This window comes from Bos grunniens, chromosome 23 (genome assembly GCF_055505025.1).
Source record: "Bos grunniens cultivar Pamir isolate PY7600 chromosome 23, Bosgru_T2T1.0, whole genome shotgun sequence".
Taxonomy (NCBI): Eukaryota; Metazoa; Chordata; class Mammalia; order Artiodactyla; family Bovidae; genus Bos; species Bos grunniens.
In genome coordinates this window covers 16,283,225-16,424,754 of record NC_141187.1, presented here as the reverse complement: position 1 = coordinate 16,424,754, position 141,530 = coordinate 16,283,225, and the positions used below count along the sequence as shown (strand labels likewise).

The 141,530-nt window shown below is 43.4% G+C and overlaps 7 protein-coding genes across 52 annotated transcripts in view; 4 read left to right on the top strand and 3 right to left on the bottom strand.

Annotated features, from left to right (window-relative positions):
• LOC147346771 (trem-like transcript 2 protein) overlaps positions 1–1,286 on the top strand; it is an 11,295-nt gene extending 10,009 nt beyond the window's left edge. For both annotated transcript variants that reach the window (XM_086370710.1, XM_086370709.1), the window contains one exon: positions 1,124–1,286. In XM_086370710.1, coding sequence (XP_086226836.1) covers positions 1,124–1,130 — 7 coding nt within the window. In that variant the 3' untranslated portion in view covers positions 1,131–1,286. The remainder of the gene's footprint in view (positions 1–1,123) is intronic.
• A 27,441-nt stretch (positions 1,287–28,727) lies between these two features.
• Positions 28,728–33,513, top strand: TREM2 (triggering receptor expressed on myeloid cells 2). Of its 2 annotated transcripts, none has more exons than XM_086370706.1 (5): positions 28,728–28,937; positions 30,398–30,748; positions 32,121–32,211; positions 32,965–33,158; positions 33,240–33,513. In XM_086370706.1, the coding sequence occupies exons 1-5, from the start codon at positions 28,898–28,900 to the stop codon at positions 33,254–33,256; spliced, it is 693 nt and encodes a 230-aa protein (XP_086226832.1). In that variant the 5' UTR covers positions 28,728–28,897; the 3' UTR covers positions 33,257–33,513. The 2 variants fall into 2 exon arrangements, with proteins under 2 accessions (XP_086226832.1, XP_086226833.1); XM_086370707.1 differs by having other exon boundaries at positions 28,822–28,937; positions 30,340–30,748.
• Positions 33,514–37,328: 3,815 nt separating this feature from the next.
• Positions 37,329–41,998, top strand: TREML1 (triggering receptor expressed on myeloid cells like 1). Of its 2 annotated transcripts, none has more exons than XM_086370507.1 (6): positions 37,329–37,423; positions 37,611–37,943; positions 39,934–40,045; positions 40,449–40,534; positions 41,027–41,079; positions 41,439–41,998. In XM_086370507.1, the coding sequence occupies exons 1-6, from the start codon at positions 37,381–37,383 to the stop codon at positions 41,751–41,753; spliced, it is 942 nt and encodes a 313-aa protein (XP_086226633.1). In that variant the 5' UTR covers positions 37,329–37,380; the 3' UTR covers positions 41,754–41,998. The 2 variants fall into 2 exon arrangements, with proteins under 2 accessions (XP_086226633.1, XP_086226632.1); XM_086370506.1 differs by having other exon boundaries at positions 40,446–40,534.
• Positions 41,999–51,213: 9,215 nt separating this feature from the next.
• On the bottom strand, positions 51,214–90,289 carry LOC147346768 (adenylate cyclase type 10-like). Of its 20 annotated transcripts, none has more exons than XM_086370660.1 (32): positions 89,854–90,289; positions 88,487–88,591; positions 85,889–85,927; positions 85,001–85,144; positions 81,833–82,038; positions 81,464–81,554; positions 81,279–81,367; positions 80,340–80,531; positions 79,834–79,955; positions 76,807–76,883; positions 76,514–76,703; positions 75,969–76,024; positions 75,099–75,252; positions 74,749–74,938; positions 73,480–73,566; positions 71,486–71,757; positions 70,796–70,932; positions 69,783–69,908; positions 67,324–67,590; positions 65,906–66,235; positions 62,067–62,130; positions 60,317–60,536; positions 59,852–59,977; positions 57,603–57,775; positions 56,868–57,024; positions 54,461–54,665; positions 54,277–54,373; positions 53,692–53,810; positions 53,310–53,427; positions 52,671–52,869; positions 51,968–52,172; positions 51,214–51,457 (listed from the first exon to the last, which is right to left on the bottom strand). In XM_086370660.1, the coding sequence occupies exons 1-32, from the start codon at positions 90,134–90,136 to the stop codon at positions 51,393–51,395; spliced, it is 4,905 nt and encodes a 1,634-aa protein (XP_086226786.1). In that variant the 5' UTR covers positions 90,137–90,289; the 3' UTR covers positions 51,214–51,392. The 20 variants fall into 20 exon arrangements, 18 of the variants coding, with proteins under 18 accessions (XP_086226786.1, XP_086226787.1, XP_086226796.1 ...); XM_086370661.1 differs by having other exon boundaries at positions 70,796–70,917; XM_086370670.1 differs by having other exon boundaries at positions 79,822–79,955; positions 89,854–90,046.
• Positions 90,290–93,001: 2,712 nt separating this feature from the next.
• On the bottom strand, positions 93,002–117,113 carry NFYA (nuclear transcription factor Y subunit alpha). 19 transcript variants are annotated; one of them, XM_086370679.1, is made up of 11 exons: positions 116,608–116,987; positions 110,954–111,041; positions 109,737–109,884; positions 108,057–108,143; positions 105,170–105,316; positions 100,080–100,211; positions 99,768–99,873; positions 98,478–98,644; positions 96,981–97,154; positions 95,869–95,970; positions 93,002–93,599 (listed from the first exon to the last, which is right to left on the bottom strand). In XM_086370679.1, exons 3-11 carry the CDS (start codon positions 109,809–109,811, stop codon positions 93,546–93,548), a joined length of 1,044 nt encoding a protein of 347 aa, XP_086226805.1. In that variant the 5' UTR covers positions 109,812–109,884; positions 110,954–111,041; positions 116,608–116,987; the 3' UTR covers positions 93,002–93,545. The 19 variants fall into 19 exon arrangements, with proteins under 19 accessions (XP_086226805.1, XP_086226809.1, XP_086226804.1 ...); XM_086370683.1 differs by having other exon boundaries at positions 108,057–108,140; XM_086370678.1 differs by lacking the exon at positions 110,954–111,041 and having other exon boundaries at positions 116,985–117,113.
• On the top strand, positions 116,978–123,241 carry OARD1 (O-acyl-ADP-ribose deacylase 1). Of its 6 annotated transcripts, none has more exons than XM_086370703.1 (6): positions 116,978–117,539; positions 118,355–118,434; positions 118,775–118,919; positions 119,962–120,020; positions 121,000–121,112; positions 122,624–123,241. In XM_086370703.1, exons 2-6 carry the CDS (start codon positions 118,396–118,398, stop codon positions 122,724–122,726), a joined length of 459 nt encoding a protein of 152 aa, XP_086226829.1. In that variant the 5' UTR covers positions 116,978–117,539; positions 118,355–118,395; the 3' UTR covers positions 122,727–123,241. The 6 variants fall into 6 exon arrangements, with proteins under 6 accessions (XP_086226829.1, XP_086226828.1, XP_086226825.1 ...); XM_086370702.1 differs by lacking the exon at positions 116,978–117,539 and adding an exon at positions 117,576–117,604; XM_086370699.1 differs by lacking the exon at positions 116,978–117,539 and adding an exon at positions 117,576–117,724.
• A 2,070-nt stretch (positions 123,242–125,311) lies between these two features.
• On the bottom strand, positions 125,312–138,111 carry APOBEC2 (apolipoprotein B mRNA editing enzyme catalytic subunit 2). The gene is made up of 3 exons (XM_086370698.1): positions 137,835–138,111; positions 128,530–129,093; positions 125,312–125,713 (listed from the first exon to the last, which is right to left on the bottom strand). The coding sequence occupies exons 1-2, from the start codon at positions 137,963–137,965 to the stop codon at positions 128,550–128,552; spliced, it is 675 nt and encodes a 224-aa protein (XP_086226824.1). The 5' UTR covers positions 137,966–138,111; the 3' UTR covers positions 125,312–125,713; positions 128,530–128,549.
• Between the last annotated feature and the right edge of the window lie 3,419 nt (positions 138,112–141,530).

Genomic DNA, 141,530 nt, shown 5'->3' with positions numbered 1-141,530 from the left:
CCCCTCCATCCACTGACACAGGGAGTCTGAAGCCCTGGCAACCCCTGCCTTCTTGGCGATCCTGAAGGGTGGCCTGTCTCCAGAACTGCTCCTCAAGTGGCCTAGGGAGGTCTGACATCTGCCCATTCTGTTTCCCATCTTTTGCTTTCCCAGCCTCGTCCCTGAGCGTATAAACCTCCCTGCCAGTTGCTGCTCCCTATAAGCCCGATCTGCTCTGCGGCTTGTTTACGGACTTCTCTCTTCTTTGTTGTTTATTAACCATGAACAGCCTGTGACAATTGTTTTTCTGTAGCTCATCTACTGACCATTATTTTTTTAATGTGTTTGATTAGTGTGGCCTTTCAACAACCACTATGGACTGACAATGGCCAGCTGGGGGCTGGGGTACAGGCAGGACCTGTGGGGCGGAGATCCTTTCCCCTTCTCTCTCCCTCCCCATTCTTTTGCACCCATCTCCCTCTCCCCACCCGTCCCCTCTGGTGTTCACACCCTCAACTTTGCTCTCTCCTACCCTTGCCAGGGACCCTCCCTGCACCTCCATTCCTGGAAATGACTCTCCATCTCCCCCTACCCCCTTCTTCAGTCCCCATGGAATGTGCCAATCCCCAAGCAAGCCTGGATGGGAAGTCTCTGACCTCTGGGGACCTCAGAAGTGTTGCCGAACTCTCTCACTCACCTTCGGCCCCTTGCTTTTTTTCAGTGGAGAGGAGAAAGTTGAGGCTTGGGAGGAAGAGGTCGGATCGAGAAGGGAGAAAGGAGGAGGAAAAATAGGTTCTTAATTTGTTAACAAGTCCAAGTTTGTACTGCTTGCCGCATGACAGGAAAATAAATGGGACATGGAAGAGCAACTTCATTTGGAAAGCCAGCAGAACGGGCTCAAAGAAATGTCTTACCCGAGTCAGAATTCAGGCTTGTTTTATACTAAAAGTCTGGGTACTGCAGACTTCTTGGTGTCAGCCAGATGCTGGAGGGGAGGTGAAAATGCTTTGTTTTGGTAGTTCCTGTAAACTTCCAATAAGACAAATGTTATTCTCCATTCTGCAACTTTTTATCTCTGCATGAATGGAAAAGCATTGTACCTTTAAAGTTCAGAGCCCAAAATGGGCTATTATGTGTCTTCCAGGCTATAAACAACATTCTCAACCAGAAGCAAAAGCAATCCCTGGTGGTCCAGTGGTTAAGAATCTACACTTCCATCATAGGGGGAAGGAACTCAGATCCTGCATGATACGTGGTTCAGCCAAAAAAAAAAAAAGAAGGTTAAAATAAAAGAAACCTGGAAACAGTGTCAGACTTTATTTTTTTGGGCTCCAAAATCACTGCAGATGGTGACTGCAGCCATGAAATTAAAAGACGCTTACTCCTTGGAAGGAAAGTTATGGCCAACCTAGATAGCATATTCAAAAGCAGAGACATTGCCAACAAGGGTCCGTCTAGTCAAGACTATGGTTTTTCCTGTGGTCATGTATGGATGTGAGAGTTGGACTGTGAAGAAAGCTGAGCACCGAAGAATTGATGCTTTTGAACTGAGGTGTTGGAGAAGACTCTTGAGAGTCCCTTAGACTGCAAGGAGATCCAACCAGTCCATTCTGAAGGAGATCAGCCCTGGGATTTCTTTGGAAGGAATGATGCTAAAGCTGAAACTCCAGTACTTTGTCCACCTCATGCGAAGAGTTGACTCATTGGAAAAGACTCTGATGCTGGGAGGGATTTGGAGCAGGAGGAGAAGGGGACGACAGAGGATGAGATGGCTGGATGGCATCACTGACTCGATGGACGTGAGTCTGGGTGAAGTCTGAGAGTTGGTGACGGAGAGGGAGACCTGGTGTGCTGCAATTCATGGGGTTGCAAAGAGTTGGCCATGACTGAGCGACTGAATTGAACTGAACTGAACTGATCCCATATGGAAAGGCAGGGAGACAGGCTGATGGGGAAAAGACTGGGCAGAGAGAGTCAGAGTTCCCCGGAGCCTCAAGCAAGGCTCAGATGTAGCACCTGCAGCTGAGGGTCCTGCCTATAGGCTGAGGCCTCCCCTTCCTCTCCAGGCTGCCACTTCCCAGGCCGGCTTTGGTGGCTGAGCTGAATCCCTCGGACTCTGGCTCTCTCCTCTCAGGGGCTTGGTGCTGTCTCACTTCCTTCCCCTCGCCTGAAGTCAGGAAGAGGGCCCCTGGCCTGGGAAGACAGATACCGGCTGCGCCTGTCCTGCTGGTGCTCTGGGCTCAGGTGAGGGGCAAGGAGTGAGGGCAGAGGGAACAGGACAGGAGGAGAGGGAGACGGACGTGGAGGAGGCTGTGAGGAGGAGGGGCAGGGGACACTGGTGCTGCGGCGGGGGGCAGCTCTGGGGCTCATTCTGTGTAAGCACGAAGAGAGTGGCTCCTGTAGGGGGAGGCCCTCATCTCACAGCCCTGCATTGGTGGCTGGGGGGCTTCCTGACTGGAGGGTTTATTCTCAGGCTGCCGGGAACAGAAGCCAGAGTTGCCGCATAAACCGCAGGATGAGACAGTCTCTGTGAGATGCTGATACCCACCCCAGCAAGGCTTAAAGTTGAAAACCCATGCAGGGAAGCATCCGCATATTATTGTGGTGGTTGTTCAGCTGCTCAATCGTGTCCCACTCTGTGGTCCCATGGACTTCAGCACGTCAGACTTCCCTGTCCTTCACTATCTCCCAGAGTTTGCTCAGACTCACGTCCATGGAGCTGATGATGCCATCCAACCATCTCATTCTCTATCGCCCCCTTCTCCTTTTGCCCTCAGTCTTTCCCAGCTTCAGGGTCTTTGCCAAAGAGTCAACTCTTCGCATCAGATGGCCAAAGTATTGGAGCTTCAGCTACAACATCAGTCCTTCTGCCTCAACATCAGTTGTTACAATGAATATTCAGGGTTGATTTCCTTTAGGATTGACTGGTTTGATCTCCTTGTAGTCCAACGGACTCTGAAGAGTCTTCTCCAGCATCACATTTCAAAAGCATCAGTTCTGAGCACTGAGCATCAGTGTTCAGCCTTGTTTATGGTCCAACTCTCACATCCATAAGTGACTACTGGAAAAACCATAGCTTTGACTAGATGGACCTTTGTTGGCAAAGTGATGTCTTTGCTTTTTAATATACTGTCTAGGTTGGTCATAGCTTTTCTTCTAAGGAGCAAGCATCTTTTAATTTCACGACTGCAGTCACTGTTTGCAGTGATTTTGGAGCCCAAGAAAATAAACTCTCTCACATTTCCATTGTATCCCCACCTATTTGCCTTGAAGTGATGGGACCAGATGCCATGAGGTGCATTTTTTGAATGTTGAGTTTTGAGTCAGCTTTTCACTCCTCTTTGACCTTCATCAAGAGACTCTTTAGTTCCTCTTCAGTTTCCGGCATGAGGGTGGTGTCATCTGCATATCTGGTGTTATTGATATTTCTCCTGGCAATCTTGACTCCAGCTTATGCTTCATCCAGTCTGGCATTTCACATGATGTACTCTGCATAAAAGTTAAATAAACCAGGGTGACAATACAGAGCTTTGACATACTCCTTTCCCAATTTTGAACCAGTCCATTGTTCCATGTCTGGTTCTAACTGTTGCTTCTTGATCTGCATATAGATTTCTTAGGAGGCAGATAAGGTGGTCTGGTATTTCCAACTCTTAAATAATTTTCCACAATTTACTGTGATCCACACAGTCAAAGGCTTGAGTGTGGTCAGTGAAGCAGAAGTAGATGTTTTTCTGGAATTCCCTTGCTTTTTCCATGATCCAACGGATGAGGACAATTTGATCTCTGCACACGGTTGTACTGTGTTAGTCACTGGCCCAGGCTCTAGATAATCCCCGGGAGCCTCGATCTTCCAGTCAGGCTGACCTCAGTTTGGGCTCCTTCATCGTGACTTTGCTGATCTCAGGACAAAGGACTCGGGATTCTATTGGTGTGGAAGCCATGAGTCTTCCAGGAGCTCTGGTCGCAGAACCATGTGTCTGGTGTGTCCCAGGCATGTTCCTTTCCTCCTTTTGTGTGCCTCTCAGACTTCCTGAATCACAAGATGTTAGAGCCAGAAAGGAGTCTAAAAATCACTTCTGGCCACCCTTTCACAGATGAAAACTGGGGCCCCTTCCTCAAGGTCTCTGGCTCGTCAGGGCTAGAACCAGCCCCAGACCGCAGACCTGCTGGCTTTTGGTGGGCTCTGCTTTCCCCATCACATACATTTTTTCGAACATTTATGTTGCTACCCACAGGACTCCTCCATCGACATGTGATGTTCGCAGAGCTTCCTCAGGCTTGAACAAGACTGACTTCTTGGTCCATTACCAGGCATCCCTGATCCCCAACTTCTCCTAAAGGGCTCTGCTCAAGATAGGTCACAGGTAACCGGGTGGGGGTCACGAAATGTGGATAGAAAGGAGACAGTCAGGCATGAGGCAGGCATGAGGCCCTAGGGGGTGGGGATGAGCAGCCAAGAGCTCAGAGAGCCTGAAATTGCCCCTAATAGTAAGAAACCTTATGTGTCAGAGTGGGAAGTCTAGGGTCATCCCTAGCCAGAGGCCCTCAAACACTTCTCCTAAAAATTTCAGAGTTGCAAAGCATCCCCTGTGTTCTTTAGGTTGGTCAGGGCTTGAAAGGTAACTTCCAAGACTCCCACCCTGTGTGAGCCTGTCCAGTCATTTGGAAGCCTGAGGACCCAGATCAGCTGCTGGCTCATTTACTGTCTAAGCCTTGACTCACTTTTATCCATGGAGGGCATGGGGCTAAGCTCTGGGAGGGAAATCAAAAACTTTGAGACCCCATCCTTAGCTGGAGAAGCCCATAGCCCAACCAGGAAGTCAAACATGTAAATAAAGGATTATTTACATGTCTGTATGATGTTACGTGTCATACATGTAGACATCATAGAAGCATGTTGGGTGGAGGTCCAGTGTAGACATCATAGAAGCATGTTGGGTGGAGGTCCAGTGAAGGGAGGATCAGGTTGTTGGAGAAAGCCAGAGGTATAGACTCTCTGGAGGACTCCCCAGAGGAGGTGACATGACCTGGGTCTGTTGGATGAGCAGGAATTTATCCAGGGGTGACAACACAGGTTGGGGGGAAGGAGGGAAGCATAACACCTCCATGTGTCTGCAGGACCATATGTGTGTGCTCCTCTTGCCCAGGACTGGGGGCTAGAAGTGGGGAGTCCTAGAGTGTGGGGCAGCTAGATAGGGATGTTCCCCTCTCAGTCACCCTTCCAGTTTCAGCACCATCCACCATCAGGAGCACCAGGAGGACCACTGGCGCCTCCCACCCTGTCACTGACAGCTACTGTTGCCTCACCCCGGTCCTCGAAGCCCTTCATTTGCTCCCACCCACTGTTGACGCCAACTACCATGTTCCCCTGGATACCTGGCTCTCAGGGGATGAAATGGAGTCAGATGGTTTGCTTCTGTCATTTCACCTCTTTGTACCTCAGTTTTTTCATCTGCAAAATGGGACCAATAACATTCCCACCTAATATCCAGGTTTCTTACCCTTTGCACTATTGAGATTTGGATATTATTCTGAACATTTCCTTGTTTTGAGGGGCTGGACTGTAGGTTGTAGGATATTTAGCAGCATCCTTGGTCTCTACCTGTTAGATAACAATAGCACAAATACCCTCCAGACTGCACAGTCGTGACAACCAAAAATGTCTCCAGGAATCACCAAATTTGCCTTGGTGGACACAACCACCCCAGTTGGGAACCACCGTTTTACAGGGTTGTTGTGGGGATAAAATGAGATCAGGGACTTAAAGGGCTCAGTGCCAGGGACATGACCAGAGCTCCTTCTTTTTCCTTCTCCCCACTCCAGCTTTTCTCTATAAGTACAGGCAGGGGGCCATTCCAAGCTGCAAGGGTCTAGGGGACTAACACTCTGTGGCAACTACCACGTGTGGCCTGATTTCTCCTCTACCCCGCCTGATGGTTCTCAGGTGGCTGATGACGGTGGAGGAGGCACAAGTGACAGGCAATCACCCCACCTTCCTCCTGGAGGAAGGCCTTATCCTCACATACCTGCCCACCAGACCTCAGACCACCCTCCCTTCTCCTCTCCAACTCTCCATTCCATTTCCGGCCGTGTCACAGCCTAACTCTCAGGTCCTGTGGGCAAGGCGGACATCTCCTTGTGACTGAGGGCAAGCAAGGTCATAACAAAAACATTCTCAAATGAGCTACTGAGTAGGAGGAGGTGAGATGACAGAAGAGGCTGCATGATTCAATGGGATTTTGCCCAGGGGCCTCTGCTCTGGTTGGCAGTGGGATTCGATGACCTTGAGAAGTGATGAATCTGCAGTTCTGAGTAATCTTCCCCAAAATGTGGCAGGATATCCCCCTTCTGCCCACACGGCCTGGATTTTCCAGAGTTATGAGTCATTCCCTGGGAGGGGGGCACTTCTGTCTCTGTGAATGACCATAGAAAAAAGATGAGGTGAGCATACACCAAAATAGTATTATAGTTCTTCCTGGAGAATGGGGTTAGAGGAGGGGAGGAAAACTCCACTCAATATAATGAAGAGGATTGACTCTGAACACAGATTGTATTGTGTCTGTTGCTCAGTTGGGTCCAACTCTTTGCTGCCCTATGGACTGTAGCACACCAGGCTCTTCTGTCCATGGTATTCTCTAGGCAAGAATACTGGAAGGGGTAACCATTTGCTTCTCCAGCTGATCTTTCAGACCCAGGAATTGAACCCAGGTCTCCTGCATTGCAGGCGGATTCTTTACCATCTGAGCTACCGGGGAGGTCAGATTATGTTGATCTAAATCTAACTTCTATCTTATATGAGCTGTGTGAGCCTATGCAGGTTGTTTAATTTCTCTGGATCTCAGTTATCTGGAACAATAATATTATCAACTTGATGGGTAATGATGCAACATATAAATTGTTCAGACCAATGCCTAACACATGGTAAGCACTCAATAAATATTAGTGTGATTTAAGTGGTGGGATTATGGACCCCTTTTACCTTTTTAGAGAAAACTTTTATATATTTTTCCCCATAAAAATTATTTGAACGTAGCTTTTAAAAGATTTTACAAATGCTAACTACATTTTATATAGCTATTCATGTTAATAGGCACAACTTCCCTTTAAAGCTGGGCCCCACCTAAATGTGGCAGCTGATACTGGGGAAAATTGCATGCAGTTTGAAGTTATGATGTTTCAACTGCACAAGAAGTATTCCAAATAAATGCTGATATCATTTGTTGTATGTCATCTACTTAGTAAACATGTTTAAATCTCGATTCTTACAATTTCAATACTAGGTCTTTACAAATTATCTATTTTTTCTAAATTGAGATTTTTTTAAATTCTAAAAAAAATTTTTTGGAAACAAGCAAATTTTGTAGCAACTAATCTGTCTTTAGGACTAGTTTTGGTTTCTATGCTAATCCAGCCCCTTTCTAATCTAATCTAATCTAGCTCTACTCTTTCTACTTTAACTCTGGGGTTCTGGCAGATGTCTCAAAATTGAGAGTAGATTTAAAAGCATCTCATGGCTGGATAATGTTAGAAAGGGCTGTTCCACATGCACACTGGTGTCAATACTTATTTCCTTGTTGATCCCTGATTGCCCAGTGTGCTCTGGGGGTGGAGGGAAGGCCTTGTGACCTAGCTCAGGCCAAAACATTACAGGGAAACAGTGCCACCATGTGGAGTCCAGTTGGTGCTAGAGGTGGGAATCAGCCCCTCTGTGGGGGAACTTTCCTTTCTTTTCAGGAAGGCTGCAATTCTCTAATAATTCTCTTTTATTTTTAAGGCTTTGTGCATCTAAGACAAGGCCACTCTTCAGTTGGCAGAGATCTGTGGTCAAAGCCTGGTCTTATTTCTACCTTGACAGGCATCCTGACTTCTCAGGATCTCGATCTTAGACCAGAAGTCCAAAGTTGCCTTTCTGAATGAGATGGCCAGATATGCCTCAGACTTTCTCAGATGACTCATTTGAAGGCCTCCTTTCACTCCCCAAACCCAGGTGTTCACAGTCTAGAATTTGGCATCTACAGATTTACAGCATCAACACCACTTCCACACCGAGCAATGAAGAGGCACTGCCTCTTGTTTACTGCACCTCGCTAGCACCTGGCCTGGTGCTTGGCACATGGTGGTAATGTTTAGTCACTAAATTGTGTCTGATTCTTGCGACCCCATGAACTGTAGCTCGCCAGGCACGTCTGTCCACAGGATTCTCCAGGCAAGAATACTGGAGTGGGTTACCATTTCCTTCTTCAGGGGATCTTCCCAACCCAGGGGTCAATCCCAGGTCTTCTGCACTGCAGGCAGATTCTTTACTGACTGAACTACCAGGGAAGCCCTGGCACATGGTAGGTGCTTGGAAAATATTTGTGGAATAAATGAGTGTGCCCCTGAGAAGAATGCTCCAGGCTCTCCTGTTCCCTTCTATAAGAAGGACAGGAACATCAAGAAGGAGAGGGCATTTGTAGGCGAAGTTCCCTGCCAGGAACAGATGGCTTTTACACAAAATGGTTGAATTATCAATCATTCTGGGGCTTCTCCAGTGGCTCAGCAGTAAAGAATCCACCTACAATGCAGGAGATGTGGGTTCGATTCCTGGATTAGGAAGATCCCCTGGAGAAGGAAATGGCAACCCACTCCAGTATCCTTGCCTGGAAAATCCCATTGACAGAGGAGCCTGGTGGGCCACAGTCCAAGGGGTCACAAAAGAGTCAGACACAGCTTAGTGACTAAACCACAAAAACAACATCAACCATTTTAACAATGTTCTTTACAGAGGAGTGGTCAAGGATAAGGGAAGGGGTCATGATGCACTGAAAGACAGGGAGCTGTTAACACCCCCAGACTTGAAAGAGCAGGGAGAGAAAATTGTGTTATTGGAACTGAGTGAGCACCAGAGCCACAGAAGAGGGACCACCAATGGGAGCTGTCGCTACAGAGGAAAGCAGACCATTTCAAACCATAGAACACATGGAGGGAATAGGGGAAAGTAAAGACCCTAACCTATTTCTTCTCTTGACCTCCAAACTCCTGCCAATATCTTCCTTTGACTTAACCCAGGAGTAGGCTGGTGGGCTGGGATCCTGGGTGATGCAGTCCAGAGGGGTCAGTCTCCTAGGAACAGAGCAGGTCTGAACAGAAAGAACATGGGTTGGTGGAGGGGGCAGGAGGGAAGAATGACAGGCCCAGTGGTCAAGGATGTCAAAGGCAGCAGAAAAGCCAAGAAGGGGAAGACTGGGACAAGGCCGCTGTGACTTGTAGGGGTCAGACTCAAAGAAGCAGTTGAAAAGCATGAACAGCAAAGCCGTCTCTAAATTTTTCAAAAAATAAAATATATATACAAGATAATAAAAGGGCAGCGATTGAAGAGGAAGCAGAGACAAATGAGGGCCTTTCAGGACAGTTGAGACTGTGCCCATGTGATCATGGAGGAAAAGGCCCGGGGGGTTGGAGGCCGGTAGAGCTTGAAGATACTGGAAGAAAGAGGACATAGGTGAGAAAGCAGGTTCCTGGGGATTGGCAAGGGCAAAGAGAGAGAGGGGGAGGAAAGGTAATCTTGGAAAAGTAAAATGGAAATGGAAATCTGGGATGGACATAGACAGGAAGAAGAAAGGAAGAATTTAGAGAAAAATATATTGAAGAGGGAGGAAAATAATGTCAGCTACTTTTTTGAGCACTTCACAATTGATCATATACATTTACATACCCAGATACTGAAGTTGCTGGTGAGTTAGAAAACCTGCCCAATAACTAGTAAATAATAGAGCAGGACCTGCTCACTGTAAGAAGCAGACCCTGTATGCTTAACCCCTAGTCTGTAGTTTCAGTTTCTGTCCCACCCAGGCTTCCAGTTCCCACACTCTGCCCACATTCAGGCTAGACATCCTCCTCCAGCCCTGCCAGATCTGGCCCAGTTCTGATCCAATCAAGCAGCAATTAAGACTCCCATCACCTAAGATGCCCTTCACCAGGCTCAGTGCATGGGTCTTTGCCTCTAAGCTCCTGTGTTCTCGACCAGATCTTCCGTTTGACCTGATGTCCTGCATCACTATGGCCCCTGGACAGAGGTTGAGATCCTTAGCTCAGAAATATGAGATCTTAATAATGGGAGAATTGCCTCAGTCAGAAGTGGCAGGGAGTGACAATGTAAATATTAATACAAAGAGACAGGTGGGAGCAGGCCACATCTGAGGGATCAGATGTGAGTTTGAGGCTGGAAGGAAGGGGTGTGGACCCAGAAAGGCAAGATCAAGTAAAAGCAGAACAAGACCACAAAAGGAAGTGTTAAGTGGCTGCTTATCAGTCAGTGATGTTTATAGGCTCTAATGTCTGTGGTTGGTGGACCCAGTCAAGAGCTTTCTCAAGCTCACTTCCCAGGCAGGGCTGGGCAGGGGATTTCCCAGGCTGGGTTACTGGTATGCCTGGATAGAATTTGAGTTGTTCCAGGTTTGAGAAGCCTGTTTCCCTGACAGCTGTTGGCAACCACACCCTTCCCCAGCCCAGGACGGGTGCTGGCCATGGTCCTGACCGGACTCTGGTGCTTCTCTGGCTGCCCAAGTTGGTGAGAGTGGTGACAGGAGGGTAACAGAGAATCTGAAAGAGGGTGAGGATGTTCACACATGATGGTCCTGATTTATTCCTAGGGACAGAGATGGAGTTGAAGTGTGTGTCTGAAGACACTGATGATTTGGGAGACCTGCTATAAGCAGTTTGCTAGGAAATCTTCATGTATTTTGTTTGTTTAAAAATTTTTTTTAAATTTATTTATTTTAATTGGAGGCTAATTACAATATTGTAGTGTTTTTGCGATACATTGACATGAATCAGCCATGGGTGTACATGTGTTCCCCATCCTGAACCCCTCCCTCACCTCCCTCCCCATTCCATCCCTCTGGGTCATCCCAATTTACCAGCCCTAAGCACCCTGTCTCATGCATTGAACCTGGACTGCAGATTTGTTTCACATATGATAATATACATGTTTCAGTGCTATTCTCTCAAATCATCCCACCCTCGCCTTCTCCCACAGAGTACAAAAGACTGTTCTATACATCTGTGTCTCTTTTACTGTCTCGCATATAGGGTTATTGTTACCATCTTTCTAAATGCCTTATATATGCGTTAGTATACTGTATTGGTGTTTTTCTTTCTGGCTTATTTCACTCTGTATAATAGGCTCCAGTTTCATCCACCTCATTAGAACTGATTCAAATATATTCTTTTTAATGGCTGAGTAATATTCCATTATGTATATGTACCACAGCTTTCTTATCCATTGGTCTGATGATGGACATCTAAGTTGCTTCCATGTCCTGGCTATTATAAACAGTGCTGCGATGAACACTGAGGTACACGTGTCTCTCAGTTCTGGTTTCTTTGGTGTGTATGCCCAGCAGTGGGATTTCTGGGTCATATGGCACTTCTATTGCTAGTTTTTAAAGGAATCTCCACACTGTTCTCCATAGTGGCTGTACTAGTTTGCATTCCCACCAACAGTGTAAGAGGGTTCCCTTTTCTCCACACTCTCTCCAGCATTTATTGTTTGTAGACTTTTGGATAGCAGCCATTCTGACTGGTGTGAGATGGTACCTCATTGTGGTTTTGATTTGCAGTTCTCTGATAATAAGTGATGTTGAGCATCTTTTTATGTGTTTGTTAGACATCTGTATGTCTTCTTTAAAGAAATGTCTGTTTAGTTATTTGGCCTATTTTTTGATTGGGTCATTTATTTTTCTGGAATTGAGCTGCAGGAGTTGATTGTATATTTTAGAGATTAATTCTTTGTCAGTTGCTTCATTTGCTATTATTTTCTCCTATTCTGAAGGCTGTCTTTTCACCTTGCTTATATTTTCCTTCATTGTGCAAAAGCTTTTAAGTTTAATTAGGTCCCATTTGTTTATTTTTGCTTTTATTTTTATTACTCTGGGAGGTGGGTCATAGAGGATCCTGCTGTGATTTATGTCAGAGAGTGTTTTGCCTATGTTTTACTCTAGGAGTTTTAGTTTCTGGTCTTATGTTTAGATCTTTAATACACTTTGAATTTATTTTTGTGTATGGTGTTAGAAAGTATTCTAGTTTCATTCGTTTACAAGTGGTTGACCAGTTTTCCTGAACCACTTGTTAAAGAGATTGTCTTTTCTCCATTGTATATTCTTGCCTCCTTTGTCAAAGATAAGGTGTCCATAGATGTGTGGATTTATCTCTGGGATTTCTATTTTGTTCCATTGATCTATATTTCTGTCTTTGTGCCAGTACCATACTGTCTTGATGACTGTAGCTTTGTAGTATAGCCTGAAGTCAGGCAGGTTGACTCCTCCAGTTCCATTTTTCTTTCTCAAGATTGCTTTGGCTATTCAAGGTTTTTTGTTTTTCCATACAAATTTGAAATTATTTATTCTAGTTCTGTGAAAAATACCATTGGTAGCTTGATGGGGCAGAGAAGGCAATGGCACCCCACTCCAGTACTCTTGCCTGGAAAATCCCATGGACGGAGGAGCCTGGTGGGCTGCAGTCCATGGGGTTGCTGACAGTCGGACACGACTGAGCGACTTCACTTTCACTTTTCACTTTCATGCATTGGAGAAGGAAATGGCAACCCACTCCAGTAGTCTTGCCTGGAGAATCCCAGGGACGGGGGAGCCTGGTGGGCTGCCCTCTATGGGGTCGCACAGAGTTGGACATGACTGAAGTGACTTAGCAGCAGCAGCAGCTTGATGGGGATTGCATTGAATCTATAGATTGCTTTGGGTAGTATACTCATTTTCACTATATTGATTCTTCCAATTCATGAACATGGTATGTTTCTCCATCTATTTGTGTCCTCTTTGATTTCTTTCACCAGTGTTTTATAGTTTTCTGTATATAGGTCTTTTGTTTCTTTAGGTAGATATATTCCTAAGTATTTTATTCTTTTTGTTGCAATGATGAATGGAATTGTTTCCTTAATTTCTCTTTCTGTTTTCTCATTGTTAGTGTATAGGAATGCAAGGGATTTCTGTGTACTAATTTTATATCCTGCAACTTTACTATATTCATTGATTAGCTCTAGTAATTTTCTGGTGGAATCTTTAGGGTTTTCTATGTAGAGGATCATGTCATCTGCAAACAGTGAGAGTTTTACTTCTTCTTTTCCAATCTGGATTCCTTTTCTTTCTTTTTCTGCTCCGATTGCTGTGGCCAAAACTTCCAAAACTATGTTGAATAGTAATGGTGAGAGTGGGCACCCTTGTCTTGTTCCTGACTTTAAGGGAAATGCTTTCAATTTTTCACCATTGAGGATAATGTTTGCTGTGGGTTTGTCATATATAGCTTTTATTGTGTTGAGGTATGTTCCTCCTATTCTTGCTTTCTGGAGGGTTTTTGTTTTTTTTTTTATCATAAATGGATGTTGAATTTTGTCAAAGGCTTTCTCTGCATCTATTGAGATAATCATATGGTTTTTATCTTTCAATTTGTTAATGTGGTGTATTACATTGATTGATTTGCAGATATTGAAGAATCCTTGCATCCCTGGGATAAAGCCCACTTGGTCATAATGTATGATCTTTTTAATATGTTGTTGGATTCTGTTTGCTAGAATTTTATTAAGGATTTTTGCATCTATGTTCATCAGTGATATTGGCCTGTAGTTTTCTTTTTTTGTGGCATCTTTGTCTGGTTTTGGTATTAGGGTGATGGTAGCCTCATAGAATGAGTTTGGAAGTTTACCTTCCTCTGCAATTTTCTGGAAGAGTTTGAGTAGGATAGGTGTTAGCTCTTCTCTAAATTTTTGGTAGAATTCAGCTGTGAAGCTGTCTGATCTTGTGTTTTTGTTTGCTGGAAGATTTCTGATTATAGTTTCAATTTCCATGCTTGTGATGGGTCTGTTAAGATTTTCTGTTTATTCCTGGTTCAGTTTTGGAAAGTTATACTTTTCTAAGAATTTGTCCATTTCTTCCAAGTTGTCCATTTTATTGGCATACAGTTGCTGATAATAGTCTCTTATGATCCTTTGTATTTCTGTGTTGTCTGTTGTGATTTCTCCATTTTCATTTCTAATTTTGTTGATTTGATTCTTCTCCATTTGTTTCTTGATGAGTCTGGCTAGTGGTTTGTCAATTTTATTTATCTTCTCAAAGAGCCAGCTTTTAGCTTTGTTGATTTTTGCTATGGTCTCTTCTGTTTATTTTGCATTTATTTCTGCCCTAATTTTAAAGATTTCTTTCCTTCTACTAACCCTGGGGTTCTTCATTTCTTCCTTTTCTAGTTGCTTGAAGTGTAGAGTTAGGTTATTTATTTGACTTTTTTATTGTTTCTTGAGGTAAGCCTGTGCTGTTATGAACCTTCCCCTTAGCACTGCTTTTACAGTGTCCCATAAGTTTGGGGTTGCTGTGTTTTCATTTTCATTCATTTCTATGCATATTTTGATTTCTTTTTTGATTTCTTCTGTAATTTGTTGGTTATTCAGAAGTGTGTTGTTCAGCCTCCATATGTTGGAATTTTTAATAGTTTTTCTCCTGTAATTGATATCTAATCTTACTGCATTGTGGTCAGAAAAAATGCTTGGAATGATTTCAATTTTTTTGAATTTACCAAGGCTAGATTTATGGCCCAGGATGTGATCTATCCTCGAGAAGGTTCCATTTCCACCTGAGAAAAAGGTGAAATTCATTGTTTTGGGGTGAATGTCCTATAGATATTAATTAGGTCTAACTGCTCCATTGTATCATTTAAAGTTTGTGTTTCCTTGTTAATTTTCTGTTTAGTTGATCTATGCATAGGTGTGAGTGGGGTATTAAAGTCTCCCACTATTATTGTGTTATTGTTAATTTCCCCTTTCATACTTGTTAGCATTTGCCTTATATACTGCAGTGCTCCTATGTTGGGTGTATATATATTTATAATTGTTATATCTTCTTCTTGGATTGATCCTTTGATCATTATGTAGTGTCCTTCTTTGTCTCTTTTCACAGCCTTTATTTTAAAGTCTATTTTATCTGATATGAGTATTGCTATTCCTGCTTTCTTTTGGTCTCTATTTGCATGGAATATCTTTTTCCAGCCCTTCACTTTCAGTCTGTATGTGTCCCTTGTTTTGAGGTGGGTCTTTTGTAGACAATGTATATAGGGGTCTTGTTTTTGTATCCATTCAGCCAGTCTTTGTCTTTTGGTTGGGGCATTCAACCCGTTTACATTTAAGGTAATTATTGATAAGTATGATCCTGTTGCCATCTACTTTGTTGTTTTGGGTTTGAGTTTATACACTCTTTCTGTGTTTCCTGTCTAGAGAAGATCCTTTAGCATTTGTTGAAGAGCTGGTTTGGTGGTGCTGAATTCTCTGAGCTTTTGCTTGTCTGTAAAGCTTTTGATTTCTCCTTCATATTTGAATGAGATCCTTGCTGGGTACAGTAATCTGGGTTGTAGGTTTTTCTCTTCCATCACTAAGTATGTCCTGCCATTACCTTCTGGCCTGAAGAGTTTCTATTGAAAGATCAGCTGCTATCCTTATGGGAATCCTCTTGTGTGTTATTTGTTGTTTTTACCTTGCTACTTTTAATATTTGTTCTTTGTGTTTGATCTTTGTTAATTTGATTACTATGTATCTTGGGGTATTTCACCTTGGGTTTATCCTGTTTGGAACTCTCTGGGTTTCTTGGACTTGGGTGACTATTTCCTTCCCCATTTTAGGGAAGTTTTCATCTATTATCTCAAGTATTTTCTCATGGCCTTTCTTTTTGTCTTCTTCTTCTTCTGGGACTCCTATGATTCGAATGTTGGGGCATTTAACATTGTCCCAGAGGTCTCTGAGGTTGTCTTCGTTTCTTTTATTTATTCTTTTTTCTTTGCTGCTTCGTTTATTTCTATCATTCTATCTTCTAACTCACTTATCCTATCTTCTGCCTCCATTATTATACTGTTGGTTCCCTCTAGACTGTTTTTGATCTCATTTATTGCATTATTCATTATTGATTGACTTTTAAAAATTTCTTCTAGGTCCTTGTTAAACATTTCTTGCATTTTCTCAATCCTTTTCTCCAGGCTATTTATCTGTAACTCCATTTTGTTTTCAAGATTTTTGGATCATTTTTATTATCATTATTCTGACTTCTTTTTCAGTTAGACTCCCTATCTTCTCTTTTGTTTGGTTTGGTGGGCATTTATCATGTTCCTTTACTTGCTGAGTATTTCTCTGCCTTTTCATCTTGTTTAAATTGCTGTGTTTGGGGTGGCCTTTCTGTATTCTGGCAGTTTGTGGTTCCTTTTTATTGTGGAGGTTCCTCACTGTGGGTGGGGTTGGACGGGTGGGTTGTCAAGGTTTCCTGGTTAGGGAAGCTTGCATTGGTGTTCTGGTGGGTGGAGCTGGATTTCTTCTCTCTGGAGTGCAATGAAGTGTCCAGTAGTGAGTTTTGAGATGTCTATGGGTTTGGTGTGACTTTGGGCAGCCTGTATATTGAAGCTCTGGGCTATGTTCCTGCACTGCTGGAGAATTTGCATGGTATGTCTTGCTCTGGAACTTGTTGGCTCTTGGGTTGCTTGGTTTCAGTGTAGGTATGGAGGCTTTTGGATGAGTTTTTATTGATTAGTGTTCCCTGGAGTCAGGAGTTCTTTGGTGTTCTCAGGTTTTGGACTTAAGACTCTGGTTTTCAGTCTTATTCTGACAGTAGCCTCAAGACTTCTCCATCTATACAGCATCGATGATAAAACATCTAGGTTAATGATGAAAAGCTTCTCCACAGTGAGGGACATCTGAGGGTTACATGGAGAAGAGAAGAGGGAGGAGGGAGATAGAGGTGACCAGGAGGAGAAGAGAGGGAATCAAAAGGGGAGAGAGCAAGCTAGCCAGTAATCAATTCCCTATGTGGTCTCCACAGTCTGGACCCCTCAGAGAGGTTCACGGAGTTGCCCAGAGAAAAGAAGAGGGAGGAATGAGACAGAGGTGACCAGCAAGAGAAAAGGAGGAATCAAAAGGAGAGAGACAGATCCAGCCAGTAATCAGTTCCCTATGTGTTCTCCACAGCCCAGAACACACAGAGATTCACAGAGTTGGGTAGAGAAGAGGAGGGAGGAGATAGAGGTGACCTGGTGGAGAAAAATGAGAGTCAAAAGGGGGAGAAAGCAATCAAGCCAGTAATCACATTCCCAAGTAAAAATGGGTACTGAAGATTGGTTTCTTCAGTTCAGTTCACTCAGTCGTGTCTGACTCTTTCAACCCCATGAATTGCAGCATGCCAGGCCTCCCTGCCCATCACCAACTCCTGGAGTTCACTCAAACTCACGTCCATCAAGTCGGTGATGCTATCCAGCCATCTCATCCTCTGTCATCCCCTTCTCCTCCTGCCCCCAATCCCTCCCAGCATCAGAGTCTTTTCCAATGAGTCAACTCTTCGCATGAGGTGGACAAAGTACTGGAGTTTCAGCTTAAGCATCATTCCTTCCAATGAACACCCAGGACTGATCTCCTTTAGAATGGGCTGGTTGGATCTCCTTGCAGTCCAAGGGACTCTCAAGAGTCTTCTCCAACACCACAGTTCAAAAGCATCAAGTCTTCAGTGCTCAGCTTTCTTCACCGTCGAACTCTCACATGCATACATGACTACTGGAAAAACTATAGCCTTGACTAGATGGATCTTTGTTGGCAAAGTAATGTCTCTGCTTTTGAATATGCTATCTAGGTTGGTCATAACTTTCCTTCCAAGGAGTAAGCGTCTTTTAATTTCATGGCTGCAGTCACCATCTGCAGTGATTTTGGAGCCCCCCAAAATAAAGTCTGACACTGTTTCCACTGTTTCGCCATCTATTTGCCATGAAATGATGGGACCAGATGCCATGATCTTAGTTTTCTGAATGTTGAGCTTTAAGCCAAGTTTTTCACTCTCCACTTCCACTTTCATCAAGAGGCTTTTGAGTTCCTCTTCACTTTCTGCCATAAGGGTGGTGTCATCTGCATATCTGAGGTTATTGATATTTCTCCCAGCAATCTTGATTCCAGCTTGTGCTTCTTCCAGCCCGGCGTTTCTCATGATGTACTGTGCATAGAAGTTAAATAAGCAGGGTGACAATACACAGCCTTGACGTACTCCTTTTCCTATTTGGAACCAGTCTGTTGTTCCATGTCCTGTTCTAACTGTTGCTTCCTGACTTAACAGAAGCAGAAGATATTAAGAGGTGGCAAGAATACACCGAAAAACTGTACAAAAAGATCTTCATGACCAAATTAATCACGATGGTGTGATCACTCACCTAGAGCCAGACATCCTGGAATGTGAAGTCAAGTTGGCCTTAGAAAGCATCACTACGAACAAAGCTAGTGGAGGTGATGGCATTCCAGTTGAGCTATTTCAAATCCTGAAAGTTGATGCTGTGAAAGTGCTGCACTCAATATGCCAGCAAATTTGGAAAACTCAGCAGTGGCCACAGGACTGGAAAAGGTCAGTTTTCATTCCAATCCCAAAGAAAGGCAATGCCAAAGAATGCTCAAACTACTGCACAATTGCACTCATCTCACATGCTAATAAAGTAATGCTAAAAATTCTCCAAGCCAGGCTTCAGCAATACATGAACCGTGAACTTCCAGATGTTTGAGCTGATTTTAGAAAAGGCTGAGGAACCAGAGATCAAATTGCCAACATCTGCTGGATCATGGAAAAAGCAAGAGAGTTCCAGAAAAACATCTATTTCTGCTTTATTGACTATGCCAAAGCCTTTGACTGTGTGGATCACGATAAACTTTGGAAAATTGGTTTCTTAAAGGTACAAAATTGATAACAAATATCAAAAAGCAAAGATTAAATATCTAGAGTAGAGGTTAGACTCTCAAAAATACAATATTAAAAAAATAAAACAAAGTCACAAAAATTATAAAATATATATATGAAGTTTGCTTTAAAAATAGGGTCTTTTTTTTTTGCAAGGTAATAGTAGGTTATAAAAATGAAAATTAAAGGAGTAATAGACTTAAAAATTAAAAAAAATTAATTATAATAGTAAAAATATATCCAGGACTTTCTCTGGTGTTGTTGTGGGAAGTGTGGGGTCAGTTCAGTTTCAGATAGTTCCTTGATCCAGCTTATACTTCTCAAGCTCTATAGGCCCCTTCCAATGTAGTCGGTGCTAACTACAAGATTTTAATCTATTGCACCTGTCACTTCCAAAGCGGTTCCCTCTGTTTATTTTAGCTTCTTTTGTTTGCTGGTCTCTTCAGTGTCTAATTTCCACCCTGATACAAGAAGGAGAAGGTGGTCACTTATTTAGGCTCACTTGTTCAGTCATGCTGTGAGGAGGGAGGAACACTGCAAACAAATATCACTGGTGTGTGTGGGGAGTGCTCCCAGTGTCTCGGCTGCACTGGTTTTGCCCCCGCTCATGGCGTGTGTGCTTTCTTGGTCTACACTTCTCAGGCTCCAGGTTGCTCTGCCAGGCAACTCTCTGAAGCAGGCCCTGGGTTGCGTGCATTTCCCAGGTCTAAGCTGCTCAGGTTCAGGTTCTCTGGTACTCCACAAAAGCGCAGTCTTGGTTGGGCCTGCATTTTGTGCCCTTCCCAGGTCCAAGCAGCTCAGGTGACCAGGTGCTTGGTGAGCGCAGTCTCCCCAGGTAGGGAGTGCGTCTTATCACCTCCCCGGTCCCAGCCGCTCAGTTTCCTGGGTGGCAGCGGGCACACCCGTCTCAGGTGTGCCGTGTGTCTCTTCTGGGGAGCTGATCTCTGGCTGCGACCCTCCCAGCGGATGTCAACTGTCCAGAATCCCCAGAAGTCTTGGTTAGCGACTGGGAGCCTGCTTGCAGTTTGGTAGAGGATGACTCTCTGGGGCCGAGGTTGCCCCTTTCCAGCTCTGGCTGCCCCCCACCTGCTTCCCTGTCTCCAGCAGGGGATGGGCTGGTCTGTAGCCGGCTAGCTCTCTTCTGGTATTCACTCAGTCCTTTGTTCTGTGAGCAGGCCTGGTAGTGCCTTAGGTTAGGGCTTTTCCTGGGATAGTTCTCTCTCTCTCTCTCTGGCTATTCCACAGTTTGGGTTGCTATCTCAGGTTAGTTCCCTCAGATTGCTCTCAGAGCATTCAGGCCTGGTCCTTACCCTAAGCAATGCAGCCCGTGCCTCCCTGTTCAGCCCCGGCTTGCTGGTGGAGGATGCGAGCCCTGGGAGTTGCCGTTAGGCACATAATCTGTGGGTTTTATTTATTTATTTTCCTTCCTGGTTATGTTGCCTCTACATATAGACATCACCAGATGTCCATTTTGGTCAACACTGAAATCAGATTGATTATATTCTTTGCAGCCAAAGATGGAGAAGCTCTATATAGTCAGCAAAAACAAGACCAGGAGCTGACTGTGGTTCAGATCAGCTCCTTATTGTGAACTCCTTATTGCCAAATTCAGACTTAAATTGAAGAAAGTAGGGAAAACCACTAGACCATTCAGGTATGACCTAAATCAAATCCCTTATGATTATACAGTGGAAGTGAGAAATAGATTTAAGGGACTAGATCTGATAGACAGAGTGCCTGATGAACTATGGATGGAGGTTCATGATACTGTACAGGAGACAGGGATCAAGACCATCCCCATGGAAAAGAAATGCAAAAAAGCAAAATGGCTGTCTGGGGAGGCCTAACAAATATCTGTGAAAAGAAGAGAAGTGAAAAGCAAAGGAGAAAAGGAAAGATATAAGCATCTGAATGCAGAGTTTCAAAGAATAGCAAAGAGAGATAAGAAAGCTTTCCTCAGCAATCAGTGCAAAGAAATAGAGGAAAACAACAGAATGGGAAAAACTAGAGATCTCTTCAAAAAAATTAGAGATACCAAGGGAACATTTCATGCAAAGATGGGCAAAATAAAGGACAGAAATGGTATGGATCTAACAGAAGCAGAAGATATTAAGAAGAGGTGGCAGGAATACACAGAAGAACTATACAAAAAAGATCTTCATGACCCAGATAATCACGACGGTGTGATCACTCACCTAGAGCCAGACATCCTGGAATGTGAAGTCAAGTGGGCCTTAGAAAGCATCACTACAAACAAAGCTAGTGGAGGTGATGGCATTCCAGTTGAGCTATTTCAAATCCTGAAAGATGATGCTGTGAAAGTGCTGCACTCAATATACCAGCAAATATGGAAAACTCAGCAGTGGCCACAGGACTGGAAAAGGTCAGTTTTCATTCCCATCCCAAAGAAAGGCAATGCCAAAGAATGCTCAAACTACTGCACAATTGCACTCATCTCACATGCTAGTAAAGTAATGCTAAAAATTCTCCAAGCCAGGCTTCAGCAATACATGAACCATGGACTTCCAGATGTTTGAGCTGGTTTTAGAAAAGGCAGAGGAACCAGAGATCAAATTAGCAACATCTGCTGGATCATGGAAAAAGCAAGAGAGTTCCAGAAAAACATCTATTTCTGCTTTATTGACTATGCCAAAGCCTTTGACTGTGTGGATCATAATAAACTGTGGACAATTCTGAAAGAGATGGGACTACCAGACCACCTGACCTGCCTCCTGAGAAACCTATATGCAGGTCAGGAAGCAACAGTTAGAATTGGACATGGAACAACAGACAGGTTCCAAATAGGAAAAGGAGTACGTCAAGGCTGTGTATTGTCACCCTGCTTATTTAACGTCTATGCACAGTACATCATGAGAAACGCCGGGCTGGAAGAAGCACAAGCTGGAATCAAGATTGCTGGGAGAAATATCAATAACCTCAGATATGCAGATGACACCACCCTTATGGCAGAAAGTGAAGAGGAACTAAAAAGCCTCTGGATGAAAGTGAAAGAGGAGAGTGAAAAAGTTGTCTTAAAGCTCAACATTCAGAAAACGAAGATCATGGCATCTGGTCCCATCACTTCATGGGAAATAGATGGAGAAACAGTGGAAACAGTGTCAGACTTAATTTTTTTGGGCTCCAAAATCACTGCAGATGGTGACTGCAGCCATGAAATTAAAAGACGCTTACTCCTTGGAAGGAAAGTTATGACCAACCTAGATAGCATATTCAAAAGCAGAGACATTGCCAACAAAGAAAGGTCCATCTAGTCAAGGCTATGGTTTTTCCAGTGGTCATGTATGGATGCGAGAATTGGATTATGAAGAAAGCTGAGTGCCGAAGAATTGATGCTTTTGAACTGGAGAGTTCAAAAGAGTTGGAGAAGACTCTTGAGAGTCCCTTGGACTGCAAGGAGATCTAACCAGTCCATCCTAAAGGAAATCAGTCCTGGGTGTTCATTGGAAGGAATGATGCTAAAGCTGAAACTTCAGTACTTTGGCCACCTTATGCGAAGAGTTGACTCATTGGAAAAGACTCTGATGCTGGGAGGGATTGGGGGCAGGAGGAGAAGGGGATGACAGAGGATGAGATGGCTGGATGGCACCACCGACATATGGACATGAGTTTGGGTGAACTCCGGGAGTTGGTGATGGACATGGAGGCCTGGCATGCTGCGATTCATGAGGTCACAAAGAGTTGGACACGACTGAGTGACTGAACTGAATTGATGTTGCCCTCTGGAATTCCAAAACTCCCCACAGATCCTCCGGTGAGAATGTTTCCTGGTGTTTGGAAACTTCTCCTCTTTTAAAACTCCCTTCCCAGGATGGATCTCTGCCCCTACCTCTTTTGTCTCTCTTTTTATCTTTTATACTTTGTCCTGCCTCCTTTTGAAGACAATGGGCTCCCTTTCTGGGTGCCTGATGTCCTCTGCCAGCTTTCAGAAGTTGTTTTGTGGAATTTGCTCAGTGTTCAAATATTCTTTCAATGAATTTGTGTGGAGAAACTGGTCTTCCCATCCTATTCCTCCACTATCTTAGGACTGCCCCCCATCTCCATGCATTTTAAAACGTGGCTCAGCAGCTGTGAAGTCTCAGTCAAAGTTAGACATCAGTTCCTCCAAGTCATGCTTCTGGTTCTAGGGCTTCCCTCAGCTATGTTGTCATTGTATCTAAGAACCCCGAGGCTTCAAGAGACCTGAGTTCTCCAGCACATACATGGCAAGTGAATAAATGCATGCATGCAATCACTGTTGCAAAAGTCCTAGAGCCACAACAGATTTCCCAACCTGGGGATCCAGCAAAAGGACTGAGAACCCCCAGTGAAATGGACTCTTGGAAGCACAAACAAAACCTTGTGTGCACTAGGACCCAGGAGAAAGGAGCAGCGATCCACAACAGGCTGAGCTAGACTTGCCTGTGAGGGCTCCGGAGTCTCCAGCAGAGGCACAGGTCAAACAGTGGCTTGCACGGAATCAGGGGCACTGACTACAACCATCCTGGGAGCCGAAGCATGCTCGAATAAGGCCTTTTGAAGGAGGTCACCGTTACCTCCATTACCCCTACCATAGTTTGACCTCAGGCCAAACTACAGGGAGGCAACACAGCTCCACCCATCAGCAGAAAATTGGATTAAAAATATATTGAGTATGGCCTTGACCACCAGAGCAAGACCCAGTTTTACCCACAGCCAGTCCCTCCCACCAGGAAGCTTCCACAAACCTCTTATTCTCATCCTTCAGAGGGCAGACAAAAGGAAAACCACAGTCACAGAAAACTAAGCAAACTGATAACATGGATCACAAAATTGTCTGACTCAGTGACACTATGAGCTGTGCTGTGCAGGGCCACCCAAGACAGACGGGTCATGGTGGAGAGTTCGTACAAAACGTGGTCCACTGGAGAAGGGAATGGCAAACCATTTCATCATTCTTGCCTTGAGAGCCCCATGAACAGTATGAGAAGGCAAAAATATAGGACACTGAAAGACTAACTCCCCAGGTCGGTAGGTGCCCAATATGGCTACTGGAAAAGAGTGGAGAAATAGCTCCAGAAAGAATGAAGAGGCTGAGCCAAAGCAGAAACGACACCCATTGTGGATGTGTCCAGTGGTGAAGGTAAAGTCTGAGGCTGTAAAGAACTGGAACCTAGGCCTAGGATCCTGGAATGTTAGGCCCATGAATCTAGGTAAATTGGAAGTGGTCAAACAGGAGATGGCAAGAGTAAACATTGACATTTTAGGAATCAGTGAACTAAAATGGATGGGAATGGGTGAATTTAATTCACATGACCATTATATCTACTACCATGGGCAAGAATCTCTTAGAAGAAATGGAGTAGCCCTCATAGTCAACACAACAGTCTGAAATGCAGTACTTGGGTGAGATCTCAAAAATGACAGAATGATCTCTGTTTATTTCCCAGGCAAACCATTCAATGTCATAGTAATTCAAGTCTATCCCCCAACCACTAATGCCAAAGAAGCTGAGGTTGACTGGTTCTATGAAGACCTATAAGACCTTCTAGAACTAACACCCAAAAAAGATGTCTTTTTCATCATAGGGGACTGGAATGCAAAAGTAGGAAGTCAAGAGATACCTGAAGTAACAGGCAAGTTTGGCATTGGAGTACAAAATGAAGCAGGGCAAAGGCTAACAGAGTTTTGCCAAGAGAATGAACTGGCCATAGCAAATACCCTTTTCCAACAACCTAAGAGATGACTCTACACATGGACATCACCAGATGGTCAATACTGAAATCATGTTGATTATATTCTTTGCAGCAGAAGATGGAGAAGCTCTATACAGTCAGCAAAAACAAGACCGGGAGCTGACTATGGCTCAGATCATGAACTTCTTATTGCAAAATTCAGACTTAAATTGAAGAAAGTAGGGAAAACCCCTAGGCCATTCAGGTATTGACCTAAATCAAATCTCTTATGATTACATAGTGGAAGTAACAAATAAAGTCAAGGGATTAGATCTGATAGAGTGCCTGAAGAACTATGGATAGACGTTCATGACATTGTACAGGAGGTGGTGATCAAAACCATCCTCAAGAAAAAGGCAAAATGGTTGTCTGAGGAGGGCTTACAAATAGCTGACAGAAGAAGAGAAGCCAGAGGCAAGGGAGAAAAGGAAAGATATACCCATCTGAATGCAGAGTTCCAAAGAACAGCATGGAGAGTTAAGAAAGCCTTCCTAAGTAAACAATGCAAAGAAATAGAGGGAAACAATAGAATGGGAAAGACCAGAGATCTCTTCAAGAAAATTAGATACCAAGGGAACATTTCATGCAAAGATGGGCTCAATAAAGGACAGAAATGGTATGGATCTAACAGAAGCACAAGATATTAAGAAGAGGTGGCAAGAATACACAGAAGAACTATACAAAAAAGATCTTCATGACCCAGATAACCACGATGGTGTGATCACTCACCTAGAGCCAGACATCTTGGAGTGGGAAGTCAAGTGGGCCTTAGGAAGCAACACTATGAACAAAGCTAGCGGAACTGATGGAATTCTAGCTGAGCTATGTCAAATCCTAAAAGATGATGCTGTTAAAGTGCTGCACTCAATATGCCAGCAAATATGGAAAACTCAGCAGTGGCCACAGGACTGGAAAAGGTCAGTTTTCATTCCAATCCCAAAGAAGGGCAATGCCAAAGAATGTTGAAACTACTGCACACTTGCACTCATTTCACATGCTAGTAAAGTAATGCTCAAAATTCTCGATGCCAGGCTTCAATAGTATGTGAACCGAGAACTTGAAGATGTACAAGCTGGATTTAGAAAAGGCAGAAGAATCAGAGATCAAATTGCCAACATCCATTGGATCATAGAAAAAAAAAGGAATTCCAGAAAAACATCTACTTCTGCTTTATTGACTATGCTAAAGCCTTTGACTGTGTGGATCACAACAAACTGTGGAAAATTCTTAGAGTTGGGAATAACAGACCACCTTACCTGCCTCCTGTGAAACCTGTATGCAGGTCAAGAAGCAACAGTTAGAACTGGACATGGAACAATGGACTGGTTCCAAATTGGGAAAGGAGTATGTCAAGGCTGTCTATTGTCATCCTGCTTTTTTTTTTTTTTTTTTTTTTTTTTTAAATCTTCTGGGATGCAAAAGCTCGGCGTTCTACACCGGACTAGGCCCCTAGCAAAACCGACCTCGCTCGCGCGGGTCGTCATCCTGCTTATTTAACTTCTATGCAGAGTACATCATGTGAAATGTCGGGCTGGATGAAGTACAAGCTGGAATTAAGATTGCCAGGAGAAATATTAATAACCTCAGATATGCAGATGATAACACCCTTATGGCAGAAAACAAAGAAGAACTGAAGAGCCTCTTGATGAAAGTTAAAGTGGAGAGTAAAAAGGCTGGCTTAAAATTCAACAATCAAAAAACCAAGATCATGGCATCCAGTCCCATCACTTCATGGCAAATAGATGGGGAAAGAGTGGAAACAGTAAGAAACTTTATTTTCTTGGGCTCCAAAATCACTGCAGATGATGACTGCAGCCATGAAATTAAAAGGCGCTTGCTCCTTGGAAGAAAAGCTATGACAAACCTAGACTGTATATTAAAAAGCAGAGACATCACTTTGCCAACAAAAGTCCATCTAGTCAAAGCTATGGTTTTTCCAGTAGTCGTATGGATGTGAGAGTTGGACCATCAAGAAGGCTGAGCATTGAAGAATTGATGCTTTTGCACTGTGATGTTGGAGAACACTCTTGAGAGTCCCTTGGACTGCAAGGAGATCAAACCAGTCAATTCTAAAGGAAATCAACCCTGAATGTTCATTGGAAGGACTGATGCTGAAGCTGAAACTCCCATACTTTGGCCACATGATGCGAAGAGTTGAATCATTAGAAAAGATTCTGATGCTGGGAAAGACTGAAGGCAGGAGGAGAAGGGGATGACAGGATGAGATGGTGGATGGCATCAGTGACTCAATGAACACGAGTTTGAGCAAGCTTCGGGAGATTGTGAAGGACAGAGAAGCCTGGAGTGCTGCAGTCCATGGGGTCAGAGTCAGACATGACTGAGCAATTGAATAACCACAATAATCAGAGAATGATGGCATTCAGAGTGAATGATGTATTAGAGAGGGAGAGATCTGTGACCAGGTATGAGGTCCTGGGTATCTTTGAATGCAGATTTAGCAAATGGAAAGGAAGGATTCTGTGCTTGGAAGTGGGGTCATGTAGAATGTTCCTGTGCTCAGATATGAGAATCAGGGGATTGAATCAGCACAAGCTTAGAGAAGAAAGAGTTAGATATGCACATGCTGTGAATTCAAATACATGAATTGGCAGAGATTTCTTGGTGCCTGTCCTTTGCTATGAGGCTTAGAGGAACACAAATCATACCCTTTTCTCAGGTAGGAAGGATGTGGGCAGAAGAGGTCAGAACACAGCATAAATGGAACTGGAAGTAAGGTAAAGATTCATGGGATTTCAGAGTTTGGTTTCGGCCTAAGATACAGGAAGCTAGAAACACTTTTAGAATAGCACCAAAATCATGGACCAAGAGAAATTTAACAAAATATGTGAAAGATTTGTATGCTGAAAACCATAAAACATTGGTGACAGAAGCCATAGAAGTAAATAAATGGTGAGCTAAAATGTGTCCATGGATCGAAAGACTCAGCAGTGTTACGATGTCTGTCATTTAGTTGCTAAGTCATGTCTGACTCTCTTGCAACCCCATGCATTGTAGCCTGTCAGGCTCCTCTGTCCATGGGATTTTGGGGGCAATAATACTGGAGTGGGTAGCCATTTCCTTCTCCAGGGTATCTTCCTGACCCAGGGATCGAACCTGCATCTCCTGCATTGCAGTTGGATGGATTCTTTACTGCTGAGCCACCAGGGAGGTCCATTAAGATGTCTAGGTCCTCCCAAATTAATCTATAGAGTCAATGAAATCCCATCAAAAGCCTGATCGGCTTTGGAGAGAGTAGAAATTGACAGGCAGATTCTAAAATATACATTCCAAAGCAAAGTTACTAAAGCCATTAAAACCATTTTGAGAAGGAACAGTGTAGTTGGATTACATCATCTGATTTTAAGACTTGTTATAAAGTTACAATGAATATGACCCAGCCATCCCACTAGGGCATATACCCTGAGAAAACCATAATTCAAAAAGACACATAATTTAAAAAGTACTCCAATGTTCACAGCAGCACTATTTACAGTAGCCAGGACATGGAAGCAACCTAAATGTCCACTGACAGATGAATGGATAAAGAAGAAGTGGTATATGTGCACAATGGAATATTACTCAGCCATAAAAAGGAATGAAACTGAGTCATTTGTAGTGATGTGGATGGGCCTAGAGTCTGTCATACGGAGTGAAGTGTCAGAAAGAGAGAAACAAATATTGCATATTAACGCATATGTATGGAATCTAGAAAAATGGTATTGATGAAGCTATTTGCAGGGCAGGAATAGAGATATAAATGTAGAGATGTGGACTAAGAGAAAGAAGGAGAGGGTGGAATGAGTTGGGAAAGTAGCACTGACATATGCACACTACCATGTGTAAAATAGCTAGCTAGTGGGAAGCTGCCGCATAGCACAGGGAGCTCAGCTTAGCGCTCTGTGATGACCTAGAGGGTTGGCACTGGGGGCAGGGGTGCGAGGGAGGCTCAAGAGGGAGGGGATATATGTATACAAACAGCTGATTCACTTTGTTAGTACAGCTGAAACACAACATCGTAAAGCAATTGTACTCCCATAAAAAAAAGTAAAGCCCCAGGGAGTAGTCAGGATGGGGTGTAATTGGTAAAAGATCAACACATAGATCAATGGAACAGAATGGACAGTCAAGATGGAGACTACATGTCAAATGACTTTCAATGAAGATACTAAGGCAACTGAGTGGAGAAAGGATCATCTTCTCAACCAATGAGAAGGCTGGTACAGGCTGGACAGTGGGCTGCCCTCTCAGAGGTCTGGGATCCACAGCGCCCCCTGCTGGGCGGCAGTGGTGGCTCCTCCTCTCCCGTCTTCTCCCCCGCTCTGCTCCCCCTCCCTGAATCATGAAGCCAGATCCCAGTCCTGACGATTGCTCAACCTCCAGGAGCCAGTTCCTGTGGGCAGTGTCTGGGGAGCCTGACCCTCGTGAAAAGACGAGTTCTTGCACAAGGCACCCTGCGTCTGTCCTCCACAAGGGAAGGGTGACATGGAGCCTGTCGTGCTGCTCATCCTGCTCGCTGTCACAGGTAGGAGTCCCTCCCTCCGCTGTCGACACTCCCTCCCCTTCCTTGAGTATGTGGCAAGTGGGTGGGTGGGGAGCACTGAGCCACACTCTAAAGATGACTGAAATCCTCCGCATGTCCTGCACCCCCGCTTCCCACTGTGCCCCGTATTCTCCACGCTTTCCCTCCCTCCCCAGTATCAGCTTTTCATGCTGGTGGAGGCATCAGAGGCTGGTGGAGGCATCAGAGGCTGGTGGATTTGGACACCTAAAAAGGGAAGGACTTCTGATGGTGGCATCTCAGCACTAGCTAGTAGGTGGGGGAAGTCTGGGGAGCATTGGTAAGAGCCCCTAAAATTTTGAACCACTTAGGCATAAAAGTAGTCCCAGAGGAGTAGCAGGGTGGGAGGGAGAAAAGAACCCAGCACTGGGAATCTGCATCTTTGGGGTACCCCTCCTGGGCTCTGAAGGTCCTCCTGTCCTCAGCCCTGGGGGTGAAGATTCTGTGATTGAGCTGCAGGGATGAGCACCCCAGAATTTTGCACATGACAGCCTTTTCTCATTGGGGGATGCCTCTTGCTCCCCCCAGAGGAAAAGTCACATGTGGATGAGAGGAGAGAATGTTCCAGTGAAGCTGGAGTTTCTTAGCTGGAGGTGGAGCAGGGAAAGTGGGGGCATGTTGGTCTGCCTGGAGGCAGATGGACAGGGTGGTATGGGGGATATTGCTTCTCAGGTCTCTCTGGTTCCAAAAGGCAGGCCACCAGCTCCCTATTCCTGGCAAGTTTCTGTCACCCATGTGGTTGACAAAGTGATTGAAGAGAAGGGAGGCTGAGGCAGAGGGTGCTGGGTGATTCTCTTTCAGCCCCTGCCCTGGCACCAGACTGGCGCTCCCCCACCCCAAGGAGGGTCCCTAAAATAGCAGCCTCATGTCTCCCCCAAAATAGCTCTGAGATGCATCCCTCCTGAAAAGGGAACAAAGCCACAGAAATAGGGAAGCTGGAAGCTAAAGGTCACAAAGAGGAGAATGTGGGGCTGGGACTGGCGTGGGCAGCTGCAGAGTTAGCAAGCATGCCGGGCTTGGGGAGGGAGCGTTCAGCTCCCCGTGGGACCAGCCCCAGGCCTGAGAGGCCACTGGCCTTGCTCTCTTGAGATGGAAGGGGAGAGAGGAGGGCATGATTCCATGTAACAGGAAGAACACGTGTGGACTAGGACCAGAGGGAACTTCAAGACCAAATGTCTCTGGAAATAGGCTCAGAGGGGGTCAGTTACTTCTCTAAAGAAGTCCAACAAGTCCAGTGGTGATAAAGCCAGACCCAGGACCCAGGTTTCCTCATTTCCTATAAACACGTACTTGGGCTGTGCCACCTTCTCCCAACTTATGTAGACCTGAGTTCCTTAAGGGCAGGATTTCTGTCTCTTCTGTTCAGTGAACATAGTAGGCGTTCAATAAACACGTGGTGCAGTGAAGGAACGTCTCGTCCCCAGAGCTGTCCCGGGCGCACAACACCACGGTGTTCCAGGGCATGATGGGCCGCTCCCTGCGGGTCTCCTGCCCCTACAACTCCTTGAAGCACTGGGGGAGACGCAAAGCCTGGTGCCGCCAGCTGGGTGAAGAAGGCCTGTGCCAGCAAGTGGTCAGCACCCACCCCTCGTGGCTGCTGTCCTTCCTGAAGAGGCGCAACGGGAGCACGGCCATCACGGACGACGCCCTGGGGGGCACACTCACCATCACGCTGCGGAATCTTCAAACCCACGACGCTGGGCTCTACCAGTGCCAGAGCCTCCATGGCAGCGAGGCTGACACCCTCAGGAAGGTCCTGGTGGAGGTGCTGGCTGGTGAGTGGGCGGCTGACTGCACCCCGCATCTGAGGCTGGGGCTCTGAGTATAGGACCGACCACCCTCGGGGCTTTTGGGGGTCCTGGAAGATCCCACGGTGTGGATTTTGTCCCCCTGCTCAACTGAGGGCCACTGTGGCTGGTTGTGCAGATTGCTGACTGCAGGAGGAGGGTCACCATCCAGCCCTGTGCCCCCCTGCAGGCTGCGCCCCCTGGTGGAGGACTGCATCGCTTGCAGGAAGGGTACAGTCCTTCCTTTACACACTTAGGAGCTAGCTGTGGTCCTGCTCCCCTCCAAACAGCTTTATCCATCTGGCATCCCGTTGGGATGTGAGCACTGAGGTGGTCCTTAAGGAGTAGGAGGACATTCACTCATTCCCTCACCCAACCACCCAATGCACCTACCGATGTAGATTAAGCACCAACTTGGTACAGATAAACAGGCCCAGAAAGGAACACTGCTGTGACCCGGGGCAACTGCTTCTCTCTGGGCCTCCATTTCCCCATCTTTAAATGGTGGTGATGGAGTCTGTGCCACTGACCCCGTATGGCTCCTGTGAGAAACAAGCGACAGAGTTTTACAGTGCTTGGGGTCAGTGACAGCCCTCGCCCCAGTCTCCTGCTACTAACTGTTTGGGATCGTCATTCCTGGTTTAACTAGGTGAGATAGGGAGTGGTGGGGTCCTTCTCACCCCTGAGCTTGCACAGGGGGTGCCCTCCAGGAAAGCCTTCTGTCTGTCTCCTGTGTCCCAAAGAAGAACAAATCTGAGGTTAGAGATCCCTTTTCTGACTCTTTGTCCAACTCTTCCCCCTAACATGGCCCGTTATCATGGAAATGAAGGTCAAAAACTTGTCTAAGATGGGGAGGGTAGGTGAGACCATCTGCCTTAGACTCCAAACCCTGCCTCCATGGGAGTAGGTGGCGAGGAAACACTGCTATCCTATCAGAGTCTAAGGCTCAGCTGACTCCCACAGATACAGCAGGAAACAAATAATAAGAATAACAACAACAATAATAATCTGTAGCTGGTATAGACAGCTTCACAGTCCACACCAGACTTTCAGAAACACCCACCATCTCATTTGCTCTTCCCAAAGACCCCGTGTGACAGGAGGGTGGGGGGTGCAGTCACTGAGCTCCTATGAAGTGATGGGCACTACACAGGATGTTCTCGCTGAATCCTGCAACACTATTATTAAGAAGGGATTCCTAATTGCTCCACTCTACAGGTGAGGAAACTGAGGCTCAGAGTCGTTAACAACTTGATCCACACAGGGTGAGGTCTCAGAGAGCTTCACCCCACCCAGAGGGGTTCTCTCCACTGTGGCTTCAAGAAGGGGACTAGCAGCTCACAGGCTCTGTCTCCCACAGACCCCCGTGATTACCAGGACCCTGGAGATCTCTGGATCCCTGAGGGGTCCGAGAGCTTCGAGAATGCCCAGGTGGAGCACAGCATCTCCAGGTATAGTGACAAGTCTTTGCTAAGATCCCTGGGTAGACCTCCACCCTGCAGAGCCCAGGCATGGGGTGGCAGCTGGGGGGTGGCGGGTGCCAGAAGTACAGATTCCAAGGCAACTGGAACAAGAAGGTATCTGTATATGATCTTGTCTAAACACCCCTCCAACCAGCCAGTGTGTGTTGGTGTGACTGTACCAGTTGTTAAAATATTGCAAAACTTCCCTAACAGTTTATAAATAGCTGATGCTCCAAGACTCTTGAATGACTGGCCTCTCACCCCTTCCCCTGGCAGCCCTCAGACAGAATCCTCACAGTTCAGCAACAATGAAAGTTTTAGGATTAATATTTCAGCACAAAATTGGTACCCCCCGATTCCTGCTTCCCTGATGGGACCAGAATCAGTTCTGACTGGTTCTTGACTAGGTACTGGTGTTTAAACACTGTTAGTATAACCATGAAGTGCACATGTGTGTGCACACACACACAAAAACACACCACACATCATACCATCACGAAAGCAGAAGACCGCTCAATGAGGGAGGTGGTTATTTAAAAGCACTCAGCAGGCAGATCCGTGCCTGGAACTCCTGACTACAGGCTCCCTCAAGCCCCATAAAGCCTCATCCAGGGCTGTGGTGGGTGGGGGAGGTGTCCCCAGCCCCTCGACCTCCCAGGGTCTCCCCATTCCTTCTCTGAGGACAGATTCCAGGGTGTGTGTCCCCTCATGGCCTCCCACATGCCCTCTTTGTTTCTCCAGGAGCCTTTCAGAAGAGGAGAGCCCCTTCCCACCCACTTCCATCCTCTTCCTCCTGGCCTGCATCTTTCTCAGCAAGCTTCTAGCAGCCAGCGCCCTCTGGGCTGCAGCCTGGCATGGGCAGAAACAACGGCCACCCCAGGCCAGTGGACCGGACTGTGGCCACAACCCAGGTTACCAGCTCCAAACTCTGACAGGTGAGCTTGGAGAGCACAGTGGTGGCCGGGGGTGGAGAGGTGGGGCAGAGAGGCGCTGAGTGAGTACCCTGTCTGTTGCAGAGCTGAGAGACGTATGAGAGAGGAGGACCCTCAGTGGAGGAGAGGTTCAGGAGAGGTCTGCACGGATCACCCCAGCCTGCTGCACACTCGCCCCTTGGCCGCCAAGTCTCCTGGCTCTGCTTTGGCAAAAGGCCGCTCTGCCTCTACCCTTCTTCCTTCGGCCCGTGGAAGCGCGTGCGCATATGTGTGTGCACGCATGCATGTGCATGCATGGGAGGTGGGAAGGATACCTCCAACTTCTGGACATTGGCCATTAAACACTCTCACAAATAAACCCAAGACTTCCTGTTTATTTGATGGTTTAGGGTGTCATGAAGATCTTCTCTTTTGCTACAAAGCTAGGAGAGTGAATACCGATGAGGAGAAGACAGGTCTGGCTCCTTAGGGTCCACGGTCTTAGCCTACCATGTCCCTCCATTTCCACAGGCTCCAAACTGGCCAAACGTTTAAAGTCTTCTTTCTCCCTCCCAGAGATCTGATTACCAAGCCCTGCCTCCCTCCGTGGAATTTCTCTACCATCTTCTCTCATCCTCCTGCCTCCTGTCCACTGGTTCCCTGTGATTATTGCTGGGCCCCTTCCTCCCTCTGCCTGTCTCAAGCCCTCCCCCCCCCCCCCACCCCGCCACCGCCACCAAGTCCATCCAGTTCCCAGCTGACTCATCCATTCATCTCCCTAGAGGTTTGTTTTTATCATGTTATGCTCCCTCCAGAGAAATGGCAAGGGCTTGGGTTGTCGGCGCAGCGTACCAGAGCTAGGGACTACTGGTCCAAGCCCCAGGCCTTTCATCATATAGAAGGGAAACTGAGGCTCAAAGGGAAAAGATTTACCCAGAGTGCCCTGTGCAGCCTGGAAATCCTACTTTCACTTGACATTCCAGGTGCCCTTCCCTCTAGCTCAACCCTACTTATTTATTAAAAATAACTCCCCCCTACTTTTTTTTTAGCCATGCTGCATAGCTTGCAGCATCTTAGCTCCCCAACCAGGGACCGAATCTGGGCCCCAGCAGTGGAAGTGTGGAGTCCTAACCACAGGACTGCCAGGGAAGTCCCAATCCTACTTATTTATTCATGTACTTATTCAATAAAAACTGATATTCTGTGCCAGGTACCAGTCTAGGCATTGGAGACACAACAGTGAACAAGACAGGCCAAGATTTCTGCCCACACAGAGCCTCGTTCTAATGGGAAGAAGGCAGACAGACAAATACAATGTTGGTCAGTCAGCTGGTTGGGAGTATGGGGAGGGCAGAAGGCCCGGGGAATGATGCAATTCTAAAGGGTAGTCAGGAGGCACCACTTGAGAAGCACCTCAAGGAAGCAAGACAGGAAGAGTGTTCGAGACACAGGGAACAACCAAGGCAGCTCAGGGAACCTCATCTCTCTCTTCGACACACATACGCCTCCTGGACCAAGAATGAGGGGGAAACTAGATGGAAGCTACCCTGAAGTTGGGCTGTCCTTGAGGAGGAAGTGGGTTGCCCATATCCGCAGGTTCTCTGTCCTGGCCTCAGAGCTGAAGGCCAGGAGCCCCTCTCCACAGCCACATGTGGCTGCATTGCTCCCTAACCTGGGTGTGGGTCCCTGGGGTTTTGAATCACTGGGAAAGAGCCCCCGGTGCAGCCCTGTGTATCAGCCTCATGTTAACAGGTCACTCCCCTCGTCACAGCCCTGCCCCACCCACTCCCGAGGCTGCTCCGCTGGCCTCTGCCCCCAGCTCCAGGCCCCTGGTCCAGTCTGTGTTTCCCTGGCCTCCCTGACTCAACTGCACTTCAGTGAAACTTCCCCGTCGGGTCCTGGTGCAGTCGTCTTCTTCCTGCAGACACAGGTACGGTCTAGGAGCCAAGACGGAGCCCAAACTGAGCCCATGCCAGCGCCCTCCCGCCCACGCTGCCTGGGCACTGGGGGTGACGGGATGGAAGGGGAGGCTCTGGGGGTGTGCCTGGTGGAGGGGCGCTGCTGGAACTTTCCTGCTCTTGGGAGCTCAGCCTTTGCTCCTTCCTGCTCGGCCAGGTCAGAGACATCCACCCTGGGATCCCCCGCCTTTCACTCTCTGGAGTGCACACTGAATGGAAAGTGTTTTCCAATGTCAAGTTCTTGCCTCCTTAAGAAACCTTAAGTTCCTTAACTGCTCCAAGCCTCAGGCTCCTTGAACAAAGACAAACAAAAATCCCAACACCAAACCAAACCCCAACAACCCTACTTTGGTGGGTTTTTATGAGATTGAAAGAAATAACATTAAGTTCCTGGCCAGCTGTCTGGCACATAGTAGGTCCTGCATAAGCACTGGCTTTCATTCTATTCTCAAACGCCTGGTGAGAGGACACCTCTCTGGATCCTGGCCACTTCTGTCCCAGGCACCCAGTGGGGGACTGTGTCTGTTTTACGCACTCAATACATATTGAAGACAGGTCTCCTCCTCACACAAATCTCCCAGGTTGGCTTATTAGAGCAAAAATAATTTTCTGTAAGGAAATCAAAGAAAGCCTGATACGCCTTGGCAGGACAGACATACATCCTTCCATATCACTCACAAGGGAGACCCAGGTGTCCAGTCGGCTGGAGACTGCCAGTGTTAGCACCGAGAGTCCTGTGTCCCCAGAAAACCCTCACGCCAGGTGAACAGGAACAGCTGGTCTCCCTATCACCGTGTCCATGAGACTCAGCTAAACACGGCTTTCTCAGGCTCCTGGTCCCTGTTTTCCATTCTCAACTCCCTTGCTCCTGGAGGCAGGAGGAGGCAGGGATGGGGAGGAGGAGGGCAGGGAGGACAGGAGGAGGGAGGGTGGTTTTTCCAGGGCCCTTACCAGGCGTGAGCATCTAGGTCAGAGCGGTGTGTCCTCCCAGGCATTCCCACCTGGCCTGCTCCAGTCTGAGCACTGGCGCATCCCTGGTGTCAGCAGGCTTACCCCTCACATTCTGTGCGGGATCCCCAGCCCCAGTTCTGCACAGGGTGATGCAAATGGGGACCAGATGGACCCTCTGCAGGGAGTTGGTTTGTGTCATGGGAGAGGAACCCCAAATTATGAGATTTGGAGCTGATATAGAGCATCTGGCACGTTGAGCATTGGCCCATCTTCCTCTCTGGTGGGAGAGAGAGACATCTTTACTTCGGAATAGAAACTGATCATTTCCAGGGAGGAAGGGGAAGGATGGAAGCAAATCTCTCTGGAGCTGACACACTGTCTCTAACTCCCCAGGCACGTTTGCTCTTCAGTCTCCCTGGAACAAAGCTCGCTCAGTGCCCTTTCCTGGGAAGGCCCCGATCATGCAGAAACATGAACATATTCACAGAGAACTGAGAGGACAGTGCATTCATGAAATAAAAATAATATATGAGAAATGCTTGGAGAATTAAAAATACTGTAAACTAAAAGCACTAAGGGATAAAAATTTGAAGGACAAGGATAGAAGGGATGGAAGAAAAAATATGAGGATATCTTCCAGGAGTCAGAACACAATGGACAAAAAAAAAAAAAAAAAAAAAGGAAAGAAACCTAGACAGAAAAGCTATGAAAATGAGATGAGTACAGGTGATTCAATATCCAATTAATTATCAAAGCAATAGTGCACTTCCTGGACGTGGAGAACGTGGCCCACATCGGAAGTGTCTAGGGAGCACTCAGCACAGGGCGTGAAGACAGGTAGACCAGGGTGCACCATCGAGAGGGGGCTTCCTGGATGATCTCCAGAGAGCTCGGGTAGGGCACTCACATAGAATTTAAAATTAAGATGGACTCAGGCCCTGGGGAGGACACTTTACTTCCCTCCTTCACAGCTCTGCATCATCAGATTCTATATTTGGAATACCCTGAAGATCATCTTCCCCCTTTCTCTAATGCTCCCTGGTTGCCATAATCCTCCTCCCTGACTTCACTCCTTAGGGGCGCCCAGGATCCCAGGCTTCTGTATTTCCGTGGGCCTTCTCATTCTACCTCGCCCACTCCTATCTGGAGCACTGAGCCAACCAGAGCTTGGAACAGCTTCTTCTCCCCACCCATGGCGAGGCCCACCAGTGCCTGCTTCCCAACCCCATGGTCACTGAGAGCCCCACGTGAGTGTCTGAGGCCAAATTTCCTGCCCCCAGGGGAATGCTGTGTCAGTGCCCAGACGAGCCTCAGAGCTGACATCTCCCTGCCCAGCCATGGGCCCCAAACTGCTTCTGCTGCTGCTCCTGGGACTAGTAGGTAAGGTTTAGAAGGAGCTGCACTCTGGGCCCCATGTACCCTGCTCCATGCCCGGGGATAATTGGCATTGCCCTGGAAACAACTACATGTGTAGGCCCAGAAGTGGACCTCTAGACCCCTGACCCCCTGGGCAGTGGGTGGACCGGGAGGTGCCCTGCCTGACATTCCCTCAACCTTCCTTCCCTAGGCCAGGGCTTGGCCGGCAGCCTCCCGGAGCTGCTGCAGGCGCCCGTGGGGAGCTCCATCCTGGTGCAGTGCCACTACCGACTCCAGGACGTCAAGGCACGAAAGGTGTGGTGCCAGGTCCTGCCAGAGGGATGCCAGCCCTTGGTAACATCAACCGTGAATCGCGGGGTCCCAGCTGGCAGCCGCATATTTCTCACAGACCTGGGGGGCGGCCTGCTCCAGGTGGAGATGCTTGCCCTGCGGGAGGAGGATGCTGGCGAGTATGCCTGTGTGGTGGAGGGCCTCTCGGGAACCCAGACTGTGCACAGGGTCACTCTGGATGTGCTTCCTGCAGGTGAGCTATCCCAGCCTGGCCAGCAGCCCTGGCCTGCCCTCCTGCCCCAACCTGCCGCTCTTGGGTCCCTGGTGGGTGGGAGCCCTTGTGGGTGAGGAATATGGGCCAAATGCCCAATATTCTTTTGACAGCTCTGCAGGGAACGGAAGCCAAACCGGGTGAGAAGTCCGAGATAAATCAGCCAAAGAGCAGTCCCCTTTCCGCTCCTGCATGGGTGGGTCTCCCCACAGGAAGTCATATCCTTCTTCCCCCATTCAGGGCCTCATCCAGCATTTTCAACATACTCTACGCTGTTTTTTCCCCCTTAGAAATGTTTTAAACAAAGTTTTGATTCAGACATATCAACCGGAATTAATTTTTTGGTATATGTTCCAGGCTTAAGATTAATGGCTTAAAAACTACTGAATTTATACCTTATTTTATAAGTCTTCACTGAGCATCTAGTATGTGTCTCATGTAACAGGCAGGGTACATTCAATGGCTGGATTCCTTTGACTTATTCAGTTTTAAAAACAGAAAGAGTCTCATCAATATACAGTCGATATTCTCGACCCTATTTCAGTTTAGAAAGTACTCTTCACAGGATTCATTTTTACAGTCTATAACTTTCTCATGTCTAAATATTTACTAAAAGAACATTTAAAAGTATTAAATATTCCTCAGAAAAGTACAATATTGTAAAAAATAATTGTTCTGTTGGGAACATGGTCAGCTACCTGAGGAAGCAGACTGTTCTGCCTTCCTCTTACGGATGTTGACATCTTTTTCATTTTCAAGTATTCCTTTCTTAAGTAATTCATGCCAAAGGCCCAAAATAATGAAATCAAGACATTTTTTTCTTCTGTTTTTCTCCATCCGTTATGAGGAGGGACTAAGCTGTCATTAGAAATCTCTCTTGTGTCCACAATTATTACTCATATTATAAACATACTCCTGTTCGCTCTGGTTATCCTTTGTCCTCCCGCTTCCTTGACACTCTAAGGTCTAGTACCTCAAGGTTAGAACTTCCTAAATGGCAAATGGTCACAAGATAATGCACTGGGAAAGGGTGGCAGGGAGATGGGTACCCTCAGTGGGACATCTGAGGTGTGGGGACCCCAAGAGCTGTAGAGGATGGATATTCAGGCAAATGGGTAGAGCACAGTATCCAGGGAGGATATAGTGGTTTTAAAAACCAGATAAGGACATATGCCGCAAGACTGGGGTCAATGGTGTCTCAGTTCCTGGTTTAGCGTGGGGTGGGGAGTGGGAATGGTGAATGTCTAAGGACCAGGCAAGACAAGATCTCAGAGGATCTAGGAGGACTGCCGGGTTCCCAAGGCAGATCCTCAGGCCGACAGAAACAAACCCTGAGTCCCACAGACAGAAGCTGAGCACATTGTTGGAATGACAAAAAACTTGTCACAAAACTGAATCTCAGGGTCTAAGCCAAAGCTCTCAGCAAGTGTCAGTTGGCACTGTCATTTCAGGACTGACCCTGTGTTCCTTACCTCCAGAGCTTGGGATGGGGCTCAGCCAACCTGCAGGGTTGGTCACAAGGCTGCAGGTATGCAGAGAGGTCTAGTAGGCTGGGCCAAAGCCCCTTTAGAGACCAAGTGATGAGAGCTGGGAGCAAGGTCTCCAAGGAGGTCAGAGTAGAGAGGCCTATTCTGGGGTGGGGTAGGGAAGTGGGCACAGATAACACAGTGGGGTTTCTGCATAGTCTGAGCAGCCTGATTGAGATAAGGCACAGGGTGGGCAGGTAAAGGAGAAGAAATTCAGAGGGAGAGGTTGGGAGCTGGCGGCAGAGGGGAAGTGAGCATATTCACAATCAGATAAAGACTTAGACCTCTTGAATTAGAGGCCCCTTAAGGAATATCCAAAGTACCCCTTTGTATTTCTTACTCCTGACCTCCCTCGGTTCTCCTCCCCCAGTCCCTCAGCTCTCAGCAAGCCCTTGAACCCTGCTCTTGGTGGGTATGTGCTCAGTAACAACTTCCTTCTGCCTCAGCTCCTGCCCTGAAAGAGGAGGAGATCCATCAGGATGCGACTCTGGGTGAGAGCTCCTCTTTGGACTCTGTAGACAGCGACAGCCCTTTGGATACCAGCCAGGACAAGAAGAGGTATGACAAGAATTGTATGTGGGTGGCTAGGAAAGGATGATGGTGCAGATACAGCTTGTTTAGAGCCCCAGACTAAATTGAAAGGAAACCTTACAATTCTCTTCACTCCTGGGGAACTGCTCAACAGGTAGGCAGGTAGGTAGACAGACAGGCATACCTCTCTATTCCAGTTCAGCACTGAGCCCTTTATTCCAGTAGATCTCCAGTCAGGATACCCTGATAACGTGTCTCTCTTCTTCCCTGCTTGAGTCTGCCTGCCTCATTCCATTAAAAAAAAAGCTCTTTCTCCTGACCATGGCACACCAAGAATGGTGCCTCTGTGCCACTTCTCCAGGATTCCTGCCAAGCAGCTCCCTACCAGGTTCAGGGCTAAGCTCACTTCCTTCTTCGTGTGTCTCAGCAGAGCCTGGATTTGGGGTGCTGTGTTCCTGCTGGGCCTGCTGGTGATGGTGGCGGTGATGCTGCTTGCTGTGATGGCCAAAAGGAAAGGTGGGTAGCTCTCCACCTGTGTATCCCAGCAGGGGTCTTCCGGCCCTGTATCAGCCACTCCTGCATTTGAGGCTGGGAATCTAGGTCTGCTCCCCCTACAGATGGGCTTTGGCAAGTGCCCCCAGGCCCTACAATTCCCATGGCTGAAAGGTGGAGGAGAGTGAGGAGATTCCGTGGGAGGTGGCCTGGGGAGAGACAGGAATTGTAGAGGGTGAGACAGTGGCGCTGGGGACAGGTGGCTGGAAGAGGTGGGGGATTTCAGGAGATGGCTTGAGTGTTGAGACAGGATGAAGGGAGCTGTGGGAGCAGTAAGTGGGGGAGTTAGGGCTGGCTGGGGGTGGGGGCTGGGCAGATGGAAGGGGAAGACTTTGCTGGTGGGAGTGGGGATGTTTGAGTATGGGCTAGAACAGAGGTTGCCAAGGGTTCTGGAGAGTGCATGTGTGGAAGGCACTGAGTCGGCACAAGGAGCAGTCTGTGCTTCTGTTCTACCAGGAAACAGGTTTGCTGTTGGTGGACAATTTCAGAGCAGTGGAATCTCAAACACGGTAAGAAACCTCTGCAGGCCCCCAGCCAAATTCCCTAGACCCTCCCTCTACCATACTCGCTGACAAGTCCTGGGATGATCGGGTGGAGAAAAGACTGGGAACCCACATGAGGTCCAAAGCCACTTCTTAAATGCAGTAAACTGGCCAACTATAGTCTTCCACCTTCCCACTTTGCCATCCACTCACCCAGATTTAGGGAGATACTTGGGGCCTGAAAATCTTCACAGTGAAGCCATCTTGCCCACAGACATACTCAGGATTCTGGAGACAGTCCAGTGTGAACCTGGACTTCCCACCTCAAGGAACCGGGGCAGAGGGAGGCATTTTCTCTTTGCCTAACCGGCCTGCTTTTGTTATAGGCTCCCTCCTCAGTGGTCCAGCACATCAGTGACTCTGGACTGGCTGTTGATCTGCCATCAGATGTACCATATGTCAAGCTTGACTCACCACCTTCCTTTGATGACACCACTTACACCAGCCTTCCTCCTGATCCCCTGTCAGGGAAACTCCTACCCCTAGACCCACCCTGTGTGCCCCCTCTGCCTCCTAAGGTTGAGATCAGCTCCAAGCCTGTGACATACGCTACAGTCATCTTCCCTGGAATGGGCAAGAGTGGAGGAGCCTCCTGTGAGCCAGCCCAGGAGCCGCCTAACAGTCAGGCTCCACCCAGCTGAGCTGTTCACCATCCTGTATACCTGCAGATTAGCCCCAGGGTTTTGTGTAGCCATCCATGCAACCCATGCTCTAGATCCTTAGGCTATCAGATCTTTAGGATCTAAGGTCTTGACTTTTCTGACCTGGTAAGTAATACTTGGAATGACTGAGGTGTCCTGGGAAGCCAAGCCATGTCCTGGGAAACTAGCCATGTTAGTTCCTCTGCCATTATACCAAAGAACTAAATAAACTCTAAATGATAATATATGAGCTCTTGATGCTTGGGAGGGGATGAAAGGGCCCAGGTTTGACTGCTTGTGAACTGAAAAGACTGGTCCAGAGTTTGTGCTGTAATGCTCTCCTGCCAGCGGGGAAGTGATTTCCCTCCCTGGTCAGACTCCTACAATGCAGTCTGATTTAACGGGCGTGAAGGGGGATTTCTTCAAAAGCATTTCCTGCCTTTATCATGACACTTGAGAGTATAGATTCATTTGCTTGAGATAGAAATCTCCTGTTTTCTGCTTTATACCTTGTAAACAAGTGACATCTTACGATGTGACACATATGATGGGAGAAGGAGGACAATTCATCAGTGCCAGGTGCTGCTAGTGGTAAAGAACCCGCCCGCCAATGCAGGAGATGTAAGAGACATGGGTTCAACCCCTGGGTCAGGAAGATCCCCAGGAGCAGGAAATGGCAACCCACTCTAGTCTTCTTGCCTGGAGAATCCCACGGACAGAGAAGGCTGGTGGGGTCGCACAGAGTTGGACAAGACTGAAGTGACTTAGCAGAGTACAAAAGGAGCTCAGGACAGACAGGGTAGGAGAGATGGGGTTAAAAGGAAACAGGAGTAAGGCCAAAAACTGAAATAGATACCAAGCCTATTCCTTGGTAGAACAAAGGGTTTTCAAGCACCAGGAGATAAAAGATCTTCATCAGTTTTATCAGAGTTGGCTCTTTCTCAACTGTGTGGTCTTCTGGTAGCTCTGTTCCCTTAACTCTGAGCCTGGGAAGAGCCCAGTGAAGAAAAGGCATGCAGGTGGGGGAATAAGGAATAAATGGTAAATGTGTGGCCACAGTTAAGTGTAAATGAAAGCTAATCCAGGCTGGGTATAGGAAGGCCTTTAAGGTTTCTGCCATGACTTCTTCTTAAACTGTTTGAAAATATTTGTCCATATTGAGATGAGAGACTTAGATGGAGAAGAGGAGGTGCTCAGGAATCCAGTCTTTTACAATCATGAAGAACTGGGCAAAAAGAGGTTTTCACGGTCTGAACCATCTGGAAGGGCCCTAAGCTTAGTCTAGGTACATGAGGTGAAGAGACAGGCAGGGGCTGTGTAAGCCTAGTAATGCTATTTTCAGGGAGCTCTGGCAGGATGTTCTGGGCTTCCTTTGATAGAGTCTCAGCCTGTGACAGAACCTAAATTTACTCTGTCCCTTGTGGAGGCAGCAGCTCCCCACCAATCAACTAAGCCCTCATTTACCCTGGCTAAGATGACTGGGGACCTTCCTGGTGGGAAGGCAAGATGAGGGGAGGGCAGAATAAAGTCTAAAAAGCACCCCTCTGGGAGAAATGACTATAATTGGTCTGAATGTAACTTTTCAGAATGTGACAGAAGTAGAAGTATATTTAACAATGCAAAGGAAAATACTAAGATAATCAGTTGACTGGTAGAGAAGACTGAAGGAGGAAAGGGAAAGATATTAATTCCATCAATGCCTATGATAGCAAGTCTATGAATTATAGTCACAGAGTCACAGTTATAAAAGTAACTTCTAAAATGAAAATACTAAAATAAATTTCATTTATTTTATAAAAACAAAGTAAATGCAAATGACATGGTGAGATGACTGCTTCACATTAGAACCTTTGGAACTCAGTTAAAGAAGCTCTCAGAGAAAAATAAACACCTTTAACAAGAATTAAGCATCTTACTCAAACAGCTAATTAATTTTAAAGGAGAAAAATGACATAACTAACACATAAATAAAAGAGTTTATTCTTTGAAGTAAACTGAAATAAAGTGTTAGCTAACTTACTCAAGAAGATGGATGAAATAAACAACAAGGGGGAAATAACCGCAGATAAAAAGACAATAACAAAAAAATAAGAATATTTTGTGCTAGTGGTGGAGGAGTGGGAATGACTGTAAAGGGGCCTGAAAGAACTTTTGGGTGTAATTAAATGTTCTCCATCATGATTGTGGTAGTTACACAGTATATACATTTGTCCAAACCTATCCAATAGGCGTACCTTACTGCACATAAATTATATTTTGATAAAATTTATTTTATAAAGTATTTGAAAGGTCATTGGGGAATAGTTAGAACAATCTTAGAGAGAAAAGCTCTTTAAAGTATTATACAAAACTCAGAAGCCATAAAAGTATTCATAGATACATTACAACTGACACATTAAGATAAATTAAGATACTTTTCCCTCTATGACAAAACACCATAAATGAAAGTCAAAAGACAAAATAAGGAAAAATTTTGCAACCCATATAAAGGCAGAGGGCTCAATTCCCTAAAGAGGCAGAGGGCTCATTTCCCTGACTCCTACATATCAATTAGAAAACAAATACTTAATAGAATATGGTCACAGGATATATACCTACAGCTCATACAAAAAGAAATATAGACATAATAAAGATGTTTAACTTCATCTAAGGAAAATACAAGTTAAAAGTACATTGAGAGTAATTTTAAAAGAAAATGGTTAAAGAACTCTGAAAATTCTTGCCTTCAAAAAGAAACAAGAAAACTGGCAAAAATACTGTCAACTTTTTTGGAACTCTGGAAATTAACCAATGACTTGCATCAATCCAAGGAGTGTTTACTCAAGAAAAATGGCTTCCCCTTACCCCTATTTAAGAGATAACTTCATAAAGCAATAATTATATACCTGTGCTGATGGGCATACCATTTATTAAGATGTAACTTTTATGACAGTAACAATATGAAGAGGGAGAAAGAAGGAATGGGGCTATATACAATCAAATTTTTGTATTAATATATTATTGAAATTAAGTTATATTAATCTGAACTAGATTATTTTAAATTAAAATGCTAACTATAATTTCTACAGTAAGAAATAGTGCAAAATTATACAGTAAAAGAAATGACAAGGGAATTAAATTATCTAATATGACAAAAGACAGTGGTGAAATAAAGGAGAAAAAAGACATAAAACAAGTAGAAAACAAATAACAAACTGGAAGACATAAATCTTACCTTATCAGTAACTATACTGAATGTAAATAGATTAAACATCCTAATTAAAAGGCAGATATTGGCAAAATTGATTTAAAAAATATATGACTCCACTATATGCTGCTTCTAGAAGACAAACGTTAGATTGAAAAACACAAGTCTGCTGAAAGTAAAAGAATGGAAAAGCATATCATGCAAACTAGTTACAGAGCACTAGAGTAGCTATACTAATATCAGACAAAATAGGCTTTAGGGCAAAAATTGTTACTAGTGACAAAGGACATTTTATAATGAAAAAAGAATAAATCCACTAAGAAGATATAACAATTATAAATATATGTGTACCTAACAACAGAGTTTCAAAATACCTGAGGCAAAAACTGACAGAACTGAAGGGATAAATAAATTGTAATGGTTGTAGACTTCAATATTCTACTTTCAAAAACAATACAGCAAGGAGGTGGAAGAGCAACAACAAAAGAGTAGACATGAGTAACACTATAAACCAATAGGACCTCTCAGATATCTGCAGAACACACCACCCAACAAAGCAGAATACACATTCTCCTCAAATATACATGCAACAGTCTCTAGGATAGACCACATGCTTGACCATAATTAAGTCTAAATAAATTTAGAAGGACTGAAATTATATAAAGTATTTTTTCTGACCATAATGGTTTGAAACTAGAAGTCAATAACAGAAGCAAAATTTGGAAAGTCACAAATATGTGGAAATCAAACAACTCACTCACTCCTAAATAACAAATAGGAAAAAAGAAGAAATCACAACAGAAATTAGAAATGAATGAATGCTTTGAAATGAATGAATATAATTACGCAACATACCAAAAGTTAGGTGATTCAACAAAGACAGTGCTTAGAGGGAAATTTATAGTTGTAAACACCTATGTTAGAAAAAAAAAGAGAAGATTTCAAATTAATAACCTAATTTTCCACCTGAAGAAACTATAAATAAAAGAGCAAACTAAACTCAAAGCAAGCAGAAGGAAGAAAATAACAAAACTCAGAGCAGAAATAAATGAAATGGAGAACAGAAAAACAACAGAAAAAAAATCAACAAAACCAAAAGTCGGTTCTTTGACCAGATCACCAAAATTGACAAATCTTGGTTAGACTGGATAAGAAATAAAGGGAAGATGACTCAAATTACTAAATCAGAAATGAAAAGGGAAGAACTACTGACCTTATGAAATAAAAAGGATAAGAAATATTATGAACAATTGCATACCTTAGATAACTTAGATGAAATGGACAAATTCCTAGAAAGATGTAAACTACTGAAAATGACTTAAAGAGAAATAGAAAATCTATACCATGTAAAGAAGTTTAATTAGTAATCAAAAAACTTCCCACAAAGAGATGCTTAGGACCAGATGGCTTTTCTGGTGAGTTCGATCAAATACTGAATGAATTTTAAAACCAATCCTTCACAAACTCTTCAAAAAAAAAAAAAAAAAAAACGAAGAGAGGAAGGAATACTTACCAACTCATTTCTATGAGAGCAGTTTTACTTATATACAAAAACCAGACAAAGAGATTACAAGAAAACTATAGGCCAACATTATTTATGAATGTAGATGCAAAAAATCTTCAGTGAAACAGTGGCAGATAGGACGTGGGAACAAATAGAAAGGATTACAGACCATGACAAAGCAAGACTTATTCTAGAAGTGAATGCCAGGTTGGTTCTACATTTGAAAATCAGTATGATACATCATATTAATAGAAACTCCTTCTGCCAAACTACATGATCATTTCAATGGGTGACAGAAAAAGTGTTTGATAAAACCCAACACTCTATCATGATAAAAACACTCAACAAACTAGGAATAGCACAGGACTTCATCAACCTGATAAAGAACATCTATAAATAATTCACAGCTAACATCATACTTAAAGGTGAAAAACTAAAAAGTTTTCCCCAATAGTTGAGAACAAGACAAAGATGTCCTCTCTTGTCACTTTTATTCAACATTATACTATAGGTTCTAGCAAGTGCAGTTAAACAAGAAAAATAAAAGCCATCTAGATTGGAAAGGAAGAAGTAAAATTATCTCCATTTGCAGATGACATGATCTTGTATATAAAAAAGGCTAAGAAATCCACTCACCCCCCCAAAATTTAGAGTTAACAAATTAGTTCAGCAAATTTGTACCCTGAAAAAAAGTTTCAGGATACAAAACCAATACGTGAAAATCAGTTTTATCTCTATATTCTAGCAATGAACAACTCAAAATGAAATTAAGAAAACAACTCTATATACAATAGTATCAAGAATAATAAAATTATTTAGGCATAAATTTCACAAAATAGGAGTAAGGCTGGTGCATTAAAAACTACAAAACATTACTGAAAGAAATTAAGGAAGAAATTAAGGAATATATGGAAAAGATATGTCACTTTCATGGATTAGAAAACTTGGTGCCCACTCTCACCACTTCTATTCAACATAGTTTTGGAAGTCCCAGTCACAGCAATCAGAAGAAAAAGAAATAAAAGGAATCCAGATTGGAAATGAAGAAGTAAAATTCTCACTATCTACAGATGACATGATCCTCTACATAGAAAACCCTAAAGACACCACCAGAAAATTACTAGAGCTAATTAATGAACATAGTAAAGTTTCAGGATATAAAATTAATACACAGAAATCCCTTGCATTCCTATACACTAATAATGAAAAGACAGAAGGAGAAATTAAGGAAACAATCCCATTCACTGTCGCAATGAAAAGAATAAAATGCTTAGGAATACATTTACCTAAAGAAACAAAAGACCCATATATAGAGAAAACTATAAAACACTGATGAAAGAAATAAAAGATGACACAAATAGATGGAGAAACACATGTTTGTGGATTGGAAGAATCAATATAATGAAAATGAGTACACTACCCAAAGCAATCTATAGATTCAACGCAATCCCTAGCAACCTACCAATGGTATTTTTCACAGAACTATAACAAATCATTTCACAATGTGTATGGAAACACACACAAAAAACTCAAATAGCCAAAGTAATCTTGAGAAAGAATGGAACTGGAGGAAACAACCTTCCTGACTTCAGATTCTACTACAAAGCTGCAGTCATCCAGACAGTATGGTACTGGCACAAAGACAGAAATATAGATCAATGGAACAAAAAAAGCCCCGGGATAAATCCATGCACCTATGGACACCTTATCTTTGACAAAGGAGGCAAAAATATACAATGGAGAAAACACAATCTCTTTAACAAGTGGTGCTGGGAAAACTGGTCAACCACATGTAAAAGAATGAAACTAGAACACGTTTTAACACCATACACAAAAATAAACTCAAAATGGATTAAAGATCTAAATGTAAGACCAGAAACTTTAAAACTTTTAAATGAAAACATACGCAGAATGCTCTATGACATAAAGCACAGCAAGATCCTCTATGATCCACCTTCCAGAGTAACAGAAATAAAAACAAAAATAAACGGGACATAATTAAACTTAAAAGCTTTTGCACAGTGAAGGAAACAATAAGCAAGGCAAAATGGCAGCCTTCAGAATGGTAGAAAATAATAGCAAATGAAGCAACTGACAAAGAATTAATCTCCAAAATATACAAGTAGCTTATGCAGCACAATACCAGAAAAATGAACCCAATCAAAAAGTCAGCCCAAGAACTAAACAGACATTTTTCCAAAGAAGACATACAGATGGCTAATAAACACATGAAAAGATGCTCAACATCACTCATTATCAGGGAAATGCAAATCAAAACCACAATGAGGTACCATCTCACACTGGTCAGAATGACCACCATCAAAAAATCTATAAACAATAAATGCTGGAGAGGGTGTGGAGAAAAGGGGACCTTCTTACACTGTTGGTGGGAATGGAGAACAGTGTGGAGATTCCTTAAAAAACTGGAAATAGAACTGCCATACGACCCAGCAATTTCACTGCTGAGCATACACACCAAGGAAAGCAGAATTGAAAGACACACATGTACCACAATGTTCATTGCAGCACTGTTTACAATAGCTAGGACATGGAAGCAAACTAGATGTCCATTGGCAGACAAATGGAAAAGGAAGCTGTGGTAGGCATACACAATGGAATATTACTCAGCTATAAAGAAGAACACATCTGAGTCAGTTCTAATGAGGTGGATGAAACTGGAGCCTATTATACAGAGTGAAGTAAGCCAGAGAAAGAAACACCAATACAGTATATTATGCTTATATATGGAATTTATGGTGACAATGATCCTATAAGCAAGACAGCAAAAGAGACACAGATGTAAAGAACAGACTTTCGGACTCTGTGGGAGAAGGTAAGGGTGGGATGATTTAAGAGAATAGCATTGAAACATGTATATTACCATATGTGAAATAGATGACCACTGCAAGTTTGATGCATGAAGCAGGGCACTCAAAACCAGTGCTCTGGGACAACCCGGAGGGATGGGGTGAGAGGGAGGGGGGATTCAGGATGGTGGGGACACATGTGCAGCCATGGCTGATTCACGTTGATGTATGGCAAAAACCACCACAATATTGTAAAGTAATTATCTTACAATCAAATAAGTAAAATTTTTAAAAAGAAAACTTAATAATGCTGATAGCAGTTCTCTGCAAATTGATTTACAGAGTCAACATATTCTATCAAAATTACAGCTGTCCTTTTTGTAGAAACTGGCAAGCTGATAGTGATATGGAAATACAAGGGACCCAGAACAGTCAAAACAATCTTGAAAAAGAATAATAAAGTTGGAAGACTCACATTTCCTGATTTTAAAACTTACTACAAAGCTGCAATAATCAGGACTGTGTGGCTTGCCATAAGGATAGCTATATAGGCCAGTGCAACAGAATTGAGAGTTCAGAAATAAACCCATATGTCTAATAAAACCATACATCAACAAGAGTACTTGGGGACTCCCCTGGTGATCCAGTGGTTAAGACTCTAAGCTTCCACAGCAGGGGACCTGGGTTTGAACCCTGGTCAGGGAACTAAAGATCCCTGCCATGCCACGCAGTGCAGCCAAAACAAAACCAATAAATAAATCTTATTAAAACATAAAAATGACAGTATTTACTTAAATGGGAGAGGAATAGTCTTTTTAACAAATGGTGCTTTTTAACAAATGCAGCAGCTTAGATAGTGTATACCCACACGCAAAAGAATGAGGGAAACTTAACTTTCACTATATGCAAAAATGAACTCAAAATAATCAAAGACCTAAATAAAAGCTAGAACTATAAAACTCTTAGAAGAAAACAGAGGAAAAAATCTTTGTGACTTAAGATGAGCAATGGTTTCTAAGATATGACACCAAAGCTGCTGCTGCTGCTGCTGCTGCTAAGTCGCTTCAGTCGTGTCCGACTCTGTGCGACCCCAGAGACAGCAGCCCACAAGCGGCCAAAAACCAAAAATAGATAAATTGGACTTCATCAAAACAAAACACTCTTGTGCTATAAAACAATACCACCATGAATGTGAAAAGACAACTTACAGAATAAGAGAAAATATTTATAAATCAAATCTGATAAGGGTTTAGCATCCAGAATATATAAGAAATTCTTCAAGCTCAATGATAAAAAGGCAAATATTCCAATAACAAATGGGCAGAGGATCTGAATAGACATTTCTCCAAGAAGACATACAAATGGCCAATAAGCTTATAAAAAATGAACATCATTAGTCATTAAGGAAATGCAACTCAACACCACAATGAGATATCACTTCACAATCACAAGAATGGCTATATAAAAAAACAAGCAAATAACAATTGTTTGTGAAGATGTGAAAAACTGGAACCCTTACACATTGTTGCTGGAAATATAAGTGGTATAGCAACTTAGGAGAAAATATGACAGTTCCTTGAAGAGCTAAACAGAGAGCATCTGCATGACCTAACAATTCCTTTCCTGGGTATATACCGAAAAGAACTGAAACATATGTTTAAACCAAAACCTGCACACAAATGTTTATAGTGGCTTTATTCATAATAACCAAAAAGCAGAACCAAGCCAATATCCATTAGTGCATGAACAGATAAGCAAAATGTGGCATGTCCATATAATGGAATGTTATCCAGCCACAAAAGGAAATGCTGCAGCACGGAAGAATTACCTGTTAACAGACTCACCTTATATAAGATGGAAGCAGCTTAATCCCAAAGCTTCCCTGGCCTCTGGCCTAGCTCTGGTTCTAGTAATAATTTCTGCCCCAGTTGCATTAATGAAGAGAGTTAAGAAAGATCTAAATTTCATGCTTTAGAAACACATGCTTTTATTTTTATGAAGATATACAGATAGTGGCGAATGTAAAAGGCTAGCATATTTAATATGTACATATATAGCATCTTAAAAAGGAGACTTGGTGGCATATCTTTGTGTTACATGTTATAAAAGAATCATGGTCCCTTCAGAGGATTTTTGTTTGATTAACAGATACATTCTTGAATTTCTTCTTTATCCTTCTTGTTGACATCAGCCTCTCTGACAAATCCTGAAAATAGGAACATAAAGAGTAATACAAACACAAAGAATTTCCTTGGCTATTACAAATTTAACTCATGGCCTGGAAAAAGGAGATTTGCTGGGTCCTAAAGTAAGAAACTATATTCTCTCCTTTTTCTTGCTCATTTCTTATCATTCACCTTCACAGACATTACACTGTGATTTCTAAGGCCTTCTTTCTCCCTTAGTGATCATCCAGCTACTCCACGGAAACAACTTATTTGTTTGCGCTTGGACCAAAGGGGAATTTCCTATGCCTAAGAGTTACAGATGCTGAAGCAAAGGGCTGACAGAGGCTCTTACACGCCTTATATAAAGGGGTCTCTGTTGAGGCGGAGGCTGGCACAGTGAGAGAATGACAACTACCTCTAAAGCAAGGACTAATCCTCATATCTGCATGTCCCTTCTTATTTGGACATGGCTTTTAACTGCTTATGAGTAAGAATCTGAGACTGTTCTTTATGTCTCTCAGACAAGAGTTCCAGAAAGGAATGCTTACTCTGTATTTCCAAATTTTGTTCAAAGGAGTTATTTTCCTCCAGGAATTCTCCCTCTATCCAAATCCTGGTCAGGCAGGTGTCAAAAGGTCTGATGATGCTGGTCAAGGACACATTTCCATTTCTCATTACAAAGGCTTTAAGCTCAGAGACCCACTGGTGATAGACAGGGCAGGTCACACATCGAGAGAAAAACTCCTTAAAGTACTGAAAGGAAAGGAAGGTCCATTAGCTCAGGGATTAGTACTTTCTTTCCTCCACTCCACTCCATCAGAACTTACTGCAGTTCCCACTCAGCACACTCACTCAGGGCTGGGGGAACAGGAAGGAGTTACTGATGGTCAAGGAGGGCCAGAAAGTCTGTTCTCAGATACAGAGGACCTGGAATGTTTTAGATTCAGAAGGAAAGGATGTAGGGAAATGTGTCAAACTATAGACAAAGCCAGAGTGGTCTACTGAGAAGGGCTAAGTGTCAACATTTTAATGGCATTGGGTAGTAGCTTTTGCAAATCCAGTAAGAAATCCAGTCCTGATCTACATGCAAGAATATCTGGGAGGATACATGAGATAGGTGGACAGAGTCCACACCTGGGTTCAAGGAGGAAAAAGAGACCAAGGAAGCAAGGAGAAGAGTAAGGGAGAGAGGCAGGTGGCAGAAAGAGTACCATGCCTTAGGTGTTAGTTGAGGATAACGGAGACAGGTACCGTGAGGGTTTGGCGGCGAGTCTCTGGGAGAGTTTGCAGGAAGACATCTTCTGGCATTTTCTGTAAAATTAGCACCTGGCACTCTAGGAATCGGACAAAGCCATGGGAACCAAATAGTGAGGCATTGGTTCTTTTCACCAACTGGCGAGCCTTGGAGAAGTGGTACTGAAACTGATTCCACTGTAAGTCCTGGGCAAACCTGAAGGGAAAGAACCACAGCTCTCAGCTATCTCCCCTAACTGCCCACTATGGGTCCTCCACAGAACCGTCACTACTCTAAGGCTCTAAGACCTCCTTCAGTCAGATTTGTGATTCTGGTAAGGGGCCAAGGCTACACAACTCTTGTGTAAGGAGGTTCAAAAGAAAACCAATGATATACAGCTTTGCCATGGATTATCTCACACTTAAATGTAACTCTAAACTGAACCCTTAATCTATGAACCCAAACCTCTTAAGGGACAAGAACAACCCTTCCAATAATGTGGGGGGAAATGGGAGGTGAATGGTCTTTAGAAATGGGTTGGAGATGTGGAACCATCCTGCCTTGTAGGGCAAAAGCAATAGCTTAAATGAGTTCATGGTGTCTTCAAACTTACCCTTTCCCACAGCCCTGAGTAAGACTCTGATATGCTACATTACCACATGGCCAGAGAGGACTGGACCCCCAGCATGACACTGCTCTGAGAATTTAGAATGCAGCTGTGCTCATAGCGTTGAATGAAATGCAGACATTCCCCAAAGGGCCGACACAGCCATCCTGTGGACAGAGAGAGTAACCAGGCTAGTAGTATAAGTTGTCAACTACAAAGTGGTATATAAGGTGCGTGGTCCAGGGGAGGGGACACCACCTCAAAAGCAGGCACCCTGAATCACAATGTGGTTCCTAGACTTTAAGGAACAAGGGTCAGGAGCAGAGGCCATGCCCAAAGGACAGGCCCATGAGTGCCTGTGTGCCAAACCCAGGGCCCCACCTGGGGTCTGAATCCCTCAGGAATACAGCAGAGCCCTGCACAAGATTTACCTTTTCCGTAGAGCAGCAGATCTAAGCAAGCAGAATAGAAGCAGGCCTGGCCAAGGACATCATGACTCTGGGAAATGAGCACCCATTGACTCTCCAGCACGTGGACACACAGATCAAACCTGCCGAGAGACAGAGCCACTGGGACCAGCTGGAGAATGGGAAGGGCTGTACAGGAGAGGAAGGGATCTTACACCTTCAAGGTGGCCTAACAGCCCCTAGATCTCCATCCCGTTCTATTTATATAGAGAGCATCTGTGCCTGGGATCAGACCTATCTCTAAGCAAAGGAAGTGGGAAAATGACTCTGAAACAACTCCCACGGTCTTGAGCTATTGCCAATTACCGACCTCCCTGCAGTAAAACGCATGCGGGGGATGGAGGGAAGGGGGTGGAATATCTAGTGCCCAGACTCTGAATTTCTACTCCTGACCCCTCAAACTTAAGACAATGTTTCTGGAGGACTACCAGAGACAGTCCTGGCTGTGGAGACAAGACAGCTTCTCCTTCTCCACTCTAAACTGCTCTGGTAGGTCATAATCTCCCCTCTGAGGCAACAACTACAAAGGACAGAAAAGGATCTTAATACTTCTTCTTCAGAAATGCAGATCTGAAGAGAACTGAGAGAACCAGGTTCTCCAGAGCTGGTTTCTTGAGGTGTCTGCATATCTCATGAGCTTGAAAACCTAAGGAGGTTAAAGAGCATCGTGAGGTCTAGAGGTGCGCCTGGCCTCTCTAAAAGCCCCAGGCCCACCAGCCCCAGGCCCCATTACCCAGCTTGATGGAGAAGTCGAGATGCCCAAGGCAGAGTTTGGTGTAGGCCAAGGCCTGCATGAGCTGGGCTGTGGCCAACAGTCCCTCCCTGGAGAACCAGCACAGGCTGCTTTTCTGAATGGCCAGCTGCTCATGGTACAGCCACTTCTCCTTGTCACCCACGTTCTGGGAGAACTGGGAGAGGGCCACATAGGTAGAGACAACCTGTGGGACAACAAACATGGGGTGAATATCCAGACTGCACAGTCAGGCTGCAGCTCCAGCTCGTCCCTTTTCTGGTTAAGAGCCCCCGCGTGCCTGCTATTCACTCTGTGTAGCACTCCTGGGAGCCACTGCTCACCTCAACTCCAGCTGTGAAAACACGCTCCTTCCCACCCCTACGTTTTTGATTTGACCATTGTCACTGCTTGTTCTTTAAACAGCTTCCTCCATCTGCCCCTTTTCTTTTCCCCAATCCTAGACTTTCCCCTTCAAAATGCTGCTCAGACTGCACCTCTTCTGTTTTCTCTAAACGAAGCCTCTAATTGCTCCTTAGAACTCTACAGAACTGCCGCCTAGATCTCTGTCATCAGTTGTACATTTAACATCATTTGATGACACTCTTCTAAGTAGACTCTGTCACTCCTCCTCTAAGAATTTTCCAACAGCTTCTCATCTTTGGAGTAAAAGCCAAAACTCCCACAGTGGCCACAAGGCCTGCACCATCTGCCACCCCCTCCCTGGCCTCTCTGACTCACCTCCTGGCTCTTTCTCTTCTCACTCCCCTCCAGTCACACTGGCCCCTGCACTACTCCTCAACACAGAGGGCAGGCCTTGTGCATTCACTCTGCCTTCCTCCTGCCCACTCTTCTCCCAGGTGGCCTCTTCTCCCATGTGGCCTACTTTCTCATCTCCTTCAGATAGTTGCCCAAATGCTACCTGCTCGGTGAGGCTTTCCCTACAACCTTATTAAAACTGCACCCCTAGTTTCCAGAACTCTATGTCCTCTGGCCTCTGCTTAATTTATTTCATTGCATTTATTATCACCTAACATACTTAAAGCTCAACATTCAGAAAACGAAGATCATGGCATCCGGTCCCATCACTTCATGGGAAATAGATGGGGAAACAGTGGAAACAGTGTCAGACTTTATCTTTTTGAGCTCCAAAATCACTGCAGATGGTGACTGCAGCCATGAAATTAAAAGATGCTTAGTCCTTGGAAGGAAAGTTGTGACCAACCTAGATAGCATATTCAAAAGCAGAGACATTACTTTGCCAACAAAGGTCCGTCTAGTCAAGGCTATGGTTTTTCCAGTGGTCATGTATGGATGTGAGAGTTGGACTGTGAAGAGAGCTGAACACCGAAGAATTGATGCTTTTGAACTATGGTGTTGGAGAAGACTCTTGAGAGTCCCTTGGACTGCAAGGAGATCCAACCAGTCCATTCTAAAGGAGATCAGTCCTGGGTGTTCTTTGGAAGGAATGATGCTAAAGCTGAAACTCTAGTACTTTGGCCACCTCATGCGAAGAGTTGACTCATTGGAAAAGACTCTGATGCTAGGAGGGATTGGGGGCAGGAGGAGAAGGGGATGACAGAGGATGAGATGGCTGGATGGCATCACTGACTCGATGGACGTGAGTTTGAGTGAACTCTGGGAGTTGGTGATAGACAGGGAGGCCTGCCGTGCTGTGATTCATGGGGTCGCAAAGAGTCGGACACGACTGAGCGACTGAACTGAACTGAACTGAACATATCAAATATTATGTTTCCCTGGAACTAAGATCTAGTGTCTGGTACAGAGTAAGTAAAAGTCGTTCAGTTGTGTTTGACTCTTTGTGACCCCACGGACTATACAGTCCATGAATTCTCTAGTCCAGAATACTGAAGCGGGTAGCCTTTCCCTTCTCCAGGGGATCTTCCCAACCCAGGGATTGAACCCACATTGCAGGCGGGTTCTTTACCAACTGAGCTATCAGGGAAATCTGGTATAGAATAGGTGTTCATCAAATATTTGTTGAGCAAATGGGTACATATATATATAGACACTAAAATTAGGAAGACATATTTCCCTTTCTTCTTTTTCCCTAAGTCAGCAAATCTTATCCTTATTTGTGGACTGGCTTGAGAATCTGATGGAAGCTATGACCCCTTCCCTACTTCTGATCACTCCTTAAATACTCTTTTGTACACACAAATACACACTAAGGTCAACATTCAGTTCAGAGGGTACACAGATAGTATCATACATGAAAGCCTCCCTATAAACTGCAAAATGAGAACCCTGCTCAAACACACAATCAGCAACGTCCTGTTAAGTCTGGGTTACCGTGGAACCATGCTTCACCAGGGACTTGACAGGGTCTCTCCCCTGAGCATCTTAGGTTTCTGAGTGAGGTCCAGAGGTAAAGCAAGGGCTTGCCTACCTGGGCTTCACCAGGAAGCTCCTTGACTGAATTCTTCTGCATAAGAGTGGCCAGGCAGGCAAACCTGCGGCTGCTGGCTGTGGCCTCCAGGCTGTAGAGCTGCCGGAGCAGGGAGAGACAGTGCATCTGCTGCTGCAGGACTGCCAGCTTCTTCTTCCTGGTGGGAAGCAAAGGGTGGTTAGCACGCCCTTATCCTTTACCAGTGTCCACCGGCCTTCCCCAAAAGAAATCGGAGTCTACTCACCCACAGACTTCCAGACTCAGAAAGATTCCTGGGAGCCCACTACTTCTAACCTCATATGCTTTTCAAATTCATCCCTCTTGACCAAAAAGAAGTTTTCAGAGAGGTTTTTTAAAAAAGGTTCATTCTTTGAATTGTTCTTTTGGTTGAACAGATTTCCTATAAATTATTACAGCTCGATAACTAGGCAGTGTTTAATATTATGTGTATATCTATCAGAGAAATAACATTAAATTCCATATATGTGTATGTGTACACACAGCACATATATGTATCTTTATTTGAAAAAGACAAGATAATACCATACTTCAAAGACAAAAGATGTACTCATTCTGCTACACTGAATTGGCCCAGAGTAAGGTAAATGAATGAGAACTGTTCATATGCTTGAAAAGAAGAGCCTTAGAGTCAAATAGGCAAAACTCCAGCCTAGGTCCAACTTTAGCTCTCTGTGACCCTAAATGGAACCAGGACAAGTTGGCAAAGCTTCTCACTTCTCACTAGGGTTGTTTCGAGGTTGACTCAGGGAACAGGAATACCAGCATTTTTCTAGAAATGTTTGGAAAATGACACCAAGCCAGGTCCAGGGAAAATTCCTTTTCAGCAGATGAAGGGCTCGCCTAGCCAGTTTTTTGGCCAGGGTGATCTGTCCCATGTTGAAACAGACCTGGAGACAGTAAAGTGAGAAACAGTAATGTAAACGTGAGAAGAGTACTAAGGACAAGGTTCTGGATGCAACACACCGGCTCTTATTTTGGAATGAGAACCTGGGGCCCAAGGTGCCAGAGGGAGCAGAGTTAGAGCAGAGCCTGGCCACACTAACAAGCACCCGTAGGGCCATGAGCAAGTAAAGGAGTGAGAAAATGTAATTATGGAGAAAGCACTCTCCTTTCTCATCTCCCACACGTTTGTCAGTAGTAGAGAAAGACTGTGATTTACAAAGCAATGCTGGGAGACTCACATGGGACTGTCTTTAGCTTCAGATGCCATGGAAAGCATCTGCAATATCACCAAATCTCATCATTCTCTTCATAAACAAGTTGTACCACCACAGTGTACAAGGATAGGAGCTGAGGAACTACTCTGAGGTTATCATATACCTTCATGCTCTGTGGCTAAATCTATGGCTAAGAAAGGGATCAAGTCCATGGTAATCTCTGAACAATGTTAAGAAGACTGCACAATGGAAAGAAATGGAAAGAAATAATTATTTAAAACTTTGCTTCCCTGGTGGCTCAGATGGTAAAGAATCTGCCTGTGGTGCAGGAGACCGGGGTTTGATCCCTGGGTCAGGAAGATGCCCTGGAGGAGGGCACGGCAACCCACTCCAGTATTCTTGCCTGGAGAATCCCATGGACAGAGCAGCCTGGCAGGCTACAGTCCATGGGGTCTGAAAGAGTCGGACATGACTGAGAGACTAACACTTTCAAAGACCTTTTGGTTGAAACACAAATAATACAACACTGTGGACTACTGTAATATCCCCTTTGGTGTTCAAAGGCTTTATCCACATTAGGTTTATTCTCCTAACCAAAGTATCTTAAGGTTTACACTGAAATTAATTTTTACTTACTTTTTAAAAATTTTAAACTTTGGCTCTCCAACAAAAATCCCCCATAGTTTTACGGAGTCATTATTTATAAACTGATAATAATTCCAACACATTTTGTTCTGTTGGATTTAATAGCAAGGAGGCTGGAAGAAGTTGCTGAGCTGTCCTGAGTTATTCATACAGAATAAATAGGTTTACTCCTATTTGTCATTTGACAATGGAATGTCTCATGCCGTGCTTTCCCCAGAGTTTTTATTTGTCATACGAATCTTATTCCTTCAGGAAAATTTGTCATAAATGATACAGAATGATCTACAAGGTACATTATTTATTTATTTTTTGGCTGCAGTACAGCCAAAGATCTTAGTTTCCTGACCAGGGGCTGAAAACCCTCCTGCCCACTTGCCGCTGGAGTGGAAGCGTCGAGTCTTAACCACTGGACCACCAGGGAGGTTTTATTTACTGTTAAAGCAAGATGTGCAATGGAGTACAGAGAGCTCCTATTTGTATTTAACAAAGGAAGTGGGTAGATTGTATATATTTATGTATGCTGAGCCCCTCTGGCAAAATACATACAGATATATAACACTGGAGGGAGGACCCAGCAGCTGAGTGGTATAGGGTTGAGCGGGGAGAGTTTGAAAAGTATGCTCTTTTCCTTCTAGCTTTATTGAGATATCTTTCACACATAACATTGTGTTAGTTTAAGGTGTACAACGTGATGATTTCTTTAATTGAAGGACAGTGACATATAATGTTAGTTTTAGGTGTACAGTATAATGTTTCAATATGTGTATACATTGGGAAATGATCACTACAACAAGTTTAACATTTATCACCACATATAAGTACAATTTTTTTTCTTGTGATAAGAACTTTTAAGATCTACTCTCTTAGCAACTTTCAAATATACAGTACAGTATTGTTAACTACAGTCACAAGCTATACATCACATTTCCAGGACTTATAACTGGAAGTTTATATCTTTTGATCACTTTCACCAATTTATCAACTATGCTGGGGGTGACAAGGGATTAGGAAGTGCTCTTTCACTTTCTACATGTATTTCTATGTTTTGAATTTAAATCACATTTATAATTGCTCACAAAAGGCAAAGAGACTTTAAAGGAAATAATAGGGTAATCCTTAAGGAGAAATACCGCAAAGTTCAAGGTTAATCCCTGCCCTCACCTCTGACTGGAGACGACAGAAAGTGGCTTCTTCAAACTGACAGATCTTCACCTTGTGCTTTTTAAAAAACGAGAATGCGGAGGGTTGGCCCAGAAGACTGCTTGCCTTCCTCAAATAAAAGAAGGCCTCCAAACAAGAGAAGGGGAGGAGAAACTGGATTAGGATTCGGATGCTGCTAAGTGTGTGATTAGGACGGTAGCTGGACCAAGGCTATGAAGAATCTGAACTGTGGCAGGATTTAACTGGAAACGGGGAGCTGGACTGGTGGGAGGTGTCGAGGCAGCTTCGGCAGCACACGGTGCTCTTCCCCGCCACGCTTCCGCTTCGAGCTCTCTCCTAGACCCCTTACAGCTCCTTCCTCTCTCCCACTTTCCTCCATTTTTTCATACTTGTGGTAAGAAATCCCAATCAAATCCCCCCAAGTCATAGGGCTCAGCTCAGGGGTAGAGAGCGGAGCTTGCTTACCATGTAATTATCTGACAGATCCAAGGAGGCAGCGGCAGATTCCAGCAGGTAATAAAATGCACACGTGGTTTCTCCAATGACCAGGCAGTGCTGGGTGAGGGGCGAGAGCACTAACTTCAGGACTTCCCTACAGTGGCAGGGCTTCGTGGTCAACATGCCTTTCTTGGGGTTGGTCTGAGCCAGTTTCCTGTTCACTTTATCCAGGAACTCTTCCTCTGTTCTTTGTGGAGAGAAGACGGAGAGCTAACAGTGGCCATACAGCACCAACTTTTGCTGAGGCATTACCAGGTCCGAAAGCCACTTTGTCTGGGAGGCTCTCCTTTATGATTCATTAATCCTATGTCAATCCTTCTCCTCCACTGATCCACAAGGTTTTGAAAGACAGGGACTTTGTTCTTAATGGCAAAGCCCTATTAGGGAGTTTTAAAAACCTAAAGCCAAACTAAGTACCTCACAAATGAAATGGGGAAAAGACCACATCTCAAGAGTAAACTAACAGTGTGCTCCATGAAAACATAAAAATGATACAAAGCAATAAGTAATAATAAATTTATCTATCAGCCCATTTGAACTCTATCATGGCACATGTGAATATATTTTATGAAATAACACCATCTTATTCCATAAAAACCCTGCCATTCAGGTAGGCAAAATTACCTCCCTTTTACAGATGAAGAAATTGAAGCTCTGGGAGGTTAAATGACTTACATATGACCTCGCAGCTACTGATGTGTGTGCTGTGCTTAGTCGCTCAGTCATGTCCAACTCTTCGTGACCCCATGGATTGTAGCCCCCCAGAATCCTCTGGAATTCTCCAGGCAAGAATACTGGAGTGGGTTGCCATGCCCTCCTCCAGGGGGTCTTCCAACCCAGGGATCGAACCCAGGTCTCTCACATTACAGGTGGCTTCTTTACCATCTGAGCCACCAGGGAGGCCCAAGAATACTGGAGTGGATAGCCTATCCCTTCTCCAGGGGATCTTCCCAACCCAGGAATCGAACTAGGGTCTCCTCCAGCGCCGGCAGATTCTGAGCTTCTAAGTAAAACCAAAATTAGAGTTCACCTTTCTGAACTACTAGTCCAGTGCATTTTTCACAGGCACCACAAGTTCAAAAGAGTTCTGATTTCTCTGAGACAGAATGACTGAAAAAGTGAGAACTGAGGATGGCTTTGGATAGTGAACATTCTGATAAGTAGAAGGAGGTAGACATCACTGAGTATTTTTAAAAGGGAGAATTGTGTGAGCAAAGACACATTAAGGATGGGCGTGATTAATGTAGAATATAGATTTTTGTTTGAAAACTGTAGGAAATCAGGCTGAATAAATGATAGGAAACTTGAGAGTTGCTGGTGAATTCAAGGTAGGAACTTGCAAAATTGGTAAGATACACATTAGAAAGCCAGGAAGTACATGGTTATGAAATATAAAATCATTTTAATATCATCTGGGTTCAAAAGTAATTGAGCAGGCAAATTTATAGCTGAAAAAAATCTGTTATGTGTATAATACATTTGAGAGAAATTAAATAAAGTTTTTCTTAATCACTAAGAAATAATTTCCCTATAAACAATCAAACAAAACCTTTCCGATTCACTGTTAACTTGCATTTTGGGCTGAGAACAGAAGTCACTATTCCTGGGTGGTCGGATGCCTTCCTTGTCTGTAGGTAAGGTGAGTGTCCTAGTTTAATGATCAGCTGTGTCTTACTTTCTGACCCCCTCCACGTCCACTCTCAGCATCTCCACCTACCTGCAGTATTCCCTTGTGAAGGCCTCCTGACTTCTGGATGATTCTGTCTGGAACTGAAAAGTGTCTGTAGGGAGGAAAAGATGACTGTCCTTTATCGTCTGTGTTTGTATTAACTGAGAACATTTAAAAATTCCTGACTACCTTTCATGAAAATTGCTTCCCCCATTATAAAAATGGTAAATTTAGGTTTAATAGTAACCTTACATGCAAGATTAGGGTACTAATTCTTTTTTCCTTAAACGCAATTACTTGTGATTTAAATAGTAATTCCTTTCATTCTCAAACCTCCCAAACCAATTCCTAATTCTGTTTGCTAAAGAAATGAATAAAGAATGTCCCTCTGGTTTGATGACTAATTCTGATAGTAGAAATCTATGAACATATCTGGATCAGATTTATAACTAGATGGGAGAGAACACAGAAGAAGTGACCTAGTGAAGGAAAACATGAGGGCACAAGATGTCACATCCCACCAGGGTCACAATAGCCAGAAGAGGTTTTCAGCTTTACCTGGTTGATTCTGCTGCTGCTGCTGCTAAGTTGCTTCAGTCGTGTCCGACTCTGTGCGACCCTATAGACGGCAGCCCACCAGGCTCCCCCATCCCTGGGATTCTCCAAGCAAGAACACTGGAGTGGGTTGCCATTTCCTTCTCCAATGCATGAAAGTGAAAAGTGCAAGTGAAATCGTGTCTGACTCTTAGCGACCCCATGGATTGCAGCCCACCAGGCTCCTCCATCCATGGGATTTTCCAGGCAAGAGTATTGGAGTGGGGTGACCTGGTTGATCCTAAATAACCTCTATCCTCCAGATTTGCCTCTTCCTCTGCAGCTGTCTTCTGCTCAAAAGGCAAAGACTTGAAAATGCTGTGGAGATGTTACCTATTTGGGCTCAGGAGCACAGGTGGTGGGATTGAAAAGGAGTCTAAGGGAACGATTACAGGGAGGGTTTGTGTCAAGTAAAAGGACTGGCTCGCTGATTATTTAATGACGTCATATAAGGTGAAGTAGGTCTAAGGAAACTGGAATTTGGCAGCACTGCTGTGACGCACAGTTCTCAGGCACCACCGGACTGCAGCCTGAGAGCAGCACGCTTTGTTCTGCGTGTCTGTGCACAGAGACCCAGGGCTGGGAAGCCTCTGTAGGAGTTCGGCTGTGCTGGAAAGGTCCCGAGCCTTGCTCACGCCTAGACTGACCAAGCTGCCTCATCTAAAGGTCAACACTGACCTCTCAAAAACAAAAGGCTGAAAAGCAATTACGAATGATAGTGTGATTTTTCCATAATACCAACCAGGACATTCCCTGTTTTTTTCCTCTTCCCCTCAGCAAGTACAAAAGTGCAAATTACCATAGACCTCATCAGCCAGAGACCAATTTCTCCAAGTCACTGGTCCACCTTCAGAGTCATAAGAATGTTACAGCCAAAGGAGGTATTAAGATCATAGATCAAAATCTTCATTTTAGTCTTTTACCACCACCAATTCGCCATATCCCTTTCCCCCGCCAATACCAACACCAACTTCTCTTTTATTAAAGTAGAGAAAAAGAAGATACTCCTGGGTCTTGACAGCTGTCTTCAAATATGAAAGAAGGCACAAAGCTGAAAAATGAGTGAAAAATTTGCAGGAAGGTAGAGTTCACCTGGGTGAGAGAAGTTTTCTAACAGCTACTGAGAATGAAATGAGCTGTCCTACAAGGCAAGCTAACTGAAAATGTTAAAACAAAGAGGGTGAATTGTGGGCCCTCTGCAGTGAAATCTCAGAGTCCTAACCACTGGACCACCAGAGAATTCCAAGGGTGAACTCTTATCTGGGTTGTGGTAGAGGGCTATAGGTTTGGGGGAACATCTATCCATTAAAACTTCTTTAAGTAGCTAACTCCTACATAACGCTCAGATCTCACTTCTGGAATTATCTCCTTCAAGGAAAAACCTTATTCATTTCTCAGGCTGGGCTAATAGCCAATTCTCTAGGTATCCAAACCCCTAGGTAGTCCATTTTATCACCTTTACCAGGCCATACTGGAATTCTCTATTTATATGCCTGTGACTATGCCAAAGCCTTTGACTGTGTGGATCACAATAAACTGTGGAAAATTCTGAAAGAGATGGGAATACCAGACCACCTGACCTGCCTCTTGAGAAACCTATACGTAGGTCAGGAAGCAACAGTTAGAACTGGACATGGAACAACAGACTGGTTCCAGATAGGAAAAGGAGTACGTCAAGGCTGTATATTGTCACCCTGCTTATTTAACTTATATGCAGAGTACATCATGAGAAACGCTGGGCTGGAAGAAGCACAAGCTGGAATCAAGACTGCTGGGAGAAATATCAATAACCTCAGATATCAGATGACACCACCCTTATGGCAGAAAGTGAAGAGGAACTAAAACACCTCTTGATGAAAGTTAAAGTGGAGAGTGAAAAAGTTGGCTTACAGCTCAACATTCAGAAAACAAAGATCATGGCATCCGGTCCCATCACTTCATGGGAAATAGATGGGGAAACAGTGGAAACAGTGTCAGACTTTATTTTTTGGGGCTCCAAAATCACTGCAGATGGTGACTGCAGCCATGAAATTAAAAGATGCTTACTCTTTGGAAGAAAAGTTATGACCATCCTAGATAGCATATTGAAAAGCAGAGACATTACTTTTGCCAACAAATGTCCGTCTAGTCAAGGCTATGGTTTTTTCCTGTGGTGATGTATGGATGTGAGAGTTGGACTGTGAAGAAAGCTGAGTGCTGAAGAATTGATGCTTTTGAACTGTGGTGTTGGAGAAGACTCTTGAGAGTCCCTTGGACTGCAAGTAGATCCAACCAGTCCACTCTAAAGGAGATCAGCCCTGGGATTTCTTTGGAGGGAATGATGCTGAAGCTGAAACTCCAGTACTCTGGCCACCTCATGTGAAGAGTTGACTCATTGGAAAAGACTCTGATGCTGGGAGGGATTGGGGGCAGGAGGAGAAGGGAACGACGGAGGATGAGATGGCTGGATGGCATCACTGACTCGATGCACGTGAGTCTGAGTGAACTCCGGGAGTTGGTGATGGACAGGGAGGCCTGGCGTGCTGCGATTCATGGGGTTGCGAAGAGTTGGACACGACTGAGCGACTGAACTGAACTGAACTGAACCACCACCCCCCAGAAAACCTGATAATTTCACTTTGTATTCTTAACACCTACTTGAAACATCTGATACACATAAGGACTCTGTATATGTGTACTGAACTGAAAATTTATAATAATAAAAACAATAATTAAATGTATTGAGCACTAACCATATGCCTGGTACTATTCAAAGCACATTATATATTTTAACTCACTTAATCCTCACAACTACCCTACGAAATGTATACTGTTATTTTCTTTAGTTAACTGAGGTTAAGTAACTTGCCCAAGGGGCTTCCCCAAGTGGCTCAGTGATAAAGAATCTTCCTGCCAATGCAAGGAGACATAGGAGACTTTGATCTTTGGGTCAGGAAGATCCCCTGGCAGAGGAAATGGCAATCCACTCCAGTGTTCTTGCCTGGAGAATCCCATGAACAGAGAAGCTTAGCAGGAGTCCCTGGGTTTGCAAGAGGGTCGGACATGACTGAGCAACTGAGCACACACCCACAGCTTGCCCAATATTGCCAACCAAAACAAGTATGACCTCTAAAGTTCCTTTTAACTCTGAGATCACACTTTTTTTTTTTTTTTAATTTCTGGTACTTCAGTGATAAATGACTCTCCACCTATTTTTCTCTCTTAATCTAATTTCATCTTTTGAATGAAGAGTTCCAAGTACACAGATAAAGAGAAGTGATGCCCACATATCTTCTTTCTGCTCCCTGATTTACCTTGGGGAGAAGGCAGCTGCAATCTGTCTGTGATCACTTGTGTTAGTATCGAGCCAGTGTCTTTGTAGCTACAGAATCGGGAGGTCCTGCTGGAGCTCTTAGTGGAACAGATGGCGAAACGGTGGAAGGGGACAAAGTCTCCCCCATGACAGCTCCCACAGCGGCAGGCCAGATCTCGAAGAAAGCAGGCACATTCAAGGTGTAGGGCTGTTTGCTGTGCCTTGGGCCACAGCTCCCAAGCCCCTTCCCGCAAAAGAGGCACTCCAAATTCAAGCACCTCCATCTGAGGTAGGGATAGTTCCTCTTGTAGCTTTAGAGGAGAGTCAGCATCTGAAACATAGGAAATGCTAAATGAGAGCCTCCCTTAAGGTAGTAAACTCCCAAGCACATGCTACTAGTTTATAAGAAAATTTTATTGATAATTCTTGTTTGGTATTATTGTTTCCTTTGTATAAAGAATTGTATACCAGTGATATTGACCCTATTTAGGATAAAGTACAACAGGGAATAAATGATCAGGAGACAGATTTCTTAGTTATTCCTCCTAAATTGAGCTTTTTTACTATTAATATAAATTATTATAAACATCAAGTAACCAGAAAGCCTCTGCTCAAATATAAAACTCAACTCAAAGTCAAAGGGAAACTATTTGTGGATTATATGTGCTTTGGGTACGGAGAAGACAATGGCACCCCACTCCAGTACTCTTGCCTGGAAAATCCCACGGACAGAAGAGCCTGGTAGGCTGCAGTCCATGGGGTGGCTAAGGGTCGGACACGACTGAGCGACTTCACTTTCACCTTTCACTTTCATGCATTGGAGAAGGAAATGGCAACCCACTCCAGTGTTCTTACCTGGAGAATCCCAGGGACGGGGGAGCCTGGTGGGCTGCCGTCTATGGGGTTGCACAGAGTCAGACACGACTGAAGCGACTTAGCAGCAGCAGCAGTGCTTTGGGTAGCCTATGTCACAATTTTATTCTTTCATGTGGAGAATATGAGACTGCAGCTATTTAATGCATATCTTGCTTTGTTCATGTCTGTTTCAATATCATGCTTAACTCCCTTGTGAATTTCTAAAATCAGAAATAATTTACCCACTTTTCTTCTTATTTATCCCAAGAAGCCAATAAAAGACTACAGCAATATTTTCTAAACCAAAAATCAAGATACAAATACTTAATGCACGAGGTTTAACATGGAGCTAGAATTCTTCAAATTAAGACAGTTTTGAAAAATAAAAGCTATTCATTCACTATAAACATGGTTCTTCCATGATTAAAACAATAATTTCCCCAATTCTTTAGACATAAGCTTTAAGAGACTGGGGCCCATGACACGATATTGATGTTCTTTTTCAACAAACACACCTTCTCCCAAAGCTCTCTATTTGGGCCTGAGAACAAGGCACCAGCTCACCTGACTTTGTCGTCTCTTTGGTATGCTCAGTCTCGACAGAGGAAGGCACTAATATTGGCTCAGCAGGAAGCTCTTGGCCCTTACTGCACCAGCGGAGCACGTGCATATCCACAAGATCCTTCAGTACCTCAAGTAGCTTATTCTTACTCCAGCCAGGCAGGAGGTGCTGCAGCAGATCTATGTGGAAGAAGTGACCAATGACTGCAGCACATTTAACCAGCGACTGTTCCTCTGGGCTCAGTTGATCTATTTGGTTCACTGCTATTTCTGAAGAAAAAGAAATTAGCAATGAATGAGTTTTCTACCAACACAGAATATACCATGTTAATAATCTGCTCATTAAAAAAAAAAGGCTTGCTTTTTCTTTCACCTGTTCTCCACTCAGCTAAATCTCTTGAAAGAACCTTATCTCCATGTCTTCTTTTGTCCCCGTTGCTCATTCATTATTTATCCAACAATCGGGTTTTCACCACGACACTGAAGCTATTTCTTGCGGTCACCAAAACCTTTTGCTGGTAGACCCGTTTTGTTTTTACTTTCTCAACTAAACATGAAAGCTGGGCTTCCTGGTCCCAGAACTCCAATTAGTGTAAAGAGCTCAAAACTCCAAGCATTTTAGTAAATCTCTCCAAATTCTGATCTATATATTAAAGCAGTTGTTATTAAACCAATTATATCACCATACCCCAAATCTTGGAATAATTCTAAACTTTTTCCTCTCTCTCACAACCAACTGGCCACCCACTCATTCTCTTTCTGAAAGTTCTTGAGTGTATTTCCTTCCAAACAATTCTAGTCTAAGTAGTCATTTTCACCTGGATCACTGTACTACCATTTTGAACATCACCAGTCTTCTCTTCTCTTCTTATCCCAATAACACATTAACTAGTGGTAGAACCGTACACTTAAAGTACAAATATAATGTCAGCCCCCTTCTTAAATATTTTTATAACTTATATGGCTTTTTACAATGCAGCTTTGGCTTTTCATTTAGACTTGCTGACTGAACTATTCATTTTAGCTTATGAGTTAACAAATCCTTTTTCCTTCCCTGTGGACAATACTGACCTTGGGTTAACTTTCTAGCCATTGCCTAGGATCCCCATAAAATTAGAGTGTCAGCTGAGTTGCCAGGTAACACTGCTTATGCAAAGAGTGATCCTTGACTGGAAACTGAATTTGGACTAGGAAAGCTGTGAATAAGCTACAGCTACCTGGTGGTAAGCCACAGCTTTGTGGGGGTTCCTCGGGTGTAGTGATTCCTGTAATAGGGTCACAGTGCCTAGAAGCTATGCCTACAGGACTATTCTAAGAGATATCAGTTTCTTGTTGGGAAATGGGGCATCTAAGGACCCATCCATCATAGTCTCATTCCATCATATCTAAGTTATTCCCTGAGGTTCCAGAGGATAGCAGTAGGAACTGTTGTGAGGATCCCCACTGAAGGAAACTACTGGCTACGTTCTCCTAGAGTGCTGTGTTTCCTGACCTGTATGCTTCTCAGTTAGTAAAGCCAAAGCTAAGTGTGGCCCATCACAGTTGGAGGAATATGAACTGTCCAGATGAACCTAAAACCACCAGAGTGAACAGCTTATGACAGCTAATAGTCACTGACTGTTTATTATATACCATGATTTATTTCATTTAATCTTCACCTAACCCCATAAGGTTGGGACTATTATTATCCTCTCTTGACTGATGAGAAGACTAAGGCTTAGATAAGTTTATCTAACATTTCACATCCAGTAAGTGGGGGAACCAATGGTACCCAGGTTTTTCTGATGCCAGAGTCCTGGCTCTTAATTACCAAGGCATTCTGTATTGCTGTTTCACATACCTGTCTATATTCTCAGTAAGACCATAGTTGACTTGAAGGTATGCTTAATCATAATATTCCTGAAAAGGGGTTAATAAAGTACCCTGGCCACTATACTTTTGAATAGAACTTTAAAACCTTCATGTATAAAAAGAGCACTCCCTGCCTAATTATGCCTACCCAATTCTGAGGGCTTTATTCTTCATCTCATCAGTCATTATAACCTTATACTTTGCACTCTTTTTGTTAAACTCCTGCTAGGTCCCTAACACTGTCTATTCACTAGCACCATGGATTTTCTTAAACCTCAGCAACATTTTCTCCTTTGATTACTGTCTCCTCCAGCACAGAAATACGCACAAAGGGAAACTCAGGTCATAATATTTATTAAATAACTAGAAAACTTTTCCAAGTCAGCCTCAAAGAGAACAGTGGGCTCAGTTATGTAAAACATAACTCAAGTAGCATTACAAGTCTTTAACAACTCTTCGGGCAGTGCCAGAATTTATTTCTGAAAGGCAGGTTTCCTTTTGGAAGAAATGAAGCTAGTGTGATAATGAGGGTTCTATACTCAATCACCCACCAAATTACTAAGTGCAATGACATCCGTAATTGATTCACATGAGGTCTTCAAGGGACCTGCCTTTTAATAACGGTGGAAGAAGCACTGTATCCAAGTTCACATCATCCTTGACTGTGCAGACATAAAGTTCCTGGTCTTCAGAGCTGGCAGGAGAAACACTGTACATGGTGGATTTCATGGCATTGGCTGTAGGGAAAGAAGACTATGATTGAGGAAAATGCCACGCTCAGTCGCTGTAGTTTTAAAGACACAAGATTACAAGAATGTACTCAAGACACTGAAAGGTTTGGGTGAATGAAGCACACACCTTTAAAGTGGTTTACCCCACCCATCCTGCCTGCTCTCTCATTTCTCTTAGAAACTAACAACATTTTCTGAAATACACAATACCTAACATTCTTACGCTTCCTGTTTACCTCCCAACATCCCTCTCTGCTACTGCATTACAGCTTGAGGATGCCTTTCTGGATTTATACCTCTTTCTTTTTCCCTTCTCCCATTCTCCATTCAAACCCTCAAGTCATCCTTCTCATCACTAATGTGCAATTCTCTACTAGACTCTCATATTTATCAATCCTCTTTGATGTTTATAAATCCTATTTTTAAATCCCCACTTCTGCTCAAAAAAAGAACTAAAGTAGATGGACTCAATTACTTTATCTGAGGCAGGTATTCAGTGTTTTCAACATGAAAAGTAGAAGAAGTGTTAGTTGCTCAGTTGTATCCGACTCTTTGTGACCCCATGGACTGTAGCCCGCCAGGCTTCCCTGTCCATGGAATTCTCCAGGCAAGAACACTGCAGTGGGTAGCCCTTCCCTTCTCCAGGAGATCTTCCTGACTCAGGGGTGGAACCCAGGTTTCCTGCATTGCAGACAGATTCTTTACGGTCTCAGCCACGAGACGGTAAACATAGCTGCATATTATTTGTACGGTTCACTTAGCCAGGAAGGCCTAATCCAGTTTATAATGTCAGCAGGGAATAGGCATATGCCTAATAAGGGCCAGGTGATGCCATGTTCAGAAATGAACTCCAGCAGCGGGACCAGGGTAGAATCTTGGGAAGCTCAGCTTACCTGAGAGGGTCTCCCACTTGCTGTTCTCCACTTCCTCCTTTTGGAGGTCATGAAAGCACAATACGTTTTTAGAGAGAAGATCCTGGCATAAGACCTCACAATAAAGGGGGTTTCCAAAGCACCTGCGGAGAAGGTAGCTGTAGAGAGGTAAGCAGGGGATTGCTGACTAAAGAGGCCCACTTGAAGCGAGCCAAGCATAATGGTATTTCATAATGAGGAATACTTCTTTTGTTAAAGTCAGTCCCTGATGATATACACTAACAGAGGGAAGCAGCAGCACAGAAATGTAAAAAGACGTTTCTGACTGGTTTTGTAATGTATTTGGGCAGTAACTTTTCTCTCAACTATTTTGCTTGAAATACTTTGCTTGCTTAGCTATTTTGTTGAAAAGGAACTAATATCCCCTTGCTGAAGGGTCTGGAAGAAATTGGCCTGGCCACACATAATGGAAAAATTAAGCAAGCCATCCAAGTCCTAACTGTCCTATGAAAACCTGGGTGAATGGTTCGGGGAGGTAGCCCTTTTACTGGGTTACTAGGAGACTGTCTACTCTTAAATCCACTTTTGGGCTTCATCATGGTTTCTAATGCCCTTCTCTCCCCCAACTCTGGTGTGAGACCTGAGCCTTCTCTTATATTATGGCACTGGCTCCGCCCTTAATCAAGTGCCCAGCTAGTCCTAGCCACTCACGTCTGCAGCTCTTGGGGGATGCTCACCACCCCCAGTTCCCAACATGCCATTCTCAACAGTGAGGTCGCTGCCAACTTTGAAATGGGCACCAGGACAGCTGGAGGGCTCTGCAGGAAGTGCTGGGCCTGGCCACACAGGGTGGAGGTAGTGGTCAACGTCATCACCATGATGATAGGCACACCGGAGAGCAATGTTCCCAAAAATTCCCAGGAAGCTGCATCTATATACTGGGCCTCGTCAATGAGGAAAATCAGTGGTGTTTCCCTTACTGCCTGGAAATAACAGTAGAGAAACAATGATAACCTCTGATTAGAAATGAAGTCACCTGATTTTCAAATCTACCATGAACTTCCCATCAACACCTTAAATGTCAGTACAGGCTGGTATTTTCAGAGTAAAATGTAAACTAAGCCCAGGTAATATTTTACTTTATAAATATAAAATAGAGCCTGTATATCTAATTCCTAAAGAAATGTACTGAGCTTCTTTGAACATGAAAATACTCTAATTGAAATATGAAACAAACATCAAAATGTTCTCCAAATCAAACCTGAAGCTTTCAAATATTTCATTTTGGCAAAAGCTTCAAACTGTGTGGGAATGCATAGTATTTTTTATACAGTAACTTCCAAGCCAGGCTGCACATCAGAATTACCTGGGAGTGCTAGCTAAAACCACCAATTATCATGTTCCACTCATGTAGACTTTTAAAAAAGTATTCTCTTTAATCCACATTCTCCGCCCACCTTCCATTCCCCACTGCCACAGGTAATCATGCTAGTATACTTATCATACCACCTTCTGCTTGTACTGCATTCCTATAAAATGTGCATTGCTGTTTTGTCAAGTAAAGTGTTTTTATGTAAATGGTACTGTATTACAGGTCTCATTATTTCTCTTTTTACTCAGGATTTCAAAAACTGGTTTATAACATTATATGTTTTATGTGTACAATATTATATTTTAACTTCTGTACACACCACACCGTGCTCACCACCGAAGGTATAGTTTCCATCCATCACCATATAGTTGACCTCCTACCCTCTGGTAACCAATACTCAGTTCTCTGTATCTCTGTGTTTGCTTTTGCTCATTTATTAATATTCAACATGAATGAAGTTATATGGTATTTGTCTTTCTCCATCTGATTTATTTCACTTAGTATGGTGCCCTCAAGTTCCATCCATGTTGTCAGAAATGGCAAGAAATTATCTTTTTTATTCAGCCATTCATTTGGATAGATACATGCATCCCTATGTTCACTGCAGCATTACTTATGAAAGCCAAGATGCAGAAACAACTGAAGTGCTGGCCGATGGATAAATGGATGAAGAATATGTGGTGTATAAATACGTATATGTATATATACACACTCAGCCATAAGAAAAGATAAAATATTCAGGATTATTTTTAGATCACTCTGTGTTGCTATGTTTTCACTTTCTGCCTTACTTCTAATATCGGCACTATATATACTCCAAGTTTCATCTGTAAATTCATGCCAACACCTCCCTAACCTTCACAAACAAAACACTGTAATGAACCAGCTACCTGGGATTTATATCCAGAAGTAGAACTGCTGGGTATAGACAATGGTTTTATTAAAAATTTGACTGGTTACTTCAACATAGCTTTCCAGAATGGATATATCAGTTTCTTCTTATACAGATCCTTGACTCTGGAATCCTAGACTGGGGACTGAGTATCTGTATTTTTGATAAATAGGAGGTAAAGTAGCTATCCACCTGCATCTAGAAATCACTGTTTTAAGTTACTAAAATTTCATTAAGAAACAGGATCAGGAAAGAGCAAACACCTTTTCTTGTATGCTGTGCTGTAGGATGGATTCAATGTTAAAATAAATATAACAATGAAGATATCAATACATATGTAGGCCAAGAAATGTCTAAGTCCAGGTAATATGTGGATAGATTAAAATGAGCATAAACCATTTCCACCTATTAAAATTAATGGTATGTAGCAAAAATACCCACCTTCTCAAGCACTTCAAAAAAACATGCTTTAATCTTCTGTTGTCTGGCCAGGTCATCCATGCGTGAAACTTTGAAGGATAAGGGAAACTGACCAGGAAAATTAACCATATATTATCATTCAAAATGACAATCTAATAAAAATATACAGGTTCTCAAAAGCAAAGAGAAAATGATTCTATTTTGAGTGAGAATGGGTTTCTACAGGAGTGGGCATAGGGTTACAAATACCAATCAATATATAGTTCAGAGGGTGAGACTGAAAGTTCACTGGTGGTTGGAGAGAGACATCTCCTTTTCATGCTGACCTTTGGCAAACCCTTAAAGGATCAAGACTGAGGAATAAAGTGACAGGTCAGACTTAGCAATACCACTCTGGACAATTCTAGTACCCCAGTTATTCTAAATATACCAAAATGAATGTAGCATGAGACCTGTGAGAAAGACTTGCAATGGACATCCTCAACATTGTGCTAGGCTGAAGCACATGAGCTACCAAGCTACCATGGGCCCGAGAGCCCAAGTGAGACTGCTCCTTGACGACTTCAGGCAAGGCCTGTCTTAAGACAGCAGTCTGCTGAGGGACTGGAAAGACTTTTGTTTTCTCTGTTTTTCATTAGATACAATGCCCTGCATGCTGGGTAGATTAGGAGAAGTGATGGAGGATGAATAAATGGAATTGTGGACCAGGGAATTCTTAGTCTACTTGCTATTGGGTACTACATAAATCCTAGATCACTGGAAGCTTTTGAGATTCAGATGCTGGTTCAAGTGACATACTCCCTGACGCAGGAATGGAAAGGGAACGTTAAAGAACAAGATGCTGCAACCAACTCAAGAACACATGGATACAATTGCTGGGTATCCTCAACTGGTCAGTATCACCTTTTTAGCACTTTCACATTTATAATGTACTCCACATCCTCTAAAATTCATACAAAAACCACATAAAGTACTACAACTGTCATTTTGCAGGTGCCAAAACTGAGGGTCAGAAAGGCTAAGTGATTTGTGCCAAGACATACAACTAGCACATTTCAGAGTTGGTCCTAGAATCCATTCTCCTCAAAAAGGAAAAAGTCTGGGTTCTGGTGTCAAAGACTTTTCAAATCTCAATCCTGCCATTGCTAACTCTGTGTCCTTAGGATATATGTACATATATGTACATATGGCTAAAGGGTTTTAGATTAGAAGACAATACTGGGTCCAATTATCCACCAAAAATATCAGTAATATCAGTCACCCAGTTCACACAGCTATCGCCTTCGTTACCTTCACAAAGAAGAGGTCATTAAAAAGGCAGTGAAGTGGCTCCTCCACTACTCCACTGAGCTGTTTGTGGAGGCGCTCTTGCCGGTAATGGGCTGGGCATGTATCAATCTCGAAGAAGATGGCCATGAGGGTCTGGACGGCGTAGAAGCACTGCTTGGAATCCGCTTTCTTCAGCTTCAACGGCAACACCCTGGTGAACGTTACTATGGTCACTGGGAGTCCCCTGACGCACAGAGAGGCCTCACTCCAGCAGCCCAAGGACGCTGAATCTAATGATACAAGAGTCTCACCAGCGAGGGAAAGGAGCCCCAAGAGAAATACACGCTAACTCAGAAATCAAGACTCTTTACCTGTGCCCTTCCTTCTGGGCCAGGAAGTTTATTTCAGCCAAGAGCTGACTTTTTCCACTGCCTTTTCCACCTTCATATAGAACTGCCTGTCCCTTCTTCTGGTGCAAACATTCCTGCTGTGCCATTCGGAAAGCTTCCAGTTCTTTCTCCCGGTCTGTTAAAGAGACAAGGAGCACATAACATACCTGTACTTCTCAGCAGATACTTATTTATTTGAATTAATTTGTGAAGGTAATTCTCAGAATGGCTTTTTGCCCCAGAATCCTTGACAGAATTCCATTACTTGATAAACCTTCAGATCTTTTTTTCCAGAAAATCAACTTTGGACTATATATAAATGTGTGTTGGGCTTACAGGCTTGCTCCAGAGCCTAAGTAATAATATTGAGGACAAGGAGGCACCATATGGACATGGGAGCTACTATATCTTCTCAGCTTTTTGTAAAAAAAAATTCCATTATAACTATTGAGTGTTCAGACTCTGTCACTGCTATGTGAAAATAATGGTCTAGTGGATATAGATAAAACAGATATAAAGACAGGGAATACACAGTATGGGTGAAACAGTCTTGGTGCTATCGTCACTATCTCAGGATGAGGAATTTCCCTCTAAAGATTCCTCTCTAAAGATGAGAATCCTTACAAAGATTCTTACTAAATGTTGGAACTTGAAATGTAAACATCCAGCATGGAAAAGAAATGGCAAGTCCGCCTCAAAATTAACATAAATTCACTAAGAAGGTTGCTCTCTATTTTCTATTACAAGTTTAGGTGCATTTAGTCTCTTTTTGCTTCTTAAATCACATTTTGCTTTTTAAATCACATTTAACCATCTACAAAATTATGACTTAAGGTAAAAAGGGAAACTTACCTAGCAAAGAGTGATTTTTATTTCTCTCTGTGGCCAAATGTCTCTTCCCAAACATTCTGGGGAAAAGGGCAAAGGGAAATGTGTTGATTAAAAACAGATTGAGATAGACAATATACTTTTAAATAGAGAAAAAAAATAGAGGACAAGTTGTTCTTATAAACAAATATTTTCAAACCATCAAAGAGGTCCAGAGTTCTGTATAAATGTTTTTAAAAAACTAAAAACATTTGGAAGGGGAGAAAAACTATTAATTTTTCCAGGCTTAGGGAAGTAAATAGTGAAAGTACACAAAGAAAAAAGAACATCTAGACTAGTGACCTGCTACTACTGTTCTCTTCATGTTGGACAGAAGTTCACTGAGGAACGAGCTAAGAGCTAAACATAAAAGCTAAAGATCGCAGAAACCCTCCTCTTATGTCTCTTATTCCATCAGGCCAGTATTAGAAGCATCGTTCTCTCTAACTTCATACAATCAAGCACTGATTATTTCTATGCCCTGATTCTATAAAACAGATGGGAGTGAATTATTGCATAATGACACTCACATACATCTTCTATGGCCAACGTATTCATACATCTTCCCTGGGTTAGAGATATTTTTCATCATTTTCTCTGGGAGTTTCTTGAAGTTGTAAGCAGGTAGCATAGATCTCAGATATGTTACCTCATCACAGGACACCAAACCCGGATAAGCAGTTATCATTCTTGCCACGAGGCTTACTTTTGGGCCAATAACTGTATTGCAGAGACAAGAAAAAAAAGGATGGAGACTTTTTGATTACCTCCTCCATCTTTGCCCTCTAAATCACAGACCTAACAGTCCAATATCCTTTCCTACCTGTATATTCGTGTCTTGAAACTGCCCCAACCATGCCACAGAATACTGGTCCATTGGTGATACTGATGGAAACAAGCCTGGGGATGAGAAAAATAACAGTTGGTAACTATGCACTCAGAAGCCACTGCTTCAGGCACCAGACTGCCACTCCCCTAGATCCAGAAGTCTAGTTTTAGAGCTCAGAATGCACAGGGCCAGAGGCTGCTGTCAGACAGCACCACATGGTGGGTACAAAGTACTGAATATTGGGGAAATAGTCAAAAGGAACAAAATGTTTCTCCTTCTCAGGAATGGCAGTTGAAGAGCTATTAGTAGTAAAAACACTAAAAATACCTTGTATCTATCAGATACTTTATGTGTGCTCTTTGAAGTACTTTCAAATTCATTATCTCATCTGATCCTTTGAGGGATAATTAGCAACAAACATGTGAGGCATGCAGGGCAAATATTTAAAATCCATTTGACAGAAGGAAAAAAAAAAAACTGAACCCATTAATTAACTTTCCCAGAGTTGTACGAGTTAATGTTAGAATCAGAATGAGAATCCAGGCCTCCTGACTCCCAGACCAATGTTATTTCCACTACACCGCACTACTTCACATAAAATCCCAAACTGAAAAGTAGATCAATAGAACTATACAGGATTAATGGAACAAATAATGCTAGAATGTGAGAGAAAAGGAATACTCAGAACATCAGGCTGCTGATGGAAGCATTTCCCAAAATATACTCCTTAGAACATTCATCCTTCTGGGTTTTTATATGTCTTGGTGTTTGGTGATCAAGTAAATTTGGGAAATGTTGAATAAAACAAAATACAGCAAATATCTTCATTGTCAGACTACTCAGAAACCTTGATGTTAATGTATATTGTGAACCTTCAAGAAGGAAATATAGTTGCATCAATTCCCAACATACATGACCATGAAGATATTTTCTTTCAGTATTTTTATAAGGACTAATGTTCTACCAAACACACTTTAGGAAATTACTGAATCAGTAATTATCTTTAAGGAAAAAAAAAAAACAAAAAACACTGACCTGGAAACTAGATTTTAGAATCTATCACTGTCAAATTACTTGGCTTTCTAACATGACCTATGGGTCTTAGTTTACTTAAGTTAAGGAGGCCAAATGAGATGAACTCTAAGATCTTGTCTAGCTCTTAACATCTACAATGAAAATGAAAGTGAAAGTCACTCAGTCACATCCGACTCTTTGCGATCCCATGGAATTCTCCAGGCCAGAATACTGGAGTGGGTAGCCTTTCCCTTCTCCAGTGTATCTTCCCAACCCAGGGATTGAACCCAGGTCGAACTAAGGATCAAACCAAGGATCAAACCAGGATCGAACCAAGAGCTAGACAAGATCTGGAGAGCTCATCTCAACATCTACAAGGTTCTAAACTAAAAAAGACTGAAAGGACCAAATTATGGTCTAAGAGTCACAGAAGGCATGCTTAAAGGCATTGTAAGATGGTCTCTAATGACCAAAGAAATGACTATCTTATTCAACAGTAAGGGCTAACAGCAGGAGCCTTGAAGACCAGAAGTCAGTGCAAAATTTGGAAACAGAATAGACCGCACTGGAAGGAATGGCTTAGCATACTCATACTGGAGGTACGACTGGCAAGTAGGCTGTAGTATCTGTGGATCTCAACAAGCCTGAAAGAACTGCCATCACATACCTGGTGGCTCAGATGGTAAAGAATCTGCCTGCAATGCAGGAGACCCAGGTTTGATCCCTGGGTCAGGAAGATCCCCTGGAGAAGGGAGTGGCTACCTACTCCAGTGTTCTTGCTTTGAGAATTGCATGGACAGAGGAGCCTGGTGGATTACAGTCCATGGGATCCCAAAGAATTGGACACAACTGAGTGACTAACACTTTCACTTTTCACTGAGTATCTATGAAGCAACTGTAGCATCTTATCTATAAAATACCAGGTTGGCCAAAAGGTTTGTTTGGATTTTTCTGTTACATCTTATTGATAAGCCTGAATGAACCTTTTGGCCAACCCAGTAAGAAGTTGAATGAGACAATCTCTAAGTTCTGTTTCAGTATGAAAAGGGAATATTTGTATTTTGTAAGAGGCAGCTATGAGGTAATGAAAATAACACAGGTTTGAGGACAGAAGATCTGGGTGTCATTACCAGTTCTTCTACATGCTAGTAACCCCTCTTCTGGGGCCTCAGTTTCCTCATGTGTAAAAGGATACAAATGTTCACACTACTAGCACATACTAAAGTATTTTAAAAATGTTAAAATATTATGAAAGTATGTGATATAATTTTTATTCATCTTGAATAAGTATGGCAAGCGAACAAATCTTTGACTCAATGTTGACATTAGGAACGACTGTTTTTCAAATCTATTCATGTACACACTTTCCTTATAGCTTTCTAGTGGGAAAAAAAAAAAAAAAACAAACCCAAAACGGTCATTTGAAAAATTCTAACCAATCATGTCATAGTTGCACAACTTCATTAGGACTAGGCTTTTGTAGGTGGGAGAGTGGTGTGGATATGGAGGCAGGAGATCAATTCAGTGTGAATTCCAGAAAAATCAACAGGACTGGGAAAGACCAAGAGTGAAAGCCAAGAAGAAGAGCGTTGACCAGCTGTGGTCCCTTCTTATCGAGGTAATTGCTCCACAACTTCTCTTCCTTCCCCTCCTCTCCCCAAAGACAGGCAGCCATCTCTTCACATACAGATATATTAGTTGTATATTAATTTACACATTGGTTGTCCCTTTGCAGTGTTCTAGCATCTTGCTATGCATACTCTGCACCTTCCCCTCTCCCACCCTACTGGATGAAAACTTACACCCATTTCCCCTGGGAATCGAGCACACAGTTCTGTATCTAGTGATTTCTTAACATATCTTGTCTTCTGACTTCCCTTAGCATGCTTCCTCCCCTTTAGGCGGACTCTGGATGCTCTCAACCCTGCTACTTTTACCACCTCCTACCCTGCCTGCAGAACCCCACTGGGTCTGAGAAGCTCCTCTCTGCCCCACCTTCCTCCTCACTTGGTCTCAGCAAGATTCTCCCAGCAGAAGCTGAAGATGCTGAAGGAGCTCTCCAGGGCATATGCACACTCGTCTGGCTTCTTATCCCCAGGAAGGCCGAAAACACAGAGGAACATGCAGCCCTGAGACAGGTGACAAAGAAAGAAAAGGGAAATTGACCTGGGGAAGAAATATAGCTTGCCTCAACTGAACCAGCTTCCCTGAGTGAAGCCAGACCTTCATGGCTGGGTTTTCTATTAGACATGAAGGAGTCTAGGATCTAGGATTCTAGGATCCTAGGTCACATCAACATGGAAATTGTTAAAGAAAGAATAGAAAAACTTCATTTAACTATATAAAGAACTGAAATTTAAAACACCAGAGAAATATGTTAAGAACTTTCAAAAATTCAATTTCTAGTCTCTATTTTTGAGAGAGAGTGTCTATCAGTGAGAGAGAAACTGGTCATAAGACTATTATTCCTTACTCACCATTAATGTTGATATGTCAAGTTCCCTTGTACTTACTGTCTCAAACATAAAGATCCGGCTCAGCTGGCCACCCCCTGTCTCTATCACTGTGGAGATGTATAACGCAGCCTCCTGGATAAGATGGCACAAATGCAACACCCATGCTGTCTTGTGGAACTCGAGGCTGACCAAAACCATAGTCACAGTGCGGAATTCGGATATATACTCCATAGGCTGGCCTTCATCAATCTACAAAGACACGGTGAGTCACCTTGCTGTATCTTCAACTTTCAGTATCATGGTTAGGCATTTAAGTTCTATATTCCATGGTAAACATGAGAAAATAACTTTCGGATATCAGACAAAAAACTTAAAATTCAGATTCAAGAGGCATCAGATCAGATCAGATCAGATCAGTCACTCAGTTGTGTCCGACTCTTTGTGACCCCATGAATCGCAGCACGCCAGGCCTCCCTGTCCCTCACCAACTCCCAGAGTTCACTCAAACTCACGTCCATCGAGTCAGTGATGCCATCCAGTCAAGAGGCATAGAGCATGTACCAACTAGTGCACTTGGAGTTAAAATCATTTGACTTTAAATCTAACTTACTGATGAAATTTGCCAAGCTTTTCTATTTTCCTCTCTAAGACATAGTTTGATATATCTATTAGTCTTTATATCACTTACTACAGGATTCACATATACAGAATCAATCAACACATATTTACCAAGCATACACTCTATACCTTATTTACAGAGTACTAGTTTCCAGAGGGACAAACAAAAACCAAATATGGTTTCTAATTTCCAGGACTGAGAAATCTAAACTCATAAGACCTGTCAGTAATTGGTGCAGATGGGAAAATCTGCTGGTATTACTATAGGGAGGAGATGAACTGGATCAATATGAATGGTTGTCACATATGTACATGTACACTTATTTATACAAACACACACACAGCCTACACACAATGACTCAAGAACTAGGAAACAACCTTCTTCAAAAGGTTTTTCATTATGTGCTTCCGCAGGGTTTGCTGAAGTGCAGAATCTGGATCCAACTCCAGAGCGGCTCTTAGAATGTCTGAGAGAAGGAAAACAAACAAAACGTCTCCAGCCATGCAGAAAATTAATCTTTGAAATGGGCACGGGTAGTATAATAAAGGACAAAGTCACTTACCAGCACTTGTCCGGTAATGTGGCAGATAATCGAGGCACTTGTAAAAATGCTCATCAAAATCAAATGGGTCAATGATCCGCATATCTCTTAACTATAGAAAGGGAACTGCTCAATTCGGTGTCCACCCACCAACTGGATTACCTTTGGTTCTTTAATAGAGGGCTGAGGATGGCATTTCCCTTGTTTGTTGCTTATCTTTTCCGCCTTACTATTCTGCCTTATTTTCCTGGGAGAGTATCCCTCACCTCCCTCCAAAATAAAAGTTCCAGTGGCTACTGGGTTGGCCTGGTGTTGAGCACAGCCAGAGTACTACCCTGCGCAGCAGGAAGTCCTTTTCAGGACTTTCAGTGGATGTGACCAGCCTCCTACCTTCACAGCTTCATCCTCCCGCATGATTTCCACTTCAAACATGTACTGCTCACAGAGCTTCCAGCAGTTCCAGGACAGGACAATCTCATTTGCTTGAGCCAACCGTTGAGCTAACTGCACACCATCTACATCCCGGCCAATCACCAAGAGGTACTGGCGCTGCTCATCTCCAACAATAACCTGGGAAATCCGACCTGCAGATAGACCTATCCAGAGAAAAGAAGACAACTGATGTCCAGACAAACTCAGCCGGCAAACTATGCAAAGAGTTGGGGGGGTGGGGTTGGAATCCTCACATTGCTTTATACATCATACCAAACTCATTGCCCACAGCTGCAGAAGTATTAGGTGAGCTCACCCTCAAAAATTATACCTTGCCCCAGATTTCCTTCTGTGTTAAATACACCTACAGGCAGACATTCAAACAAGCCTGTGTTGTATGAGGGAAGAAACTCTTGGATCCTAGGCGTCCAAGAATCTTCTCTTTAAATTGTTCTTCTAATAGATAGCTAGGTCCTGATGGCAGAGACCAAATGGTTATGCTAAGGAACTCGGCCACTCTGTAACCACACCAGCTCTCCTCATACGTGACCAGGACTGAGAGAGTAGACAATCAGTATTTACCACGAATGGGCTTTGCCATACCCTTTTTTTCTGCCTCCTGTTTTTCTTGCTCTGGAGGATTTTTTTTATTGTTAATAACAGCTGAAAAACTGGCTTGCTTGCCAGGAAAGATATGACTATAACCACGAGAAGAAGTATGCCCTTAGGTAAGTCACCCAATCCAACAAGGGAAAAGCAATTTTAAAAGAATGACAGAGGTATATACTTTTGGTATACAATTTTGGTTTTTACAAATGTCTGTAAATTTGAAAACACAGCAATGTAAACCATCTAAAATGAAATACAGGGAGGAAAAAAGAAACAATGAACATAGCAACAGCAAGCTGTGGGACAATTTCAAGTAGTCTCGTAGGTATATAACTGGACAGAGGAAGAGTTAAAAGTTATTTGAAGAAATAATGGCAGAACATTTTCTAAATGTTACAAAAACTAGAAACCTATAGAACCAAGAATCTCAGATTCCCAAGCAAAAGAAAAATTAAGAAAACTGTACCAAGGTACATCATTATCAGATTACCTAAAACCAGTGATAAAGAAAATATATTAAAAGCAGCTGAAGTGGAAGAGGAGACACAATATATACAAAGAAACAGAAATAAAGCTGAAAGTAGATTTTTTGTTGGAAACACTGCAAGCTAGAAGACAGCAGAACAGCTTTCATGTAAGAGGGGAAAACTCTGTCGATCTAGAATTCTATACCCAGGGGAAATACCCTTCGAAAACAGAGGTGAAGTATTTTTTTTTTTTGCAGACACAAAAACATATCTACAGCAAACCCATACTATGAGAAATGTTACAGGAAGTTCTTCAACCTCAAACAGACAATAAAAAAGGTTGATTAGGACATGGAGAAATTGGAACTTTCATACATTGCTGGCGGAAATGTAAAATGGTACAACCACTTTGGTAAAAAAAAAAATTAACAATTTCTGAAGAAGGTAAACATGCATCTACCATTATGACCCAGCCCTTTCACTCCTACGTATTTAACCAAGAGAAGTAAATGCAAATGTCCATACAAAGACTTGTACAGAGATGTTCATGACAGCTTTACTTGTAATAGCCCCAAATGGATAACACTGAATGATGAATCTCAAATTATGCTGAATTAAAGTAGCCAAAAAGTACATACTGTATGATACCACTTATATAACATTATTTAAAAATTAAAAATAAACTCTAAGATAGAAAGGAGATCTGTGATTGTTTGGGGATGGGGAGAGAAGGGAGGGAAAGCTTATAAAGGGGCACAGAAAACTTTAGTGAGTGCTGAATATGTTCATTATTTTGATTGTAGTCATGGTTTCAAAAGTATATACATATGTCTATGTACAGTATCAATTATGAATTATCTACCAATAAAACAAAAACCAGAAGAACAAAAAAAGGATGGTAGGAGAGATGCCATATAACTCAGAATACCGTTCTTCACTTCTGCTCTTCAAAATACCAATGAATAGCTGGAGCCAACCTTTGCCCTTACTTCAGAAACCCCTGGAGGTTGTGGACTCCTGTGAGGCAGTTTTTTGTATAGAGCTTCCCCTTCAGCCTTGACTCTGCCACTGTTGCAACTGTGGCCTGTGTTCAGTTTTTAAATTCGATGGCATTGTATTATATTTTTGATAATGTAATACAGTAACATAGTTCAAAAACCAAACTATATAAAGACTATACATTAAAGTCTTGATTCCAACTTATATATCTATCTATACTATTTTCCCCCAATAGGAAACTTTTATTAGTTTCTTATATATCTTTCTAGTGTTTCTTTATACAAATATAAACAAATAAAAATTCTTAACTTTTCCTCCTTACTCAAAAGGTAGCATACTAAACACAGTGCTCTGCATCTTGCTTTTTCTCACCTATATTTTGGAGCTATTGCTATAGCAAAACATCTTTTTTTAAAGTTGCAGAGAATCTCAGTAGGTAGACATGTTATTGTTTATTTAACTCGTCTTCCATAGATGTATTATTTTCACACTTTTATCACAATTTATATTGCAGCCAATAATTTTACACATATGATATTTTATAAATATTCAGATGTACCTATAGGATAAATGGTATGGTTGAAGGATAAATGTTAGGATTGCTGGATTGAAGAAAAAAATGCATTTGCAATCTTGGTAGAGATTACTGAATCAGCCTCCATGGAAGCTGTACCACTGCTGACTCTCATCAGCACTGTGTGAGGTTTACTCTTCACAACCTCATCAACAGTGTGCTCAGCATCTGAACTTTTCCATATCTAGAGATAAGAAATGATCTAAATTGGTACTTTCAGTTGGTATTTTTCTTATTATGAAGTTGACCAGTTTTCTACAAGTTACTAGGGATGTTTTCTTTATGTTCTACTTGTTCTTTGCTCATTTCTCTCTTAGAATGTTAGTCTTTTCTTGATTTTTATGTGTTTTTTCTATATTAGAAAAATTCACCTGTCTACATAAGTTGCAAATGTTTTTTCTCTAGGTTGTCATTTATCTTTTGAATTTTTATAGTGGTTTATTATTTTTAACTGATCACTCTTTTAGTAGCTATTACCTATCTTTAGCTGCAGGTCCTGGCCTTCTCTGGTATGATAGATCCCAAATTTCTCCTGTATCTCCAGACTGCATTTTGCCACCAGAGTAATGATGTCACTCAGTTGATTTTGTTCCACTGTCCAGAGTGCTAGGAGCACATTCCCTGCAGAGATAAAAAATAGGCTGACAAAGATCAAATACCCGAATTCACTCGCCAGGGCAAACCCACAGTAATGCAGATGTCATGCAAGGTGTTAGACAAGGTTTCTCGGCCCTATTTATCATGCCAGGTTAAAATACTACTTTAGATCCTCAAAACTAATCAGCTAAAAACATTACTAGGTAGAAGCTGAAATGTTCTTAAAACTAAGGCTATTTCTGGTAACCCTTTCTCTTTTTTCCATCAGTACATTAACAGAAAGAGGAGAGGTACTAGCTAACAAGTTCATAAAATGTAGGATTACATTCAAGTTGAATTCTAAGTTTTTAAGCGGTTTTATTAAATTTAAGTGAAAGGATAGGCCAACTCTATGGCAGATAGCTGTTAATGATCATAAGAGTTCTCCAGAAAGGAGAAACAAGCTAGACTTCTCTCCCTATCGTATACTTAGCTTCTGCTATTAGTGACCAAGTTTTTCGTCAGTTTTCTCATGAATGCGTTATAGGTACTTATTTTCCTGTCATTCAATCTGAACAAAATGTAAAGGACATGGGAGCTTACTACCGACACGGCTTTTCCATTAAATTGAGAGATCCTCCGAGGCAGAGACTGTGCCTTCCTCATCTTTGCTTTCCCAGGGCCCAGTACATGTTAAATAACCAAACAATGCTATATGCCAAATTCCATCTAAATATAGTCTTCTTAACTTACAGTGCTGTAAATACTAAAAAACAAACTGAAAAATACCTGTGATATTTAGGATATCTCCTCCAAAACAGAGCACATCTGAAATCAAGTAAGGGAGAGAGAGGAAAACGAGTCATAAATCAGAGATATACCAGATCACGGGCAGAGTCATATATGATGAAAAGAATGGCCTACTGAGTTTTTCCTCCAATTTTTTTCTGGTTAATTTATTCTCTCTAAAGCTCAGACTCCTTCTTTCTTTCCTCTAAATTCTCCCGCAAATCCGTGGTTCCTATATCCGTAGTCTCTAAAAACGGGAATGTCCTCCTCAAAAACCCTTTGAAGTTATCTTCAAAGCCATTCTATTTGTTCTCTGGATCCTAGTCCCTTTCACCTTCTTAAAAACTTCACTCCCTTTCTTATCTTCTCTCTACTTCATCATTCCCATTAATATATATTAAAAAAAAACAAACACCAAAGCACAACAAAATTAACCCATGTATTCTTGACTGTTTTCTTCTCTAGTTATTAGCTCATTTTTGTTATATTCCCAGCAAAACAATTCTCAAGAGACTGGTGATACACAAGTTTTTCCTCCTATCCTAATCATGCTTATTTTCTTTACCATTCTCTTCTCAGTTTATTCCAATTTGGCCATTTCCACCAATTCACTAAAATTATCATCAACAGCATTCATCTTGCTAAATTCACTACTTTTCTGACATCATTGCACTTGATACCCTTTCATTTTCAACCCAGCTAGAACGGCCCTCTTCTAGAGACATTACTTCCACTTAGTCTTCAGAAATACCACAAAATCCTACCTGACTGGCTGATTTACAGTCTCTTTTGTAGGTTCTTTCTCGGTTATCAAAATCCTCCCCTGGAATTCCTTAAGGCTTAGTCTTAGGCTCTTTATTTACACTCGCCCCATGCAGACTCAATCATTTATTAACTGTAATATCTTCATGCCATCAATTCACTTTTCAACTCTAACAGATCTATTCTCTGAGCTCCATCTCAATCACAGCTACTAACTTCATTTCTCCCCTTGAATGACTGACTTATTAACTTATTAACATCTTTAAACTCAATCTATTAAAATAGAGCCCTTAATTTTCCTTCTCAAAGCCATCTTTCCCATCACGATTCAGTGATTCCACCATATAACTCAGTTACAAAAGTCAGAAAACTTGAGAATCCGTTTCCTCACTGCTTCCCACTGAAATCTGATACATTAGAAAATCCTGTCTGCTGAACTGCGAAATATTTGTATTTCAAATCATCTCCATATAGCTCCCTTCATTGCCATATATCTAGACCAATGGTTTCAACTTTTACCGCATACTGAACTTGCCTGTGAAACTTTAAAAATCCTCATTCTTGGGCCTCACCCAAGACATTCTAATTTAACTGGTCTGGGGTGAAGTCTAGACAGGATTTTTAAAAGCTTCCTAAGTGGCATCCAATGTGCTGCCAAGGTTGAGAAACACTAACCTAGATAAAATCTCCATTATCTTGCTGCAACTGCTCCAAATGCCTCTTCCAGCTTCCATTCTTAACACCTATCCTCCATTAGTTCCCAATAATACAATCTCCACGGGGGTAGGCAGGTACTGCAGCTTTTTTATTTTCCCATCTGTTTTCAATACCCAGCAGTTCTTGCTTATAATACAAACATGATACATGATTTCCATCTCCTCCTTTCGTCCAAACTTGAAGAAATCAACTGAAAGACTTTATTTTTAAATTAAAAAAAAATTCTGGCCACACCCCACAGCTTGCAGGATCTTAGTTCCTGGACCAGGGATTGAACCTGGACTCCAGTATTGGAAGCATGGAGTCCTAACCACTGGATTACCAGGGAATTCTCTAAAAATCTTTTATACTTGTTCCTCAGGGGTACAGGGGCAGTCAAATAGTCACTTTACATGGCTAAAGGAAATGCCACAAAGTAATTATTCTGGTGAATCTCAGAATAATGATATAACTCAACAGGATTCTGTCAGTAAAGGAAGGCAATGTTATATTAGTACTAAAGTGTATAGGGCCAGAGTAATTTATGTTAGGTAGACCTAACTAGACTCAAAGCTCTTTGAAGAGTAGATTTTTGCATGCCCTGCACTTATTACAACGTATGTCACAGAGATGGTACTCAGAACATGTTTATTGTACAAATGAAAAGTCCCTCTCCCTTCCAGATTAGGCAAATATCCACAAACTTAATACACGGCAGAAAGTAAACACTCATTCCTACTTCAACAGATCAAAATGCAATAACAGAATGGGAAGGTGTTCTGTATGTTTTATCTGATATACACATGAGATACATATTACAGTTTGAAGAGACAACCTGAGGAATACTTTATTTTGAAATAAAATACAAATATATAAAGTAAAAAGCAGCACTTTCCTCCCCTTTCTGAACAGGATGAGTCAACATGATGTGAAACTGGGTATAATGGCAGATACAGGCAAAGATCTAGCTCATCAGTGGCAAAAAGATATTAAGATATTAACCAAAAGATATTAAGGATGAATGACACTAAAAGGATGTCACTTTTAGTGTGCATTTTAAAGTACCCCAGGTCCCCTTCTGTTACAAACCCTCAGGGGCCCAGCACCACACCTCTTTCCTCCCCCACAATAGTCACTCACGCTCCACGATGTCACTAATGTAATAACTGAAGATGTGGGCCAGTCTGTCCATGTCATGTTCCAACTTGCAGCTCAGGCTGAACCTGTCCATTAATGCTGTAAACCCTGACCACCAAAGCAAAAATCACTATGTTAGCTGCAAATCCTAAACTTTTAGGCTCTATTCCCTCCACACATCAGGCCAGTAAAACCGAAGATCTCTTCAAGATGAAGTGAAGTGAAGTGAAGTCGCTTAGTCGTGTCCAACTCTTTGCGACCCCATGGACTGTAGCCTACTAAGCTCCTCGGTCCATGGGATTTTCCAGGCAAGAGTTCTGGAGTGGGTTGCCATTTCCTTCTCCTCTTCAAGATGAGTCATTTCATTATCTTTTAACATGATGTTGCTTAGCAAGTACTCAAGGCCAGACTGGTTGCTGCTCCCTCTGGGAGTCCAGAGGGCCACCCTCCCCCATGTTTCCAGGAGCTGCCCATGGTGAAGACTCATCCAAATCCAGCTAGTGCTTTCCCATTACACCTTCTTAAGGCTCCCTGGCCCAGGGAAACTGTGGCATTCCCCCCTGCCCCACGTGAGGGACAGAGAAACCACTGACAAGGAGAATGGATTAAAGCCTTATGGAAAACTCATGGAGAGCTTTTCTAGGACAGACACCCGAATCACTCATTTTCATATCAGTGACACACTTAGCTCCATAAATATGATATAAATAAATGACTCTCATAGCAGTTGTGCACGCATATGAAGTCACTTCAGTCCTGTCCAGCTCTTTGTAACCCTATGGGCTACAGCCCGCCAGGCTCCTCTGTCCATGGGCTTCTCCAGGCAACAACACTGGAGTGGGTTGCCATGCCCTCCTCATACGTATCTTTCCCACCCAGGGATCAAACTAAGGTCTCTTATATCTCCTGCATTGGCAAGCTGTACCACTAACGCCACCTGCGAATCCCCTCTGCTGGGTCTTAACTCCTAGAACAATGGCGGGCACTTACTTACAGACTCAAAATAGGAATTAACTGAGCAAATAGAATCACTGGATGAAGCAGAATGTTTAATGGAAAATGCTCAAGGTTGGGAATAACTTGGGTTCAAAGCCTGCCATATGACCCTGAAAGATCCTTTCCCCTTTCTGTGTCTCAATTACATCGTCGCTGAAGTGAATTCCAGGGCTACGCCAGGTCGTCCGAAAAGGCGTCCTCCTGCTCTGCAAATGGCCCTCTAGTTTTCGGCGGAGGCGGCGAGAAGTGTAGACACACTCCGCCTTAGCTCACCCCGCGGCCACGCCCGTAACCGCCGCGGCCCAGACGAGCTGAAGCCTAACGGCTACTCCTCCAGCAGGTCGGGAGAGCGACGCGTCTCCCTTCGCCCTCACCCGTCACGTGGACGCCAAGGAGGACGCCCTGGGCCGTGGCGAGCTCGGGTTCAGATCCCCTGGGATTCCTGAAGACCAGTAGGTCGGGAAGCAGCGCCGCCAACCTGGCCTCTACTGGCCATAGAGGCGGCGCCGCCAGCCGCTTGGCGGTTGCCATGGCGGCGGCGGGCTTGCCCGTCGAGTTACCGGAAACGGGGGTCCCTCCGCGTAGTAGCCAATCTTCAACGACGGCCCTGACTGGTCCCTCCCACCAACCAATCAGTGCGGACTCACTTGGGGCCATTCGCTAGTTTTTCAGCGCTTTAGCACTAGCTCCGGCTTCCGGTGGGCGGGAAGGCGGACTGGGCGGTGTCTTCGAAGGAGCAAAACTTGACGTTTTAAAATGTTTGAAACATGAAAATGCTTCTACAATAAAACTGATCAACTGGGACAAGTATCGAAAGGGCGGTCCTTTTCATTTCACCGGCATTGAAAGTTGGGTCATCTTAGTTTCTAAGGACGAATTCCATTTGGCATCTGACGAAAGCAAACTCAGAATGGTTTTTTAATACCGTTAGACTAAGGCTGTTTAACACAGGCAGTCCTTTTCTTCCGTTTTTGTTGTCTGCCAGGTCATTCGGTATCATGGGAGTATTTCCCGAGCCGTTTCTCTCGCACTTTTGTGTGAAAAGGTACTATTTGAGGTTGCCGGTCTGTGGGTCGTATTTGTTAAAATACTAAGCAATAAAAGGATGAGTATATTATAGATTTTTAACAATCACAGAAATGCATCTGTTTTTCTGCATAAAGAAATTAAAAACCACATCTTCACTGTTTAGTTCTACATGTGTCAATGCTGTTTTGGTGACAAAGGGCTAGTTTTACTCATGGAATTACTGCCTCTTAATGAACACGTCCAGTGAGAATATCAAATAAATGATCAACCACAGGGGACAGCAGTATCTCCTCAGTAGAGTGGGAGGGCCAAAGAGCAGAAAAAGAGGTGAAGGGGCAACACACAGCTCCTGGTTTCACACTGTCCACGGAGCACATGTGTTTACAAAGATTGCAATACATAACAAACACAATCCAGAACCTATGGGATGTAGACTCCTCAAAATTCAAGACACTTTTTAGCATTTTTATATTTATTTTAAAAAGTAACAACTGAAATGACATCAATGATCCATCACCTGTGCTTCTTCCACTGCTGAGGGGGAAAAAAACCCAAATCCTCCTATGTAGTTGAGTCCCGAAGGAAAATCAAGACATTATTACCAGACATCCATTAGCCAGAAGAATGCTCTAAAAAAGGTCTTTTGGTCCAGTGGTATAGACACTGACATGTTCAATGTACCAGTGCAATTAAAATATATACATTTACAATTATCCTGCCAAAAAAAGCACTTAAAATAACTATGTATTAAACCAATTATTCCACTCATCCATTCACTCTTTTTGCATCACTACAGTCACAAGGACAAATGAATAAAAGAACTTCTAGAGTATCTGAGGGGTGTGGGTGGGGGGAGAGGTGGGAGAGGATTAAAAAAAAAAAAACAAAAAACTTCTAGTAACAAAGAAAAAAATCCAAACCTCACCCCCACTTTATGGGTTATTATGTGCTAAAATGACAATAAAAGGGTCATGAGCTGTCTGAAATGCAATGACAAAATGACAACTGAAGCATTCAAAAAAAAAAACAAACCCAAATTTGTGAGAAAATAATCCACAACAGTATGAGGTTGGTAGTATATGTACAATCTTACAGACACAAATAAATAGCATTTTAGAACTGTTGTTGGCTTAAGTACTAGAAATTAGTTCTGAGGAATTTCTTCTGAACTCTGCATCTTGAAGACTCCTAAACAAAACCAAAGGATAAAAACTCCTCATTGTTTTTAGTAATCTGTCATCTGAAGATGGGGCTTACCAAATGAAGTCAACACCAAAGGGTCAGATGAGTAGACTCAAGGGAGTAGGGAGATACTTCACTTCCTGCTTTCTCTGCACAGCTCTGTACCTCTGTTTTGTACCATTACATTGATTTCCTTTTGTGATGTTTTCTTTGGTGGGTTTAATTTCTTTTCCCTCTTAATACAGCTAGAGTGATATCAAAGGAAGAGCCAATCCCTAGTCTTGGTATTAAAATTGAAACCAAATGTTCTTGGAAAGAATTACAAAGTTTTCCTTGTTTCTAAAAACAAACAAACAAACAAAAAAAAACCCCAAAAACTCTTCTGAAATCACCTTAGTTCTCCCAGGGTTCCACATCTAGAAAAGAAACATTTTTTTTTTCTGAGGCACAGCCTACTTTGGGGGCTTCAGCCCTGCTCCTGACCCTGCAGGAATCTCTATCTCCAATCTGTACTTTACCCCCAGAACATGGATGCAAAGTGAAAGCCTTTCTGCACAAGACCTATGGAGAAAAGGGGAAACGAACGGAAACTGGTACCAAAGAATCAGCTGCCACGGGAAGAATGAGAATGTTCACTCTCTTGGGCCAGCACAAAGCACAGCAGGAGTGAAGCCAACATCCACCTCACACTCTAGCAGGCAACCTGGATTATGTCCCAGCTAGCTTGACTGAACAGTGCTTTCCAGAAGTTGTCAAGGGTCAAATCTCAGACTTCCCTTTCCATGCTTGTTAAAAGGTTATAGTATAAATGTAAATTCTTCTCTTCATTATAATGATCCATCCCAGGCATCCATCCACTGGCGAATCATGCTATATGACATCACAAGGGATATATGCTACTCTTTGTCCTTCTGGACTGAAACACATACGAACCTTTCTATTCCCCAAATGCTGTCACAAAGCCTATGATTGAAAATCTCTAGTTTTGCTGTTTTGGAGTTACTGTACATGTCCTCAGTACTTCAGCACAGAAGTTGTATAATTTTGTTTTCTACTAAGGAAAGGCAGTTTCAAGGTCCAGCACCCTCAAAATCATCTTACAAGTAGCCTCAGCAAGAACTATGGTCGATATGACCTGTCACCAGACAGACAAGTAGACCACACCTTGTGAAAGCTAAGAGATCCAGCAATTTATGTTTTTAGTGCTTGAATCTTATATCAATCTATCCCCAGAGTTAGCTTTTTCTTGGCGGGAGTCCAAAAATCCCAATCTATCATCTGGGTAGAAGAGATTCTTATTATTACCACAGATTAGATGAATTATCTCAGAATTTATTGTTTCCATATCATGAGATGGAGCTTCCTTGCCTGGAAACCATCTCTGAATAGAAAAGGTCCATCAGTCAGCCTCAGATCCCCTATTAGAGGGATGGGTACTGTTCAGAATCTGTGGGAAGTAATGGGCTGCAGCTTCCCCAGTTGCAGTTAGGTTGAGAAGGTTGCTCTCCTCTGCTCAGATGGCTGGCTGGCGTCACCAGTCAACACAAGTGCTGTGTGTGTGCTGCTGGGCTGGCATGAGTCCCTTGCATCATCCCAATCCATGAAATGTCAATGTCAGCAACAGTCTGAGATAAGTCCTGACTGAAAGGGTGAGACAAGGCTTGCAACTTCAGATTGCCAGACATCCTTGCAATTATAATACTGAGCCACTTATTAAAAACTAAGTGGTTTCTGTCCTGTAGAAAAGGGCAGAATGTGATCGTCAGTGTCCCATCGGCGAGTTGATCATTTTCCCTGGAACAGTGGGAAACTGTGAGGAATATGGCCTTGATCAGCTCCATCACATGGCCTGGGGTTAGGACACTCGGATGATCTGTGTCATAGCTTCTTCATCGGTTTGATTTGGATCCTACAAAAGAAAGCACAGTAAAAAAGTCCTTTGCAAAAGCAACTGGGAATTCATGGCTCTCACTACTTATCACCAAGAGGAAGTACACAAACACTATGTCTGCATACTTATTCTTAGAAAAAGATTTCAAGTCTGGCCTGGCACTCCATGACAGAACACTCCAGAGTTGAAGAGTATCTCACTTTTTTAACACCTGTGCTGTGCCCTACACACTTAAGGATTAAGGATCCCTAGGTGGCTAAAAGACCTAGAGAAACCAAGTGATATTGTATATTTTTATTATTTAAATACTGAGCACTTGGCAGGGCTGGAAAGGACATTGGATTTTATTTACTTTAATCTACTCATTTTGCAGATAAATCTGAAGCCTGGACTAGAATCAAAAAGTTAGTGACAAGCCCAGCAAGAATTAATTCTCAAATCTCTTGGCTCCGACTTAATCTTCTTTCCACTAAAGTCTGCCTGCTGCCTGCCCTTTACAAAAAACCTGCACCGTCAAGACGAAGATCAGTCCTTGGGAGTTCACTGGCAGTCCAGTGGTGGGTCTGGTGCTTTCACTGCTGTGGCTTACATTCACTCCCTGGTCGGGGAACTAAGATCCTGCAAGCCATGCAGTGCTACCATGTACACAAAAACCCACTATATAACAACCACCTTCAGTTCCTCCACACCAAGGCTCTGAAGCCTCAACTGGCACGATCCAAGAAAAAGCTGAAACATTTCTAGGGGTGGTAGGACAAAAGGCTGAGTCTTGATCAAAGAGGAAGACCAATAACCAACATTTACTGAGTTCTCACCATGCACTAAGCACTGAGATTAAAAAAGCACTATCTTATAAAGACGGACTGGACAACAGTAAAGCTGGAATGTGATGGGTCTTCAGAATAAAGCTTCTGTATGGGAGGAACAGAATAATGGGAGGAGCCTAGTCAACAAAACTTTACTGGTGCTCATTCTTGAATGGGTATTATGCTAAATACAATGGGGAACAACAATTCTTGACTCTCTACACAGCTTATAGTCTAGAGTAGACAACCACTGCACAGTTACACAAATAAAATGATTATTACTACACTCAAAAGGAAGATGTGAGAAAATAATGGAGTAGAAGAGACCTCTGGATACAGCCTCAGATTGAAACCAAGACGTAAAAGATATGGAGACAGTCATGCAAAAGGATGGCATGAAAAGCTTTACAGACAAGCTATTTTAAAGACAGAGGTTCTTGAACAGTAGAGCAAGAGCATGAAGACCGAGAAGCAGGAGGAAATAAAGCCAAAGGTGGGCGGGAGCTAGGTCCTACAGGGAGGGCCGGGCTGGCCATGGTAAGCACTTTGGATTTCAGTACGTGCAAATGGAAAAGGGCAGGCGTGCAAGGCAGCAGGCTGGTGATGTGATATGATACATACACTAAGATGTGGAGAGTGAACTAGAGGGGGCACCAGAGGGGAAGAAGGGAGACCAGACAGCTGTTGCCTTCACTGAAGCAAAGAGAGGGTTAGACTAGCCTGACCACAGGTGGGAGGGAAAAAGTAAGCTGATTCAGAGAACAGAGTTAAAACCAAGAGGACTTCAAAACTGGACAACTCTAGCTTTAATAATTGGGTGAAGGGACGTGCGACTTATTGAGAGCAATGTCTGGTTTAGGTTTAAAAATAAAATAAAAACCAAGAGTTCTACTTTGGACACACTGACTAGAAATGCCAGTAAGATACAATCAGTGAAATTAGATTAAGAACCAGTATGGCTATAGACTAAGTTCTGGAATTACACAGCCTAGGTATGAATTTCAGTTGTACCATTTTATTAGATATTTTACTGTAGGCAAATGACTTAACCCCTCTAAACCTCAGATTCAAATGTAAAACAGAAACTATAATTCTTACCTCATGGGGGTCAAGGCTGTTGTAAAGATTCAATGATAAAATGCTTATGAAAGTGCTTAACATAATGGCTGGCACACAGCAGTTAAGTGTTAGCTGCTGCTACTACTACACTAGGGAATAAACTTGTTCTCTGAAAATCAAAAAAAGTGAGAATTTCAAGAAGGAATTAATAGTAGTAACTGGAAAAGACAGAGGAAAAAGGCCACTGGATCAAAGACCTTAGTTCTTTTAAAAACAAAGGGACTCTGAGATACACAATGTTGCATCTAGTTTACAGACTGGTTAGACCCTAGTGTGAAAATAGCAAGAGGACACTGTGAAGGCTTCCACCCAAGAAGAGTCAAGGCAACAAAGCTAAGAATAAAAGGTATAAATCCTCTTACCTGCATATGAGCACTATCTTTTTCTTTTGGAGAGAAAAATCGTCCGCCTTCACCACGCTTCCGTGCCATGGCATGACGGTGCCGAGACTCATGCAAGTATTTCTAAAACAAGAAAAACCAAGTTACTAGCTAAAAGCAGCAGAGCTCTCCAATGCTCAAAAGTTTAGAATGGCTGTGATCAAAGCCACCAGGGGCAATTATGACCTTGTATTATGGAGAAATCTTGGAGAAAACACAAACAGCAGCTAACCGTATCTAACTATCACAAGAATGTAAATGCCAAATGAGTAATAACTAAATACAGATTCCCCAAAGATATAGCAGTGATCACCACCTACCCCCCAATACATATCCTCCCTTTTGCTTCAGTAACAAACCAAATTTTAGCTGGTACAGTCTCATTAAAGAGACAGCATTTCCTAGCCTTATTTTCAGGTAAGTGTGGCCATGTAATCAAATTTTGGCTAATGTGATTATGGAACTTTTTGAATGTTTCCCTGAAAGAAAGTCTCCTTATTCCTTTTGCTCCTTGGCTAGAGCCCAGTGGTCATCTTGGACTACGGACAGCACACTAAGCAATCAACACAGTAAGATGGGAGGGGAATGCTCCTGAGGGTTGCCACAGCCCAGGACAATAGGTCTCTGCACTTTGTGTTGGTCGCTCAGTCATGTCTAACTCTTTGCAACCTCACAGACTGTAGCCCACCAGGCTCCTCAGTCTATGGAATTCTCCACGCAAGAATACTGGAGTGGGTAACCACTTTTTCCTTCTCCAGGGGATCTTCCCAACCCAGAGGTCAAACCTGGGTCTCCTGTACTGGAGGCGGATTCTTTACTGTCTGAGCCACCAGGACAGACAGTAAGTCCACCTCTGGACTTTACGGAAGATTAAAAACAACAACAACAACAATAAAATGCTATTTATGTTGTAGTTATTTTTTAAATGTTATAGTTGCAGCTCCATATAGCAATAATAAGTACCATTACAAAAGGTAACAGCTATCTTATGTCAAAGTCTGGAAGGTACTCCAGGAAACTAACCACATAAAAGGTTATTTCAAAAGTAGAACCCTGCTGTTCTCATCCTGTATCCGTCCCAGCGTTATACATACCCTTCTTTCCTTTGGAATTTTCCCTTCTGCTTCTAATTTAGCCCGAGCTTGTCTCCTCTTAAGTATACGGTGGTACTGTTTGGCATTGACATAGAGAGGCTCTTCTTCAAGCATCTCCGCCCCAGGGAGAGGGATTCTCTGGATTGCAGGCACAGAGCCAGCACCAGGTACCATCTGTGTGAAGAGCAAAATCAGAGCTTATTAAGTAGTAACATGAAGTATGGACATGGGAAACAATTTCTTGGTCCCTGTTCTTCTGAATGCTATGACGAGTACCTTTATAGGGTACTTGTTGAATGCAGATTCCTGGAGAACATTTACACTTAAGGCCTGCATTTTAAACAAATGTTCCAGATGATTCTGTAATAGGGGGCCAAGGACCCACGCTGAGAAACAATATAACCCTGTCCAGGTTTTTGTTCACGCACAGCTCCATTTTCTAAGAATGTCTGCTGCCATCTAATGGTCATGAACAGTAATCACAGGCAGTAAAAGAGCACAAGGGAACACAAAGGAAGGTAGGTTCAAATCCACCCAGTGATGCTAACAGCGTTTAGTTACATAATTGTTAACTTACCATACAATTCAACCCACATTTTCCGCAACAAATCCGGTTCCGCTACCTTCCCAATAACAACAACTTTAAATGGTTACATTGTTTCTTCTAGTGGACTCCTCCACTTCTGTGTAGGTTTCTAATACTTGTTCTTTCTTAGCTTACCCATTTTAGGTACTGTACACTGACACACTATTTTGACATATGAGTTTACAGTCAACTCTCCTTCCCCTCTTCCCAATATATTTACATCATACCTTTTTTTTGGTTTCTCTATTGACTGCTGCTAAGTCGCTTCAGTCGTGTCCGACTCTGTGTGACCCCATAGACAGCAGCCCACCAGGTTCCCCCATCCCTGGGATTCTCCAGGCAAGAACACTGGAGTGGGTTGCCATTTCGTTCTCCAATGCATGAAAGTGAAAAGTCAAAGTGAAGTCGCTCAGTCGTGTCCAACTCTTAGCGACCCCATGGACTGCAGCCCACGAGGCTCCTCCGTCCATGGGATTTTCCAGGCAAGAGTACTGGAGTGGGGTGCCACTGCCTTCTCCATTGACTACACCTTTCTAATTCTGAACTTTGTTTCACCCCCTTTGGGCCGTATATTTTCTACTTCCCAAAGATTAGCAGTCTATAACTCTCTTCATTTCACTTATGAATAAGATTTCAGAAAAGTGAATGTTTACATCTGCTTTTCTTCTGCTATATCTCTAGCACGTAGAACAGTCTCTGGCACACAGTAGGTGCACAGAATGAGTTATGGTTTACTGTAATGTTTATTGTAAAAGTAGACCACTGTGTCTTAAGAATCTCAGTCTTAAGAGGTCAGGATTATACATGAGCTTCATGAGAGATTTTAAAATACAAGCTGAAGAAATTTTCAAAGACAAAGATACGTGGAAAAATAAACTATAGACAATGAAATGAAAAAGCAGTTTTCTTACCATGACCATCCCGCCTGAATTGACCACGTTGCCTGCCACTGGCAGCGTCACAGTGACCGTCCCCTGGCCGCTGCTGGTTGTGTTGGTGTTGGCTCCCGTCTGAACAATCTGTGCTCCTGCCAGACTGGCTGCGGGGATGGTGATCATGCCTGAAACAGGGACTGTAACTTTAAGAAAATAAAACATAAAACAAACAAACAAAAAAACAGGTATACAGAAAGAAGGGAACAAAGTTAGTCCCTCTTCTATCTGGCACACATGTATTAATCCTGGAAAAACATGGGCTTTTAGCACAAGGGGAGAAAAGGCACTCTTCCATTCTCTGCCTTGCTTGCTGTATATAATCCAAGTAATCACAAGTTTAGAGATGTTAGTAACTATATGGGTTCTAGTTCTGATAAAACTACTCATACAGAGTTGAAAAAGTTTTCAATGGGTGACCAAATATTTTGGAGGCTTCCTTTTCTGTAAGTCAGTCTGACTTCAGCTATAGCCACTGTTCTTTTATAAATGACCTGCTTCAGGATGCAGATTTTTAAAAAACTGTTTACTCTAAACTGACAATGAGTCAGACAGCTACAGGACTAAATCTTAAAATTAAACCAGGCATGCCAAGCCCCCAGACTTCAACAGCAGCACTTGAGGATGTGTCCATCATTCTCTGAGCGATCCCTGTTCTGGCTCTCTCTGGTCATAGGAGAGCACACTGCCTGCACTCACTGGATTTTGTCTACTGCCAAATTTTAATCCAAAGTCAAACCTGCAGTCACAGAAGACATACCACTAACAAGGGTTCTGCACGGTATTTATTTGGTCACATTCATGTCTCGCTTACTAGACTAGAGTGTCTTTGAGAAGAAAACTGTTTTCAGTAATGTGCTACATACACAGTGGTCATATAAGTCTTCTGGAATAAATTAATAATGAAGTGGCCAGGGGGAAAAACAAAAAAAGCAGCAGTGATATATTCTCTACCACGAAAGAAACTCCGTATTTCTAATCTTCCATTTAGAGAACAGTTATTAGAAAGAATAAAAATCTTATATAATCCCTAGGGTCATAGTGGCTGCCTTTAACAGCTACTGTAGTTTTCTCCTACAGATGGAGTCAACACTGGTCACATATTGGTGACAAGGAACTAACAATCAACGGACACTTAAAGGAAATCATTTTTGTTGTTGTTTTAAAAGTACGTTGTATAGAGGTCACCACAAAATTTCTAAAGCAGTCATTTGCTCAAGATGAACAGGATGCCCCCAAAAGTCCAACAGAAATGCGGGGCATTCATACCTTGCTGGAGAATGGTGCCATCTGCATTAACTGGCTGATAGACGATGGTTTGCCCTTCAGCAGTCTGTGCCACTTGCTGCCCCTGGACAGCAATCTGCTGCTGTGTCTGGAGGAAACAAATCATGACACAATTTAATAATTCCAAAGACACCACAAGAAAAAAGGACCACGCAGTGCTTTTTAAGAAAAAGGCATTTTTGTGATAGTTTTCTTCCCCATTTCTACTACATGTGAAATACTCTACCCAGTTGTCTGACCCTCCCAAAGCAGCTGTGCTCCTCTGTTGATGCCGTGGAGAGACAGTGGAGTTACCTGCGTCTGGCCAGCAGTGACGGCTGTCTGGGGCTGCTGGATGATGATCTGCTGGGTCTGGCCCTGCTGGCCCTGCACTTGCACGGCCTGCCCACCCTGGATCTGGATCTGTCCCGGTGGGACCAACTGTATCTGCAGAAGAGAACACCAAGATTAGTGCCCTGCTGACACTGGTCTCCATTGGTCCTGGAGTGTTAGTTACTCAAATTCATCTAGAAGGCAGGAATTGCTCTGGAGAGGAAAAAAAACACAAGTCCTGTTCTGCTCTCTTATGAATTAGAGAGAGCTTGTTTTCCATTTATGAAACTGGGGAATTTTGATCACTGCTGGATACTGGATGATATTAAAGATGATATTGCTGGCATTGGGAATATATTTCTAAAAGCTTATTCACTTAAAAATACACCCTGAAGTATTTTTGATAGATGAAATGGTAATGTATATATTCAAAATAATCCTTGAGTCAGGGAAAATAGATGAAAATAGATTTAAACAGTAAAATACTAGTTTGTGTGTTAAAATGGGTGATGAGGATTCACCGTATCATTCTCTTTGCTTGTGTCTATGTCTGATGTTTTTTATAACAAAATATTGAAAAAAATTATTAAGTAACTTTTAAACTTTCCAGCTGGAATTCTATAAATACACACACACATAAAATCCTTAAAAGATTTTGTACAGAAAGGGGTATTTTCATATTACATACCTCTGCAGTCAACACTTAAATTTAACTTGGTAAATTAGAAAATTAGAAAATGTTGGTAAATTAGAAAATGTTGGTAAATAAACAAACAAGAAATCTCTCTGGTTATCTCGATCTATTTCTACCTATTTTGGATAGCAAGGAATACCTATTATTGGTCAATAGGGTTTCCTCTTCTATCTACTCATATTCTTTGCCCATTTTTCTATTCCACTGTAACTTTCATATCAACACATATAAAGAATTTTAAAAAATGTATTCTGGACACAAACCCCATTAAATGTTAAAAATATCTTCTCCAAATTATGTCTTCTACCTTTATTTTACCATATATTTTGACATACACCAAATTTTTAAGTTATAAAATTTTATGGTTTTTTTTTTTTTTGGTTTTTAAGAAATTCTTCTCTACCCCACATCATAAAGAAAATATTCCTATGAACAGAATATAAGTTTCCAAGTATGCTTTTTTTATAGTTAGATCTGTAATCTATCTAAGCAAGTATTTTTGATACAGTATGAGGTAGAGATCAACTTTCCTTTTTGATACCATTCTTGAACCATTTCTCCACTGAAACTTTATATTATTTTTGTTATATACAAATTTCCAATATTCCTACGTCTATTTCTTGGCTCTCTACTCCCATTACTTGGCTCTCTACTCCATTGTCTATATCACGCCATGGATCTTAATCTAAGGAGAGAGCCTAGGTTTAACTGGAATTCTAAAACAGAAGGTACAATTCAAAAAAAGGTGAAGTACACTTCTAAAAGACATGGTTATTCAAAAAAACACACACTAAAGTAACCTCTAATAAAAATGGATTGAAATTTTAAGTGTTTTATGGAAGGCTATGGAATCATACCTAGAGCCATGTCATGCAACATTAACAGAAAATAATTTTTCCAAGATGGTTTGATTAGTTAACAGTGCTGCCTGGAGTGAGGAGAATAAGATAATCTTTTCAATGTCTTCTCTTAAAGGCCAAAAATCCTACAAAATCCACAGAATTTACAGCTGAAACGAACACTAGCAATCACCTGATATAAACTGCATTTTTCAAATGAGAAAACCAACAATCAAAGAACTTGGCCGAGAGCAAAAAGTCTGTCTAATGGCAGACCTGCAAATGAATTCAGGGCATTGCATTCCTGATACAGTCTTCCTAGCTCTGTATTCCACTGTTTCTATTCAACAGAGAAGAGGGCGTGCCAAGTGGGGGGACTGGAGAGGAGGCACTGAGAGGAAGGACAGAAATGAAATAGCAGTGTGAAACTGAGGCAAGCACGCACGCTGAAGTGTATTTAAAGACTCATACATTTATGCATGGAGAAATGTAGAAACTATTTTTAATCCTGACTACAACTCTATCTTGGCAAAAATATGCTAATAGCCTTAAAAATGACCTTACCCTTTGCCCAACCAATTCCTCCACTCCCAAAAATATTCCCCTAAGATTAAATTCAAGTGAAAAAAATAAAGCTATAAAATTCAAATACATTTATAGTAACCTTACCTATAAAAGCAAAAAGCAAAAAAAAACACAAAAAATCTCTAAGTACACAGTGAAAATTACAAATTCTGATTCATCAAAATGACTATTATGAAGGAATTTAAAAATAAAAGAAAGTAAAACAAAAATACAACAATAAAACTATATGCTTGTATATAACTATGCCCAAGAGGTGTGCACAAAACTACAAGGGAATATGCAAAACTTAAAAGTTTGGTTATCAAGCATGGCTCAATTTTTTTTCAACTAGTGGCTCAGACAGTCTGCCTATAATGTGGGAGACCTGGGTTCGATCCCTGAGTGGGGAAGATCCTCTGGAGAAGGAAATGGCACCCCACTCCAGTACTCTTGCCTGGAAAATCCCATGGATGGAGGAGCCTGGTAGGCTACAGTCCATGGGGTCACAAAGAGTCAGATATGCCTGAGCAACTTCACTTCACTTCATATTACATTACTGCAGAAAAATGAAGATATTAATGAAATCACAGAAGATATAAGCAGCTTTAGAAAATTTTAGTAAAAAGTTCATTAACATATATATATATATACAAACACACACTCACTGGGATCTGGCTATTAGTTATTAATACAAAGGTGATATGACTTAAGCATATACTTCTCTGTAAATTATTTCTCACTAAAAATACTTCATTATTAACCCTTCCCCCAAAGTCAACAGTTCATCCTTTTTAACAAGGACATAATGTGTGCTGAGTCACTTCAGTCGTATCCGACTCTTTGTGACCCTATGGACTGTAGCCCACCAGGCTCCTCTGTCCATGAGATTCTCCAGGCAAAAACACTGGGGTGGATAGCTATTCCCTTCTCCAGGGGATCTTCCCAACCCAGGGACCGAACCCGAGTCTACTGCGCCTCCTGCATCGCAGGCAGATTCTTGACCACTGAGCCACCGAGGAAGTTCAAGGACATAATACACCATATGAATACAGTATGATGTACTCAATCGATTCTTTACCAACAGACACTCAGGCTACAATTTTTTTTTTTGCTAGTATAATGCTGCAATAAATGTCTCTGTATATTTCTTCCTACATATTTATATTTTCTTCCTACAGAATAGATTCTCCTAAGTGGGACAGGTACATCAAAAGGCTTAAATATTCAAGCGCGAGATACCTTCCAAAAGGACTTTACAATTCGAAAATCAACAAAAATAATGTACTTCATTTTCTTTACACCCATTCTAGCACTGGATATAATCAGTGTTTTAAATTTCTGCCAATGAGATAAAAATGCCTGTAATTTTACTTTTGTTTTCTGTTTCTGAATCAGTCTTTCCAGTGAATTTACCTAACTACTTTACATGTCTGTTTAAAGAATCAGCTTTTACTTAGTTTTTACATTTTTGTTTTCTACTTCATTAATTTTAACCTATCTTTTGCTCATTTTCTTCTTGTCCTAACTTCCTAAAAAAAAAAAAATTATTATTTATTTCCAGTTCTTTTAAAATATTCAAGGTTATAAATTTTGCTCTAAGTATAGCTTGAGGTGTGTGTGATAGGCTTAGACTGAAATATTTTCATCACTTGGCTAGATAAGTTATAAATAACATGGAAGGAAATGAAAAGGATAATATTTCTGACCCAAAACAACAATCTCCAAAGCAGACTATACATTTCCCCCCTCAGTGCCCAGAAGAGCCAACAAAGAACACATTGATGATGACTTTTATTAAACTAGATACTCTTTTTGTAAGTGCTTCCCAGATGGCACTAGTAAAGGTCCTGACTGCCAATGCAGAAGATATAAGAGATGTGGGTTTGATCCCTGGGTTGGGAAGATCCCCTAGAGGAGGGCATGGCAACCTGAAATGGAACAGGACTCTATAGTCCTTGCCCCTAACCATGTCCTCTGCCTGCCTGTTGTCTGTGGAAAACTTGAGTCAAACAGTAAGTTTAAATAGAGAAGTGAGAAATGTGGAAACAAAGGAAAACAGTCAAAGGAGACTAATAATAGTAATGTAGTCATTAAGCATAGTCAAGGACCTTTTGTTCTTTCTCAAGGTCTACAGGTAATATTCTGAGCTATATCCTGTGAGCTGTCTTATAGACAATAAAACACCAGGTGGAGAAGTTAACTACATGATGACCAGACTGTAACCAGGATATGAGCTGCCACAATTCTAAGAACTGGCCACAAAGAAATGGGAACAAACAGACCCTGGAGCTGAAGATTAACTACACCTAAAACAACGAAGATGATGGTGGTTGGGCCACTGAACAGCAATCTGAAGATGACTGTCAGAGCTGACTGTGCTGTTCCTGCATGTAGACCCCTCCTGTTTATAAAAGCTCTTGCCTCACTGGTTGCCACTGGCAGGGAGGTGGGGAGAAAGTCGGACTTTGGACAGATGTCCACCACCCTTCCCCTCCCTGGTTTCCAGCATCTGAAACAAAGCAAACTTCCCTGTGTCCCTTCCAGCAACCTGGCCTGTTTACTGGCTTTTGAGTAGTGAGCAGCCAGACCCTCCATACTCTTTTGGTAACAAACCCACCCCAGTACTGATGCCTGGAGAAACCCATGGACAGAGGAGTCTGGGGGGCTACAGTCCTTAGGGTTGCAGAGCTGGACTTGACTGAAATGACTTAGCAAGCTCTCTTTTTATATTACCTACATTGATTCAAGATCATGTCTAATACTTAGTCCTTACCAGAAACGTCCTATTTCTCCATGGCTGTGCTTTCTATTACTGACACTACAAAGGTGGGAAACTGACTAAATGCAACTAAATGCAAAAGGAAGGTAAGAAGCAATTAAATACAATATCAATTTTCAATTTGTAACAACTTATTTCTTAAAACTTCTATCCTGATATTCTAAAATTCTTTTTTTTGTTTTTTAATACCACTCACCTGCTGCAAACCCTGTGTCCCAGATACAGGTACTTGCATGATGGTTTGACCTTGTCCACCAGGAACAGCCTGGACCATGATGGGTTGGCCAGTTGATGTGATTAACTGACCTCCACTGACCTGTACCATTAATGGCTGCCCCTGGACCTAGAATAAAGTAAAATAAGAACAATGAAATAACATAAGACACAAAATGATTTTTACCTAAAGACAATCACTGCAACTACTCTGCTGTCTTTCTAGAGGAGGAAAAAGTAGGAGAGACACTAAGAAAATAATTTCAGGTCCTCATCCTCAAGCAGTCTTCTTCAAAAATACAGTATCTGTAACTAAGTGCCAAGCTGAATACTTAAAAGTCAGATAAAATGGGGTATAAGCAGAGTCTTTGGGAAGTCTCAATAGATACAAAGTGTTTATCATCAACTATAGGCTAAACTCATGAGAAGTATTTAATCAAATCATCAAGACTATTTGCCTTTTTAGTCCAATATCCAGGAATAGTCTCAGGTGAAGACTGGAGAGTAGGCAATGAAAGGGAGGGCTGATGGTGGTTGGACTGCAAATTCTTAGTAATTTGGAAGGAGTAAATCAAACTGTACCTGGCAATGACTTCAGGTGAGGTATCAAGCAGCTCCAAAAGCTTATATAGAATACCCTTCCTCCTTACAGTTTCTCAAGCATAAATGAAACACATACCTTTTACCCTCTACCTCACCACTGATAATTCTTGTCCTGTGGTTGTTTAAGGAGCCTACTAGTATAAATGCCTAGAAATATATTGGTCAATTTACAATTTTTGCGGCGGGACTGCTCACACTGGACCCTGCAGTATCTGCATAGTTCTCTTAGCTTTAAAAAGCATGAAAATTATACAGATTTTCAACAGTACCAAAAAACTCTCAACTTTCAATCTCTAATGAGTAAATGGATCATTCTAAAACCCAGGGCACTGAAAGTGCTGTAACATCTTGAGTCCCAATATAAAAATGTCTAGCTATCTGAATGCATTCTGAAAGTCAAAACCCAACCACTTTAGATGTGAATTGAAATGTTCAACAGAATCGCTGAAAATCCAAAACTTTCAGATTCTATCTTTGTTTTGAGGAACTATTTGTAACAGATCAAAATAAAATTTGTATATCTGAAATAATCATTCTCAATGTCAGTGAAAGTGTGTTCAAATAACAGTAATTAGTTAAAAGATCAATCTGTCCTAGATTAGTAGATTAGATATTAAGCCCTCCCCACCCCTATGAGCGTATTGGAATCTTTAGGAACATTCAAATTCTGTGTTTTGTTAAACTGCTCCTTGACAAATTCCACTTTACTTTTTAAAGACTTTACAATCTGATTCTCCTCTGCTTTTCTCCCCTCACTTCCCCATCCCAAATCAAATTCCCTTTGCTATACTAATGCTTCTACATGCTCTATTAGGAAAGATTTTTAAAAATATTTATTGCATAACTAACTGAAAGAAGTATTTAAAGTTCTCCACAACTAATCAGAGCCCTAGAGGAAAGGTTTCCATTATCTCCATAAAGTGCTTCCATTTCTTTAAAATCTGCATAAGAAGGAAACAAGTTTTAAGGCAATTATTTTGTAATTTTCTGGCTATCCATCATCTTCACTTTTCCCTTCACTGACAGGCTACATATGCACATGATGAACCATGTGAGACTCCAAGGAACCTGCTGTTCTTACAACATATGATGACACAAGGATACATGCATCAGACAAGAAGCCATACAGTTAGGAGCATGTCACATTCCCATGCCACAAGTGGTTAACGACAATACTGTTTCATGTATCAATAAGATGAAGCAAGCATGAAAAACATGAGTATCAAGCTGCTGAACTCTGAGATTTGAATAGTTTGGGAGTACCTACAAACTCAGCTTATTTCAGCTTAATTTATGTTTAGAATTGGCTGTATATCATCAAACATTAAGAGTGGCAGGCGTGGGAGTAGGGCTGAAAGGGTAAAGTGAAATGACTACAAAAGGGAGTTCACTGCAGGATGCTTGCTAAGCAGCACTAACAGTAAAGTGAGATGCCAGTTCTACATTCTAGGGCCTACTCATTTCCATTCAGAGGAGGAAAAAAGGCAGGCTACTTGAACTTTGCCATGTTCTCAAAAATATGGTCATTTTAGTTAAAGTAACCTAATAAATACATAAAAGAGTTTTGCTTCTTCTGTTTACATAGAACTGGCCCAAATTTAACCCCAATTTAGGTATTTAACTTGGTCATACATAATGTTAAGAAACTGCATTGTTTAAGCAGGAATTCTTACAGTGGCTATAATACCTAAGATTTACAGACAGCGTATCTCTTTTCTGTCCAACCAAGAGCTATGGGGCAATCTCTGCAGATCCAATAATAAGGTCAGGACTTCCCCAAGAAAAGTAGTGAGAGGATAGCAGAGATTAACAAGATTCAGTGATTAGATCAATCTTGTCAAATGCAATCATTATTTTATATCTGAGTTGTCCTTTTAACAATGCACAATCTAGCCTAGTAAAATGTATACATTTTCTTCTCTATTATCGTAATACAAAGAAAATTTACCATGCAATCTTATTAGAGAATCTGAGCTCTAAATCAGTTCTAATGCCACTTGTAAGAATTTCTTCACTGATTTGTTCTCAGGTATCCCCCCAAAACATACTAGCCAGATGGCACTTTTCAGAAAACTGATACAGCGTCACTACATGATTTAGCACAACACATTAGGATACTGGCATCTTATAAGCCTCAAGGACAAGTTAGCAGCATCAAAGTCATGCAACTGGCTTTGCCGTTCCTCCGTGAGATCCGACGACAAACAGCACCAGACACGAGGAGAGAAGTCCATGCAGTGCTTACAGAGAGTCAGAGAGAGCACCACTACCTGCAGGGTCTGGACTTGCTGGCCTGAGGCGGATGCCACCTGGGCCTCAGTCTGCAACTGGACAGCAGTGACACCACCCTGCTGCTGAGAACAGGAACAGGAAGAGCTTGAAATGTGTCAGGAAGGAAATGTATAGTTCAAGACATGAGATCACCTTACCTCTTGTGGGAGAGGAAGGGTCTTCTTTCAATAGCCCCACCCTACACAGGACTTTCAAACTGGAGACTCCCTATACTGAAGCTTTTTGTTGAAGGTAACAGATAACAGACTTCTGTCTTACAAATTACAGATTACAGTCTTCTGTCTCCAGAGCAGAACTCAAATACACTTCCATGACTCAAAAACATCGATGTACCTGACATTATTAACAAAAAATTTTTAATGCAGTCCTTCCCTCCAAAATTAAGCATTTGATCCTTTTGCATGCAGTTATTTTAATGTTCTTTTTATTTCCTCAAATGAGTTCACAAGAACAAAATAGTTCATCAGGTTTTAGCAGCCTAGAAGCTACAATGAAGAACTTCTGGAACTTGAATGCAATCACCAGAAAGGAAGAATAAAGCAATCACTATGAGACAAAAACATCTTCATGAGGTCACTGCTCTCATGTCCCCAAACTAGGATTACTCCTACTCAGTTGGACTACCTTAGAAGCAATGTATTCATAGACTCAACTTAATTTTTATTACCCCTAGTAGTAACTTCAGACAGAGCAAGAATTCACTCACTAGGGCACTGGTATGAATGAATGGAGGGTTCTCTGTGGAATCTCCCTTTCTATCAAGGCAGCTGAAAGAAGCTGTAGTTTTGTGGAAGGAAAAGCCAGCAAAGGAATTTTGACAATTAATCTCTTTTAATAAAAAGTAGCTCCTTCTTTTGGTCATTAGATAGAACAACTCACCATCAAAACCACCACTGCCCACCTACTCCCTCCCCCCGACTAATGACTTTTCTATATTATCTAGGTCCCATTTTGGAAACAAAACATTTCCAATTTTGGCCTACAGCCCAAATCAATGCACAATCAATTTATTTTCTTCTAGGGAGAAAAAACAAGAGAAGTTTTCCTAAAACAAACCCAGGTATATATAATCAGAAAATGTAATCTGTGTATAAATTCAAGAAAGCAACCTATCTGAATTAGGAATAAAGCAGCAGCAGAAATCCTTTCTAATATGTGCTTATCCTTAAGTGTGGATACCTATTATCCTCATACTGAACTAAAAGTTTTCAAAATAAACACTGTGATGGATCAAATTAAATACTGCATTTCTTAGAAGCTATCTTGGTTTGTCTATCTGGTAAGGCCAAAGCCTTACCAGACCACAAGTTGGCTTAATCAATAAGAGAAACAACCAAATTTAATCCAGGAAAACAAAACCACCCTTCAAAGCTCCATCTGAAAACAGACTAAGTATTTTTGATTTCTACTAAGATAAAAGGGGGCAGTTTATTAAACCGGGAACCCATGACATCAAATTCTAAGTAGTTATGGACTGGATAGACTTCTGAACAGAGAAAATCAGAGAAATATCAATAAATCCAATCTTCAAAAAGTACTTCAGCACAAATCACCAGACCCACTAGAAGATCCGATGCCTCTCAAATCTAGAACTGAGAAGTGTTATCATCACCTCCATTGCTGTCATTTTGTTTAAAGCAGTTTTACTTCCATACCTGCTGCTGAATCTGTCCAGCCTGTACAACAATCTGCTCTGCTGAACTGTTGCTGTTTGCTGCATACTGTTCCATGGCCCCTCCAAATCAGAGTCCTGTCCACAGTCAGCGTCACTCTGGAGACCCTAGAGGACTGCCAGATGCACTCCTATTAGAGACGGAAGAAAAGAAAGTAGAGTGAGAGTGTTAGTTAAGGCCTCCGAGATATTCCATCGTTAATATGCATTAACATATTAACATTTAATATGTTAAATAGCATCTTGATAATGCTATTTAACATATTTAAAAATGCTTAGTCATTACTCATCAGCAACTTTCCCTTTCAGTACTACTAGAGCAACACTTGCACCTTAGAAATTCTCATTAAGCTACAGTATCACTTTCTTACAAGGCCCATTTAACACAGATTTCAGGCCTGCACATGTACTTTAGAGAACTGTGCTTTTAATTTGTAACACATTTGTACTACATGTGATATGCAATCTAAAATTTTAGAATTTATTAGTTAGTTCGTAATTACCCAGATCTGAAGTCCAACAGATTGCTTATCAGTGTTAAGTAAGAAAGACACAGAGAAGGTTTAGGAGTTTGGGCTTTAATCCAGAGCAATAAATAAAAAGGAATTATAGAAATGGCATAAATGCTATTTGCAGATTAAAGAAAAAAATTTTACGTATCAAGGGTATTATTTTCTCTGAAAAGAATCTACGTTTTTCTCAGCCATGAATCTGAATGCCTGATAATACCCCACCCTTTGTTACTTTTAACTTTTTTTAATGAAAATTTTCAAATATATACCCCAAATAGTGAGAACACTATAATGTTCCACCTACTCCCCATAGCAATCACCCAGCTTCAACAATCTTCAACCCATGGTCAATCTTATTTCACATATATCTCATCTATTTTTCCACCCACCCTCCCTCTGCATTGCTGTTGTTCAGTCGTCAAGTTGAGAGTCTGACTCTTCGTGACCCCATGGACTGCAATATTTTGAAGCAAATCCCAGACACCTTATTACTTCATAGCTCCATAAATACTTCAGCATCTGCCTCCAAAGAGTAAGGATTCTTTTGTCTTTATCATTTTATCACAATGATACTGTGTCTCTACAATTACTTCAAACATTAAAAATTTTCTAAAAAAAAGCAAGAGAATTCCGCCCCATTCCCCCCCCACCACCCAAAAAAAAAAAAATCTACATCTGCTTCACTGACCACGCTAGAGTCTTTGTTTGGATCACAACTGTGGAATATTCTTAATGAGACAGGAATACCAGACCACATTACCTGTCTTCTGAGAAACCTGTATGCAGGACAAGAAGCAACAGTTAGAACTGGACATGGAAAAATGGACTGGTTCAAAATTGGGAAAGGAGTATGTCAAGGCTGTGTATTGTCACCCTGCTTCTTTAACTTATATACAGAGTACATATCATGTGACATGCCTGACTGGCTGAAGAACAAGCTGGAATCAAGATTGCCGGGAGAAATATCGACAATCTCCAATATGCCCATGATACCACTTTAATGGCAGAAAGTGAATAGGATCTAAAGAGCCTCTTGATGAAGGTGAAAGAGGAGAGTGAAAAAGCTGGCTTAAAGCTCAACATTCAAAACATGAAGATCATGGCATCTGGTCCTATCACTTCATGGCAAACAGACCGGGAAAATGTGGAGACAGTGTCATGTTTCATTTTCTTGGGCTCCACAATCATTGTGGACGGTGACTGCAGCCACAAAATTGAGACAGTGGCTCCTGGGAATAACAGCTATGACAAACCGAGACAGTGAATTAAAAAGCAGAGACATCACTTTGCCAACAAAGGTCCATATAAGTCAGTTATGGGTTTTCCAGCAGTCATGTATTGATATGAGAGTTGGACCATAAGGAAGGCTGAACACTGAAGAATTGACGCTTTTGAACTGTGGTGTTGGAGAAAACTCTTGAGAGTCCCTTGGACTGCAAGGAGATCCAAACAGTCAATCCTTAAGGAAGTCAACCCTGAATATTCATTGGAAGGACTGGTGCTAAAGCTGAAGCTCCAATACTCTGGCCACCTGATATGAAGAAATGACTCGCTGGAAAAGACTGATGCTGGGAAAGATTGAGGGCAAGAGGTGGCAATAGACAATGAGATGGTTGGATGGCATCACTGATTCAATGGACAGGAGCTGAGCAAACTCAGGAAAATAGTGAAGGTCAGGAAAGCCTGGCGTGCTGCAGTTCATGGAGTCACAGAGTTGGAAATGACTTAGCGACTGAATAACAGCAACAAATATCATTAAATATGCAGTCAAGGCCCACATTTACTCTTCTCATACACTTTAACAGCTGAAAGCTCCTTTTTGAAATAAGGACACGATTAAATAAACTGAAGTAATAATGAGAACCCTGAATAAAGGCTTGATTTAAAAACTTTAAATCTTCTCCTAAACTTTTCTCCAGGCCTCCATAAATTCTAAAATTTGAGTGACAGTTACACTTGAGTTACATTGAATTACATGAGCTGCACATCATAGCAGCAAAGCAATGTACCTCTCCCCACAAATCCACACATGGTGGATGAGATGAATTACCCACCATGATTGTTAAGTGGCTCAGTATTTGTGAATGCCCAAATACTTAGGAAGAAGTGCACTGATGGGTGAAGTTAAGTTTAAACATAGATATATACAGATACCTCTCTAAAAAGGCAAGTACAGTACATTAAGAGCAGATTCTAGATGACGGGCACACAGGTGTTTATTATAAAACTCAACTTTACTGTATATCTAAAACATTTTATACTAAATGTTGGGAGGAAAATCTAATAAAACTCAATCAAGTCTATTACTTCTAACAAATCGGTACAGAGTATAAAGAGTGTAAGAGCCGTGAGTGAGTGGCAGGGTGACCATGCCACTGAGCCCGACAGTATATATGGCCATGTGGTTCTAAATCTCACCACCCCTGCTCTAATGGAATGCTCACCAAACACGCATCTAGCTTTAATTTGGATTCATATACAGTAGCCAACAGGGAGCAGATATGATCAGTAACACAAATAAACCTAACAGTTAATTCTCACTGCATACGGACAAATCGGCCTTCTGGTTTTTATATGTCTCTTCTAAACTGGTTGACTGAGTTGGCTCCTCAGAGATTCTGGAAACAGAACAGAAAACCAGAATTTCAGCCAGATTAAGTGGCTTTTCCAGGGAAGTGAATGGTCTTTCCTAAATTCTATCTTGTCTCTAACTGCAATATACACAATGCATTTATGTTTCTAAACTAATAAAATTAAAAATTAAAGGTCATGAGTAGTGTGATTTCATTTATATGAAACCCTGAGATGGTAATAGTAATCCAGAGATGGAAGGCAGATCAGTAGTTTCCTGGAAATGGAAAAGGTGGAAGAGGGAAGTTGACTGGGATAGAGCATGTGGAACTTTCTGGGGTGATAAAATGTTTTATATTTTCATTATGGTGGTGGTTGCATTTGTGTATAAATTTATCAAAATCCATCAAAATGTACACTTAAAATGATTATCCTTTATGTCTAAACTATATCTCAAAAGAGTTGATTAATAAAATAAGGATCAGGAAGCAATGTCCTCTGTATTTTAAAAACCCACTCCACCTTCAGTCCCCTTCCTGTGTGAGATTTTTTCCCTTGACCCCTAATTTCCAGAAATTTACATCATACTGGAAGTGCAAAGAAATGATTGATAAAATGTCATGCAGGTTTTCTTTTTAACTAGTTTATCCTCATAATACAAATGCTACAACTTAAAAACATTTAAATCCACTATACTTTGATGGGTCAAAACAGAAGGGGTTTCAAGCTTAACAGCAATTTCTTGTCATATATTAATGAGGGAGTGATTCAGCTTGGAGCATGATATTTAGACTGCCAATGGTGAAGAACGGTCGCCACCAGCTTCTGTGAAGCCATATGTTCCCATTATTGTGGGCTTCAGTTAGCAGAACTGCAATATAACTGACATCGTCTTTCCTGAAGTGCTTTTCTGCCCACATTCTGACAGAATTAAGTCAGCCGGATTTAGTCTGTCTAGTTCTTGCTCCTAATTCAAAGTTTGAATGTCTTTTCCTCAAAGACAGAAAGAACATATGTTTATTCTGGTTAGCAAGAAAATCTCTTCCTCCTCACTTCAAGGTACAGAACCTGAAACGCAGCAAACTACTTAGAAATCCATTTGTTTTGGACCAACACACATTTTAACTCAACCAGAAACTCAATCTTAATAAACAAGTGAAAAATCCTGCAGAATTATCATATTTGATCATCACTACCAGGCAAAGACTGGAAGAGCAGGTTTTAAACTTTTTGACAGCTCACAGTAAGAAACACATTTTCTATCACAAATGCACTTAGAACATACTTTAAAAAAGTAACTAAAAGTTTCATGACTGATCTTTGTAAGTATAACTTAAGATGAATGGTGGTATTCTCTATTCTACTGTAAAAAATTACCAGCATTGGTCCACTAAATTGACTTCACAACTTAACAAACAGGTCCTGATCTATGTTTGATAGAAGACTAGAGAACAAAGAGCTATCTGGTATCCCCATCATCCAAAAGGTTTCTGGACTGCAGTTCCGAATTTGCGTAATCCCCACTAATGATGGACCACCTGTCAAACACTGTCTTGAAGGTTTTAGAAATAAAAGGAAAACTATATGTTTTTAACTTCAGATAGTCTTTAAATTTAGTAAAGGAGTAAAAATCTGTACGCAATCCCTAAAGGAAAAAAACAAACAAAAGAATTTAAAGGACAGAAATTGGGGACAGACATGAAGTCTTTAAAAAAATGTGGCATCTGACCTGGTCTTAAGCACAAGTACGATCTACACGTGACCAAGTGGAAGGAAATGGAGTGCTCCAAATGAAGACATACCATAAAAACAAAGAGAAAAATTTCCACATATAAAACAGCAGGCTAAAAGGCCACATGTCAAGAGAGGCTAAAGGTCAGATTACTGTACTCAAAATTCCAGGCAAGGAAGTTCTTTTACAAATAAGTAGGGTTTCTAGAGGGGTTTAGCAATAATATGACCAGACAATAACTGTCTATTAGAAAGAAGTCTAGCAAAAATGTTTGCTGGTTTTAAAGTGACACATACTAGCATTTTTAAGTCCCAAGGTATTTATCCTCTCCAAAGGCAAATGTAAACGTTCTAAAAAATATATCTAAATCATAGTGCCCCATCTATCAGATATTTTACAAATCAATTTTTTAAATGAGTTCAACAATAAAAAATTCATGGCAAAAAATGAAAACAAAAGTGTCCCCAATTTTTTAGTAGTGGAAAAAGCACTAAAGTAGCTTTCTGAAACTTACCAGTTATATGACTTCAGTAAATGTGATTATAAAAATAGGCATCATATACTAAAGGCTGACTGTATGTAACAAGGACTGCCGTACTGTGCTTCACCTGAGTAAAAAATTTTAAAGTCCTAGGAGAAAAATCTCCCTTCCTCCCCTCCAAAGTCAGTTGTTATTGTGGAGCAGAATCTCATAGGCCAGTAACTTATTTTTCCAAACTTGGGGGGAAAAAAAAAGTGCTTCTAGACTTCTTCTGAAATCTCCACAAAATAACTGCTTCCGAAAAATCCCTTAGCAAAATATACAAGTGGTTTTACCAACTGCGTTTCCCAACCTACTGAACTGTCACAAATGCCCACTGCCCTATACTTTCTTCTTCCCCCAAACACACAGCAAAGTTTGGCGCCTCAGCACATGCTCTTCTCTTTGTGAGCAATGCTCTTCCGTTCTTTCCTCCCCAAAGAAATCCCATTATCCTTCAAGGCCAATTAAAAGTGTAGCAATGCTGGCCTTCCACCCAGGCTGTCGTTAGCTCACACATCACAGAATTGAACTTGGCCCCGTTACAGCACTAACCCTGACAGATGAATCACCTGTTCACCTGTCAATCTCCACCAGGCTGGGAAGGTTCTCATCGACCGCTAATCACTCTCCCCGCAGCAGATGGACCCCTGGTTTATACTAACTGTTCGATACTTGGCTGTCAAAGGAGATTTCCTCTCACCCTAATGAAAACCCCAGAAGACTGTTAAGTTTCTATAAATACCCAAGAAAACGTCAACATACTGGGAAAAAAAACAAACCAAGAGATGGCTGTGAACCAAGCTAACGAGTGAAGTCTGACATGTTCGAAATGACACAGAAAGGTGAAAGGAAAAGAAACTGTACATTCCTACAGAATCCACGAGATGAGCAACAACAGATAAGACTAATGAAAGCAAATTGTGCAGCCTCGGGGGAAAGGAATGCACAGAGCTCGCAATCTTCTAAGAGCGAGGTTCCAGGCACCGAATGGACAGGGGCTTACAGCCCGGGCAAGGAAGGGACACCGCCTGGATGGGCTCCAAGACGGAGGTGTGCGGTTCTGCCCGGCGATCGGGGCGGGGAAGAGAGGAAATGACGAGCCAAAAGGGGGTGGTAACGGCGTCGGGACCGGAGACCCGGGAGTGCGCTAGGAGGAGGGGCACAGCGGGGTCCGAGGAGGGGGCGCACTAACGTACCCCTTCCCCGCCCCCCACCCCTCCGGCAGAGGGACGGCGGGGGCGGGCCCGCAGAGTGCCGAGGCGGGGGCGGACCGGTCCCCTCTCCGCGCTGCACGCGGGGCCCGGTGGCCACGGCGCACGTCTTCCCCGGTCCTCCTTCCCCACCTAGGAGGGTTGCAGACAGGACAGACCCGTTCACGGAGGGGAGGGGTACGCGGGCCCAGCGGGGGGAAGACTTCCCGTCCCGGGGGCCGCCGCGTGTTGAGTGCAAGGGCAGGTTTAAGTTGTGAGGCCAGAAAGACCAGGAGGAAACTGCCTAGGCCCGAGTGGGTGTATACCTGAACGTAGGGGCCTTGTGGCAGGTAAACCCCACACCCCCTGGTCTGGGGCCCGAGAAACTGGGCCAAAGGGTCGGGGAGAACAGCGACGCATCCCCAACTGGCCCTGGCACCCTGCGCGGGTCTGGGTCCCGAGATGCCTGCTCCCGAGGGCGCCATCCCTTCGCGGGGCGGCCCCCTGCAGGCCTCGGTGGGGAGTGCCCCGGAGAGCTTCGCAGGCTCTGGTCCGGGGCAGCAGGTCACCCCGCTCGGCTAGACTCAGCTCGACTCCCGGGGCTCGACAGGCGCCTGGGCCTCTCCTGAGTGGTCAGCAAGACCCGCCAATCGGGGCGCTGGGGCCGGCTCTGGGCCGCTGGATATTGGCTCCTCACACTCACCGTGCCTCGCTCCCCCGGTTCGCTGCCCGCGCTGATTGGCTCCAGTACCGGACCCCGAAACCCAATCAGAGGCTCCAGCCGCCGCTGCCGCCGCCACTGCCGCTGCCTCGCAAAATGGCGAAGTCGAACAAAGGGGAATCGGGCCTCCCTCCAACTGCCTCCGCGCAGGCGCCTCTTAGGCCACGCCCCCTACCCCGAGCTTTGGGGACGCCCCACCACCGCAGAAGCAGCACTGCGCAGGCGTGTGCCTTAGCCACGCCCACTTTCCTGATTGGCTCCCATCCGGCCAAAGGAATACGCAGGCGCCTTCCAGGCGCGCCAGACCCTTCCACTCAAACGCCGCCCTGAGCATTAGCACCACGCAGGCGCTAAGTAACTCCTTTGCCAACTGCCCTCCCTCTTCTTTGCGGCCCCTGGAGACACACCCCTTGGGACTTAATGCGCAGGCGCCGCTCTACCCAACTTGCATTCGGCTGTCTCGTTACGCATGCCCGGGCGGCGGCGGCGGTCGGACTTCACCGCCGGAAGTTCAGCGGCCATCACCAAAGAGTGCAGGTTCGGCTAGCTAGCTAGAGGGGCTCGTTTCCGCCCGGCTCCCGGATGGTGGGCGGCCATCTTAGATACGCGCAATTAAAGGCTGTGGTGGGATTGGCTTCGTATCGTGGGCTCGTCCGCTGTTACCCACCTACCAGAGCCCTTCCCCGCGGGGCGGGACCTCGTAACGGCCAACTCCTTTCCAGGTGAAGGGTAACGGGGGTACGTTGGGTCTTTGAGCGAGCCTCCTCGCTTCCTCCCACGGGATCCCGGGACAGGCCCTACGCCCTGGCTGATCACCCCTAGGGTAGGAGACAGAATGGGAGGCCTCTCTACTTCTTCCCCTAGTCCCCCCAACCCCCCAAAAAAGATGTGGGTGAGCCTTCCTTAAGGGGCCGCCTTCCCTCTCACCCCTGCCCGCGCCTTGGCAGTACACTCCGCCTGACCGGTACACTCTCTAGTTGGCGACTTGACTGTGGCCAAGTCCCACCTTTTTGTCCCTGGGCCAGACCCAATGGGGAAGTACTCTTGCATCTTTCAGAGAAAAGACTGTCCTAAATCAGCCTTGCTCGGCGCGGGCTCGGGGAAAGGAGGAGGCGGGTCCTAGGACTGCCTTTCTTCCGCTCCTGGGAAGCGCGAAATGCAATCGGGTCACGGCCGCCTCCGAACCCAGGCATTATTCCTCTCCTTCTTGCCCCGAGGATTTTTGCGTTCCTTTCTAGAGAAGTCACACTCAGTAATAAACGGTGGGGGGGAAAAGTTAGTACGTGGGTGGTCAGGGCAGTCTGAATGTAATATATTTGGGCTGCCTAAGCATTTTTACTCTCTTTTTATAGCTGAAGAAACACTTAAGTTCTGGAAATAGCGACCCAGTATCATGGCTGGCAGCCCTAATGAAGATTCAGAAGGAAGCCGAGTGCGTAACAACTATTAACTTATTGGTGAACTGAAATTAAGAATGATTGAGGTCAAAGCACAGACACTTTTTAATTAAACTAGTAATTGCATTGTCTTTTTTTCTCTCCTGTTGATTTATTTTAGAAAGGCTGATACAATCTTAGGCAGAGCCCACTCATTACTTTGTACATGCTTTAATTCGCTTTAGATAACTCATTAAGTTCTGAAAATTTGTCTTCTAAATGAAGGAGGGATGGGGGGGGAGAGGTAGTGGTGGTGGTGGGCACAGTAAAGGAAAAGAAGTAGCTTAGTATATTTCTGTATGTAACAGAAGTTTTCTTTCTCTTTGCACATTTTAGATTACTTACGTGAAAGGAGACCTATTTGCATGTCCCCAAACAGACTCTTTAGTGCATTGTATCAGTGAGGACTGTCGAATGGGCGCTGGGATAGCTGTCCTCTTCAAGAAGAAATTTGGAGGAGTGCAGGAACTGTTGAATCAACGTGAGTTTTGAAAGCAGCTGAACTCACGTGCCTTGATTAGACCATCTTTTGATGCTCCTTTTAAGCTTAATAATTTAAACAAGATATATATGCACAGATGGGGTTCCTAACTACCGAGCCCTTTTAACTCTGCAGATTAAGTTTTTTCTGCTACAGAGATGATCTCTAGTTTGGGTTGGCCCACCAAACCTGAGTTCTTGTAAAAGTTTTAAATTTCTTCTCCCTCTTTCATAAATGTTTCTTAATAATATGACTCCATTTGTCTGAAGCCTTTAATAACTCTGGCATGCTTAGCAAAGTCCACAGCTTTTAGCCTGGCATTCAGGCTTCCCTGTTAGCCCGTACTGTGCTTATGCTTCAAAGAGTTTAAAACTTTTCCTTACAAACACTTCCCGTTGCTTGCTCCCAGTGATTGTAAAGCAGAAATGTGTACCAGAATCAGAGGTGGAGCTTCTGCAAACAGTTGTTTAGACCACAGTCCAGGCTTACTGAATCAGTCGCCACTGGTGATTCCACTCCCAGCATAAAGAAAGCAACTTCTTACTGCTTTGTATTGTATTTGTTTCAAAACACTACACAGTTCTCCTGACTGGAAACTGTTAAATAATTTAGTTTTTAATGTTAATACATCTATGTTCCCCCATAATGCTTAACACATTAGCTGTTTGTATGTAAAAATATAATTATTAAATACACATTTGGCAAGTGAAAAATGCTGTACATTCTAAAACATTTCAAGGCAGTAGACATTAACATTTTTTAAGAGAACAAGAAAGGATATTTGAAAATGTAGCAGGATTGAAGGTGGAATGTGAGGAAAACATGATTGAAAACATGATTTCCTAAAACAGTAGGAAAACTGGAAGTTAAGGAATATGGTATTTAAGAAGGCTGATAAAGATCAAAGGTTTCTTCAGAGTTGAAAATTAATTCTAGTTATGAAGTAGACTCAGATCTATAAAGATCTTTTAAAAATCTAAGAATGAAGATCACTGTTTTGGTATTTCTTTTTTTTTTACTATTAAATAACTGTTTTTCTTAGAGAAAAAGTCTGGAGAAGTGGCTGTTCTGAAGAGAGATGGGCGATATATATATTACCTGGTAAGATGGGGCCAATTCTCAGTAAGTTTTAAGTATTAGCAAACAGATGGGCTTTGCTGCATTTATGTTGATCACAGTGTTTCTTTATAGACAACCAAAAATGTCAAAAGCTGACCTCATGCCGACTCAGATCCAGAGGTGGTGGCTATTTGGTGCACTGGGTTAGAAACATGAGGCTGCATCCCAACTCCGTGGGAAAAAGTTGGATATTTACCAAAGACCTGTTACATGATGTGCGAAAGTTAGGGATGCTTCCCTTGCTTAATTCCTTCATTGTTGTAGTGAAATACAGACAATAAAGTCCCAAGAGGCGATTGCTCAGAAGAGTTTTTCTCTCATCCTTCCTTACCAAATGCAGTGCCAGGTAGTATTCTGCTCCTCTCCTGCTTGCTTCCTCCATGTGGATTTCTTCCATTGTCCCAGTGGTCTTTGACCTGTGAAGGAGTGCAGCTTCTTGGTGATGCTGCTGGATGACTTAGAGCCAACTCACTACAAGCTTGATTTGGGTAGCACACAAAGTGGGGATGCTGTCCTTAAGGCTACTGTGACTTTCAGTCTTGTTTGGAATGCTACCAGTTTCTGTGCTTTTATAGGGAAATAAAAAGCAAGCACTGTTTGTAAATAAATAAGCCTAACAGGAAATTTTTAGGTGCTATGGGTTCTTCCTTGTTACAGATACATAGCTTATCTCTTGGAAGTGGCACAAGAACTTTCACCTACCTTGCTTAAAAACAATAGACAATAGGCACACCTGCTAATCTGGGTTTCTTAGGAGAACAGGCAGTGTCTGGGTCTCTGGCTCTCTTCAGTGGATTCCTGAGGGGCTCCCATAACTGGAAGAGACCGTATGACATTTGTTATCTAGACTAGTCTATAAAAGTATATTTATTTTAATTATCGTGATGTTGGGAGAACATGATGATGTTTTTTGCCCCTCATTTTGGTCTAATGGAAATTTGAATTTGTTCTTCGTACTCAGATTACAAAGAAAAGGGCTTCACACAAGCCAACTTATGAAAACTTACGGAAGAGTTTAGAGGCTATGAAGTCCCATTGTCTGAAGAATGGAGTCACCGACCTTTCCATGCCAAGGCAAGGAAATCCAAGGCCCTAAATGAAGACTTGATTGGTGGGGTTTACTGTCTTACCCAAAGAGAAATGACTTAAAAGCTTATCTTAACCCAAAATGTAGTCTTAAAGGTGGACAAATTTCAAAACATTTAAAAATCATCAGTAAACCAGTTGTCAGATCTTCGCTCAAGGCATGCCCATCTTTTAGCTTGGGCTGAATGAATCAGGATGATTAAAACACAGGTCTTCCTCAGCCCGCCTAGTAGGGAGGAACTGTTGTTCACCACTATTTGTTGAATTCTAGGCATCCTCTAGTACAGCTCAAGAATCAAGACTGAGCAATTGTGATTTCTCTCTGAGCCACTTCAGGTGTCCCAAACCTGCTCATTCTGTGTGAACAAAGTTGTAGGTTATCACTGCTTTGTAAACTGCATGCTTATTTATGTTCAGCATGGATAGTAGCCAGAGGGTCTGTTGCTGATGTAACGTCTTATACCCTAGATATTGGGAACTTAAGGGACTGATGTTGGGGGTTCAGTATCCTCTTTGTTTCTTTTTCAGGAATAGGCTTGGGATTCCTTCTCTTCCTGACAGACTAGTTCTGAGTCAGTACTGACCATGCATGCAGGTTTATTCCAAGCTCTGAGTTAGAAATGTGGCTACTTGATCCCTCATCTTACACTGGTCTGTAATATATTCACGACTTATGTACCAGAAACTTTTTTTTTTTAAATCACAGTTTTTTCAGGTACTTAACGCATTAATATAAAATTATCAATTTTAAGCCTTTATTTTTTCCCTGTGGATATTGAGGATCAGTAAAGTAACATCTTGGAAGAAAGCTGCCAGGTAGTAGTTTTGTGGGCAGATTGAGGTTTCTCACCAGGGTGTCAGGAAGATTGGAATTACAATCAGCTTGGCATTTCCCAGTTATCTTCCTTAACATTCCGTTATCATAAGTGTATTTTTAAAATGGGCTTTCCTGGTGGCTCAGTTGGCAAAGAATCTGCCTGCAGTGTGGGAGACCCAGGCTCGATCCCTAGGTCAGGAAGATCCTCTGGAGAAGGGCATGGCAACCCACTCCAATATTGTTACCTGGAGAATCCCCATGGACAGAGGAGCCTGGCAGGTTATAGTCCATGGGGTCACAAAGGGTCAAACACGACTGAGTGACTAACACAGTTTAAAAATACCAACCTTTTCCCATCCACCCACGGCTAGTTTTCACTAGTAGAAACAGTGAGTTCTTCTGTCTCACGGCAGAGTTACACGTATTTCTAAATGTACCCTGAAGTAACTGGGAATTGGTACTTTATTTGGCAAAAGAGAAGTGACAGCTATTGGATGTTAGGGCCGTCTAGGAAACAGCCTTAGGTGACTCACAATAGGCGTTAACTTCTAAACTCCCACCATAGTTGCCTATAGGTGTGAGACCAGATGCTATCTTTGGCTTTGGGTGGATGCAGCCTAGGGAAAGAGGGAAGGAGCCTTTTCCTCAATCACAACCAGTGGAGATATTTTGTCTTTTTCAGGATCGGATGTGGTCTTGATCGTCTGCAATGGGAAAATGTATCCGCAATAATTGAGGAGGTCTTTGAGGCAACAGACATCAGAATTACTGTGTACACACTCTGAACAGAAGAGCATTTTGGATGTGTCTACCTTCTGCATCACCTGGGCCACAGGACTGAGCAAACTGACCTTAAAATGGTCAGAGGACCGTTTCTTGTGAAGTAGTCTGTGTTACAGGCCAGACCTGGGTTGCTGTATTCTCAGGATTGAATGGGACTCTGGAGGAGGGGTTTCTTGTTGCTAGGAATTTTTCTTTTTCAGGAAGGTAAGGGGAGGGACCAAATGTTGGGCCTAGGACCCATTTTGCTGGGGATGCCATGTGATTGGTTTGGGTTGCCACTAGGTGGCAGCATTGCTTTTCTCTGCTGTTTTAAGAGAAATTTCTGGAAGGATGACCGTTTTCAGTTAATTTTGCATCTTGTGTCATTTGTGCACTTACTTAGTATTATCCTTATGGCATCAAATTGATCCTAGGAGAGAATCATGGGTTTGGTTTTTGTTTAAATTACCAAAGTTTTATGTTTACAAGGAATTTGTGGTGACAAAAATGGAAAAATAAATATCTTTTTTTGAGCGGGGGTGGAGCTCCAGTGAGGTTCTTTGCACATGTCCGTGTTGTTCTGTGCTTGGCTAATGGAGGATTCACGTGTAACTTAATCTGAAAGAGGGCCCAGTAGGAAGAGTGGCAAGGTGAGAAGACATCAGAATGTGCAAGAACACTGGAAAGGCAGGCTTTTAGAATCTCCTTGTGCTGAACTCTTTCTCTCCTGTCCACCATATAGTTTCTGTGACTAAACCTGTCTGAATTCAGTCATAAAACAGAATAACATATGTGAAATACCTGGCAAAGTTCTTAGTGTGAACTAATGAATGACTCAATCTACAGTTATCAACAAAATCCATACACATCACTTTAAAATAAAGGTCCACTCCCTCTTAAACAGGAATTCTAATTTGGTAGGTAGGGGTGAGGGAGAATGGCCGGTTTTGTGTTTTTGAGCTCCAGAGGATTCTGATGTGTGTCCAGCTAGGATGGAAAAGAGTAAATTTGTTCCCTTCTAAGTTCAGAGCAGCACTATGTCCACTCTTGATTTCCATGGTGGAAGAATAAGGCTCATGGATTTTAGCCAGTGGTTCAGTATCAGGCTTCCCTGGTGGCTCAGAGGTTAAAGTGTCTGCCTGCAATGTGGGAGACCTGGATTCGATCTCTGGGTCGGGAACATCCCTTGGAGAAGGAAATGGCAACCCACTCCAGTATTCTTGCCTGGAGAATCCCTTGGACGGAGGAGCCTGGTGGGCTACAGTCCATGGGGTCTCAAAGAGTCGGACACGACTGAGTGACTTCACTTGCAGTATCAGAGGTGTGGGGAAACAAGGAGACTATTTTCACCCTCTGTTCTCTTACTGTGGTATTGAGATCAGACAGGCCTATTGATTTTCTTCATAGAATGAATTCTTGGTCTGTCAGAGGACTTGATGCTTTCCCAATTGTAAAAGAACCGGATTTTAGAAGGGGCTTGTTGAAACACCAGGAGAGCACTGGTTAAATGTAATCTTTGTACTTTAGACTTGTGTTGTTATTGCGTGGCAGCCTGATACGAGGCAGCAGTTTCAAAAAGTATTTGACTTCTTCTGTATCTCTGTGTAACAGTTAAGTTCTCTATGTTGTTGGGGTAGGGGCAGTGCTGGGAGCAAGTTCACTCAAACTTTTAGACTAAGGTTTTTCTTGAAGCTTTGTTTCTGTCCACAGACACACAGTGAGGTTGAAAGGGAAGAAAATGTACAAAAAAGGAGAGTGGGGTGGTAAGAGGAAACTTAGAATTAAAGTATTTTGCTTAACTCTGCAAATAAATGTTATCACTGGGTCGAAACATTGGTTTTCTAGGATTAGGGTTAATTTGTTTCATGGAGTATGAGCCTCGTTCACATTTCTCTTAACAAAACCTAGTCTTGTGAAGGTCTGGCTGTAAGTGGAATTCCGCAGGGATGTGATAAAGTGCCCTGTCATTTGCAGATAGTCTTGGGGTCAGATTCCAATGACTTATCACACTTGAAGCCTGGGGAAAGGAGGTATGACCTGATAATCAGAATGGACACATTATTCCTGGAAACCTAGTTAGAGTTTGGCAAACACCCAGAAATTCACATGTGAAATTTTGCTTTTACATAGGACTCAGACAAGAAATGAGACTTCAGACACCATCCTGCCCTCGCCATCAAGTATGACGCACAGACTGTCCCTACATTATGTGTATCCAAACATTTAAATCCTACTTCTCGCCCTTTCCTCTTTAATCAAGGAGCTAATTGCTTATGGATTGGCAATTGGGATGTTTATATTCCTTAGGAACAGGTTTCCTGTGCCTTTTGTTTCATCCTCTGCCATACTCCTTGTTTTCAGAGGAGAGAAAAGCCACTCATTTAGAAGTAATCTTGAGACAGTATTTTCTGAAGGTCAAGACAAATGTGTGAAGTCTGCATAGGAGTTGGTACATTCTGTGTAGCCCTGGCAAGTTCTGGTTTAAGCCTTTCTTCCACTTTATAAAACATGGCTTGGTTCATAACCTGGGACATCCCTGTTTCTGGAATTTGCTCACCGTCTATAATTTCTGAATGTTCTAGTTCCTTAAAAAACCTGGTCACAGAAAGACCATGCCACCTCTTTTATTAATGTTGCTGTTTAAAAAAAAAAAATCCCAACTTAACATGAGATGCATTTCTAGACATGTTTCAAAGATCTGTTCAGACTTTGGGTCTGAGGCTCTCTGCCCTAAGCCCAAGTAGGGGAATAATATGGACCTTCAGTCCCACGGAGCCTGGTGCCACTTCTCTCTTCACAACTCACTTTCCTGTTTCCCAAGAGCAGCCTTAGAGAGAGAGGTACAGCTTAAGGGATTTACAGCGTAAGTGTATTTTGAGTCCTCAGAGGGCCTTCGGCAGTGTGATTGGTTGGTGTCGAATGTTGTCCAGCTCCAAGCGGTATTAGGAAGTCGGGCATGTTCCAGATGACCACGTGTGTCATTGCTGTCTCTCAGTGGCAGCAGGCAGACCTTTGTGAGGAAACAAAGCAATGTTACTGAGAGCCCTGCTGGCCCCAAACGACGAAGAGTGTTCTTTTTGAGTTAGGGTTTCTTTGTTCCTTCCTCAATGAATGCCTGAATTTCTCCATAGTCACCTGTGATTTCTGTTTTACTCAGGATTGGATTTGTTTCATTTATATTTTGGTGTGGTTCACACAGAGAAAGCCCCAGAAGAGATCTGCTTCAGCTATGTTGTAGCTGCTGCTGTTTAGTCATCAAGTCGTGTCTGACTCTTTGCAACTCCATGGACTAGCCAGCCAGGCTGCTCTGTCCATGGGATTTCCCAGGCAAGAACCCTGGAGTGGATTGCCATTTCCTTCTCCAGGGGATCTTCCTGACCCAGGGATTGAACCCATATCTCCTGCTTGGTGGGTGGTTTCTTTACCACTGAGCCACCTGGGAAGCTTAACTATGTTATCTTGCTTTAACTATATGGTTAAATCCTATTCTGTCATTTTTTCAAAAGATGAAGACATATCAGACACATTTTCTTTAACAAATGCTCATTTCTTGAGAGTATTTTAATTAAGCAAAGTTCTTTGGGGCTTTTAGATGACAACTTGATTTCATGCCAGTGTTTTGTTTTTTTTTTAAACTTGGTACATTTTAACCTCTCCCTTCAGGAATATGAGCAACGCAAACAGTACAGGGAGGCATGTTAATGGGTCCAGATAACACAAGTATGCACAGTAATGGAAGGAGGCTTAGAATGTGGGGCATGTCCAGTAATAGTTTATTAAAACGTAATTTGACTTAGAAGTGGGTTTTTCTCTCAAACTGATTTATCTGTTTATGTTGATTTAGATCAGCACAAGAGGCAACTCTCAATTATCCAAAATTAAAAGCTTTTTAATCCTTGAAATGCTTAATTTTTATAGCAGATTTAGCTATTTAATTATTTGACTTAATAGGTAAGACAAACTCATCTCAGGTCTTGCTAGTTTGGCAGCTGGAAAAAGTGGCCTGTGACTACAAGATCTTTAAGAAGAAAGTATACTAGAGTTAAAATTAGGCTGTCAGTCGTCATTCTACACAATTTATGTAGGGTTTATGAGTGCTAGTCCCTACACTAATAAAATCTTCAAGGAATTTTTGTATTTTCAGAGGTCACCTTTAGAAATCTTTGTATTATTAGTATCCACCGCTCTTGAGTGGTGTCTTATTTTAGGTGAGCAAGGTATCACATGGCACTGTCTGACCTTGGTCTCACTGAATTCAGTGAATGGGTCCTGCTTTTTTTTGTAAGAAATGGCTGAGAACTGTGACTTCATGGATTGGCGAATGCTCAGCTGGAGAATGATCCAACACCCTGTGTGCACAGACCTGCCAACATCAGGCTCTGGAACATTGATGTTTCCAGAACATGTCCATGAAGCAACATCTCTGTATTAAGACTGAGAGGCACTACCTTCATGGAAGCATGCTGCTTTCATGTTTTATTAATCTGTGAGGTGTCCAGAATTAAAGCTGGATAAGAGGGTGTGAAGACCCTTTATTCTCTGGTAAGGGAAATTTTTGATCAGTAACTCAGGTCTTGTAAAGGGACTTAGTCATACATAGCACTTCGGTGGGAGCAAACTAGATCAGACCAAATTCAAAAGGAGACAGTAGGAGATCCTGTACCCTCTTTTCCTGAGGGCAATTGGCCTGTTTCTCTCAAAGAGTCTAATTTACCCTCAGCAAGAGGTCGAATTGGCCTTAATTGTGTCCTAATTATTTGCTTAAGTAGCTAATCTTTACTTCCAGTTCTATCCCGTCTTGATACCTGTTAGGAGGCTACTTCTGAGCTGTTGCCTAATTTGCACACATCTTTTTAACCCTTTAAACATTCCTTTATAGCAGAACTTGCTGCTTTATTATCTCCATTCCTGAATTCATCGTTTTTCTGCAAGTTCTGCTGAGGTCTTCTCAACATAAGAGAAGTGTTCTTGCGTTGTATGTTCACACAGCAATTCCTGGTCTCCCTCGAAGCAGAACCATTTGTTTGAAAACATGAGTTTCTCTGCCTCCCTTCTCCTCACAAAGAGTTCAATACAAATTCATTCAAGGACATTCAAAAGTACCAAAAATGAGGGGAAAAAATGCCCCTGTAGGAATGAAAAACCAGCATTAAAGGAAAAATAGAATGGTAAGATTGCAAATGGGGTGGGGGCAGAGTGTCTAGAAGGTGTCTAGAGTTTATAGGTTTGGACAGGTGGACATGGGGACTTGTCAGAGGACTGAAATATCTTTGCTGTTCAGTAACAGGTCCTTGTGGGCGTCCCAGCTGGTGAAGTAGTAAAGAATCCACCTGATAAATGCAGGAGATGCAAGAGTCGTCGAGGGTTCGATCCTTGTGTTGGAAAGATCCCCTGGAGTAGGAAATTGCAATCAGCTCCAGTATTCTTACCTGAAAATTCCATGCACAGAGGAGCCTGACAGGCTACAGCCCATGGGGCCGCAAAGATGTGGACATGACCAAGCGATTGAGCATGCGTGTGTGCGCGCGCGCACACACACGTGCAGGTTCTTGTATCATCCTCATCTTAGAAAGTTACTGAGTCTAATCAAAGCTTTTGGATTTCTATCACCCTTGAGCACTCTAAGTTATGGAGAAAGTCAGTTTGATATAAAAGGGTAGGAGAGAAAGGATTTAGGAAGAGGAATTTAGAGGAAAGAGAAAAGGAAGGATCTAAGAATGTTATCACCAACCAGAAAAAAAAAAACAAACGAAATCCTTTCAAAGGAAAATCAAAGAGACCACTCATTCCACCTGACCTACCCAAGTTGACAGTGAACAGACTCACGTGAGGCTGAACCTAGCTGCCTACTTCAGGATGTCCGCCAACTTCTCCTCATAGTACAGGAAGTTCTCCTGAATGTCCTCCCAGGGCTCAAAGGCCTTGGATTCACCCTCTTCTTGCTCCACGAAATTCTGCCAGATGTACTCGAAGTCCTGGGGCTTCATGATGCGAAGTCTGCAGCCGGCTTCCTTCAGCTTCCTGAGAGCGGCCTGTATCTCAGGCTCTTCCCACATGAACAGCCGCCCCACCAGGATGAGCAGGCGCAGGTTCTTGGTCTTATTGAGGGTCTTGACGATGCGGTCCGCGCAGGCCGCGCAGGGACTGGAGGACACGTACCAGGTGACCATGTAGCGCAGGGCGGGGTCGAAGGTCGGCATGATGCTGTTGAAGAAGGCTTCCTCCGCGTGGTTAGTGGCGTGCTCATCCTCCAGGTACCCCCGAGAGGCCTGCACTTGGCCTCCCTTGCTCTGCGCTTCCACCACATAGCAGAGGAAGGTCTTGTTCCTGCCGGAGCTGTACTCCACATTCCGGAACTGAAACTTAAAGTAGTGGGCAGGCAGTCGCTCCCTATGGGTCAAGGAGACAAAGGCACAGGGAAAGAGAGTGGGTAATGAGTTCTTGTTCTAGGACTCGCCTGGAGTAGGTGGCTTTCCAAGATCAATCCCCCCGGGGACAGGTTCATTCTCCCCACTGAAACAGGCCTTGCCTATATGCTAACGGTGGTGACAAAGGCATGAAAGAATTCAAATGGTGTATCTAAAGGAGAAGAGAGAATGTGGAGTGAGGTGTGCATCCTGGACACCACACTAGCACAGATCTTCAAACACACCTTCACTCCCAACACACGGCATATGTTCAGAGTTCTAAATCAGTGACTCTCTAACCTGACTGTACATTAGAATCCACTGGAGGAGCTACAAATGCCGTGCTGGTGCCCCACACCAATAAATGAGAACATGTGGAGGAGGCCTGGGCATCAGTATTAAAAAAAAATGCTCCAGATGATTCAAATAAGTAGCCAGGTTTGAAAAGCAGTGTCCAAATAGTATTACAAAATAGCAAGCATGTAAAAATTCTCATGACAGAGCAAGGCAAAGATTGTGCAGAGTATTTCATGCTTTCATAATCTCTCCTTGTCACTCGGGGATATTGCATCTCAGGTAAGGGGTGGCCTAAAATGTGCGGTCCCAGGCTTTCCCAAGGACTTTCTCATGTCATCTTTTCCCTCAGGTGAAAGAATGGTTGTCATGTAAGTGTCCAAGAAGGTTTATTTTTGAGGCTAGGCTATCTCAGGGTACTTTGATATGAATTAACTTGTGTAGTATTGACACATTTCAAAACCATAAAAGACTTAGCCTCTGTCCTTTAGATGCTTATAATCTACCAGCTAGATTCTAGCTGGGAAGAAAAGGTGTAAATAAGACAGCTGAGAACAGTAGAAGACTGCTGAAAATGACGAGGTGGAGTAAGGACCCATGGTGAAGTTTCTTGAAAGTTTAGCCTTGACTCGGAAGTCAATAGACCATTGTTACAGGTTCCTGAGGAAAGAAAAGTATAAGGAAACAGGTCCATGGAAGAGTTACAGGGGTGACTTTAGGGAGAGAGAGTGAAGCTGGGGAAAAGTCTGAAATTTGGGAAGCCCACTTGATGACTTAGGGCACCAGACTTGGTGAGGAATATGTCCAGTGGCTTCCAGGGGAGGTGGATGATTAGCAAATGAAAGCAGCAGAAAAAGGCCAGGTGTTTCAAAAAGTTTGGTAATAATAAAGTAAGAAAAAAAGGAGAGAAGCTAAAGAAGCAAGCATCAGAATTGAAGATTGTCTTGTTTGTATGTGCATATTTTTCTAAAATAGGGAAGATTTGTGCAGGTTTGAAAGCCAGATGGTGATTTCAGCCATGAAATTAAAAGACGCTTACTCCTTGGAAGGAAAGTTATGACCAACCTAGATAGCATATTCAAAAGCAGAGACATTACTTTGCCAACAAAGGTCTGTCTAGTCAAGGCTATGGTTTTTCCAGTGGTCATGTATGGATGTGAGAGTTGGACTGTGAAGAAAGCTGAGCACCAAAGAATTGATGCCTTTCAACTGTGGTGCTGGAGAAGACTCTTGAGAGTCCCTTGGACTACAAGGAGATCCAACCAGTCTATCCTAAAGGAGATCAGTCCTGGGTGTTCTTTGGAAGGACTGATACTAAAGCTGAAACTCCAATACTTTGGCCACCTCATGCGAAGAGTTGACTCATTGGAAAAGACCCTGATCCTGGGAGGGATTGGGGGCAGGAGAAGAAGGGGATGACAGAGGATGAGATGGCTGGATGGCATCACCAACTCGATGGACATGAGTTCGGGTAAATTCCGGGAGTTGGTGATGGACAGGGAGGCCTGGCATGCTGCGATTCATGGGGTCGCAGAGTCGGACACGACTGAGTGACTGAACTGAACTGAACTGAACTGAAGGCCAAGGAGAATGAAGAGGCTGTAAGAAGAGAGACTGAAAAGGTCAGAAGGAGAGGAGGGGATGAGTACCAGCTGGAGAGGCTGAATGTTTTCTTTTAAAAAATGTAATCTCAGATTTCCTGGTGGTCTACCAGTTAAGAATCAGCCTTCCAATGCAGAGGACATGGGTTCGATCCCTGCTCCAGGAAGATTCCACATGCCGAGGAGCAGCTAAGCCCTCATGATGTGACTATTGTGCCCAGTTCCCTAGAGCCTGTGCTCCACAACAAGAGAAGCCTCCGAAATGAGAAGCCCTGCTTGCTGCAACTAGAGAAAGCCCACATGCATTGATGAAGACCCAGTGCAGACAAAAATAAAAACCTTTAAAAAATGTGATCTCTGTGGTTGCCCCAGAGGATCCCCAACTAGTAGCTCTGCTCTTTCTTCCCTACACTCCTTCCCTCCCCCCAGAGAGGTCACCCAACTCCCTGGGCTGCAGGGGGATCCCTGGTATCCCAGGGCCTTGGCTTCTTAGTGATAAGTAGCAGGTGCCAAAGAGCTGAGTAAATGTGAGCTGTTTCCCTGCAGCTGTCCCCTCCCCCATCACCAAATTTTCCCCACCCAGGTTTCCATGTGCCTTGCTGTCAGGTTAAGTTTCCACTGTGGAGATGGATGTGTTTGGGGCCCCAGCCCCGGGATTCCTTCGGGTACTATCTTTAGCTCTCTTAAGTCCCTCTGTCCCTGGTTGAATGTGTTTATTATTTACTTAACATTTGGGGAGAAAGGATGGCCTGATGATTCCCCTCTCCTCTTTCAGTCCCTGCTGGGAAGTCACTTACACTGAGCTCTTCCCCGGTAAACTCACCCCAGAAGACCACTGCTCAACTTAGCAAGTTGCTAAATGATCCTTTCACTTCCTAGAGTGGCTTTTTTTTCCTCCTGAGAAGCACGGAGCCTACCTTTCTTGCTGAAACGTTTTTTTTCCCCCTCTCTAATCAGTGCCAGACCACCCCCAACCCCACCCCCACCCCTCCTAACCATCCCCAAGTCCAATCCAGAGCCACCTGTAGGATGGATTCACAGGTAAAGGTTTTGGAAGGATTCATAGCTGCTTGGTTGGCTTGGGGGCTTCAGCAGTAGCTTCCTATGTGGTCCCTTGGGTTTCCTTTCAGAAACTGAAAAGTATTGCTCCAACTTTGCCAAGTACAGCCCAGTCAAGAAGACATGTGTGGCCCAGTGTGAGGTTGCATGTTGGCTGGATGGTCTACAATTGATGCTTCTCTCAGTCTGTCCTCCTCTTCTTTAGGCAAGAGGAAAGGACCCAGAGAAATGGGAAGGCCAATGGAGAGGAAGAACATTCACCTCTCCATAAATATCGGTTTCCAACTCCTGGGGCCAGCAGCCTCATGGTCTGCCCTGTCACTCAGCAGGGCTTTCTGGACCCAGTATCTCAGAAAGGGAAGTGCATTTAAGGGGCAAAGGAAAGTCATGGAAGATCTCGGCTCCCAGTCTTTCTTGGGATTTGTTCAGAGACTGAGCCTGCTTGGCTTCTCAGTGGAATTCTTGGTTTTTCTAGAAGGAGCATACAGGTTGAATGAGGTTCTTTGGGCTTTTTAGACTGCAACAGCCAGGTCCTGGAGGGCCACCAGGAGAGCAGAAGTGGTCTGAAATTTCTCCAGAGAGCTAGCCAACGTGGTCATCTTGGGTTATGTTATAGAATCACAAAGTAAGTCAACACTATTATGCCCACTAGGCTTCCCTGGTGGCTCAATAGTAAAGAATCCATCTGCCAATGCAGGAGACATGGGTTCGATCCCTGGGTCAGGAAGATCCCCTGGAGAAGGAAATGGCAACCCATTCCAGTGTTCTTGCTTGTGAAATCCGATGGACAGAGGAGCTTGGCGGGCTACAGTCCATGAGGTCGCAAAAGAGTCGGACATGACAGAGTGACTAAATAACCTTATACCCACTAGTGGAAAGACAGAAATAGTGACAGTGACTTTGTAGATAATCACACACATCTTTTATTTCCTAGTAGCATGACATGCTCCAGTACCATATTTACATATACCTCTTTGCTATCAACCCCAGCAGATATTTTCCTGCTGAAGTGTGAGTGTGTATGTGTGTTTGAGTGTGTGTGTGTGAGTGTATGTTGGAGTGGTGGCCAGGAGACAGATGCTGATAATAGATTTCTTCACCTGGGCCCAGTCCCTTCTTCAAGCACAGAAACTAACAGCATAACTCCTACTCCCTCCTGCCAACTTCAGCACCTCCTTAGGAACCATTTCCTCATACTTTCTGCAAACAAGGCTATTCACACTTCATCTCCTTAGACTTGGGTTTCTGGACATTGCAGTTCTCTAGGCTGGAAACCAAGAATCCTTATATCTAGAAAAAGAGGGACAACTGCTTGATGGAGAAGATATGTGACTCAATGTAATATATATATATATTATTTTTTTTCCCCCCTCACTTTTACATTAAAAAACATTTGCATTTCCTAAATCTAGACAGTGAAGGCAAGCAACTTGGAGGGCAGTGGAAGCTCCTCTGAGATTAGACATTTGCCCCCCAAATAATCCATGGAGCAGTAAACCTACTCACAAGTAATTAAGTGATGACTCATTTCCACTTTGCTCACTAGACCTTTTCATGACCTACTTGAAAGAGGCAGAATTGCCAATCTGAGTTTCCTTTCCCCTTTCTCAGACCACTTTTCGAAGTGGATGCTACAGAGCAGGCATCGTCAGAAGGAGGAATGTGGGGAAACAGAGTTCTAACAGCCAGACTTCCTGGAGCTAAGAAGGTGTTTGATGGGCTGCTGGCTCCTGACTGGCAGTTCTGGACGGGATTCCGCAAGCCCTGGGCCCGCCCTTTTTCTTGGGTCCGTCCTGTTTCTCAGAGGAATGCCATCCTGCACATAGGCTTCCACCTTCCCTTGACGCTCAGAGGAGACCAGAGTCCGTGACCATCTTCTGTCCTTTATGAAACAAGCCTTTGCAGTCTGCTCAGGAGTCCAGGTGAGGGGCGAGCAGTCACAGCATTAATAGTGGCATTGAAGGCCCCCGACTCCTGGCCCAGCCCTTCTCTGAACCCTGCTTCTCCTCTCTCTCCTCACGTGGGTGGAGTAAACGACTGGTGGCTAAAGAAGTGGTTGAAAGGAGACTCACTGCCTGTGCCATTTATCTCTGTTCCAGAATAACCCCTTTGATAGCAGGTTCAGCTTCATGTAAAATCATACAGAACATAACTAGAGATAAAGACAAACACACAGCAAGGGGTGCTGCCAGGCAGAGCTGCAGCTGAGATGGAGGGATGGGGAACCGACCCATTCAGGTGCCCCAGAGCTTCCCTCAAGCAAGCTGAGTTCAGAAGCAAAAGAGAACCAGAGGAATTCTCTTGTGAGCCTAGTGCTGTTGGATCTTTGTGTATATATTACTAATATATCTGGAACTTCTCCCCTCAAGAAGCTCTCCCTGATGGTTAGGGAGTTTGGGGTCGATGTGTACACACTGCTATATTTAAAATGGATAATCAACAAGGACCTACAGTATAGCACAGGGAACTCTGCTCAGTGTTATATGGCAGCCTGGATGGGAGGGGGGTTGAGGGACCATGGATACATGTGTATGTATGGCTGAGTCCCTTTGCTGTCCACCTGAAACTCACAACATTATTAATCAGCTATGAGGTGACAGTCATTCAGTTGTGTCCGACTCTTTACAATCCCATGGACTGTAGCCCACCAGGCTCCTCTGTCCATGAATTCTCCAGGCAAGAATACTGGAGTGGGTTGCCATGCCCTCCTCCAGGGGATCTTCCCAACCCAGGGATCGAACTCAAGTCTCTTGCATCTCCTGCATTGGCAGGCAGGTTCTTTACCACTAGCGCCACCTGGGAAGCCTGACTTCACCTACTAGCTTTGGGCAAATTATCTCTCCCTCTGAAGTTCGGTTTCCTTATCCAAAAGACAGACTGAGTAATCTCACCTCTCTTTGGACAACGGTCGACTTTTGAAAATTAAACCTGGTACTGAAGGATGGTGCCTTCTCTGGGCCTCAGTTCTTCTCCTTTTAAGCACATCCCTCCTCTGCCCTTCCATTCCTGTTCAGAGGGTTCTCTCTCTCAGTGTTTTTTTTTTTTTTTTTTTGTAAAGCCCTGATTTCTAACATTTGCTGCTTTCCCGTATACACACCCACTGTGGAGATTTCAAGAAACCAACAGGAAGTCAGTGGACACAGATGTGGTAAGAGATGAGTCCAACGGGCTCTCAGCTGAGGCATGAACAGGCCTGGGCACACCACTGCTGCTATAGGCCTTTTGCTAGCATTTTCTATCACATCATTTTTAATGTTCTTAAGTCTGCTTTCTTTCTTTTTTTTCTGACCGAGTCACGCAGCCTGTAGGACCTTAGTTCCCTGACCATGGATTAAACCTGGGCCCTCGGGAGGGAAAGTGCCCAGCCCTAACCCCTGGGCCACCTGGGAATTCCCTGCTTTCTATCCCGAGTGCCCTATTCCCACCAGAATCACGACAAGTGGGCACATTTCTCCTTATTCGTACCTGGTAGTGCCCCTGCTCTCAGACTGTTTGCTCAAAAGCCGTCTGCTGTTCTAGTCTGGGGCCCTGTTCTAAAGAGCAGTGTGATGAGACCCTCCCCCGGGGAGGCTGGGCTCTGCTGGCCCTTTGATGCCAGGACACCTGGAGAGCGGAGGAGAGGAGAGCTTTCCCTCGGCCTGTCCCCTCACAGACACAGCCGCACCTCAGGGCTATTTTAAGTTGTCTGTTTACCCGCAGGGGCCCAGGAGACAGATCATCACAGCTGTTCCTTGTGTCCGGGAAATATGAAGGGCTCCACCTCCCTCCTGAACTGCTCTCAGAGTGTCCAGAAAGTGGCCTCCTGTGCCTCACTAGGGAGCCTTGGCTCAGGAAGCCTTTGCACCTCACCACCTGGAGGATGGAGACAGGTGGGAGCTCTGTTCGGGAGACCAGTGAGAAGGACGCTAGGCTGGAGTCAGAAAGCGTGCCTCTTACAGTTCTGTGGTCTCGGAGCGTGCCTGGGCCTCCCTGACTCTCTTTCTCCAGCTGTAGTGTGATGGTGATACAGCTCCTCTCAGCCTCACAGTGAGGCTGGAATGAGCTCGGGTGTGCTGGCATCATAAACCCCCGGACGCTTGTCCGTGACATCAGAGGATTTAATCTCTCAAAACCCACTACCCTGAGCTCCCAAAGCATGTTCAACTCAGCAAACATACTCTAATTCTCTTCTGAACTGCCCCTGCCCCTGTGCTGGGGGGATCACAGCACAGCACAGAGTGGGTGTGCCTCTGTGTGTGTGAGAGAGACAGACCAAGGCCAGCATGGGCCAGCATACTTAGCTGTTAGAAAAAGGATCTCTTTCCATAAAAAGCCACTGGAATGGAGGACTCTCCTGGCCTGGCGGCCCCTAAGCTCTCCCTGTGTCTATATTAATCTGTGCCCTGTGGCTCCTTTAATCCTGGGATGAGGGTGACATTACTCGGTTGGCCACGGAGAAGAGCAAGTTCAGGGGCTCTTCCCTGAAGCCTTGCCTCAGGAACTAGGATACATTTCCCTCAGGTTCTCTTAGAAACCGGAAAATGTCTCAGCCGGAAGGGGACTTGGGAATCAAGTAGCACAACTTCCTAAGGTTCCAAATGAAAAAACTGCAGCCAGGCCAGGACTGGAAAAACACTAGCCCAGCTTCAAACAGCAAGTCCCAATCACCTCCAGGGTTCCTTCTGCCCTTGAAGGCATCATGCCTCCACTCTTCCTGGAATTTCTCTTCCTGTGACCCCTCCTCTGCCTGTGGGCATTGCTGGAGACTCCCAAGAAAGAATCCTTATGCCCCCACATACTCAGTCCCTGGGTCAGGACGATCCCCTGGAGGACTAAATGGCAACCCACTCCAGTATTCTTGCCGGGAGAATCCCATGAACAGAGGAGCCTGGTGGGCTACAGTCCATGGGGTCGCAAAGACTCGGACATGACTTAATGACTAAACAACAACAACAACAACAACAACAACAAATTCCCTTCTCAGTCTTTGTTCAGGAATTTAGCAGAATCTTCTGCCAAAAGGACAGGGAGAGAAGAGGAGGCTGACTGCCTTGTTTCATTCCTGGAGGTGGCATCATCTAGACAAGGCAGGGGGACCCTCTTTGGAGCCTCAGCATTCTCTGCTCTAGGTCCTGCTCCCTCCAGGCTGTGGTGGAGGGCGAAGGAACACCTCCCCTGCCCAGAAGCTCCGGCCTGGCCTGTGTTGCCTGGCCTGTAACCTCTCTTTTTCCCTGGGGGTGGATGCGAATCTCAGCCCCTGGGGAGATTCAGAGATGATGCAGCAAGAAAAACAGACTGCTTCTCACTCTAGCTTGGGAAAGGATGGATCTGTCTTTCCTGCCTTAGGCTCTTCTACTTCAGGGAGAAGCTGTAAAGAAAGAGAGAGAGACATATGGGCAGAGGAGAGGCCCACTCAGAAGCAGGGACAGAAGTTGAAGGAGGAGGTTCTCTGGGACCGTATTGAAACGTGCTGGCGGTATCCCATGATCTCACCAAATTCGCCGGGACTAAACTGCTTTTACCCAGAGAGGAAGGTGACGCCTCAACACCAGGAAGCCCCAGGGCTGGTTTCCTTCTCAGGGTCCTCGATTCCCGAGTTCTACCTCCGCTGATCGGAGGTGTCACTCTGAGAAGCCCAGAGCGTGTTGCTTCTGCTTCCCGCGTGGTGCACACCAGTGGGCTCTCAAGGCTGTGGTGACCCTGACCCCTACTATTACCATCCTAGGTCCCCCAGCCTGTCCCGCCTGCTTCGTGCCAGGGAGCAGGAGCCCAGCCCACGTCCAGCTCTTACCCGGTGACGATCTCAAAGGGCGGCAGCTCAATCAGCTCCTTCAGCTTTTCGGGGTCCTCTAGGTTCTCCACCTCCTCGCCATTCTGGGAGGCGGGCTCCGCGGCCGCCGTGGCCTCTTCTTTCTGAGCCATGGAGGGGCTGAGGCTCTGGAGTCAATGAGAAAGAGGGGAGAGGCGGCGGGTCTGGGCCAAGGCCTGGCGGCAGAGTCCCAAGCAGCTGTCAGCAGCTAAATCTGCCTGGGGTGATGGGAAAAGGATGGGGCAGGCCAGGCGAGTGCGCTCAGCCCCTGGCCCGCAGGCTTTATAGCCAGAGGCCCCTCCCCCAGCTTCTCTCGCTCTATCTTTTTTTAATTGAGTGACGGCGGGTGAGGGGATGGGGGGGAATGGAAAATCTGGCCATCGGTGTCCCCTATTTATCAGAAGCAGAGACAGGAAGCTGGCAGGTGGGGATGGCTTGGCCTGCACCCCTGCCCCCTGCACCGGCTTACACAGGTCTTCACATTCTCTTTGTCTTCTCCCTAACCGTTTTCTCTTCTTTCTCCCCAACCCAGCTCGCCTGGGGAGATTGCGGAAGGGACCTAGGGTGGGTGAGTTTTCAGAGGGGAGCTCTCTCAGAGGTTTAAGCGGGACAAGGCTTGTGTCGAAAGGGACCCAGGCCAGCCTGACTGCGGGGACTTGGGTTCAGGGAAGGAGGGTCCTGAGATGGGGTGAGGGGGATAAGTACTGCCAATGGGGAAGACACTGTGAACTGTTACCCAAAGGGAGTGCATGCTGATTTGCCTATAATGATGCCTAATGCAACATCACATCCACTGGGAGCCTCCAGAAATAACTATATTGCCATTGACTAAGCTTAGAGTTCTGGAAATAGCCCAGGCAGTGACTTTAGTGTTTTCTGTGTGACATCGGACTTAATGCGCTCAACCATCCTGGGAGGTCATGTGGATTATCCCCATTTTACACAGAAAGGTTAAGGGCCCTGTTTGGGGTCATCAGCTCCAAAGCGGCAGGGCCAGGATTAAAATGAGGACTTTTTGTTCCTGAGGCCAAACATTCAATTGCTGTGTGTGTTCCCTCTCATTTGGTCCTTTATTTGTTTAATAAATATTTATTGAGCATCTATTATATGCCAAGGGCTGATTCAGTTACTGGGGCATGGCAAAGAACAGAACAAAGGAAAATCCTTGCCCTCATGGAGTGAGGGGGTTGGCCAATATACAGGGTAAGTAATATACATGGTCTGTTTGGTAGTGCTAGGAAGAAAAGGCAGAGAAGGGGGACAGAGTGACACTTTTTTAATAGGATGGCCAGAGAAGAACTTTGAAAAGGAAATAATTGAGAAAAGATCTGAAAAGGCTGAGGGAAATAATTCTAGGGATATCTAAGGGGGAAGTGTTCCAAGGAGCAGAAGAGCAGATGCAAAGGTCCTCAGGTGGGAGCATTCCTGGTGTGTTTCAGGACCAAGTAAGGACATTTGTGTAGCTTGGGAGTCTTAGGAGGTGAGGCCAGAGAGATAAACAAAGGCTAAGTAGGCTGGCATCACCGACTCAATGCGCACAAATTTGAGCAAGCTCCAGGAGATAGTGTAGGACAGGGAAGCCTGGTGTACTGCAGTCCATGGGGTCACAGAGAGTCAGCTCCGACTTAGCGACTGAACAAGTACGTTGGGGCCTTAGGGGCTGTTCTAAGGACCTTGGCTTTTTCTGAGTGAGATAGGAAGATATTGTCTTTGAACAGATGAGTCACATGGTCTGACAGATATTTGTAGGCTCACCCAGGCAGCTTTGTTGAGAACAGAGCAAAGGTGAGACAGAGCAGAAGCAGAAGGACTGGTTAGAAGCCTATTGAAACTAATGAAAGCTGACTGGGGCCCCTGGAGCAGCCCCTGAGCTGGAGCAGTGTCAGGAGGGACTGGATGAATTTTGGTCCGCACATGGTGGGTGCTGAGCTGGGGCCATGGGTTTTTGTGTCTAGGGGAGTGCAAACATTCTCAGGGCAACAGAAGGTGGGGGTCAGAGTCACCAAGAGGCTGAAAATGAGGAACCTAAGAATGTTGGGGAACTAGTCTGAACATAGCTCCCGGAGCTAGTGCGGGGTGGTGATGAGAAGGTGGGGGACCCTTTCCATGGTCTAATTAGAGGATAGGAGTCAGCATGGTTGGGAGGATCTGGGGCTCTCTCCTCCAGAGAGTTCTGGGCAGCATGGCACCCTATGAGTAAGAGGCCCAAGCATTTTGATCTGTCATAGTTTATATCTGTTGTCCAGGTATAATTGTTACTGGCTCCCCAGTCACTCCCAAAGTGCCCCAGTACAGAGACTATTTGGTCACCTTCCTTATTAGGCTTGTTACTAATTCTGGCATTCTTATACAGAAGTTATTATTTTTTTTTCAGGCATTTTTCCAGGGGATGTAAGGCACAGGATAGTGATAGTAGTGCGAGTGTCCTCAGAGAAAAGGCGGTGATAGCTGATAAATAACAAACACACGTTATTATTATAATTAGCATCGCACAAACAACCAACATTTAAATGCAAAGAGATCACTTCGTCCTTTTATTTGATCAGCAATTATTGAGGGCTTCTAAGAGCCAGACACTCCTGGAGTAAACACCAAGAATACGGACATGAATGAGGTGCTGCCCCACGAGGGGCAGCTCCCAGTCTTAATAGCTTTGGGGGCATTCGGGCACTCAGGCTCTCATGATCACCTTTGGTCCTCACGCCTGTCTCACAGGGGTGTGTATTATTGTCTTCATTTTGCAGGTTAGAGCCCTGTAGCTCAGAAAGGTGATTTGTATAAGATCACATGAGGATTTAAGTCCAGGTCTTCTGAGCTTATGTTCTTATTTCCAGGGCCGCGCCCAGCTAGCTCTGATGGATACGTCTCTAAAGCATCATCTCCCACTTCTGGCTGCAGCTACTGGACTAAGGAAGAGTAAAATGTCTTGCAGCAGGGAAGGTGGGGAGAGGGATCCTTTCAGCTCGCTGTTCCCTTGTGGGAAAGACTTCCTTCCTGAGGGTGAAAGTGAAAGTAAAAGTCACTCAGTCGTGTCTGACTCTTTGAGACCCCAGGACTGTATAGTCCATGCATTCTCTAGGCCAGAATACTGGAGTGGGTAGCCTTTCTCTTCTCCAGGGGATCTTCCCAACGCAGGGATTGAACCCAGGTCTCCCGCATTGCAGGCGGATTCTTTACTAGCTGAGCCAAAAGGAAAGCCCAAGAATACTGGAGAGGGTAGCCTATCCCTTTTCTAGCAGATCTTCCTGACCCAAGAATCGAACTGGGGTCTCATGCATTGCGGGTGGATTCTTTACCAACTGATGAGCTGTCATCTTATATTTTGGCTGTAGTGTATGCCCTAGGGGCTTCCCAGCAGGCACTAGTGGTAAAGAACCTGCCTGTCAATACAGGAGGCCTAAGAGACATAGCTTCAGTCCCTGGGCTGGGAAGATCCCCTGGAGGAGGGCATGGTAAGCCACTCCAGCATTCTTGCCCGGAGAATCCCATGGACAGAGGAACCTGGTGAGCTACAGTCCATAGGGTTGCAAAGAGTCAGACATGTCTGAAGCGACTTAGCACACACGCACGCACGCATGTATGTCCTAGATTGGGAGGGGGGAAGATCCATGTTTATATCCCCGTCTCAGACCTCGATTCACTGTGTGATGATGTTGGCCAAATCACTTAGCATCTCTG

Excerpts from the sequence above, each read along its gene's own strand:
- TREM2 (XM_086370706.1), top strand. The coding sequence starts at position 28,898 with ATGGAGCCTGTCGTGCTGCTCATCCTGCTCGCTGTCACAG. Across the intron at positions 30,749-32,120 it reads CCTGGTGGAGGTGCTGGCTG|ACCCCCGTGATTACCAGGAC; the intron begins GTGAGTGGGCGG and ends TGTCTCCCACAG. Across the intron at positions 32,212-32,964 it reads GTGGAGCACAGCATCTCCAG|GAGCCTTTCAGAAGAGGAGA; the intron begins GTATAGTGACAA and ends TTGTTTCTCCAG.
- TREML1 (XM_086370506.1), top strand. The coding sequence starts at position 37,381 with ATGGGCCCCAAACTGCTTCTGCTGCTGCTCCTGGGACTAGTAG. Across the intron at positions 37,424-37,610 it reads GCTGCTCCTGGGACTAGTAG|GCCAGGGCTTGGCCGGCAGC; the intron begins GTAAGGTTTAGA and ends TTCCTTCCCTAG. Across the intron at positions 40,535-41,026 it reads TGTGATGGCCAAAAGGAAAG|GAAACAGGTTTGCTGTTGGT; the intron begins GTGGGTAGCTCT and ends CTGTTCTACCAG.
- LOC147346768 (XM_086370660.1), bottom strand. The coding sequence starts at position 90,136 with ATGGCCCCAAGTGAGTCCGCACTGATTGGTTGGTGGGAGGGACCAGTC. Across the intron at positions 81,555-81,832 it reads GGGAGGATGAAGCTGTGAAG|TTAAGAGATATGCGGATCAT; the intron begins GTAGGAGGCTGG and ends CCCTTTCTATAG. Across the intron at positions 73,567-74,748 it reads ATGACCTCTTCTTTGTGAAG|TTTCCCTTATCCTTCAAAGT; the intron begins GTAACGAAGGCG and ends TTTCCTGGTCAG.
- NFYA (XM_086370678.1), bottom strand. The coding sequence starts at position 109,811 with ATGGAACAGTATGCAGCAAACAGCAACAGTTCAGCAGAGCAGATTGTT. Across the intron at positions 100,212-105,169 it reads GGACACAGGGTTTGCAGCAG|ATACAGTTGGTCCCACCGGG; the intron begins GTGAGTGGTATT and ends TCTCTTCTGCAG. Across the intron at positions 97,155-98,477 it reads ATTCAGGCGGGATGGTCATG|ATGGTACCTGGTGCTGGCTC; the intron begins GTAAGAAAACTG and ends CTCTTCACACAG.
- OARD1 (XM_086370703.1), top strand. The coding sequence starts at position 118,396 with ATGGCTGGCAGCCCTAATGAAGATTCAGAAGGAAGCCGA. Across the intron at positions 120,021-120,999 it reads GGCGATATATATATTACCTG|ATTACAAAGAAAAGGGCTTC; the intron begins GTAAGATGGGGC and ends CTTCGTACTCAG. Across the intron at positions 121,113-122,623 it reads ACCGACCTTTCCATGCCAAG|GATCGGATGTGGTCTTGATC; the intron begins GCAAGGAAATCC and ends TGTCTTTTTCAG.
- APOBEC2 (XM_086370698.1), bottom strand. The coding sequence starts at position 137,965 with ATGGCTCAGAAAGAAGAGGCCACGGCGGCCGCGGAGCCCGCCTCCCAG. Across the intron at positions 129,094-137,834 it reads CCCTTTGAGATCGTCACCGG|GGAGCGACTGCCTGCCCACT; the intron begins GTAAGAGCTGGA and ends CTTGACCCATAG.